The 144,179-nt window shown below is 41.8% G+C and overlaps 7 protein-coding genes and 1 long non-coding RNA gene across 14 annotated transcripts; 6 read left to right on the top strand and 2 right to left on the bottom strand.

Moving 5' to 3' along the window:
* Window positions 1-8,769: 8,769 nt before the first annotated feature.
* LOC121699021 lies at window positions 8,770-9,398 on the bottom strand. The gene is made up of 2 exons (XR_006026930.1): window positions 9,006-9,398; window positions 8,770-8,890 (listed from the first exon to the last, which is right to left on the bottom strand). It is a non-coding gene; the product is annotated as an uncharacterized LOC121699021 (long non-coding RNA).
* An 18,772-nt stretch (window positions 9,399-28,170) lies between these two features.
* spryd7a (SPRY domain containing 7a) lies at window positions 28,171-32,767 on the top strand. The gene is made up of 5 exons (XM_042081611.1): window positions 28,171-28,465; window positions 28,784-28,900; window positions 30,123-30,289; window positions 30,585-30,687; window positions 31,703-32,767. The coding sequence occupies exons 1-5, from the start codon at window positions 28,360-28,362 to the stop codon at window positions 31,798-31,800; spliced, it is 591 nt and encodes a 196-aa protein (XP_041937545.1). The 5' UTR covers window positions 28,171-28,359; the 3' UTR covers window positions 31,801-32,767.
* Window positions 32,768-35,220: 2,453 nt separating this feature from the next.
* On the top strand, window positions 35,221-55,639 carry kpna3 (karyopherin alpha 3 (importin alpha 4)). 4 transcript variants are annotated; one of them, XM_042081577.1, is made up of 18 exons: window positions 35,221-35,360; window positions 40,238-40,282; window positions 43,911-44,000; window positions 44,180-44,209; window positions 44,443-44,495; window positions 44,723-44,818; window positions 47,005-47,096; window positions 47,565-47,651; window positions 48,338-48,507; window positions 49,664-49,708; window positions 49,882-50,013; window positions 50,327-50,455; window positions 50,605-50,709; window positions 51,785-51,856; window positions 52,421-52,583; window positions 52,868-52,962; window positions 53,153-53,251; window positions 53,627-55,639. In XM_042081577.1, the coding sequence occupies exons 1-17, from the start codon at window positions 35,292-35,294 to the stop codon at window positions 53,249-53,251; spliced, it is 1,572 nt and encodes a 523-aa protein (XP_041937511.1). In that variant the 5' UTR covers window positions 35,221-35,291; the 3' UTR covers window positions 53,627-55,639. The 4 variants fall into 4 exon arrangements, with proteins under 4 accessions (XP_041937511.1, XP_041937512.1, XP_041937514.1 ...); XM_042081580.1 differs by lacking the exon at window positions 35,221-35,360 and adding exons at window positions 36,299-36,467; window positions 36,928-37,084 and having other exon boundaries at window positions 53,153-55,639; XM_042081578.1 differs by having other exon boundaries at window positions 47,005-47,090; window positions 53,153-55,639.
* A 1,725-nt stretch (window positions 55,640-57,364) lies between these two features.
* Window positions 57,365-59,592, top strand: ebpl (EBP like). Its single transcript, XM_042081609.1, has 4 exons — window positions 57,365-57,786; window positions 57,871-57,940; window positions 58,227-58,365; window positions 58,977-59,592. Exons 1-4 carry the CDS (start codon window positions 57,598-57,600, stop codon window positions 59,215-59,217), a joined length of 639 nt encoding a protein of 212 aa, XP_041937543.1. The 5' UTR covers window positions 57,365-57,597; the 3' UTR covers window positions 59,218-59,592.
* A 192-nt stretch (window positions 59,593-59,784) lies between these two features.
* arl11 (ADP-ribosylation factor-like 11) lies at window positions 59,785-60,599 on the bottom strand. Its single transcript, XM_042081612.1, has one exon. It carries the CDS (start codon window positions 60,428-60,430, stop codon window positions 59,900-59,902), a length of 531 nt encoding a protein of 176 aa, XP_041937546.1. The 5' UTR covers window positions 60,431-60,599; the 3' UTR covers window positions 59,785-59,899.
* Window positions 60,600-61,289: 690 nt separating this feature from the next.
* Window positions 61,290-85,582, top strand: rcbtb1 (regulator of chromosome condensation (RCC1) and BTB (POZ) domain containing protein 1). Of its 3 annotated transcripts, none has more exons than XM_042081568.1 (13): window positions 61,294-61,391; window positions 61,479-61,511; window positions 62,664-62,928; window positions 71,776-71,926; window positions 72,381-72,547; window positions 74,428-74,586; window positions 74,920-75,027; window positions 75,421-75,563; window positions 76,544-76,734; window positions 77,104-77,230; window positions 77,711-77,862; window positions 80,652-80,782; window positions 84,195-85,582. In XM_042081568.1, the coding sequence occupies exons 2-13, from the start codon at window positions 61,495-61,497 to the stop codon at window positions 84,333-84,335; spliced, it is 1,752 nt and encodes a 583-aa protein (XP_041937502.1). In that variant the 5' UTR covers window positions 61,294-61,391; window positions 61,479-61,494; the 3' UTR covers window positions 84,336-85,582. The 3 variants fall into 3 exon arrangements, with proteins under 3 accessions (XP_041937504.1, XP_041937502.1, XP_041937503.1); XM_042081569.1 differs by lacking the exon at window positions 84,195-85,582 and adding an exon at window positions 84,133-84,162; XM_042081570.1 differs by lacking the exon at window positions 61,479-61,511 and having other exon boundaries at window positions 61,290-61,422.
* A 6,830-nt stretch (window positions 85,583-92,412) lies between these two features.
* Window positions 92,413-107,232, top strand: si:dkey-1h24.6. The gene is made up of 4 exons (XM_042081608.1): window positions 92,413-92,777; window positions 103,143-103,433; window positions 105,024-105,172; window positions 105,801-107,232. Exons 1-4 carry the CDS (start codon window positions 92,675-92,677, stop codon window positions 105,909-105,911), a joined length of 654 nt encoding a protein of 217 aa, XP_041937542.1. The 5' UTR covers window positions 92,413-92,674; the 3' UTR covers window positions 105,912-107,232.
* Window positions 107,233-110,090: 2,858 nt separating this feature from the next.
* LOC121698999 lies at window positions 110,091-139,860 on the top strand. 2 transcript variants are annotated; one of them, XM_042081584.1, is made up of 10 exons: window positions 110,092-110,253; window positions 121,746-121,951; window positions 122,035-122,172; window positions 122,371-122,527; window positions 126,274-126,457; window positions 126,677-126,818; window positions 126,909-127,064; window positions 127,425-127,483; window positions 134,504-134,586; window positions 139,327-139,860. In XM_042081584.1, exons 1-10 carry the CDS (start codon window positions 110,131-110,133, stop codon window positions 139,399-139,401), a joined length of 1,323 nt encoding a protein of 440 aa, XP_041937518.1. In that variant the 5' UTR covers window positions 110,092-110,130; the 3' UTR covers window positions 139,402-139,860. The 2 variants fall into 2 exon arrangements, with proteins under 2 accessions (XP_041937520.1, XP_041937518.1); XM_042081586.1 differs by lacking the exons at window positions 134,504-134,586; window positions 139,327-139,860 and adding an exon at window positions 130,007-130,208 and having other exon boundaries at window positions 110,091-110,253.
* The last annotated feature ends 4,319 nt before the right edge of the window (window positions 139,861-144,179 follow it).

The following is a 144,179-nucleotide window of genomic DNA, read 5'->3' as shown; positions in this document are numbered from 1 at the left end:
CTCTGGATTCTCTGAATATTTTAATAATATTATGTACTGTAAATGGTGAACTCCCCAAATACTTTGCAATTTCATTAAGTATTAAGAAGCATTATAATTATATTGTTTCATCATTTGCCAACACATGTTTACACAGAATGATGAATACCTCTACATCTTTACTTCTAAGAGACACTGTCTTTCTGGGATACTCTTTTTCATACCTAATCATGTTGCCAGTTACCATAATTAGTTGTAAAATATTCCTCCTTTTGTTTTCTTTATCGTTACACAACTTTTCCAGCATTTTCTTGGTCCTGTCCCAACTTTTTTTTAAAATGTGTTGCTGGTATCAAAATTCAAAAATAACATCTATTTTCCATAAAATAGTCATGTATGTAATTTTCAACATTTGATGTTGTGTGCATCCTTTTTGCAGCTAAATATGAGTTTACGAGATTTGCAAATGATCACATTCTGTTTTTATTTGCATTTTACACGTCCCAACTTCTTCTGATTTGGGGTTGTACAAAATGTACACACATACGCATACACACATGCACACACACACACACACACACCCCTCCCCGGAGCCTTGGTTTGCAAGAGCCAACTGTTGCGCAATCTCAGAGAAGCTGGCTTTGCTCGACACATTCAAATCATATATGATGTAATGAGAGCCACTGCAAGCATACCAGAGAATATCAGATTGGCAGAATCGCCCTGTGAACACTTGAATAGCACCAGAATGACACGCGGCATCTCTCCATGCCAAGTTTTAAAGATGCTACTCATTGTGTGCATCTTAATTGCTAAGGGGACTGTGATGTGCTACGCAGGAAGCGTTTTGGGATGCTCCTCACTTTGTCTGAGGTTTCAGTGCTAACTTCAGTCTGATAGGGACACTGCTAGGAAGTCCACTATGTCAGTCATGGGGTAATTTAACCTAAGAGATGTGCTGGGCTTGAGCAGAGTTAAAGACTAAAAGGGCCACACGTGTTCAAGTATTACACCACAGACAGGAGTCCAGTGTGACCGCAGCGTTTCCACTTTGAGATGGAGCGTGTCGGCACAGGTGTGTGTGTGTGAGGAAGAGACTGTCTGGAACACTGTAGTGTGTTAACACACACCCTCCTGCATGCCTGCCAGTGTGTCCAATAAACAGTACTCCGTCTGTCTGCTGGAGAGAGATTTGAGGCAAAGAGAGATGCGAGAGAGCCTACTGGGCGAGATAATAATATGGAGCCTCTCAACATGTATAGGTTCATAAATCAGAAAATCTTTTAGTAGCTACACACTGCTGCCTGGTCAGCAGATAGCTTCTCTCTCTGTGTTCTTTGAGCCTCCCTCAGATCCCCCTCTCTGTCTTCCATATAACTTTTGCTACGCCGATGTCTGTCTCGCCATCTGAACTCTCACTGAGCTATTTACTGGCCGAGGAGCTGAAGCTGTTTGTCACAGCTGCCTCTGTACATGGCCCTGCGCTCTCTCTCTCTCTCTCTCTCTCTCTCTCTCTCTCTCTCTCTCTCTCTCTCTCTCTCTCTCTCTCTCTCCTAGCCAGCGCTCTCCGCTGCGCGCCACTGGCAGCCTGCTGCCACAAGTGCGCATGTTTGGGATGCCGAGCGAGCGTGCCGCACCCGTCGGCCCGCGCCCCGTGAGCCGGGTGCCTGACCCGCCACGGACCCCCAGCCAGCTCAGGCGGACAGAGAGGGGGGTGGGGGGGTGTGGGATGGCAAAGAGAGCTGGATTGGGAAGGGGGTTTTGAGGACGGGGTGTGGCACAAGTGTGTCCAAAGTCAGACTTCTGGGCATCCGCGCCACTCTCGTTGTACATGGCACCTTTGTCATGCATGCTGGGAGCAGCTGGTGGTGTTGGCGGCAGGCGAGGGGGGGGGGGGGGGGGGTGCAGACAGTGCCAATGGGCTTGGGAGAGGGGGGAGGATGGTGTCTGTCTGCAAGAGAGAGACACGCAGCTGTCCCTGCCAACACACGATGATGGCTCTCGCCTTAGCTTCTGTTCTGTGCTGACCCATGAGGACGTGTGTCTGCATGTGAGTGTGTGTCTGTGCATGCTGTGTGCGTCTGATATGCAATAGATGTTATACAGTCGGCACAGAAAGCATTACACTACACACAGTAGCTACACTATTCACGGCAGGGGAAATATCTAATGGAGTATGCAGCTGTAAGGTCATCATCAGTAATTGGAGTCCCAGGGAATAGATAGAAAGTGGGTGGGGATAGCTAAAGAGATCAGATATGTTAAGACCAATTTATAGTCCAGATAACAAGTGTCAAAAAATGAACTAGGTTAATTAAACTTTACTACGTTAAACGTTTTTTTCAGTAGCAGGAGCTACAGGATTTACAGGAAACTGGCCATTGAAGTTTCTGACGCTTAATCTGTTTAGATGAGAAGGGATTTGATGGGCATTCTGAGCTTGGTCTTCAGCCATGGACTATGGACGTCTATAGGTGCTACACCGTTGCTAGATCCCCTCTTCTGTTTTGTAAAGCAACACTTGTTGCCTGGATTATAAATTGGCTTTAGTGAATGCTGAAGTTGCTAGAAATCAAGTCCCCTTCCATACTTGGAATCAAGCAGCCTGTATTAGTCCTGTAAAATTGAAATTATTTTACGATTCCCATTTTAAACAATGTCCAATCTAAATACATTCATTACCCTATCAACAGCCCACTGAGCTCTAATGGCAACACATCCACAGCCCTGCCCGTTCACTATGTGTCTCCCTGACACTTTGTGAATAAATATCAGCTTAAACAAACACAATGGCCATCCCATTATTTGTGCCCGGCAAACAGGTTCAGTAGGTTCACCCGGCGATAAATCTCACATAAACACGCCAGCCTTGGCCACCGGCTCCTATTGATCTTCCCATCGGCTCAGCGCTCAGTCCCGCCCTGCCCGCCGCTACCAGGGGCATCACGCACAGTGCACAAAGTGGTAGGCCCACTGGTGCCCGCAGGATAGGGGACAAGGGCTGGTCATGTTCCCCAGTCACAGTTTCAGACCAGGACTGAACAGGGGCTTAATATATTACACACCAGTGCATACTGTAAAACCTTTTCCCCTATACAGTGCGGCAGACACGTGTGATCATCAAATAAATTGGCGAGAGGCCAGCTTGATGCCCCCTTTAACCCCAGTCAGTATGGTGGAGTGTTTGACATGCCAGCCGAGAGAGAGAGCGGTGGCAGAGTCCTGCAAACAGCTTAACAATTCAATAGACATAGACAGGCTGTCAATCAGGGTGCTTCCTGGGTGTCATTTACTTCAGTGGAAAACACAGAGACCATGATAAAGCAATAGTCCATGTTGCTGTGAGACCCAGCATATGTTTGTGCTGGTTATCCAACAGAAAAAGTATGATGTTTGCATTGCTCCTTTCATTTGATCACAGACAATGACTGACTTCCCCATTGACATCATATCACAACAACTGTGCAGTGTCAAATCTGGAGTTGTGGTGACTGCAAAAGTATGCTGCAAAAGTATGCCTCTTAAAACATTTGACCTGCCGCAGGGAACATTGGTTTCTCTTATATTACAGTAAATCATCAGGCCTGGTAACTAACCAGCTATGCTAACGCCACCCTGTGCTTATTTGAACTTTAATTTTCATTCAAAGGTATGGATCTCTCTGTCCATTAGTCATTGTCATTGTTTTCCTATTGATTTCAATAGTGTAAGAAACAATGGCAAATGATATTAAAAACATTTATACTTTACTGCCTATGCTGGATGTTCCAGTTTTAGATTTAGATGGCACAGGCCCAGGAACATCTGGGCACACCCATGTGACACACACACAGTGAACTGAGTGAACTACAGTCTGCTGTGTGGGTCTTTTCTAAAAGCTAAAAGTGTAACATCACTTAGATAAGGGGACATACCAGGCTCTTCCGGATGCTTTGTAGCACAATAACCTGTTTAATATCACACAATCATGTAAAATAATAGTAATTCATCATTGGAGGTGTTCTGGAAATTGTTGGTTAGTGGTTTGTTAATGTTGATGTTGCTTGATTCTTTCATGATGAAAGTCACAGAGCCAACCCACTCCTCATCTCCCATTTGTGGATTAAAGATCACTGTCTTCAGGTCTGTGAATTACACATGTCTCTCTCTGGGTTTGCGGGCAGCTCCCTGCTACATCACCGCGCTGCTGACCAGGTGGAGGGAGGGAGTGGACAGTCCACCTACGCCTGGAAGCTCATGGCTAGACTTGTGCCGTTACCTCTATTGACCCGCTGGCCAGATTTCACACTTAAATTAAGAGCAGCAAACGACTTATTACAAACGCAACCAGGTCAAAGCCAGTATCTAATTATCATTCCTGCAAGAGTCTGAGAGGGGACAGAAGGAGGGAAGGACAGAAAGAAAAGGAGAGACTGAAAGGTAGAGAGAGAGAGGAAGAGACAAATGATGGAAGAGAGAATGAAGTGCATGGGAGATGAAATGGAGGGTGAGATAGACAGAGCGGAAGAAAGAGATTAAAAAACGAAAAGGAAGAATGAAAAGAGGCACAGTGAATGAGTGAACTAGACAGAGAGAAAGAGAGAGGGTTCTGTAGTTGAACACCGTTCCAACTCACCAACCCCTGTCTACAGATGACCTACTTCTGAGTAGTCAACAGGCGGCAGCTGCCCAGTGAGGAGACGGCTTTATCATTAACTTACACAAAATACACACACACACACACACAACACCCTCATCATTTACTTATTACAGGTAAAGCATACATAAGAACTCACTGTCATCAAGTCATAAAAGCTACTGTAAAAGAGAGACACACACACACACATGCACTCATTTGTGTGTGAGCAATTTTGAATGTTTACTTATTGCTTCGGTTCTCCGCATTTTTGGTTTATTTCCTATGCATTTCAGGAAGGGTGGTTAATTTGGAGAACAAGGGTCATACTTTTTAAGTCACATTGCATGCACCATGCAACTACGCTATATACTGTCACACATTACTGACTCAGCTTTAACTTCAACACATAGTAATACACACAAATTTGATCTCTTTTTTACTTCACTACATCGACAGGATTTATTCCTTCATTGACACCTTGCTCAGATGGTATCTTTAAATACATACTCTGTAATGAACTGTAGCCTGCTGTGCTTTACAAACAAATCCTTCCCCCGATGTAACTAACTGCTCGGGCCTAGTAGTGAGTGAGCCTCTGCTCATTGCTCCTCTCCCCACAATGCTGAAGGAGGGGCCCATGGGAAACTCTCTCCTTTAATGGAGTCCACTTCCCTCCCTGGTTCCGTTTAAAATGCACTATCAATGAATCCAGACTCAGTTCCACATTTAGTTACTCCAGGAAAAGCAGGACAATCATGAAAATGAAATGAAAAACAAAACACTGGGCGGATACCATGGATGCCAGATGGATTGTAGGGGTGCATGTTAGTGTGTGTGTGTGCGTGCGTGCAAGTATGTGGAAGAGGTGGGGTGTACGCGACACAGTCAGCTACTCTGCTCTTCATGGGCCTCTGCTGTCCCTAAGGAGTTAGGAGTTGACGACAACTTGGTCTTGTTTTATTTCCGTGATAACATTTCCCCCCATATTTCTCCTGGGTGCTTGGGGCAGCTCAGTCACTCAGGGAGGTGTCAGGTGAGGTACACGGAGGCCTGGATACAGTCTGCACTGCCTAGGTCTGTAGTGGAGTGTGACCCCTGTGTAATCGTAGAGGGTAGCAACTTCTTTATAAATAGGAGGGAAGGACACACACTTGGGATGATTTCTCAGAAATGCCGGCAACCATTTAACTTGACGGGACATGAAGCGGGGATATACATAGCCCCAGGACGAGAAACGAGCGGACACAAGACACCTCGGCCCTCTGTTATCTGTAAGTGTGTCTGGTCGCTCAGGTCACCAGTTGCAGAAGTGGAGAGTTGCAGAAAAGCAGCAACATTTTCTGTCATGTTTTTTTTTTTTTAATAAGGAAAATGTCAGCTTTAAATTACTTTAATGTAACTAACTTTCTGGCTCATCCATCTATCCTATTCCTCAGTTTGTCTCCCCCTTTTGCTTTTCTTACTCTACACACCAGTCCATCTGTTTAGAATAAACCAACTTTAAACTTTACATTTATGTTTTTTTCATAGTTAGAAACTGCATGTAAAGCACAAAAGACATGCCAGACATGAATCAGCAGATTTGTATTATATGACCTTTCAGTCATCCAAGTTCAATCATTTCCTGGCATCTGAGCACATATCACAGTAAAACACACACGTAATTAATGATAAATGAAAGGCATCGTTGCACTAGCCTCATGGTGCATGGCCCTTCAACATTTTGAAACTGCATGTTTCAGATCAGACCTAATAGCCTATTTGTGCAATTTGTTCAACCTGCGCACAACCCTCTTCAGCAGAACAGGTTTTACATTTCGTCAAAAAGTAGGTCGATACACTTGTTTATGGATACCTTTGTGTAATATGGATCATTAGACATATTATTCCAGACCGTTAACAAGTTTAGTTGGGCACAATATGACTTAAATAAGTCTAGCCTGCCATCGGCTCGTTTTAAAGACGACATCAGAAAATGAGAAGATCAACTCAGTTTTTACATAGATCTACACATATATTTAGTCTTCTCTCACAATTTGTCAATTAAGATACTTTAAAATAAGCTCAAATTCAGCTCTGGGCAAAGCGTTACCAACCACTGATGAACTTAAATGGCATACATCGGAGCCACATACGGATGATGTGTCGAGAAGCAATACCTGTGTCCTCATTTTTGGCATGGGTGCCTTAGCAAGGTAATTACTGTCCGAATTGGGTTACTTATGACCCATTCAACTCGAGACTGAGAGGGTGAGTCATGCTTAGCCTATACTCAAATGGTGACGTCAGACAAGGATTTATTTTGTCTTGTCCGTTCCAAGTCGTTTTTATTTGATGAAGTTGAGCTAAATAAAAGCAGTGCTACACTATTTACAACTAAAACGGGATGTCTCCATTGTTTGAGAAAAAAACTTTTTCTCCGTATAGGCTATAGGTTGTCACTTGGGACAGTTGGGAGAGCATTCTGATATTCACATCGCAGGTAGGTTCTGTCAAATTTGCTTGTGTGATAGGGTCGTCTTTGAATATGTCTTTGGTTGTGAGCGTAAAAAACATTTATAATATTTGTTGCGTTTTATTGGACTAACATCTGTGATGTTGTGGTGTAGGCTTACAGATGTTTTCACACGCAGGTAAAATCTTATTGGAAAATACGCGGACAAATCGCTTCATTCAGATGAATATCATGCAACCTAATCAAATATAAAAAATGTTGCTTTATAAGGAAAAAAAGCTGATGTTGGATTACGTGGATTCCTTGTTTTATAGAACCATTCTGTTCGAGTGCATCCGTTTTAAATGATGGTTAAAAATAATGTTCTGTAGCCTAACCTAAATGTTTAGTAACACTGGCTGTCGGAGAACACGAATCTAAAAGCACCAGAGGTAAAATGTATTTCATGTGTAACAACGCATGAAATAAGAGCTGTTGTGGCGTATTTATGGTCTGGCAAATTGTATTGCCTTTATGTCCGTATGTGCTAATTGGTTCCGTCTCGGGTTTGGAGTTTTGTTCAGTGGTTTGGGCAGTTATTTCTGAATTCGTTTACTGAGATGATAAATAAATTTCTGGCAGGTCCACGATGTCTCTGCTCTACTGCTTTTGTTTGTGCTGCAACATGTGCATCTTCTATTGCTCTTTTGTAATGGATGTAAAGCGCTCAATTAATACCAATTTACAAGCATGCATGGGTGCCCACTAGTTTGCAAGTTTTAATTTGTTTGAAAATAAATAAAACCAAAGCTTACAGAATCCAAGTCTCTCGAAAGCTGGAGACATAAACTGAGTATTGTTTTTACAATAATCACGATGCACTGTATCCTATACGAAGTAGGGCTTGTGTGCAAACTCGGACAAGTAGCCTAATTTATGTTTTGTATGATTTCACAGACACAGGCTATTATCATTTTAATAGAAAACAAGTGCCCACACCTTCACAATAACTGATTCTGAAAAAAAACGTTTTCTTTAGAAAAACAATTATTAGACTATCATAATAAGCGTATGTAGCCTATCATATCTAAATAAGGTATGTTACAGATTTCAAAAATGGTCGCCGCAAGTTTTAAGATATCCATCCCGGACACCCTATGAAAGTTTTACTATTTTTTAATCGCTTGAAACATAACTATGCAGCAGCTGTTGAAAAGTTCACCTCTGTGATAAACTAAAATGCAATCGGCCGTCAATCAGAGTTGCCAAAATGGTCATTTGCTGTTAGATTGCACATTACCCGTTGCAACAGGCCGTAAATGCGGTACATCAATCACTCATTTTTTAATAGTATTTTAAACCAAATGTTAACAAACAAAATCTGCACAGTATCAAATGAGGCATACTTTATTTGGCTCAGCCATGCTTGGCTGTGCGCGTACAAATCTCACTGACTAGGACAGCAATTGAGATGAGCACCACTGAACGAATGACAAGTGACAGGCCCTATCGGCAAAGCCTTCCTTGTGCGCAGTTTAAGGTTAGGGTATCACAGTTAAACGTTAATTAATTTTGCGTGTTGTGTCATTTTGGAAAGGCCTAACTAAAATGTACAACCACTGAGTGACAGTAGACTTTATGGCGTAATGGTCCCATGGACACATAAAAACGGTTAGCAACAGACATAGAAGTAACTTTGGAGGTGTAAAACACAACATGTCAAACACGTAAACATATAAAAGCCTATTTCGTTTTATTATGTTAACAGAGGGCATCCAGTGATTATAAAGACGCATTCTCTCTGCATCTAGGCCTCTGCGTCAAGGTGTCCACGTTTCATCCTGAAACAAGTTCGGAACCTGTGTAATAAAAAGTAGGCTTTCACTGTTCTTCAGTCAGGGTAGACCTATACTTTGCTTAAATTGTGTTTTAAACCCTGGAGCATGGGGTGTTTGTAGAGATAATGACAATTACCTGAGGTACAGGTGGCTCCTTTTCTGGTTGAAACGGGAGAGCAAGAATGGCACACAAACAATAGCAAACTTCGTGATGCAATTCTGTGGTAAGCGGGGTAGCGGGTGCAACAGTTAAACACACAAAGCTACCTATCCGAGTCTCTAAGCTAGTCGTGAGTCTCAGCAACAAGGACATTCCCAGACTCACATATAATAACTGACAATGTATAAAGAGCGCTCACTCTCCTTCTCTTTTCTCCCATTCTCACTCTTCCGTCATGACAGTTTTCCGACTTGCAGTGTGCGCTGAGCAGACTGCAGTCTATAGGAGCTCCGCGTCGCGCCCGGGCAGCGCAGTGTGGAGCAGAGAAGACTTGGCACTTGGAACTCTCACCAATCCATATGGCCCGTCAGAACAGACCCATTCCCGTACCAGCGTGCGTGTCTCTCTCCAAGCGCCTGTGTAGCCTACATCATTCTGCTGTTGTTTGGTGGATAGGTTAGTTGTACAAGGACACGTGATCTAATCTGTTCCGTCGATTTGGTTAGGGTGGAGGGTCTAGTTTTGTGTACATAAGGTCGTGTGCTTGCTTTTTTTCGCCAAGTGCCACCGCTCCGCCTTCTCTCCTCGCAACGTTGACGCAATGTATAAATACTGGAACAAAAGGACAACTTCCTTGAAGCTTGCCGTAATTGCAATAAAAACAGACACGGTCCGGCATTGACAGACTGATGGGAGTCCCGCTACCTCACGGAATACAATTACTATAGAGCGTTTTGTTGACATGTTCGCGGGGATGAACGGCGCTTTCCAGGTTTCGGCGACTCAAGTAAGTGTCATTAACCACTCGTAGTTGGCTGTTTTGCAATCTCCATCTAGCCTACTCATCATCCATCGTCCTATATCCAGTTCTCCAATTTTTGGCGTGAACACCATTGTTTTTTTTCGAGGCCGTTTTACTGAAGATTAAAGTTGGTGTGCACTGCTTTTCGCGGCAAAAACAAACCGAGCTACGTTAGCCTACATTATTGAGCTTATCATACAGTAGCTTATTTCCTCGCACCATGGGGAAGCAAGTGATCAAACCACGGTTCACGGGCTGCTGAGTGTAAACTACAAAGAATGGCGCTATAGTCCAGGGCACTGAATGTAGCCTAATTTATGTTGAGTTGCGCATGATTAGGCTGTGTTGTTTGAATGAAATAGGCATCAATCAGTTTATTTCACTTTATCATTTGAATTTTGAAATACATATAAATGTAAATGTATTAGATTGATAACGCGCATTGCGCTTGCCTCCGAATGAGGAATATCTTGCTGATCAGTGATTCTTATTTAAAATTAGCCGTTTCTCAAGGAATGCTTTGTGAAGCCCAAACATGAAGTGCCGGTTTGATGTGATTCCTTACGGCTGCAACGAGCTGTGTGATTTGCTGTCCAGGCGCAGCTCTAAATGATACAGCCTAATTCTGTTGCGATATCATAGAATCCACGCTCACATGTTGCTCGTTTAGAACATTTACTATGATTGCGTAGACTACATTCATAATATTGAAAGGGCAAATGTTCAGTAGGCTATGTGGCTGGTGCGGTGTCGATTCCTCTACTTTGTGAACAAAGAGCCACGGAGAATTTGGTTAGGTGGAGGGCGACAGTGCAAAGCAAGCAGGCAGACTGTTTACAATAATAACAGGATAGTTATGACGTCGAGTAATAGACAGCAGTCTCAGCCAGAGGAAAAAACTTCAGAAGCATCAACAACATTCTAAATTTGGACAGGGGTTACATCATCGGAGTAAAGCTTAGGGGCGGGACTTCCGTTTATGTTGGAAACAGCGGGTCTGTGAAACCATGGAGGCAAGTGCCGCTATTCTCGTGCAGGCTACCTTTATTTCACACGGTCATGTCCTAAAGTTTAACTGAAACTGACTGTCAAACTGCTATTAAACATTAGTAGGCTATGCAATGTTTTTCTTTATGTTTCATTGCCTATTTTCTTTGAAATGGTAACGGAGATAGGCTATATTTGTCATTGTCAGCAAACAATGACATCAGTTGAACGGCCTAGGTTTGAAATACAGTAGGTTCAGGATACTGTAGCCTATCATATTACAATATCAGACCTATAAGGTCATTTCATGTATGGTGGAGGCTGACAACTTTCTCACAACCGAGGCCACACAGCTACAGTTGCACCATGAATGTAGGCCTAGCAGGTAAAGGAATGAGTCAACCAATAAGTTTAAGAGGTCAATGACGCAAGTCAAATATGTCACTGGATATGTCCTGTCCTCACCATGTTGCTTTAGCATGGATTAGACTAAATGAACCCTCTTATGCAGGTAGGCAGCCTATGTGTACAGGTTGACTATCAAAATTCAGTATGTCATGAGAGGCAAAGAGGTTATCAGGCTCCTTTAGTGGACAGAATCATATAAAAAATGACCAATTAAAGTCTGAAATGTGTCTTGTCATTTTTATTTTATGTAGGCCTGTACTTTTTTGGCAGGGGGGGTGGGTTTTTAATAGGTGAGTAAACCAGCACGAGAGGACAGGAGCATTTCAGACCAGCTCACTTAGGGGGTCGAAAGGTCACTGTTGTGTTTTCAGGGTGACCTCACGGCTACTGTTGGCTTTTTGATAGATGTTGTTGCCTAAGTGTGCAGGCTTTGGCCACCATAAAGGGAGAGGCGGCCCTACACCCCCCCTTTACTCTCCGCACCCGAGCCGAGGCGCGGGGGCCAGGGGCCGCAGCTGCTACAGATGTCTGGGGGCATGGGGGAGGAGCCCCTGCCACTCCTGAATGGGAGAACAAAACCCTCTTCGCACCCCCCTCCTGTGCCCTCCCCAGCCCGCTGCCGCTACCCCACTTTCACACCACAACAAAACAGTCTTTGACAAGTGATGGGGTGCAAGCAAGTTGCCCCGGAGAATTCTTGCTCTGCACTAAGCTGCTTTTACTGCAACTTATCCAGTGGGGCCATGTTCATGTGTGGATGTTGAGGTGTGATTTTAATGAAGTAACTGGGTAAATTATTTTTTTATTTATTTTTTTTATATGGAGATTATTCCTATGTTCATTTTTCATAGCCCAAAGGAAAATACACTTACAATTCAAAGAAGCGACAGTGTCTTGTCTTTACTGGTGACATTTGATAAGAAACTGGCTTTTATCATGTCTCCTTGAAAATGTTTTTTGTTAGGGTGCTAAAAAAAATATTGCCAATTAGTAATTAAACAAAAAAGTGTTACTGTAAAAATACAAGTGACAAAGTGTATAAAACTGTTCAGTATTATAACAGTTAAAACTGGCATGATAGTACCATGCAAATAAGCCTGACAACAAAGGTTACATTTTTGTAGTTAGGTAAAGCCACAGTTTTGTCATCTGGTCTGCACTGCTGGTGTGTTGAACAAAGTACTTGATCCCATGTTAGTGATTTCTTTCTCATTACACTTACTGTTATGGCTGTTGTCAGATTTTTTAGATAATGACACTTTATTACTACTACACGTAATTTATTGTTAATTCAGCTAAATATGTCTTACCTCAGAGAGAGCGTTTTTAATGCAAGTAACACATTAAACAAGATCATTATCATAATAATAATACATAAAGAGCGCTCAGTGAAATTATTTAAACAGACGTGCTCCTGAAACAACAAGCCGCAGTAGTGGCCTATGGCTGAATGCATGGGAAAGGAAACATTGCAGACTGAAAATGCAAAGAAAGGTATGCTTGGATAACTCATCTGATCATATGTCAGTGTACATCACACATTCTCTGTACTCACAATCTCCACCAAGTACTTGTAATTTTTTACTTAAACCTCAACCTGCTTACAAACTTTGATTAGTGGAAAGTGCGTTCTGAAGTTGCTTTCTACAATAAGAGCCATTTTCTTATCATATTTTTGTGCAGACTGAAGTTGAATTGTCTGACTCAACACTTCCTGTAGCAGCCAGCCAGTGTTCGTGAACAGAACTCAGTGTTCCCCATGTCTTCGACTCTTAAGTGTGTGTTGATACTCCCTCTCCAAGAGAATGTCTCCAGCAGTCTTTAGTTCTCTTCACTCTGCAGAAAGAGATGCATTATATTGAAAATCTGTCTAGCTTCTTTTGTGTAAGACTTTTCTAAATGTATTCAGAATATGTATGGGGAGGGTGTCAGCACCAACAACAGGCCTATCTTGTAATATTACAAGGAGGGGCCTTCTTTGAACGGCAATGTCCTCATGCTGCAAGGTTACTTTGATTTCACAGCATAATTAAGCAGACAACTTTCACAGGTCTTATTATGGCTAGTGCCACAGAGAACTTTGACAATAAACAATCCTGAATGCGCCGCTAAACTGAAGGACACTAACAGAAAGGTTTTCCTTTTGTAATATCCTTATTTTTGTTATTCATATGCTTCGTTATGTGGCTGCCTTTGTAGAGGAGGGGCAGAGGCAATGTCATCTGTGGAGAACTGGATTAGCCCACATGGGGGTAGAATGAAAATGTACCTTTTTATACAGAGGCCAGGCCTACACCTAAGAGGTGATGGTCACATGAAGCTCAAGGTTGATCTTAATCATATCGAGCTGCATGCCATGAACTGAATTGTAAAATAGAAATGTGAGTTCTGGCCCAAAGTGTGTCACACGGCACCTCTGTAAATTAAAATCAGGTCAGCTTCCTCTGAGTAGAATTTCCATTCGGTGCTGATTCTGACAGCTACTGTAGCCTACTGAAAGAATGCCTTTGCCCCAGAGTAGCCTACTAGAGATTTGCTCCTGGCTGGTGCATGGGGTGTAGTTGTATGTATTCTGTACAAAACTGAGCATAAAAATTAAGCGCAACATTTCCATTATAGGCTATAGTTGAGCTCTAACCTATCCTACTTGTTATTTTTTTAAGGACTGCAGGTATTTACAAAATGGCACGTTTAAATCGGAGGAGTAAGATGGCCTGCTCTACTCAAATGTATCCGCAAGTTTGTAGTTCACTGTTCTGTAGAGTATGTTCTCTGTTAGGAAAAAAATCCCTCCTGTTTTTCATTTGCTTTAAATCATAATAATTTTGCCACCGTTTCTTGTCCACTAGAAACGTTCGTGTATGTTGCTAGCTGTGTTCTCCAATCCCCATCGCTTTTCGTGTTCCCGGCATGCTCACGCTGGGAGGAGGCGTCTCTAACCGGTTTGAATGAGGAGAGTCACTTTCGGCGCCATTTTCGAGAGTGAACAGCGATATTATCAACAGCAGCTGCGAACCGACAAACAGAGCTCAGGAAGGTTAGATGTCATTAATTTAAAAACTAAAATATATTATATCATACGAAATAGTTACGTTTATTGCAAAGTTATCCAAATGTGTTGTCTAATGAACGATTGACGCGAACTTGGAAGTGGACGAAAAGAAGCGGAGGAGGAAGGTTCCTGTATTTCAGCCTCTGCGAATATTTTTCAAAAATATATAAAAAATCAACGTAGATCTTATATAAATTTGAAAAAATAACAAAAAAATAGTGCACATCATCGCGATTGAGAGGAATGTGCGGGTCATCTTAGATGGTCTTCGTCGGGTATCTTTATACAGCATTTTTGAGCGGGAGTAACGTTACAGCTGGAGCCCCACTCTGCTGCTTCTTGTAGTAGACTACAAGTCTGACAGCGGTGCTGCATAGACGGGTTTACAGCTGGTCTTTCTGCGTCTTTAGACTTTCTCGCCAAGTTGTCTGTTTGAAATTGTTACGTCGTTGTGGTTACATGTATATTTGCTGGGTAAGTCGAGTATTTAGCGTTCGTTCGACAATTTGGCGTGTTCTGAGATTTGCGCCATTTTAGCTCCGTTTAGTTGCGTCTTCAGGAATGGGCTAGTTGTCGTTAGCCAGCTGCTGTTAGCATTATGTAAAGTTCCCAAGCTAACCAGCTAGCCATCTGTACTCGATGTATTTAGTTTTAGAAATAACGGCCATTACTTTAGTGACAGTTAGTTTTTAAATGGGTGAAACCTCTACCTTCTGAAGAAAAGAAAACAACAAAATAAGCTGTGCGTCATTTTCGGAAAAGGTATGGGGCATTTTATTTCCTCATGTTGTTTGTCATTGTTCTTGCAAGTTATGTGAACGTTAAGTTGGCTGTGTACTGCTGAATGTGCAATATTTAATTTGTCTGACTGCTACTTCTGGTTATTTGCACAGCCCTCGCGTTTACCGTGGCGTAACGTCCGTTCCATGCACTTTTTTTGTTTCTTTAAGTGGAGCTAGTTTTTCTGTTTTCCATTAGGGTCATTTTGTTTATGAAAGTATGCAAAACGCCTGATGTGTAACCTTATGGCATTTTCTTCGAACAAAATGGCTAACAGATGGGAAACTTGGGGGCAACGTGCATTTACAGTAACTATCACTCGTACTGTTCAACCATAGCTTTTCATGAGTCATGCATATATTATCGTCTTATCAATAACAGTGCATACAGATGATAATATGAATAGTCTTGTTTTAGACCAGTGAGGATTTTTATAGCTACCCAGATATGTTAACTTAGTTGGCCTAATGTCGGGGCACACTCGTAATTTAACCTCCCTCCTCTCACACCCACGCTCATTGAGGCCTGTCTTCTGTCGAGTCATTCGCCATATCTAGATCAATAAGTATTGGTTCGAGAAGCAACCCCCCCACCCCCCAGATATGTTGCTTTTGACTTTAATAATGTTACCTCTTATTTCTTATGAACATACAAGATGGGCCCAGAAAGTTCCAGCTAGCACAACAGCACTCAAATAGGCTATTGAGTAATAGTAACTTTAGAACACTCAGCGACTCTGCCAAAATATGTGCTGAACATGGACGTTGTTAGGAATTGATGGATATGTGTGGGCTTCCAATATGCGTTTGGTCTGTGAAGATTTAGTTTAGATGTGCTCGGGTAGCCTGTGCGGTGAGGTGGGCCCCGGGTCGGATGGCCTGTGCGCGCTGGATGGTCGGAGGGCGTGCCGTACCTGGTGCTTCGCGTTGGAGAGCCGAGAGGAGTGTTGTCCGGGCAGGGCTGAACTCGTGCTTCACATTAGCAAGGCTTTCTTCCAGCTGACTGTTTCGTGAAAGGGCCTGCATAATCGTTAGCTACTGCATCGTGTGGGCTTCTGTGGCGTCTGCTTTTTTCCTCGGCTTGAGAATATTGATGTGACGTGAGTTAAGAGAAATCACTCTCGGTTCAGTTTTTGCTGGAGTGCGACAAAGGTACAAATATGAAATCTTACTGTGAATCCGTGCCAACTGTCCTATCGCAATTAGCGAGTTCTTTAACTTCAATACTGGAGTTACTAAGCAAGTCCTATTCAGTAGATGCCTTGTTTAATGTTTGTCTAGCTGTTACATTCAATAAGCAAAAAAAAAATGGCATATTCTGTGATATTCTCTATTAAATTATCTTTATGCTCAAGTCTTAGTTATCACATGAACATTGCTAGATACATTGGTGTTGTGGAGGTGGGGAAAAGCCAGTTTATCTGGAAATGGAGATTTGTGTTTTCTTATTCTCAAGATGAATAAATTGAGCCCAAAGTCTCAAAATCTTCATTGGAATCCTTAAGGAGTTGTAGTTTAAGATTACCACGTGCACTGTATGCAAGATTTGTATGTGGGATAGCTTCAGATGTGTACAATAAGAAGTTGAATAGTATAGACTGGTTGCATACATGAGAGATGATGAAAGAAGAGTGAACATTATATTCCTGATAATTCATAATTTATTCAGGAGTGTATATTAGTGCACTTTACTTTTATCAACAATAGAAGTGATGACTGATCCCCTAGAAGGATCTAGTAAAATGCAGACAGAGACGACACACACAGAGAATACATGGATATGTGTGTCCTTGGCTTTGGTTCCTCTATATCAGCTGTATGTTATGTTACGTTTTTAATAACATTTACAGTATTTTTTGGCCAGTCATGTTAATACACATACTTGAATACTATTACACTATCCATAGTCAGGACATCCTCAGGCATACATTGAAATTGTTCCAGGTGTTGGATAAGTTCTTGATAAGTGGAGAAATGTTAAAACTTGGACAAACCACACCCCACACTTTTCATCAAACCCCTGCAGAAATGTTGAAAGGAGAAAAAAAAGGGAACGGGTGTGTAGGGTCTAAAATGGCCAGGACAAAAGGGTGAAATGCATAAGTGTAAACTAGTTCCATCGTTAAAATGATAAACAAGGACAAAAAAAAAAAGGTAAATGCATAGCTCTTGTGAAAATTAGGCTTCTGTGTATAGAACTGTCACAGCAATTTATAGTTTTTTTTATATATAAATATATATAATTGTATATGTATTCTATAGACAGTATTATATACTTTTTATTTTCGTCTGTCTTAATTGATACAAATTCTCCCGCTTTTTCTATCCCACTTGTTTTCATTTTCTTGTTGTAAAGTTTCCAGTTGTTGTAATGGAAGGTGTTGTTAAGGGACATTTTGGTTGCATAAGTCTAGAAAATAGACAGGAAGCATTCAGTCTGAGTTTCTACTGTCCACAGAATTTTTGTCTTAATATACAGATAAAATGTCTTTACACAGTTATGTTGAGTAAAAAATGTTAATTACCAGAATGTTAAAGTGTAGACATCTTCATGAAAAAAGGTTGCAGGTATCATTTGTATGTGTGTGTTGCATATTTGTACAGGGTATGTTCTAGAACCCACTTTGTTTCAAGTGTAATTCTTAACGTCTAAACGTTGCCTTAAAATGCACACACTCAGACCTGTTGTCAAAATCCATTGTGGTGGCTAGACCACCGATTCACCCTTGTAGGAGTTTAGCTTATTTAAGAAATGTAAATAAATGTATACTTCCTTATGTACAGCTTAATGCAAGTTGCTGAACAAAACAAACAAAAAAGGAAGAGAATTGACCAATAGATCAGTGAACACTGCTGCTGAGGTCATGTTGTGGGGTTGTGTTGGGTCTTTGCCTCTCATTCTCTGTCTTTCCCCTTGTGCTGTAGTGCTAACACTAGAGGTGAGGGGGCTGTTCAGAAGTGGGTGGATGCTGAGGGAAATCCAGAAGTGAAAGTTTCTGTGCGATTTCCGGAGCAGAACGTCAACTTGGGATTGCCTTGTAGGTGCAAGAGTTTGACCACACACACTCACTCACTCTAGGACGTACACAAATGCACACATCAAACAAAATTGCACATGCATATTCTCATGCAGTTTAACACACACTTCACCCCAGTGTCACTGCACACTCACACAGAGTACATAAAATGTATTCCTCACAAAAATACTCTCAACACTATGCCTGATGCAGGGGAGTGAATAGCACCGCTCTTCCTGGTGACTCACGTAAGAATATTTAGAGTCATCATGACCTTTTACTATTTCTCTCTCATGCGTAATATAAAAAATAGCAATTTGCAGAATTAGACCTCGCATAGTTATTTTTAGTACTTCTGTTTCCACCTTCTAAATTGTGATTGGAAGGCTGTGCCGGTTGCTTGTTTAGTTGATGAAATTAAGTAGGTAGCTGCTTTTTTCTTTCTTCTTTTTTGGTTTTAATAGATTTTTTTTTTTTTGTCGGTGTTAATGTAAATGTGTCAAAAGTATAGCCTACTGTTTCTGTGGTATATGAAAAACTTGCACACAGTGTAGTGTTTTTTTTTGTTTTTTTGCCTAAGTGTATTAAAGTATGGGACATTTTGCAGGAATTGATAGACACAGATAGTTAAAGCACTTATATCTGTACTGTTTAATTGCCTTATTTGTCAGATTTTATTTTTGGATGTTTGCTGTCCAATGGTGCACTTCAATTTGACTTAAGACTATATTTTGAGTGTGAGTGTGTGTATGAGTGTGTGTGTGTGCTCTTCCTTTATCAGTGTCTAATGACACCCACAGGGTTGGAGGATAAGTACACATACAATCACATGCATAAACCCACACAGCATGCAGTTATTGAGTGAACAAACACGTGTTAATTCACTGCTGCCCAACGAGGTACTCACAGCCTGCTGGCTTAAGTATAGTCTGAAAAGTTGGCGTTCATGCAACATGTGTGTGTGCACATTTGTGTCTCTTAAGTATACTAGTTTTGCTGTTACGGGCATGGCACACAAGCTCCATCATGGTGTTTGAAATTATATCTCTGAATGTTTGGAGGTTTAATTTTGTTCTCGGCACCATTCTAATTGTTTGCTCTAGTCAAAACTGTGATATCTACCTATTTAAAAAATGTGCTGCTAGTAATCTTATCTATAGAATAAAGCATGATGCATGGAAAAAGCGAAATTTCATTTTATTAAAGGGTGATAAAAAAAAACAAATTCCAGCAAGTAAACATACTTAGTATATGTGCTGCCTGAGAACAACAGCAGCTCTGACTAGACTAAACTTTTGGCAGTCATGATGAAATAAATTAGTGAGTGACTATTTTCCTCAAATGTATACATTTACTTTTAGCAATGCTTGATGTACTGCATATACATAATTATATTTATAGTCCGTCCTGCCTACAACTATCAGTCCGCATCTAAGGCCTGGTTTCCTGCCATCGGGTGCTGTTTGTTGCACTCTTCTGCACTCAGGCAGAGGGTGCTGGGAGCCCCACCATCTCTGGAGGTCTAGACCCCCTCTCCCTCCTGGACTACAGGCAAATAATACTATTTTTTCCATTAAATATTAATGCTCAAAACTTGCAAGATGTCAGGGTGTGATTTATCTTTTTCTTGGTCACATGATGGTTGACCTTGGATGTAAACTGGTCAGCTGCCTTTCAAAGCTCAGGTGAGGTTTTATTTCATTAGAATACTAAAACAGGGAGAATAGAACAGAGGGAGTTTCCAAATTATTACCTCTAAAATAGTTTTAAACTTTTAGTTTCTAATAGACGGCTGTTTGTGTTTCGCTCTTTTAGACCGATATGTGAACATACACACTTATAGACGGAACCTGCATCAACAATATGTGTGTTGGGTTTCATGTACGAGGAGTGTAACTTTGACATTCTTGGGTAGGAGGTTTTGTTTACTGTCCTCTTGAGAAGCATTCAGTTTGCAGTTCCTGTTGGCAGACACAGTTTTGTGGGACAGCGATGCTAGTGCCACAGTTTTGTGAAATGTTCTGAACATTTATGTTCATAGCTGAACATTTCTGTCTGATGGCTGAGTGACTACTTCTGGCCATGAAAAAAATAAAATAATAACGAGTAAGAGTATTTTCTTTTCCACGTGGGGATTGTGCACCCATGCTCCAATTCATGAGATTCAGTGGACACTGAACTGAACTCATGAGAGCTGATAGCAGGAAACCTGACATTTGGTGGATCGAGCTGCTGTTTAAATGGCAAACAAACATCAGCATTTGGGTTTTAAGATGGTTCCCTTACAATTCCCCCTCTGCACTTTGCCACTTTGGTGTAGTTGTGAATTAGTTTGTTAAAGTTTGATTTTGAGCAAGCCATGGAATAGTTTGTACCTAATTAGTTCTGTAGTGAATTTGCTACCCTGATCGTTTGTATGCATCTTACTGATTTTGGTGATTGATAACCTAATTATTACTTTTTAATTATTTTACTTATATTATTTTTTATAGTCACTGGAGGGCAGGGCATGTCATCCCTTGTTGAAAGTTTTGTGTTCCCTCACCTCTAGTAAATTGACAACTGACCCCCTCCCTGCCACCCCCCTCAAGCAGGCCAGGGGTCATATGTTGGCTTTGTGACCTTTAACCTCTGGCTTTTTATACTGAGGTTTCCCCGCATACTGGGGTCACCTAATAGCCAGCTGCCTCCCTCCCCAAGCGGTAGACCTTTACTGCTGTCAAACAGACTCTCTCACACTCAGTCAGTCTCTCTCTCTCTCTCTCTCTCACTCACACACACTGCAGCAGCAGCAGCACACTAGAGGGAAAGAAGTGTTGTTAAAAACTGTCCTTTGAGCTTTTGTAATCTAAATGGTGCCTCAAATAAATATACATATTTTTAATTATTATTAGGAGAGTCCAGAAAATGTGTCGGCTACCTTTTGTTTCTTGAGCTATACTCCTACATATTCACGGTTATAATCCACAGCTTGTCTTTACTGACCCATCTCACTCTTCTCAATTTCCAACACCAACAGACACATTGCCATGTTAAAGCTATAGTGTAGTTTGGTGTTAAATGCTTGTGACACATTATTATCTTTACCGATTGCTGAGAAATTACAGAAATTCTACACAGACACCTTTCAACCCTCCCAGCATTTCTCTTCTAATTTAGCTTCTTTCTGTTTCTCCACCAGTCTTCCTGCCACAGAAGAGAGGGACGGAGCTGAGCTTTCAAGCAGAAAATGATCTGGGTAAGATCAGGAATTTGTGGCAGTTGTGTATCAACCTACGTATTTCACTTAGTTTCATTTCTGTATGTGTGTAATGGTGGGAATTACTCAGTATAGTTATGTTATTACTACAGTGTCACTGTAGTTCAAACAGAACAATTAAATTCATATTTCATTCTAAAGCGATGCAGTGCCATTTTGTACTGTGTACTGGTACTGATGGTTCCACAGTAATTACTACACAATGCAGTGATATTATATGATCTTCTGTCCATTACATTTCCGAGTTATTATAACTTTGAAAAACAAAACAAAAGCCTAAGATGGGTGGATACAAGTCAAATTATAAGCCCCAAATTAATTATACACAGTTTATTTTCTGTGTCTTATCACCTGAAAAAAATGTTTAGAGTAAATTAGAATTTAGGAGGATATACATTTCTCTCTTCACTACATATTACACTTCAGAATACTAAGAATGAACACACACTTGTGCACACTTGTCACATGTAAGCATATAACAAAACAGAAAATTGGTCATTGACAGACACCTCTCCCCTCTTTTGTTCACCTCACTCTACACCTTATGTGATTTAAGACATTTGGTTTTGCCTCCAGTAAATGTCTTGACAGATGAGATGACTGGAAATCCATGTTATCTCACTGCCAGCTTTTAAAAGCTGCAATGAATATTAAGCATCAATATGCATCGTCTGTAATGATAACACAACTGTAGTTGCCAGTCAGTGTCTTGTTTAGTTCTATTTTTGATATTTCTCGACATCTGCTTTTTTTGGTATATTTATTTACTACCAAGTCACTCTGCCTGCCCTCCAGCCTGAGACTCCTCTGCAGCTGTTTATACAGAGTTGTGGAACCTGTTTGTGTTTCACCTGCCTGAAGCTAATTTCAGACAGCACAGCTCTATGAAGTTTTCATTATTTGTCTTCGTGGATGTAATGCTAAAGCAAATCCCCAGTAGTTTGAGGAGGCACCGACCTCCTGCTCCTTTAATTTGTCACAGTTAGACCTCGTGCTTGAAGAAGCTGCAACGAGTGCAAGAAAATAATACCTTCTTTTTTCGCTCAACTGAACTGAACCCTTTGACACCGAGCTCTGCTAATTAATGAATTGTATGTGGAGTATACTAACTCGCAGCTTAATGCAAGATGAATTTATAGAGATCTGATGGGAGGGGCCTTCTTCTACTCCCATGTCATTTTCTGGTAGTTTATGTTGAATAATCTAATAGAAGAATGGTGAGGAGATGTGATATGCGTTATTGTTTGTTAATGCATGTACTGCAGATTTGTGCTCTTTGAATGTTGATCTTTCAAGAATAGGAACGGCTACAACTGACCATTCTGAACCTGTGTTGGCAAACCTCGCACCAAGAGTCTTTGCATGTAGCATGTGTGACTTGGACAGTCTTGTCTTTTAGTTCAGACTGGGGCGGTGCTGTTTCTCAGAAGCTTTGTAGAAGCAGAGATCCAGTGTCTAGACTTTGAACACCGAACCTGTTTGCTGGTGTGAGGGGCGCTGTTTCTGGTCATGTTAAGTCGCTGTATGTGAACAGCTAGTTCCGGGCCGGAGCCGTGTCAGACTCAGCCACACAGAGGCATGTTGCGCACGCTGTGTGGTTGGCAGACGTGTAAAAACCCACCTGTGCTCTTGACAGGTAACTAGTTGTGGGTGTGTAATCTCACCCATCTCCTCACCCAACACGCCAGCGGTTCTAGTCACACTGGACCCATGACTCAGTCATCATCAGGTTGGACAGAGAGGTGAGGGGTGGACAGGGCCAGAGTTTTGGGTCTGACTGCTTCCTTCAGTAGAACAGTCACCTTTCTCCTCTAAACTTTATATTTGTCAAACTGTCCTCTGCCTGGTGGTTTTGATTGCCCCCATCAGATCAACTGTGTCATTGTCTTCTGTCATTTTGTGTCATGCTCTCTAATATTTGCATGAATCTACTTGTGTGCGGCCTACACGGGCTGTGGCTGTCTGTGACAAAAGTGCTGGGAGGTGTATGCTAAGTGGCCTAACTGAAGTACCTATTTAAAGGATCAGGCATGCAAGCCTATATATATATATTTTATATATATATATATATATATATATATTTTTATTTTTTTATTTTTTTTCTTATTAACTTTTCTTCGATTCTTCCAGAATGTAATCTGTATTTGTGCTGATATCTGTTCTTGTTCTCCCCCCCCCAGGATAATGAAGATAGTCAGTATGCATCCGTCAGTGCTGCGATCTCAATTGTGTGTGAGTGAGTGAGGTGTGCATCCGTCAGTGCTGCGATCTCAGAATGAAGTGTGTGAGAGTGTGTGGCCTGCGGTGCTGTAGCAGCACAGAATGGTTTGTGGGTTTTACGGGGGTGCAGGCCGTACTGTGCTGCGGCAGTAACGTCTGGAATAAGGTGTGTGTGTGTGTGCTAGTGTGGATGAGTGTGTGAGCTGTGTGCTCTTGTTTGTGTGCGTGTGCATATCGACCTGGAAGATGAACTTCTCTGTTTCAAGGCGTGTTTATTTGAGGCTGACTTCAGCATGCAAAGCAGGTGAGTGTCTGACCCGGAAAGAAAGAGTGCGTGTGCGCACGTGAGCAGGTGTCGTTTCATGTTCTCTTGAAAAATGATTAAACAGACCTATGTGTGGCTATCTAGGGAATGTTGCGTGTGTGTGTGCTGATTTTGGTGGCCCTGCTTTAGCAGCACGTAAATATTGGAGTTAATCGTGTTCTGAAGCCTCCAGTATTGATCGTGCTGCTGTAGTAAGGCTGTCCTCTCTCTTCAGACTTGCACTTAACTAAAGACTTGGTGCCTGCTGCACTGTGAAAACCACCACCTACATGGCTTCTGAGGTCCCCATAGTTCACACAACAATAAACTACATTTACTACATTTTCCTTTATCCAGATAACATGACCAGTAATATTTAGTGCTGTTCAGGAAATGGCATTAATGGACTTCAGATATTTTTAATAAAATTGTTTGGATGTTAATGTAATGCAAGTTTGTTGGCAAGGTTTTGTATTGTACCAATTAAAAATAAAACTTGAACTTATTTTATGCGAGTGTTGCACATTTTTCACTGTTCTTGTTCATTGTTAATACTAAAGAGTAACATTATATTTACATATTAAATTGAAACCACGTTCTTTGAATATGTATAAAGTGGACTAGTCGTTTAGGACTTGCCCGTCTAGAGCTTGGCTCATCTTAAATTTGCACTCTCCCTAAGAACAATGCTTCAACGCCATCTTCTGGGAAGTTTCAAATCGCCTGCAGTCCAAATTGTAATTCTATCCTAGCAAGACGAGTTCGGCCAGTTTTGTATTTCACTATTCCCTACAGCAAATTGTTTAGGTGTGTCGACTAGTTTACTTGAATTAACAAAAAAATGGAGAGACTTGCTCTTGAAAGAAATTTTGGAATTGCAGATTAAAATCCACTGAGGGTAATCGAAATTTAGCCTACTATGCCGTTATTTCCTTTTTGTATAACTTGCATCTTAAAGGGCGGCAATTCGGCTAAAACATTCATCAAAATGTGTTAGTTTGATCCTTTTAAAGATATTTCAACAAATTGGAGGCCTTGCAGCGGTTCTTTAGGTCATAGGCCCTAACTGCATTTGTAAAAGGCATGGATATTTAATTCAATTAAGTGTATTTCCCCTATTTATTATTTTCTTTTTGAACTTCAAATGCAGTGGAATGAAATTGAATTTTCTGATGACTGCTTTCACTCCCAAAGGTGAGATATATCCACATCATCACTAGGCGAAGTCGCTTAAACGGTGATGTCAACATGCACATTCGAGGCTTTTTTTTTTTTTTTTTTTTTAAATTGATGGCCGTTTGAGTAGTTCAGCATTTCGTCTAGTCTTAACGGAGTTCTCTGCCTTTAAAAAAAAAAAAAAAAAAAAAAGCCTGGACCTCTACCGCCTGCCACAAACGGCCCAGTGTAAGTTTTTTGATCATTCATATAAGACTGCTGATTCATGTTTCTGCATAAATTGTAGTTTTGCCCCATACAATTAAGTAATTAGTAGAGGTAGAGAAAATGTTTTCTAGCCATGCCATCCGTATTTTGAGAATGTCGCGCGCGCGCGCGGGCACACACACTGCACCTTCACACACCCCTAGAAAATACTCCTTTAGAAATATTCAATAAAAGCAAATCTCAAATAGGTCACTGCGAGATGCAAGCACACGATAATTACCAAGTTCACATGCAGCCAATATGTGCCTCAGACACTCCTGGTGGACAAGACATTCTGTTGGATTTGCGAATACACTACTGATGTCCCCAAGCTTGTCGCTGAGTCGAGTGTTTATAAGCTATAGGATATTAACTTGACGCGCAAGAGTGCACACTCGATACAATGCTATTACACTCTTTCCTAGCAGATCAGGTTATACATTTTTGTTGTTGCAAGTATAGGCTCTGACTTTATTGGCGATAACGGTCCAAGCATCACCGAGGCGCTACAATATAACTTTGGGAGTCACAGTCAAAACTATTTTGAATACAATCAAGGCAAAACTTAAAATCGGGGTAACCAAGCTTACCAAAACCCGTCGATTTGCGCCGAAAAGCTGGAAGATAACGATGCGATGCAAAATAAATGGAGTGAAAGTGTCTCCATACAAGCACCTTGTAATTGGACCAAAAACCGCGCGCGCAAGCGACTGACGCGCACAGTTAAGTGCGGTCGTGGCTCTTGTTGCTGTGCAGATTTCACAATCATCCATTGGAGATATCATTATGAAACAACACAGTCTTATATTTGATGAAAATACGCAGTCTAATCTTCCAAGTAAGAATGGAAGGGGGCTCTTAATATACTATTTAAAACAGAAACAATGACCCTGTTCACTAACTTCACCCGCAAGATTTCGTTTTTCTCTTGGTCACAGAAGATGTAGAGGGTCCCTTAAGCGGTATGACAGGAAGCGCTGTTGCCATGTGAAAGAAGACAGTTTCCAAAATTGACCGCCACAGTCTCAACCGCCACAGCAACCAATGCGCACAGAATACCAGGCTTTAATACATAGTGTTTTTACTCTGGCTTTTCATTGAAGTTATGGTAAACTGATGCACATACGCTACATCCCACAATCCAAATCATCAATCGGCATGTTGAAAGGACTGGGGCACGGAGCTGGATGTTGAAAGTGTATGTCTTCTAGTCTTGCACAGCCCTCGTCTGCAAAAAAGATAAATAGCCAACCAGTGTAACACAGCAGTGCCTGACATCGATGCTGCATAACGGCAGATGCATCCATAAATCTAGCCTCGGTGTCCATTACTGAACTTTTGCGTAGCAGATAGGCTACCTCTGAATGTTTACTTATATTGATTAAGACTGATGGTCAACTATTAACCCGTCATAGGCTTTTGTTGTCTTCAGGCATGCTTTTGCCTAAAACAAGGGAGTAAAACCCACACTGGCCCCAAGAGGCCTAATTTTGACCATCACCCTGACCTTGACCTCTAACCTTTTGAAACTCAAAAATAAAGTGGCAAACGCAGCTACTTGTCAGCCAGCGGACGCCACCAGCATTTCTAAGTGTGTAGGCCATACATAGGCCTGTATTGATGTCTGATGTAAGCAAATTGTACAGCATTTTATGAGGTCAACACACCTTTTTAATTTAAAGTGTGCTTAGTAAACATGGGTCATTTATGGCCAGTGGCAGGACTATTGTCAATGTAGCCATGCAGGCCATCTAGTCATCCTGGATTTATAGTTTAGGGCTACTGTGAAAAAAGCTGTAGGTGATTTCTCAGGCATATTGAGAAGCCGATCCCCCGTAGGCCTACTCCAGTGGCATTAGCGGGCTAACACACATTAGTTCTTCATGGGGAAATGTGACGATTAAGTTATTTTATAGGCCTGTGTTTCGAAACTGGTACCAAAATTCGGAGGGTTATGGAGTGCTAAGAACATTAGGGAATAGAGCGAAAGGATTAAAATATTCAGGCCTCAGATATTCTGTTGTTTTGAAACAACCACAGAATCTTTTACATGGTTCAATTTAAATATTCACGTAACCTTCATTTTGGATTTATTTAGGGCCCTCTGCTACTGGGCTGCATATTATAATTTTGGAGTAGCCTAGGCCTAAAATCTGCACCACTTGACGTGGTTTTAACGCGCATTTTGACCATTCGAATTAGAAATCCTTACAAGAAACTCTTGAAATGCGTATTCAATCTTCTATTGTACATGAACATTCGATACGCTTGAAGGGTTTAACTTTCAATTCACATATAGACCTACCAAATGCATTTGGTGTATTTAAATAAGCTACGGGTTTCCGTAAATACTGGCTTGATGATCTTGCGTTTTGATCCTACAGCTGTTTTTTTTTTACCTTTCCCTTGATTTAATTAGGCGAATGTCCATTTTTAACACATTGTATGGAAACGCACGCAGGTGCGCATTTCTTGGGCCGAACTTTCATGAATGCGCATAATTAGGGCAGCCGTGGCCTACTGGTTAGCACTTCAGACTTGTAACCGGAGGGTTGCCAGTTCGAACCCCGACCAGTAGGTGCGGCTGAAGTGCCCTTGAGCAAGGCACCTAACCCCTCACTGCTCCCCGAGCGCCGCTGTTGTTGCAGGCAGCTCACTGCGCAGGGATTAGTGTGTGCTTCACCTCACTGTGTGTTCACTGTGTGCTGAGTGTGTTTCCCTAATTCACGGATTGGGATAAATGCAGAGACCAAATTTCCCTCACGGGATCAAAAGAATATATATACTTAAACTTCATTATGCGACTGAGCTGAAACCATAGACAGTAAAAGAAAGGCTGAACAAATTCCGGTAGGTGGCGCCAATGGGCGTTTTTCATATCCTTTATTTTACTGATCCCTTCCCTTCCTCCAAGCTGGAAGTCCCTTGATGATGTCATATCCTGACTGTGTTGTGGAGCTGTGTCACAGGAGAAACGCTGACAATGTAACCTTATACGAGTAACTAGAAGCTTGGTCCAGTTGATAGTCTGGTCTGGTGATATTTCTGGTATTGAGTAGGCAAGTTCTAATAAAGTTAACATGACGTCTGCGTTCTCCTGTTGTATGGGATGGTGTGGGGATTCGGGTTCTGGCCACGTAACCCTGAAGGAGATGCCAACTGTCCAGTTGGACACCCATCACATGGGTAAGACTCTTAAGCTGCCCTGATAGTTGTATGCTTCTGTTTACTGACTTGTCTGAACATGAAACGTGGCTAAGATCTGTCATTGATAGGGTAATTTTGGACTGGTCTATAGAAAGAGATAACGAGAGACATCAGTCAGTGTATTGTTGTAACCTTCAGCATTTATTTTTAATTCCTTTATTTATAACCATAAATAAAAAAAACTGTCCTTTGTTATCGATGTTAACTGCTCCGCTAGCTGTGCCGTATAGCTGCGCTATAATGAGCACAAGAATACGCTGAGAATCACTCTAAACTACACTTTGCTTGATGCTAAAGGCACAGATGTTGTCATCGTTAAAAGTGGAAGGAGGATATGTGGCACTGGTGGTTGTCTGGCCAACGCACCTCTCCATCAAAATAAGAGTTATTTCGAGTTAAAAATTCAATCCTCAGGTAAGTAAGTACTCATGACTCCCCAGTATTATGCATCTCCCTCACAAAAAATGCCTACATTTAATGGTATTACAATCCTCCTCTTTGAGGGCCCTGACCTACACATAATTGTCTACTGCTGGTCATCTGATTGAAATCAAATCAGTGTGACTAGAAATGTTCCAGATGTTGTGTTCAGTTAACCAAATGTGCCACTGACCAACGAATGTTATGTAGAGCGGCTGGAGCCACAAGAAGGGTTAAGAGCCATATGGACCTGAAGGACTGGTTGAGTGTCCGGCTAAACCTGTTTTAGGATTTTTTTTGTGTAAAAAAACAAAACAAAAATTCCTGCATATTAGGAATTGGTGACTGTGGCAGGCCTCAGCATCCATACACAGTACACTCTTACCACACAGTAGATCTAATACTGCATTCCAGAAATCTCAGAAGTTGGATATTTCCAACTCAAGAGAAACTCAAAGTCAGACTTCCTACCTGTACATTTGGGGCAAACCCATCTATCCAAACTGAAGTTGGATAGATGTCCAAGTAGTCTGAAATGCAGCACATATATATATATATATATATATATATATATATATAATATATATAATATATATAAATCAGTCCCAAAGGCAACCCTTAAAACTAAAGGTTATAGAGCTTTCTATAGATCTCCCTATAGAAATTAAGTCCTGTTCCACCATCAGTAGTTTTAAATCAAATTTAAAGACCCATCTATTTTCTTTGGCCTATAATGTCTCCTCTTGTTTGGTTGTTTATTTTTATTTTATTTTTTATTTAATCTTATTTCTATTTCTTTTCTGCATTATATTAACTGGCATCTAACTTTACTGTACATCTTTCTCTAGGCCTATAGTAGTAGTAGTTTCAGTAACCATATGTTTATTTTTTATCTACAATCATAATCTGTTTATTATTATTATTATTATTATTATTATTTTGTATTTTCATTTATTTATTTTTATTTTTTGTCATTTATGTCTTTATTTTTTGTTTTTATAACTGTTTATTTTATTTCTGAGCACCTTGGGTCAATAACATTGCGTTTAAGTGTGCTATATAAATAAATATGACTTGACTTGACTTGACAAATGACAGGGTTTACTATCTGTTTTCTGCCATCAGTTGTTGATGTATGCTGCTACTGACCTTATGTGCTGTAACTGTTTTCACATAAATGATGAGAAGAATATATAAAGGTGCTGTGTATTCATAGGGGTGTGGGGCGTTGGAGTTGCGACTCAGAAAGCAAATTTAAACCAAGTGCCCATGGGAAGGGATGCCCACAGTCTGGTCCTCCGACATGATGGCACTATATACCACAATAATGAGGAGAAAAACAGACTGCCTGCAAACAGTCTGCCACAGGAAGGAGATATAGTGGTGAGTATGTGTGTTTGAGAGGAAATATGCTATGTGTTTGAATTTGTATATTTGTGTGTGCGATGGATGGCAGCTAGCTGGATGAGACTAGTGAAAGTTTGTATATTCTGTTAACAAGCTATGAAGAGTTGAACTGTAAATGTTAAGTGACGTGGTTGACATCTTGGTTGGAAAGCATGTTAGTTTACTACATTCATGACCCATGCTGTTAATATGCCATCGCTAAATAAGAAAAGTCATTTGATAGCCCATTTGTCTTTATTGTGAGTTGCCATAACCTCTGGGTCTGTTTCAGGGCATCACATATGATCACGTGGAAATGAACATTTATCTGAATGGCAAGAATATGAACTGCCCTGCCTCTGGGATACGAGGGACCGTCTACCCTTTTGTCTTTGGTGAGCTAACTGATACAGTTTATGTTAACATAAACTACTGACTACTGACTGTTTAGTGTATATTACGGATATGTGTATATGGGAAAGGAATCATGGCTTATTTACAGGTGAGCTCTGTAGCCTAAACATGAATGTGTTTTCATTCACATCACCACTAGGAGGCAGGGTACAGTTCAACAGAGATGTTAAAGCAACACCAAAGAACTTTCCCTCTGTCGCATGCACGCTATTTGTTTATCCAGTACTGGCTTTGCAAATAACAATGTCCACAGACAAGGTAGAATATGTTGCATGATTTATGAAAGTATGATGTATTGCGACATCAAACGCAAGTCAAATTTGTAGTTTCTTATGTCTCATTCCATCGAACTACAGATCCGCTACCCGATCTGGCAAACTTGCATAGTGCGGTTATAGCCGATAGAGGGCTGCGAAGCGATTGCAGAAGTGCAGTTCACCCTGTTACAAGTTGATGAACCACTGAAACGATTTTGGAAACTAGGTACAACAAACTCTTTGGTGTTGCTTTAATAAATAGGTTATGATGAACAGGTAACTTGCATTCAAATGTCATCCAAATGCTAAATGTTGTCTACAGCACATTTAATGAAATTAAAGTCACGTCACTGCAGTTTTCTCAAATAAATGTTAATAAAAGCTTACAGGCTAAGCTTCTCATGATAAGTAAAAGGTAAAAGGATGTATATTAATGGTTACATGTTGTTACACAATTTACAATAGAGAAATCATCATGAGCATGATTTTCCACATTTAGTTAAACTTACCTTGGATTGTAATTTGACTAATATTTTATTTATACATATACAGAACTTATAATTTAGTTTATATGTTGATGTGTAGTTAGTTCAAATGGGTTTTGAAACACTTTACAAGTTTATGCTTCTAAACAGATAAGCTGTATCCTTTTTCCTCCTGAATTCCATCAGCCAATCATGACCATGTAGTCCTATATTTGCCTCTTTGAATTCCAGTCATTCTCTCCTTTTTTCCTCAGTGGATGACAGTGCAATCCTTGACTGCCAGTTCAGTGACTTCTATCACACTCCTCCAACTGGCTTCCAGAAGATTTTGTTTGAGCAGCAGATTTTCTAAGTGTTCCATGTGCATTGTGTGAGATTCCAGACCTTTAGTCAAACATTCTAGATTACTCCGCTTCAACCCTCTCTGATCAAGTGTTACGTCATTCATCTGGGAAGGTTGGGATTCCAGGATATAAAAGCCATGTGTTCCAATGTTGCTTAATCCAATCACAAATTTCCACCACAGGATCACTCTAACAGCAAATATTTTGTTCTTTCTTTCAACACTGGAGCTACTGTGATTTTAAGACAACCTTCACAGTATAAGTGTTGCAAAAGGCTGTCTGTTTCCCAAAGACACACACACACACACACAACGGTCTGTCTCTCCCCAATGAATGTGTGTGGCACAGTGTTGTTTTGTTTTGAGACAGCATGATGTGTTGCAGTTGTTATGCTCATGATGCCTCATGTGTGACGGGACTTGCAGTATTAGCTGCTGATGTCATCATCTGTGACGATGCTTACGACTGGTGTAGTCAAGCATTCTCCCTGGGTTCTGACACCTACTGTCAAGGGTGATTAGAATGGTGGAAATTGAAGAGATTATTTGGCCAACAAATGTTAACTTTAAGAGGCAATCATTGGTGAACAAAATAATTTAACTTAATTGGACCATCTTTTTGCAATGTTTGACACACTGCTTTTGAACAGACAATATATGTTGGATTTGAAGCTGTTAGTGTTAAGATGTTAATTTGTTATAACTGATGGTCGCTATTCAGCACATAAAGGAATAATCTTGGATCATGTTCATTAATCTTTTAAGGTTAATCTTTCAATACAGTATTCTATGCTTTATTGGCTCAATTGTAAGCCATGTCTGTGTGTTTAGATCATACAGAGGTGTTAAACATGTGCTTTCTGGCACAAATATTTGACTGTATTTCTTGATAATGTTTGGTATGTAATCAACACTAAATATTTATGTATTGTATTGTTACCGTATATTTTCTTGGCTTAATAAACTGTAAAGACTACATTTTGGTTGGTCTTGGATATGGAGAGATGAAAATATTGTCACTCTTTCCTCACAAAAGGACATATAGCAACACTCTTGTATCATACACGTTGCTCTAAATCAGTGTTTCTCAAAGTGTGGTCCGGGGACCACTGGTGGTCCTCAAGATATCCCAAGTGGTCCGCGAGCAGACGTGGAAAAAAATAATATAGATGAGTTGTTTGCAATATTGAACCAACTCAGTATGTAAATCTAAACAGTTCTGCAACACTGCCTATGTAAGCTATGTCCATTTAAATCATATGAATCTTCTGACACAATAAGCAATGTGCAAAGACAATAAGCAAGGTGGTTCAGTGAGTAGGCTTATTGTGTCTATTAGCTAGGTGGTCCGTGAGGTTTTTTTTACTGGTTAAGTGGTCCTTGGTCTGAGAAAGTTTGAGAAACACTGCTCTAAATTAAAGGCTTGGATTAGTCTGTCATAAACTGAATGCACCATTCTGCCTACCTGCCTAGTTTTGTAATTTTCTGTTTAAAGGGGACAGGCTACCTGAGATCAGTTATATTTTAAATACCCTGCGATCATAAGAATGTAGGTCAAGATTACATACCAAAGCTTTTATAGAACTACAGACTGCAAAAGTTTCCAAAAGGACCAAAAAGGCTATAATGAAAATGACAAAATGCTGCCGTTAAACCATTAGCCTACTCTATGGATTATATGACGAAAATATGTGGGGTTGGGGACCTTAAATTCTCTATCCCGGTTTCTGTGGCAGTAGTTTTTTTGGAGCTGTGTCCTTTGGCGCAACAACAATACGGAAACAACACGTTGAGTTTTTAAGTGTATGATGTCTCTGTATGGGTGGGTCAGTTGGTGAATCATGCGCAAGTTTACGTAGACTGACGTAAATACACTTTGGGAAAAACTCCTCCTCCCTTTGGTGCAAATTATCGTCGTGGCTAACAGGAGTTGTTCAGATCTACAGTCGTGAAACTACGAGTACGTTAGTATAGCGCGGGAATGATGCCAAAAACCTCCCTTCCTACCATCCGGTGGATCCATCAAACGTCATGTCAAACGCCTACCAGCACGTTCATTGCTTTATCATGCAACAACAAATGTGTAGCTACCTCTCCGGAGGTTTTGTTTTTGGTGCATTTTGTCTGTTTGTCTAAAATCTAAGACAGTAGAAAATTATGTTTAAAGACTTAATTAAATTAAAAACATAATTTTCTACTGTCTTAGATTTTAGTTTCACATTGCAAGTAACGCTTAACATGACCAATAGGGCTACAAATTGTGGTTAATTAGTGTCGAGTTGTCGACAGCATATTGCGAGTAGGCCTAGTTGTGAACTTTAATCGTAGCCTATAGCCAAATTGAAGTAAATGCGAATTTATGATAAGCCTGTCAGTTCGACTGGCGACCCACAGTTGGATAAGCAGGTCCCCCGAACAGTCTGCATTGCTACACTGAGGGTTTCTCTGTCTGCTGATGTTTTGCTCAAAGGTCCAGGCGGTCCACATATAGCCTTCATGCCATTTCAGCTGAAAACACTTTTCATTTGTTAGCCTATTATAAACGTATTTATTAGTGTCAACATTACAGTATTTAGGCTATGTTAATCTCAAGCCACTCTAAGAAATGGCCGTAGGTCTACTTTTAGAGTAAAGCACAGCAAAATCTATTCAAATTGCAGTCCGAGGGCTATTGTCCAAAACGTTGTTAAACTTAGCCTATAGGCTAGGATACATAATCACATATTTGGAGATTTGAAGTGGGCTCATATGCTTCCATAACGTATTGATGTAAGAAAGAGAAAATGTGGTAAGGCCAGCCTATGGCATTTCTCATATCTCGCAGATAATTGGTTGTCCTGTTTTGCCGATGGTTATAACGCATAATAGTTTGAGCAACAATAGCAATAGCTTGTCACTAATAACGACACAAATAGACGAATGAATGTTCATTTAATGAAGTTTCAACATTGTGCAGTGTTCCTACATGTATTCATGTTCCAACACAAGCCTACATGTATCCATCATGTTCCAACAGAATAAGTACATGTTGCAACAATTCTGGGCACATGTTGGATACGTGTAATTTCATGTAGGCTGCTTATAAAAAGGAAATTATTCTGATACATGTAAGTAAGGCGGGTGGTATGACGTTCGGTTGGTCGATCCGTTGGTTTATCAGATGGACGGTCGGAAGGTTTTAGGCACGATTCCCGCGCCATACGTTTGAGGGTATAATCGTTTCACAGTGAAAGGACTGGACATTGGTGTTTTCATCTGTAACTGTGTTATGGATGACGATTGTGTTACAGATGTGCCTAGAATTTAATGAGTGGTAACCACAGTTATCTTAGGTCTTGGGTCTTCCCCCAGATTGAGCTTCATCGCTTGACTCCTCCTACTGGTTGCTCCTGCCCCACCACGCTCTGTCACGGTTGGTCGTCCACCTCTCGGCTTCACAGCAGAGCTTCTCCCTTCCCTCGCCGGAGCTCTGAGCGTCGGAATAGATACAGAACACAGCCATGGCAGAAAACGCCGGCTTGGAGAACCACCGCATTAAGAGCTTTAAAAACAAGGGGCGAGATGTTGAGGTAAGTGAAGACAATTTGTGGCCGTGATGAACTGACTTGGATTGGTAGATTTATAGGAAGAGGATTTTTAACAAGTGTGTGCTCGGATGCTATCTGGCTACAATATGAGAAACCCTGATTCCGGAACACACTCCACCACCACCACCAGCAGCTGCCACCATCATGCGGAGCGGGTGCGGCCTACCTGGAGGCCTTCTTTAATCGAAGTGATCTAACGTTAGAATTAGTTAGCTGCCTTTCTTAAGTCGGTTTGCACATGTAGCTGATAACGTTAAGCCACCATCGGTCATAATCATCCCCAGGTTTACCGAAAGAGGGGTTTCGGATGTGTTCAAAATAGTCAGCTGCAGTATTTTTACGTTAACTCAAACTGCAGCCTCTCGGACAGTTAGCAATTTAGTTAGCTAGCTAACGTGAGTTAAGTGTGGTATTTGCAAGGCCACTTGTTTAGTCAGCGATATGTTCTGTGAACCTTCATAATGTTGAAGTTATCCACAGTGACCAATTTGACATTATGGTATTAAGACATCTATTTGCTGAAAGTGTAATGTACACAGCCAGCTGTAATTTGTGTGTTCACATCACGTTCCTTATTGATGGGCAGCTAATGCTGGCAAGCTAACTAGGATTACAGCAGTAACGTTATAGCCTTAGCATGTGTGTCTAGCTAAATAACCTCCTTTATCATTCGTTAACACCCTAAAGAGCCTAACGTTAGTGCTAGATGAAAAGTAAGATCATAGACACAGCCAAACATGTATACTGTGTGGAATACCTTTCGGTGTTGATGGCTGTACAAAGTGCTTTTAGAAACTACTGTCTGTCTTTCTCCATGTTTAAAAAAATCTGGGTTACTTGTGCTAACATCTAAAAATTGTAATCGCCGTGTTGCTATGGAGCGTTAGCTAATGCCACCTCGCAAACCAGTTAGCTTGGTGTCTGACCCATAACGACTTCGGTTACGTTTGCTAAAGCTATCATGTGTAGTTGTTGAGCCAGGCTCTGCCTAACAAACAATCTAATTTTGTATGTAACTTAGTGATAGACATGTCACTGTATCTAGCCAATGGCTGTGTTTCATAAATATGTTGGCTGAAGTAACATTAGGTAACGTTAACGCTATATTTCTCATCGACATCATAAACTTGTCTTTTTTCGACAGCCAACGTTAACGTAATAACTTATTAGCCTAAGCTAAGATGTGTGATGATAGTACTGTAACATATGATCATATAAGTTAGCTAACTTTAATTTATCACATGCCATAGCCACTGAGAGACATTCTCTCAACATGGATTTAGCGTTTGCGTGTTAATTCTTGACATAACGCTAGTCTAGTCATGTAATCTAACGTTAACATTAACGTTAGTTAGCACAAGCTATCTTCTTTTAGCGTTAGCTCTTATGGCTAACGCTAACGTTATAGCAGCTTGTATGATGTTCCGACCGGTCAATCTTTTGCGAATTTATCACTTGCTGAGAAGACATTTAATACGTTATTTCACACGTTAATTTAGTATATGTATCTTTGTCCCAAATATCCCAAACCATTTGCGTCTCATCAAAGAATGAGGACATGTATAAATCACCGAGGAGTGGTGTTTGATGCCTGATGGAAGGAGCCGCAGTGTCCACCATAGAGAAACAACTCGGATTCTGCCCATTTCACATTAGTAGGATGGAAATATATTTTGATGAAATACAAGCCAAGTTTCATATTCAAAGTAAGCCACATTTATGTGTAATGCGCCAGAAGTCTTAGTTTATGGCACCTCAGGGGGAAAATAACATTTTAGAAAAGTCCAGAATGTCAGTTAACGTATTCATTGGTAACTCAAAAACGTTATGTTTGGCATATTTTATATTTCTACGTTAGAATTCTAGTGGACAGTGTAACTTGAGGTGAAGCTTATGGTTGTCCTGATGCAAGTTCTCCCAGCTTTAGTAGCATGACCCAGATATGCCCTAATATTACACATCTTTGCCTGAATGTAATGGCACCTTCTTTTAGATATTTATGTTAATGGTGTGTTTTGTGTAAAACACCTGACTGACTAACCCCTGACAGTTCATCAGATTGATGGCTCAGGTATATTGGAGCAGTTGTCTTGGGTATCACATGAAAATCCCTTGAACCAGCACAAAAGCCATTCAGCAGCTAAGAGTCTTTTGATTCCTGATCATTCAGATAACTGGAATTAGGTTGAACCACAGTTGGCGACACCTCCGATAACATAAGTATGCCCACTGTGTGTGTGTGTGTGTGTGTGTGTGTGTGTGTGTGTGTAAATATGCGTGTGAGTTAGATTGGCTGACTGAAATTGAGTCAGAGCGATTACAGGTAAGTAAATAACACGTAAAAGGTCAGGGGATAACATTGCTATCAAGTTAGGTGCACAGGGTGTTATGGGAGCTTCAGCATCCATATAGATCACTAAAGGTATTGTGGCTGTACCCTTACTATTAAAACTCTCTTTGTGATATGGAGCACTCAAGCTCCATATCTCAATGTGTCCCCGTTCTTGGGAGGATGGGGGGTGGGAAAAGAGGCTGAAGTTTGTTTGGTGTGCGCTATATTGGGCAATGTTGATTGGGAGGGGTCTAGGTTTTCATGGTGGTTGTTTTGGGGCAGTGTGACTTGCACATGGCCTGGAACACACAGGGGCACCAGACGGAGCCAGCAGCTCCGCTGCAAGTTATTCCAAGAATCTTAAGGGGCCAGACTCAGGTTTCTGGCCCAGCAGCGGGCCTCTGGGCTGGGGTAGCAGTCCCGGGGGCTCAGCCGGCTTACGGAGCTCTGCCTCGAGGGTGTCTGGCCCTCTGGATGGACTTTAGTCAGTCAGGGCAGAGCTTAGCACAGTTGGCGAGAGGGCTAGCAGCACGCCTACAGAGGGATTGCGGAGTTATTTGGGATTACCGAAGCGCTCACTTGCAGTCAGATAGTAGTGCAGTATTGATGTGCAGTACTTTAATTTAGATTCAGGCTACGTTTATACGGTGACGATGAAAAGAGAAGACGCAGAAGTGGCGTCTCGTCTTCATTTTTTTATTCACGTTTAGACAAGCATTCTCAGGGGGAAATCTTTGTTTATATGAAGACGCAAGAGTATGTGATATTCGATTGGATATGCATTCCAGACCGCTGGGTGGTGGAGTGATAGAACCCCGATACGTCACTCGCAGACATTCTAATTTGACAGTTTAGAGATGGCTTAGCCGTTTAGACAGAGACGCAACCCGGGTCGTCTTCAAAACTCTACACTTTGGAAGGAGTCTTCAGATTTTTGCGTCTTCAAGCCCCGATGGCGGGGTCGCCGTGTAAACGAAAGGCCCTTATGATAAAATATTTTGTCGTCTTCCTTCGCAATCGTTCTCGTATAAACGGCCCCTAAGTATATTGTGTGTGTGTGTGTGAGAGTTGTGGAAGTGAGGCAGTCTGTCTCTGCATGGGTGTTGAATCTTTAGGCACCAGAGCCTCGCTGTGCAGGAAATGCCCCTGAAATGCTGGTTTTACAACCTGACGATGGATCTCATCCTGTGTTCAAATGCAGACACCATTTATTACACATGATTAGCACTCATTAATATGGTTACACACACACACTTGTCTTCCCAGCAGTCCCAAGCTGTTGTCCCTATGTGCTTGCTGTGATGCAATCCATCTCCTTTACTCTTCTTTATACACAGCAGTGCTGTGCACATAATCATGACTAAACACATCTGTATCCAAGATTAGCAATGCACACACACACACACACCTCTACTCTGATTAATATGTTTATAAACACTGCACATTCTCACAGAGAAGTAATCTCCGTTTATTGCTGCATGCATGATCTACACCAAGGGCAGCTGCCGTGAAACAAATGCCTTCGAGAGAATCAGTAAGCTGACACATAATGTACCACACTGATGCGTCCTTAACATCCCTTCATTCAAAAGGCTTCTCATCAGAACTTTGTTTGAACACTTTGTGTTCTCCTGCGGATGGTACAGTAAGCCCCTCGTAGTATGCCTGGTAAGTGGTGGGGTTCCTCCCTCATGGTAACCAAGTGGCTCCCTCCTTCCTCAGCCCTCCTCTAACCCCTCCACCCCCTGGCATAGGTGATATTTTTCTCCTCTATCTGGTTGCGTAAAGGCCGTTTGCAGCTCCTGCTGAAATAAGAACCCGGCCGCTCCATCACAAGGTCTAATCCGATCCAGCCACACTGGGCCCTCTACCCCGCTTCCTCCAGCTCTCGTGCAAAGCTCTGGATGCTGTGTGTGTGTGTGTGTGTGTGTGTGTCCTCGTGCACGCTCGTATGTACGTACGTGTTCTGGTTGCACATGGGCTGTGTAGTGTTCAAGGCTGGCTTAAGCCCATGATAGAATTTAGCCATTTTTGACTTGTTGCCACACACACACACACACACACACACACACACACACACAGACAGACATACAAGAGGCCATGCATATTGCACTCTTCTGTGTGTCCTGTCACTGTCCTATTATGTAACTCCATAAAACACCTCTTTTCAGTAACTAGTCACTGTGCTATGTTCTTTCGTGTGTGGATACATGATCACAACATGCACTAGTGTGCAGAATGTAACTGAGTGACAGCTGGTCTCTATGGTTGCCCTAGCGACAGCGGCTCATGTCTTTGTTCTTGGTGGTGGCCAGGCATCCCCAGTGCAGGCCATTTGTTCCTGCTGGTTCTTGGTTGCTGTGCGGCTCTAGGTTCCAGTAGGATATTTTGATGGACATGGTTGAGGGTTTTTTCCTGGGGTTATGAATATGTTTGTGTATAAAGACTGAATCTGTGTATAATTATTATAGGCTAATTATTGTATTGGATTTTGGAGGTTAACTTTTTCTGTTTTACTCTTTTTCAGACAATGCGAAGACACCGTAATGAAGTGACAGTAGAATTGAGAAAGGTAAGTGGCCCAAGTATATGTGTGTGTGTTATTGTGAAAGATGTGTGTATAAGTTTTGGTGATGCACATGATGCTGTGATTGCTGTCGACCAGCCTGTCAGATTTTGTTTAGTTTCACCTTAAAAAAACTTTTCAAAGAAAAACCCAAACCGGACTTTGCCACTCTGCTGCCAGTTTGCATATGATGCATATTTGTACAGATTTTCTGTGAGGAACAAACCAGATGTGTCATTAGTTTCCTGACTAGCCTAGAATGTGTTGCACTGGAGTCTTTTATCTGCACACAACACTAACAGAGAAAGTAGTCAAACAGGACCAGTATAGAGTAACATGTGACGAGAGGCCCCCCCCCCCCCCCCACACACACACACACACACCACACACACACACACACACACACACACACACACACCCATCACACCCTCCCCCTAGTTTCAGCTCACCCAGTTTGTGCCCTGATGACTTCCTGCTGCTTTTGTGACGGGCAGAGATGGAGATGTGACTCCAGTTCAGAGGGCCTCCTTTGTTGAGAAGGTTCTCTTGGGTCCCTCATCCTGCCACTCTCTGTGAGACTGCACTATCTGCACTGTGGTCGTGTCCTATGGCTCAGCAAGTGAGCTGCACTGGATATGGAATGTTGAAGTGAATAGATGTTGCAAGACCACTTGACCATTGAACATATAGTGACATGCTTACAGTTGCTGAGCGTTGAACTTGGTTTAACACGAGGCTCATCAATGTCAGTTTGATGTATCCTAGCAACATTTTAGGCCTTGTCACCAATCAAAGCAATACAATTCTTTATATAGGCGAGATATTTCTGTCTGTTGCATATAAATGAGGACCGATATTTCACATCACATCATTCAGCAGTGAGATAGAACTTCATTAAATAATATGGCCTGAGCGCTGCTCCCTCGTTATTTCCAGTGTGATGTGGTGCACGTGTTAGCATGTGTAAATCAGTAGCTGTGTTAGAGGGAGCGGGTGATTGATAAGGATGGAGAGATGGAGGCCAGGCTTGTTAGAGTGTTGTGTGGCTCTCTGATGGTCTGCAGGGCTGCAGTGTGTGGGCGGCTTGGTGTGCGAGCGTGGGAGGGAAGCCGAGCATTCTGCGACTGTGGAGGACCAAGCAGGGGCAGAAGCATTTTAATCTCGCCTGCTACTTTGCCTGCAGCACCGCAGGACACCGTGGTCCGACAGCAGTTAGTGTTGCTCGCTGCTCACATCAAACGCCAGTGGCGGGAATAATGGCGAAATGTTATGTTCAACACACACACACACACACCGCACACACACACAAGCAGTCATGCACACACTGGGCCGTCTGAGCATCGGAGGCTGCTCTACTTCAAATGGAGGCTGTTGCCATGCCAGTTCCTCTTTTGTGTGTGAGTAATTTCCACTGGCTTTTGCACTGGCCACGGGGCAACATTTCTGGTCTCTGTCCACTTTACTCCCTTAGACCCCTCCCATCTGAGTCACACTCACCCTTGACCCTATGTGGCAAACACTGGACACTGGTCACTTTTGAGCTTTGCACTTGATGCACTTCCCCTGCTCTCCACTGCAGACCAGTGGTGGCATAACACCATGGATTTGGTCACCAAGTGATCTATCACACAGTTCTGAGGTGTGAATGTGTAATGTGTTTATTTCAAGACAGTCATCATGATATGGTAATTGAGCTGTGAGCTCCCCACACCAGCAAGTTGACCATCTGGATGTGCTCTGCTGTGCTCTGCTGTGTTCTGCGAGTCTTTCAACTTGTTTTTCTGAAAATGCGCATGCTAACTGTAATGCTAATTTGCCACTGTGGTCAGTATCATCCAAGCTCTTAGGCGTACCCATCCACAAAACCCAGCTCACACTAGCATTATGCCTGCATCAGGTGAGGATTACAGAAAGGCCAGTTTAGGCTGGCACTGTCCCAAGACAACATCAGACTGGCAAGACTCAACAGCCAGACCAGGTAAAGTGGACAATGCCCAAATCTCATCTCAGACAGACATTCCATCAACCTAAAATCAGCCTATCTGCGCGTAGCTTTCAAAGTGGTGCTTCATTGAATCTCTGGCTCTGTGGATCTCCCAAGCAGCAGTTTTTGATTGGGCCCCAATTGGGTTGAAGACATCAGTGGCCAGATCGGGTAACCCAAATTAAACCAGACATTTCACAGATTTTTAAATCATCCTTAAATCATCTTACCTTGGCCTAGCTTTCAAACTAGCTTAAACATTCCATCTGTATCTAATGCCTCACCCTTGTGTGATTGTTTCTGCCATGATGGCTGAAGGAGAAGCAGAGTGTGTATGCTGGGCCCCCCTGTCGGCTTGAATCTCAGCTCCCACTATTGTTCCACTGGTGGGTCCGCAGCCCTGAGTGGTGTAGCTGCATGTGATGCATGGTGCCGTGTGTCCAGCGGAATGGCCTCTGACTTGGCTCAGTGAGGCTGTGCAGTGATTGCAGAGTGGGTTGGCTCCATGCACAATGGGGCTGGGGCTGACGCACACAGAGCCAGAGTGAGTTGATGAAGGGGAGGAAGTTCGGCCGGGGCTGACTGGATCTGGGTCACCCCTTCTACCCCTCACACACACACACACACACACACACACACACACACACACACACACACACTCAGTCTTAGCCCCCGTCAGAAGGGTCCTGGCTGTACCCCAGCAACTCTAGCTGAAGGGTTTCCCTCCCTCCCCTGAGCTGGCTCCCAGCCAATCAGGTCACCTCTTGCACAGGCATCACAAGCTGCCGCCAGGGACTGTACACCACCGCACAGGTACACATCTGCTCTGCCACAGCCTTCCACCTGTCACTCACAGCCCCATGACCAATCCGGAGCCCTGACTCTGGCAGGCTGATGGAGGAACTTTGGCACTTAGCTGGGTCCAGTTATGTCTCTGATTGTGGCATTGCTCCAGTTTGGCTGGTGTGGTTCAGCAAGGGGCCTGGATGGGAGGGAACTTTGTGCTGTATAGGTCCAGGGAACTTTGGGTCTTTGTCAGTGACACAGCAGTGCTGGCCTTATTTGGCTGTCAGACACACAGGCTTACATGAGCAAAGAGGTTGGGATAGGGGGCTAGAGAGAGAGAGAGCGCGAGGGAGGGGGGGAAGAAAATAGATAGAGAGAGAAGCACATTCCTCCCTGCACACATTCCTCTTGAGTCAGTCGTCCCGCATTTGTTTTCCTCTTCTTTTCTTCTTGTTTTTTTCAGTGCTCTTTCTCTCCCTGTCAGCTGACTCATGCTCTGTATGTGTGCATGTCTGAATCCACCCTTAACACTCACACACACACACACAGTGGTTTTCATTGCAGTGCTGACATTTAGCAGTTGTTAAGACTGGGCTAGTTTGGCCTGTCTGGCATCAATGTGACATCACTGCATTGGGTTGCTGGTGGGACTCTCCCTCCCCCTGTTTCTGCTGTTTGGGTGTCAGACACCGACTTCACTGCCGCTCCAACGAAAGCAGAAGTCTGGCTCTTCATCTATCTTTTCTCCTAGAGCAGTGGCAGCCTTGGGTTTCTAAGTAATGTTGTGGTGTAATGTGCGTGCGTGCGTCTGTCTGTCTGTGTCTGTGTCTGTGCGTCCTAATGTAAATTGTTTTTTTATTGCAGAACAAACGAGATGAGCACCTGCTGAAGAAGCGCAACGTTCCTCAGGAGGAGAGCCTCGAGGACTCAGACGTCGACTCAGACTTCAAAGGGGTGAGGGAACGCATACACACACACCCAACCATTCACACCCAAATTGTCACTTATGTCTGGATGGGATTTCCTGTTTTTGCCTTGTGTGTTGTGCTGCAGTCTCACTTAAAAATGTCTGACTGAGATTGGAATAGTCTGTGTGGTCTAAACGCAGTTCTTTTCTGCTTTTTCTATTTCAGCAAAATGTAACACTAGATGCCATCCTACAGGTCAGCAAAGCTCTCTCTTCACACTTTTGCATTGTGTGTTTGTGTGTTTGTGAGTGTGTCCGTGTGAAAGGAGAGTTGTGGATGACCAGTTGAGGGTGAAGGGCAATGCACAGTGACCACTGTAGGGCAGATGCTTATGTGTGTGTATATGCATGTGCGTGGGTGTTTTCTCACTTTCCATGCTGTATGCAGTTGTTCATTTTTGCTTTTCTTCTGCTCCCTGTGGTTTCTAGAACGCAACCAGTGACAATGCAGTAGTACAGCTCAGTGCAGTGCAGGCCGCCAGGTAAGATGCCCAAAGCACCCACTCTCAGAGTGCCACCGCTTTCACACTATATGTTCCCCATCACAAGGAATGACCCATATGCTTTCTCAGTTAAGATGACTTATATGTTTTTATGCATTTACTGACTGACCTCAAGTGCAGTATTGTTTACCTATGTCCAAAAGATGTTTTTTTTTGAGGCTGCCTGCTTTCAACGTGGTGCCATTCTGGCTTTCCTTCCTCTGCAGAAAATTACTCTCCAGTGATAGAAACCCGCCCATTGATGACTTGATCAAATCTGGAATCCTCCCCATTCTAGTAAAATGCCTGGAAAGGGATGACAAGTGAGTATGCAGAATGAGATCGGCCTTGCTTTGTGTGTGTGTGTGTGTGTGTGTGTGTGTGTGTGTGTAAATACGAGAGTGTGTGTGTGTGTGTCTGTCTGTCCAAATGCGAGGGTGGTTGAGTGTATTCATATGAAGGAGTGAGAAAGGAGCAACGAAGCCCCTTAAGTGGCAGCCCGTCCTCCTGCAGGCCTGATGCTCTCTGACTCTCTCTATACTCTTCTCTTAATCTCTCTTGCCCTCCTTCATTCTCTCTCTTTCTCTCTCTCTCCCCCACACTCAAACTCTGTCTTTCTTGCCCTCCTTCCTTCTCTCTTTTTCTTTGTCTCTCTCTCTCGCCCTACTTCCTTCTCTCTTTCTTTACCCCTCACTCAAACTCTTTTCTCTCCCTCCTTCTCTCTCTCATTCCTTTCCCTCCTCTCTCTCCCTCTGACCTCCTCTGCATGACTGCTTCAGTGAGAGCGCGGGAGCTGTGGTTCTGCCCTGCTGCTCTGGCAGCCCTGCAGTCGTCCCTCACACACCGACACGGAGAGCGAGAGTGTGAAGGATAGGGTGAGAGAGAGAGAGTGAAGGATAGAGAGAGAGAGCGAGAGAGAGAGTGAAGGATAGGGTGAGAGCGAGAGAGAGAGTGAAGGATACGGTGAGGGAGAGAGAGAGCGAGAGACCAACCGAGAGAGAGTGAAGGATAGGGAGAGAGAGAGATAGAGAGCGTGAGTGAGTGAAGGATAGGGTGAGAGAGAGCGTGAGTGAAGGATAGGGTGAGTGAGAGAGAGAGAGAGAGAGACAGAGAGTGAGAGAGTGAAGGATAGGCTGAGAGAGAGAGTGCGTGTGTGTATGGGGGCTGGTGGTGGGGGAGAAAGAGGAGGGACTCCTGTGGCCTGAGCTGGGCCCAGTGACGTGAGAAAAGGGAGATTTCTGTTTTGACGCAGTTGCCAAAGGCCCCTGTGACTAATCCAGCAGGCAGTGGAGGTGGGAGGAGGGAGGAGGAGGAGGCAGGACGTAGCTGAAGAAAAGGGCTCGAGTGCCAAGAACAGTGGACTTGAGCTCTCAGACATTGCTGAAATGCCTCATTCCTCAACCAAAAAAAATGGCATCAACGTTTAACAAGCCTCTGCTCATATAAAGCTGCCTCTGTTTGTTATGAGAAGGAGCTGTTGGCCACTTAAGGCAGTCTCAGCCTGGCTCTCACAAGAATCTGGATTAAAAAATGTCACCATGTTGTCTGTCCATATCGGAGTTAGAAAGATGGGAGTGGAAAGGCCTGCCCAGCACTGCTGTTATCTTTTGGCTGTTTACAGAATTTTCAAGAACTGGTCTTGCTAATGCTGGTCTTTGTTTAGCTTACGCTGGTCTTAGTTCAGATATTGCTCGCCTGGATTTGGCCCATTGTGATCTAGTTAGGTTGAATAAGTGTAGCATTCTTCTTTGAGTGTATATTTGAACAGACCTGTCCAGCCTTCACTATTGTTTGTCTGGGTGTCAGTTGTGTAAACCCCTATACTGGTTATGGTGGTTAGGGTTGGAATGGGAGAAGGTCATTATTGGGGGTAGCACAATAGCACTTTCTTGCCCCGTACCGATATAAGAACCTTGAGTATCTCCGATACCAATCTGATCTGTCTTCCCCTCTATTTAAACCACATTGCCAGGCTCCCTAATGCTAAGTAGGGGAAAGATTTCTGTTTGACTTCTGTCATTCTGTTTGTAATTGTTTGATGCTAGCTATAGTGTGAAGTTTGTGACGTTCTGCCTTCATGGCATGTTCTTCCGCGTATATTTATGAGAACTTTATCTTTGTGGATTGGATCAGATTGCTATTGTGTTATTGTCCTGTATCCAGTTGAGTAATTTTGGCAGATATCGGACTGATACTGATGCTGAATATCGGTTGGCACACCCCTAGTAATCATGAGTAATCGTGATGATTAGTCATATCGTTATGCTCTGAGCTGTTATGCTCCTTAGTGTGTGTGTGTGTGTGTGTGTGTGTGGACTTTTTGAAGTCTCTCTCTCTTTTGCGATACACACACACACACACACACTGCTTGGAAGTGGGGGGGGGGGTGTATTCTAGTTAAACCAATATTAATCCTGGATGGAGGTGTGTGTGTGTTGGTTGATTATTAGTCTTTGGTCCTTCGGGAGTCTGGTCTGAAAGCCTTTCTGACCACCTGCTCTCTCTGCAGTCCCTCGTTGCAGTTCGAGGCAGCCTGGGCCCTGACCAACATCGCATCCGGCACATCCGCACAGACCCAGGCCGTGGTCAAGTCCAGTAAGTGTATGTATGTGTGTGTGTGTCAGTCTGTGAAGGGGACGGGGGATCAGTGTTGGTAACCGTTACTCTTGTTACTGACAATGCGAATGATCGATAGAGAGATTGTCCCTCAGCTGGTTTAATAAAATGTCACTGGAGGGAAGCAAGCATTAGTCTTCTGTTGTTTTTTTTCTCTCTATTTGCTAGTGATGATTCTTTTTGAGTAGTTAGGGATGCCATGGTAGAGTGAGCCTACGCTTCAGTGGGGACATTAGAACACTGTTTTTTCCATCATGTAATTAAATTCTGAGTCTGTAACCACCAGGTGCAGCTGTGATTCTATTAGCGTTCTTACTGCTGTTATTAGCACGTACCATTTGGTTTGAGAATGTACCATGTACCTAATAGTAACTATGTTTATCATCTTACTGTCCTATCATCCTTGTGTGTGTGTGTGTGTGTGTGTGTGTCCTTGCGTGTGCACGTGTACAGATGCAGTTCCCCTGTTTCTGCGGCTGCTCCACTCTCCCCACCAGAACGTGTGTGAACAGGCCGTGTGGGCGCTCGGTAACATCATCGGTGAGTAGTGACTCCAGATGAGTCATTCAGATCTACACCATGCAGCTGTGTGTGTGCGAGTGTGTGTGTGTGGTAACAGAGATTATAGAGAGCTGGCAGATTCTAACTCCTGGTTCAACAAAAAACAGTGCAGTTTTATTTTGTGTCTCGGATGATTGCAGTCAGTCGTGATTGTGCACAGGCACCATGATCACATCTTGCACAGAGGTTGCAGGAATGCACCATCAGAACTGTGTAGATGTGAGGGCACTTGTTCTAGACCTAGTCAGACTTATACTCCTAATGAGTGTCTAGGCTCTCCGCTAACAAACTATATGGCACTGAACTGGCAGAAATCATATGGATGCAATGCTGTGTTATTAATCTGCCTTACAAGACTAGTGACCACACACACACAGGACCACAGTGGTCACAACAGCCTGTGGACATCTATCCTCTGTACTACTGAGAAATAGTTTTGGTTTGCCCAGGCAGTCAAGTGATTCAGTAGAGGTGGATGCTGTGTGAATGTCTGATTCTCTGGTCTTTTCTTGCTTTGCCTGGAGCTGCCTGGATAATAAGCAGCCTGACTGATGCAGGCTCATTTCAGAGAGGTTGTGCTCTAACAAATGAAATAACACTTCCTTTTTTTTTTTTTTTGTTCACTCTTCTTCCTTCCTTCCTTGCTTCCTCTCTCGCTCCATCAGGTGATGGCCCTCAGTGTAGAGATTACGTCATCTCTCTGGGCGTGGTCAAGCCGCTGCTGTCCTTCATCAATCCCTCGATTCCCATCACCTTCCTGCGGAATGTCACCTGGGTCATTGTCAACCTGTGCAGGAACAAGGATCCTCCGCCACCCATGGAGACCGTCCAGGAGGTGTGTGTGTGTGTGTGTGTGTGTGCGCATGGATTCTTGACTGGCTGCCCTGTGACTTTAGTTTGGCGTGTGTGTCTGTGTGCACGTGTTGTCTGGTCTAGAGAAGCAGCCCCTTGACTGTCGGCCAGAGTAATGTGGTGCCAGAGGTACCAGAGGCTAGTGGCCTGCTGGTGTTTTGTGTAATTAAAGCTCTGAGTTATGGCCATTCTCAGATGAGAAATATGCTGCAGGAGACTTTCCACCTGCCTCAGCTCTTACTGATGCTGTTGCCAGACGTGCACGCGCGCGCGCACGCACTCACGCACTCACTCACTCACTTTAGAGCTCAACCTTGGTACTTGCTCTCTACTGCTGTTACAGGATGCACAGAGATTCATGTGCACTCACACTCGTACACACCACCACTATCAGAATCTGTCCTCTCAGTCAGTTTGTTTGCAGATGCTTGACACACGCACACACACACACATGGAAGGCGTGCGCACACACACACAATCAGCACCAGCTGTTACATAGATCCCTACTGTGCACCTGCTGGGTAATTATTAATCTGTGCCTCACACAAGCGTGCATAGTCTTGCTTGTGTTATCAGAGTGACCAATGGAATTGCAGTCTTAGGCTTGGCCATACTGAGCAAGTGGTTGTGTGCTTGTGTGTGTGGTTTTCAATCAGTCAATGTATTTAAGAGGGAGATTGGAAGATTTAGTGTGTGTGTGTGTGTGAGAGAGAGAGCGAGCGAAAGGGAGAGGGAGAGGCTCCATAATTCTGCTTTGTCATACCTGCCTCTGCCTGTGGGCATGCTGTACTTCAGCAGTGCTACTTGATGGGATAGCTCTCTGAAGCATGTTAGGGTAGTTCTAGGAATGTGCCTCATTGTGTGTCCATTCATGAGGCAGGTATTCCCTATGGGTTTTCCATAAATCTGTGCAAAGACTTGTGTGAGGGAAGTAACTAAAACTTGTAGAATTAAATGATTGTGTTGACTTTTTACATTCACAGAAGATCTGCCCTTCACCTTACATACATCATTCAGATCAGTATCCTAGAACATTCCGGTTCCCTGTGGCTGTGGATTAAAGCGTCTGCTAAATTCCACTCACCTACCTGACCTGACCTGACCTTTCTCTCTGTTTGTTTTCTGACTCTGTCTTTCAGATCCTGCCAGCCCTTTGTGTCCTAATATACCACACTGATATAAATGTAAGTTTACCTTTGTTTTATGGGTTATTACTCTAATGTGTTGTGCTTATATGGCACAGTTATCCAATGTGAATAGTTAGCTGTCAATCATTTTCAGTCTCTCCACCCACCATTGCAATTGAAGAAATAAATATGCATACTTACATATGTGTGTGTGTGTGTGTGTCATGTAGATCCTGGTGGACACCGTCTGGGCGCTCTCCTACCTGACAGATGGAGGCAATGAGCAGATTCAGATGGTCATTGACTCGGGGGTCGTGCCCTTCCTGGTCCCGCTGCTCAGCCACCAGGAGGTCAAAGTTCAGGTAGGATAAATATACCCCTACACCAAAATACACTTGCAGATGCACATGCCTGCGTTTTATGCGTACCCTCGGCCTCTAGGGAATCCCAAGATCCTCATCAAGTTCTCAGAGGCAGATAGGCCAAGGCCAGTGTTGTTAAGTGTTGACACTCAAATGTAGCTTTAAATACTACATCAAGAATGCTCTATCTCTTGTGTTTGTCAACTTAAGTTTTGGTCTTATTTCTTTAATGGTACACAGTATCTCTCTGTTCCCCCTTCTTCCATTAATGCTCTTCCCACCCTCTCCTTCCTGCTTGTGTCATTTCCTGTAGACGGCTGCCCTGAGGGCGGTGGGGAACATCGTCACGGGGACAGACGAGCAGACACAGGTGGTTCTGAACTGTGACGTCCTCTCACATTTCCCCAACCTTCTCACACACCCAAAAGAGAAGATCAACAAGGTTTGTGTGTGTGTGTGTGTGTGTGTGTGTGTGTGTGTGTGTGAAGAAAGGAATTCTCCTATCAAAACCATACAGAATTCCAGTGATGCTTTTCAAATAAGAAACACTCACCCATTCACTTAATGTGTGTGTGTGGGTGTGGTCTGCAGGAGGCGGTGTGGTTCCTCTCCAACATCACCGCGGGCAACCAGCAGCAGGTCCAGGCAGTGATCGATGCCGGGCTCATCCCCATGATCATTCACCAGCTGGCCAAGGTGAGGCGCTCTCCCTCCCTCTATTCTCTTGAATTTCCCCTGGGGATCAATGAAGTATCTATCTATCTATTCCACCCACCCCACAAACACCTTCTGCCCCTAAAGCTGCAATCAAACTAAAAACAAGGCTGTAGTGTAGTGATGGGCAAATGAAGCTTTGGTGAACCACTAAACCACAGCAGTGTGAAGCTAGCAACACTAATGAAAAAATCCAATATGGCTGCCACATGTAGATTTTTCAACATAAAAGTCCTTACCCAAACCAGTATATGAAACCAAAAATATTGGTTTGCTAAGGACTTTTATGTTGAAAAATGTATGTGTGGTGGCCATCTTTTTGCTTTTCAGCTAGTGTCACAAGGTTCACACTGCTGTGGTTCAGTGGTTCACCAAAGCTTCATTTGCCCATCACTACTGTAGTGCTACACGGGGACAGTCCGGCCTCAGTGCTAAGTGATGATTTAAGTTTGCTTTGTCCTTTTGGCTGGGCTTGTAGTAGCCATTGCATTGTGTTAAGTCTTGACCTGATGTTGTACGCTATTCTGACATTCATGAGTGTTGCGTTGTGTTCTGAAAGGGAAATCTCTGGCCACCATAGCACTGGTTTGCCCCCAGAGTCGTAGCAAACGATAGCAATGTGTCTGCCATTGCTGCTACTGCTGCCCAGTGCCGTGCCACTGTCATGTCTGCTGTGCCACCTTTTCTGCCAAACACTCACACCTGTTCCTCTCACCTCTGCTCTCATTCTCTCTCTCTCTCTGCCTACCGTGCTTCTTCTTTACCCATTGTTCTCTCACCACACTCTCTCTCTATCTCACCCCCCCCCCCCCCCCTCCCTCTCTCTCTGTCGACATCCCTCTTGCCCACTCCTCATGCGATTGCATGTGGCACCGGAGCCAGGCAGCCATGCCAGTGCCTCCCCACTTTTTCACACTCTGCCAGGGGCCAGGCCCTCATGTCAGCTGCTCACACTGTTGGCCGCAGCTGCTCGTACACAAATCTTCTGTGATGGAGGGAAGGGAGATGCTGCATGTGATGTGTCTTCATTGCGTGTGTGTGTGCGTCTGTTGAACAGGGCGACTTTGGTACACAGAAAGAAGCCGCCTGGGCTATCAGCAATCTGACAATAAGTGGCAGAAAGGACCAGGTGGGTGACTTGGCTTTTTCTCACACACATCTACCTCGCACGTTCTCTCGCTGTCACATTTTTGACCATTGGCAAGTTTTTTTTTTTTTTTTTTAACTGTTAAAGAATACACAATTGATGGCAATTCTTAAATAAGTTCAAAAAGGACTTCTGCTCTCAAAGAGAATTAATCTGTTGGGTGACCGGTATTTTAAGAGCCTCAACATCTGTGGACAGACCCTTTATGAACTGACTGAATGCCATGTGCTGTTGTCACACTGAGAGCAATGCTGCCTAGTATTCAGTTTTCACACACAGCCAAGGAGTAGTGCTAACAGTGTTTTGCCACTCAAAGCACATTCTAACATTAATGACTGCTTGCAGAAGATTCACATTGTCAAACCAAAATGGGTTAGAAAATTGGCATTTGTGTCCTTGGCGGGCATAGCTATATTAAACAACAAAAACTGGGATTACTGTGTTAACACAACTGAGCAACCTTTGCAGTTGTGCTTTTATGATGTGTCCTCTGATTTTAATGGCTTGACTTGATTGTGTGTTGGTGTTGTGCACTATGATTGGCAGGTGGAGTACCTTGTCCAGCAGAATGTGATCCCGCCCTTCTGTAACCTGCTGTCGGTGAAGGACTCGCAGGTGGTGCAGGTGGTGTTGGACGGCCTCAAGAACATCCTCATCATGGCTGGAGATGAGGCCAGCACCATCACAGACATAATCGAGGAGTGTGGAGGTACCAACAGGACCACCAGCATGCCATAAAAATGGAGGGTTAATAGAACCAATGGAGAACCAATAGAGCCAATGGAGGGTTAATAGAACCACAGAACAACACAAGAGGGTCACAGAGTTCATCAGCGGAACAGAATAATATGTTTATCAGCTATTGCTGATGTTTCTGCTCTGTGTTGATTGGATTGCACAGTTTAATTTGGTCTTAGGCTACAGGCAGCTCATTTGGTTCTGGGTTGATGCTGAAACATGATTTCAAAATATGTATTGTTGTCTGTTGTTCAGGTTTGGAGAGGATTGAACATCTCCAGCAGCATGAAAATGAAGACATCTACAAACTGGCGTTTGAGATCATCGATCAGTACTTCTCAGGAGACGATGTGAGTAGCTCTATACTGCACCCCAGGAAGAGCACTACCCTGTTAAACACAATGACTCCTATCCCCACAATGCTGAAAATGTATATGGCATGTGTGTTAACTCAGTCTAATGCTGAGTAGGTAGAACAGGTAGCTCTGGGTACCAGATAGTGTCCTCGTCCTCTGACCAAATGCTCTTGTGTCTGTCCAGATCGATGAAGACCCAAGCCTCATCCCCGACGCTACTCAGGGAGGAACCTTCAACTTTGACCCCGCCCCTAACCTGCAGACTAAGGAGTTCAAGTTCTAGGTGAGCGCGTGTTTGGGTGGGTGTGGCCTGCTCCTCATTCCGGCCCCGCCCCGCCCCCAAGACATGGCGCCAACACACCAGATCTACTGGACACATACACACACATGCAGACATACACACACGCACTGAAGGATCAGCCTCTTCACCACCCATCCTCTCTGATGCTTCTGAACGAAGGAACGCAAAAAAAAAAAACGAAACAGAAACCGACCACAGACTAAAAAATGATCACCACCCGCCTCCTCTGTCACTGCAGTTGCCAAAAAGTTGCTCTTTTTCCTTTTTTTTTTCTTCACTGTTCTCTCTCTCTCACACACACACACACTCACTCACTCACTCACTCACTCTTTCTCTCTCTCTCTCTCTCTCATGTAGACTGGAGTCAGAGTCAAACAATGTGCATGAAAGTTAACACACAGACACACACACAGACACACAAAGAAGAAATGTGTGATCAAACCAGGCCTCATGTTCTTGAGGGATGGACTTGTGTGAAATCCTCACTTTGAAGAAGGCAGGGATTCCCTCCCCTCTCATCAGACGGTCACCCTCCTCCCTCACCCCCACCCCACCTCAACATATGAAACCTCTGTGCACAGTGTCCCAAGAGGCCAGACCCCCATAACCCAGCCTTGAGAGGTACAGGCCTACACTTCCCTGAATTCCTTTGGGGCTCTGCTCTCAGGCTGGGGAAGGAGGTTCCCTCCACACCCCTCTTGGACACCAGATTTTTTTTTTTTGGTCCAAATCTAATGGAGTCATCATGAAAACTACAAATGAACCATGGATGTTGCGTTCAAAAGGAAAATAATGAAAGGAAAAGACAACACACCACACTTGAACAGAGGAGATCATTTTCTTTCAAAGCGTTGTCATCTGTTCTGATTTTGAACACACAAACATGAACATAAACATAAACAGCCTGACTCATGCACACAGGATGGAAGTGAACTCTGTGAGATCGACGCCTGGTGGTAGCCCACCCCACCCCACCCCCCCGTCACCTCTCCCTCTGGGGCCAGGGAGCCCCACCCTAACCCCTCACCTGCCCAGAACCACCACACTGCTCCACACCTACCACTGCTGAGTCTGCTGGAGCACCAGGACCCCACCCACCCAGAAACCCTTGCCCCCCACCACCACCACCCTTCCTGTCTGGACCTGCACTGAAAAGAGCCCCTCAGCTGAAGACTGACCCTTCCTCTCACAGACACATACACACCATTTGTTTAGTGTCCCCCCCCCCCCCCCTTCGCTTAGAGGGAGCTCAACTCTCTGCTGTTCATTGTAAGGGCAAAAGAGAGAGAGAGTGGCTCAAACACAAGAGTTTGCTGCAGCAGTTGGATTTATCGGAAATACATTATTTTATTTTTTGTTTTAGTATAAGTTTTTTTTTTTTTAGTCTGGAGTGGCAACAGTGACTGCCCCACCACCCTTTTCTCTCTCTCTTCCAACCCCCGAATCCTCTGCACATCCCCTGCAGTTACCCCTCAACCCCCCCCCAACCACCACCACCCTTCTCTATTACCTGTGGTTAGTGGAACTGCAGTATGTGTCACTGCGCTGTGGAGGAACCCATTCCCGTCGGCAGGGTTCCGCTTTTATTTTTCTTTCGCTTTTTTTATTTTCAATTCTGACATTTTATTTGCCACAGACCTAATTGTACAAACAAACAAAAAAAAACAAAAAAATGAAACTTAAACATAACTATCCAACTTTCTGCTCACGTAAGGTCTTTTATGAAGCCGCTGCTGCACCTACTAGTCTTTTGGTTGGGACACTTGCAGGCGCTAACCTTGTTTTACTGATGTCTGCAGTCACCAGGAATGCTGGTGTAACATGCATATTTGTGATGACAGAACGCTGTTCTTTGGACATGGGCTTTCTCACTGTTTGTGACTGGACATTTTCTTTGTTTTCCCTGTGCATTCACTTTGTAAAGGGATTTGAAAAAAAAAACGATCTATATATAAATATATAAATATACATTTGGACTAATGTAGTAATGTTTTGGCTGTGAACTACTGAACGAGAGCTGGAGAAACAGCCAGAGCCTCTTGGAATAGCCATTTCTAATTGATGAACAAAAACTCCTAGCAGGTGTACCTTCCTGACAAATATCTAGACACATAGTAAAGAGCCACTTTAAAGGTAAGATTTTTTCTTTTTTGTCTTGTATCAGAAACGGATACAAGCTTATGCTTGTTGCAAGATTTTACTTGCTAAAGAGAAAAAAAAAAACATAAATATGAAAAAGCGACAGATAGCATTTTGGCCTCTGATTGTTTATATCTTTTTATAAATTTTAGAATCAATTTCTCTTTAAGGTGGCTCATTGTCTCTTTTCAACTCCTGTGCATATTAAAGAAAAGAATGAGTTGAAATTCATTGTGCCTTTTGTTTTTCATTTCTGAGCAACGATTTAACCAAGATGTCTCTTAGTTAACCACTCGAGCTTAGCAGTGCTTTGAGACCCTGCAAGGGTGTGATTGGGTGTGGCGTCTCCTTGGTGATTGAGTGTGGGGGGGCTGATCACAGCTACTCTTCCAGGCTTTACTATGTGCTATGGAGTTTTACTCTATTCTCATTCTATTGGCTGACTTGTATTTGACTCCTCCCTTCATTTCCTCCCCACTCCACCCTCTCATGCTCATTGCCATGGCCACCGTACCATAACTCAAGAACCATCTCACTCATGCTCACACATCATTAAACCCTTTCCATCCCATAACCATAACCATCACAGCCATCTTCACCACCATCATATGGTTTCCATAGTCATCAGTCAACCCCCCCTCCCCAGGACATACTCTGTATCGATGATCCTAACCAAAATAAACTTGCTGTTAGCCATCGGCTCTGGACCCTTCTCCTCTGATTGACCTCTTTCAGTCTACCCCTAAATCTCTTCATTTCTCCTACTCTGATTTGTGTTCCTCCCAATCCCCTCCCTCTTTTCTTTGCCGTCTCCCAACCCTTTTCAGATATGTATTTTGTCTTTCTCCCTTTGGATTTCTTGGCCTCTTACTCTAAATCTCTTTATCTTTTATTTCTTGTGTGTGAGTGAGTGAACGAATGTGTCGTTTCTGCATTGATTTACTTACTTGTATAAATGTAATTTAAGTTTTAAATAATTCTCAGTGACACCATTTGGTCAGACTCTTGGTACTAACACTAGTATTGTTACATAGAGAAACTCTTTAAAGCTTTATATACAAATGTACCCTGCCCTATAGGTGTGCTGTTGATGGTGAGTGTTGAGGATGGAATTCTATCTCGGTCAAAACAAGTCAACATTAACCCACCCTGTCAGACACTTTGCCCTACTAGTGGTTTCTTAGCCCAGGGGTTCCCAAACTTTTCCACAACAAGGCCCCCCAAATACCACTAGGTTCTGGCCAAGGACCCCCTTGATGTTTTATTAATAAACCCATCGACAATACTACGGCAAATGTAAAAATACGTTAAGCTAATCTAATAATTATTTTAGCCACAACCACATCGCGATGGAGCATACAGTGTGTAAAAATTTTATTTGGGGCTTTCTGCTATATGAGAGCCATCACTCTACTATTATTCCCAGTCATTATCATGGGAAATATGTTCAGATATGCGTCACATTATTATAACGGCATTGTATAACAACCCTCATAGTATATTTTAAATGTTTCAAATGTATTTATTTCTTGCTTTTATTTTTCCCTCCAACTTACTGAGGCTCCCCAGGGGGCCCCGGCCCCCACTTTGAAAACCACTGTCTTTGCCAATACAAGGCTTGACTGGTACATTCTGATGTTGAGTGGACGTTGAACATAACAGTTAGCCTAACTGATATTTTGAAGGCATTGTCCTGGCTTGAATCCAATAAAAGGTTGTAGGTAATTAGGAGCATAAGGTTTACCTGAACCTGGGGTAGGGTTATGAAATATAATTTATGGTACCCTGTTTGTAGGTGTTCAAGTATCTGCTATGCTTTAACTTTGAAGAAAAGTGTAACGTAGTCTTGTATACCCATAGAACCTCATCAGATATGTCCTGGGTTGCGACAGTTTAAATTGCGGGTAATCTATTTTGAGCAACTCTGTAGACGATCTGAAGTAGGCCATAGTAGTGTGATGAAATATCGCGAGTGTCAAAACTCTTTGGCGCCAAATGTTCAACACTGCCTCTGTTTTTTGGATTGGAGACGTCTGAGCATGGGCGGGACCAGAAGTGGAGAGATTTTGCAGGGAGCCAATCGCTGCTGGTAGGTGCGGCTGGAGGAGGTAAGGCAGCCTTTGTAAAATACAATTAGTCTATGAACAAATCTTAATGCAGCTTCCATTTGTAACGGCGTAGACTCCACAATGACTGAAGCGATACAGTCAGACTCCCCTGTGCTATTTACGCAAGTCACTGTATATTCTCTCTTGGCATGCGCTGCGCAGTTTGCTGCAGGATACCTGTTTGCACAAATATGGGGCAAAAAGTGTTCAGTCACTGACCGATGGGTTCTTGTGTGGTTGTTCTACGACGCAATTGTCCACATCACTTTGGTAAGTTCGAGGAATAAGCTACACAATGTTTTTTTAAATGACTATTTTTGTTGTCATTAAGTCTTTTGCATCGCCTTAACTCAGGAGGGACCATTTGTGTACATGTCCCTCGTTGGAACCGTGGCGACCTCAGACAACATCCTTGCTGAGTTGTGTGAGTAGGCCACATTGAAGCTGACCGACAGTGCGATTATAGGCCTATTACATAACGTGTAACAGTATTAGATGCGGCAACTGGCGTTATTGTATCTGTTCAAATAGAATGCATGAGTTTACCAATGAAGACATCTAGTGGATATAATTGGAATTGTCCAAATCTAAATGGGGACATAAATAATCTTTCCCATGGAGATAATGGTTTTCATCCCAATACAACAAACAACAGTTTGTGGTTTTGATGCAAATTCAGTGGTGTGTTTTGTATTTTTTTCTTATTTAAGGGAAGGAATATGGGAAAGCAGATTCACGCTGGCTGCATTCAGATCCCACCATTGTGTCCCTGGAGCTGCTGACGGTGGTGCTGGACGGCTTTCTAGCTCTGCTGTTGGTTTACGCTATAGTGAGGGATAAGCACTACCGGTAAACTATCCCATATTAGAGCCATTTGAATGCACAGACACACATGGTTTACCTGTGTCGCGTCAGAGGGTTATTGGTATCGGTCTTAACTGCTGCAATCATTGTGACTATTGGCAGTCAGAGCTTAAAGGTGCAGTCGGCGACCGTAAACGATTTCAAACCCATAGCATTTTTTGTCACATTCAAGGAACAGCATCTCACAATCCTCCTATAGCTGCCCATCCCTGAAAAAGTCTACTGAAAAAAAAACAAACTCTGATCTCTAGGCAGTTGGAAGTTTTTCTGGGAATAATGAAGGGAGGGGTGAGCTACCTTTGGTGTGTTTTGTTAGGTCCTTGATTAAAATATAATATAATTTACATTGTTTTGTACACAAGCATCTGATAAGAAATTGAAATATAAACATCAATAAATGCAATGCCATGCCCAATCGCTGACTGCACCTCCAGTAAGGCTCATATGACTTCCTTTGCATATCTGACCCACTGAATGTCTGTCGTTTATTACTTTAGGCTTACTAATAGGTTATGACACATACCTATTTTTTAACCTGAATGATGGAAATATTGTATGACTTCTGCAACCTGCATTTGTTTGCTTCTGGTAAACAGGCACTTCATCCAGATCACCCTGTGCGTGTGTGAACTCTATGGGGGTTGGATGACCTTTTGTCCGGACTGGTTAATGGGAAGTCCCAGCTTGAACACCAGCAACTGGCTCTACCTGTGGGTGTACCTAGTGTTCTTTAACGGGGTGTGGGTAGTGGTGCCCGGCCTCCTGCTCTGGCAGTCCTGGCACGCACTCCAGAGTGCCCACCATCTTCTGGGAGACGACTCACGGAAGAAGAAATGACCCCTTCAGTCAACTACATTTAATTTACTCCCCCAGACATCAAATTAGTTAAGCTGAAATGATTGTGGGATACATGTTTGATAAATGGGAGGACCAGTGATAAATTCACCGGGCTCATTTCACAGATACTTTTCTTATGGGTGTATTCAACAATAGACACGTACAAATATTATTGGTTGGTAATCACTTATACACCATAACACATCTGTGCGTGCAGGCACACACACACACACACACGTCTCTTACATGCAAGAAGCATCTAATTTTGTTTTACGTAGTACAAGTTAGGTTTTATTTTTTATTCCTGTCAAACATATTGTGAATTAGTAAGGATTGCCTACATACTTTCAATAAATTAATCTTCTTGTCCTGTGATGTTATTGTACTTAGTGTTACTGTTGAAGAGAGGTATTGTACATGTCTGTGTACAGCAAGGTCATGGCGTTTTGATTCACAGAAAAAAGTCACTTTGTCAGTCATCAAAGGACGTTATCTTCGTCCATTCAGCAAACTTCACAAGAGTGTAGGTATAAACTGTTATGTTTATGTTCATGATCTCTTCAATCGTATTCTCATCTTTTTTTTTTTCAGTCCGATGAGAAACAACACTCACCTTCAGATTGAGCAAGCATGGCCCTCTTTGACCAGCAGTCTGAACTGCCCCACCTAATCTGTATCCAGCTCAACTCTTCCTGATAAGTTTGGCCAACGACAGGAAAGCCTGCTGGAGCCCTAGACCCTTCACAGCACTGCAGCCCTGGATCTCCCAGGTCCGCTCTTTGTAGCTGGGAAGGTCCAGCTGATTAGACACCTCTCGGATGGTCATGGAGTTGGGCAGGTCCTTCTTATTGGCTAAAACCATAAGTGGCACGTCTTTCATATTCGCATCAGACAGAATTTTCTTGAGAGCCTTCTGGGCCTCTCCCATGCGCTTCCGGTCACTGCTGTCCACCACAAACACCAGAGCCTTACAGCCTTCCATATAGTATTTCCAGTTGGTCCGCATGGTACTCTGTCCTCCTATGTCCCACACAGTCATGGATGTCTTTTTGTCCAGATCCAGGGTCCCCACATTAAAGCCCACTGTGGGGGAGGTCTCCATAATGACTCCCTGCAGGAGATGGAATAGCAAGGTGGACTTACCCGCTGAGTCCAGGCCCATTAGCAGTACTTGGACTGGTTTCTGTTGGTTCCTGGTTAGTCCTAGGCCCATGGTGAGCTGATCTTGAATATGACCGAGAGCGGATTCCTCTGTTGACCAGAACAGCTATAACCTCAAGCACAGAGCTCGCCTTTGCTTTGCATATACAAGAGAGCTTGTGAGAGAGGTACTGATAACCTTGTGTGGCTGTTTGTTTTTCAAACACGATGCAAAGCAGAAGACAGACTGTTTCACAGAGCTACACTGTTGTCCACACATATAAGAGATACTCAGGGGCTGGTCTTCCCCTCTGAACCATCACGTGACTGACAAACTTGTCCTTTCACATTCCTTACATAGGAGTGCCAACTGTTGAGGAGGCTTGTAGGTAACCTCCCTCTTCATTTCAGATTATATAGATTCACACAGATTCACAGTACAAATAAGAATAATACAAAGTATGGTACATGGTATATTATTACATCAGGAAGTAGCCTGCGAACCTCTGGGCCTATAAATATTAACTCATGTCACCAGACTGGTGGTGAGTGAACTTGAAAATACAAACATGACCTCACCTGACAGATTGTCTAGTGGTCTCGGATCACGTGTGTAACTAAAACAGTTCTACAGTTAATTGTTCTAACAATTATGCAGCCGGGAAGCCGGGAAGAACAACATAGGTCTGCAATGGTGGTATTGCCAGTAGCCCTATTTGAATCCGATGGATGCATATGATTACAGGCCTAGTTGTGGGTTAGCTTCTACTGTGGACAGCCAATTTAAACTTCAGCTGATAAGTAATGGCATGTCATAAACATAATCGTTGTATTATTATAACTGATTATACCAACTTCTCAAATAATTGATACAGTATTTTTGGGGACGTTGCGTGTTCATGCCACAGCTTGGCAGTGACGTCAAGACGTCCGCGTTCAAGTACAGCGTGGCTGGTAAGAGCATCAACATCAGCTGTGCAGTCTGGGACGCAGCAGATAGCTGCAAATTGTCAACAAACGGGAGCTCGGCATCGGTAATACGGCTAATTGCCAACTGTGAATAGGGTAGGTTTACCTGTAGTTGACCCCTTTAAACTGCTAACTGTTTCTTTTTCTCTCAGTCTTCCCGGTGTCGCGATGGAGCGGTGCTCTAGGTTAGTAAAGTTACCATTAGCTGTAACGATAACCTGTGCTAGCTAGCTTGCTAACTTACATCGAAATGGTAAGCAGATGTATGTTAGTGACATAGCTAGCTAGCTGAGATTCTTTAGAAAGCTCAGCTAGCCAGGTAGTATTAACGTAACGTTAACTTGCCAGATAACGTTAGTGTTCCCTACCTTGTGTCACAGCTACATTGTAGATTGTAGCCTGGTTTGCAAGCTTTTGTTTCGTGTTGGTGGTGTTAGCAAACGTCTAACACGGTCACAGCTTTTTTGGTGTCTGTACACATGCATCTCAATAGCGTTAACCCAATCGTACTGTTAATATCTCTAACAAATCCTGCTAGCCAACTTGTAAGATAAAGCGTATGTCATTCGTCTTTGGCTTGGTCTCGCTGAAATGTATATAGCGACCGCCGACTAAATTAGCACAGTCAATACCCTCATTAGTTTTAGGATGGGAGGTTGACCTGGTGTAGTCTAAGCCAAAACCAGTTAACCAACCATTACATAGCATTACTGTCACAATGTAGCTAACATTATTGTCCGCTCGAGTTGGATACATCCGGCGAGCACAATAATGTTTTGAGAGCTGTCTGGAGCGACAGGTCAGCAGTGTGTGTGTCTGTCAGTGTGGTTATGAGCTATTCTAGCATTTATTTCAATCATCTGGCCACGTTTATGTTTTCTTTGTGTTTCTAAGCGTTTTAGTACATCTAATTGTGTAACTCGAAACAAGCATGAGCATTATTCGAGGTAGTGTAGGATAAAATGAAGACGCTAAGTTCTTGTTGAGACTATTCGTGATTGATTTGTACTCTTTACTTACATTTACATTAATGATTAGCCTTGTTTTCTTTGCGTCAATTATACAATTAAATTGCTCAATTTTAGTCAGACTTGGTGTTCTTGATGTATCATATGCTGTAAGTTTGTCATGATACAGCAACAATGATTTTTTAGGCAAAGTTCATTTGATACCCCTTGCTGTCACGCTGAGCTGTGTGCCTAGAGCCTCCCTCTGACAGTGCTTGACCAGTGGTTTGTGCATGTGTATGTGTATGTGTCTGTGCGCGTGTGTGTGTCTTGTTTGTGTTGTTACCGGGATTGTGTTGTGGGGGGTTGTGTATTGTTTGTCGTGTTCAGTGTCAGCAGCAGGGGCAGCAGCTGCGGAGCCACCCCCATCCTTAGCCCGACTGTGCCGCCACCTCCACCTCTGCCCGCGCCCCCTGGCTCCTCCACTCTGCCTGCCCGCTCGGCCCGGCAGTCCCTGAAGTGCCCAGTCATGGTGGACGTCAGCAAATGGCCACTCTTCACGCTGATGTCTGCCCAGGAACTTGTCTCCATCCGACAGGCCTGCGTCTTTGGCACCTCGGCCAACGAGGCCATCTACATCACCCACGACGATGAGGTAAGTCACCTACCTGTTGCTGTGAAGAGATGGTGGTTGATGCTGTTTGTTTGTGTGGCTGGCATGTTGTGTTTCTTTGGTTCAGTGTAAATTGGCCAAACAGCAAACAGTTAAAACAGTTGAACGCTTTGCTACCCTGTAATATTGCACCATTACAATGCCGATCTCTTTGCACCCTGCCGCTGAGCCAGAAAAGGCTTTTACACAGATTTAAGCTGTAACCTACTTCTTCCCATTGCTGCAACTCATGACTAGATGCTGAAGTGACCGGGTGGCCTGAGTCAGAGGCTTTGTCCGAAATAGGGAAAAATCCTGCATTCTAAGATGGCATTCAGTTGCAACAAGGCATCGATGCATGTCTGAATCATATATTTGTATAATACCCAGGGGGCAAAGGGGGTTTAGATGACATGGGCTGCTGTAAAAGGTTGTTATATAAAAATGAAATCTATGATGTCTGAGGATCACAACCTGGGTGGACAACCCGGTCAACAAGCTGCTGGAAACTTACAATTAGGGTCAAAACAATGCTACCTCAAATTCTGCTTTAACTCCCCGGAATCACCCAATCATGCTAAAAAGGTTTAATTATATCCATGAATCCTGGGCCATATCTCCCTGATACTTTATGCTAGAAACAAACTGAGCACACCTTTCAAAAGAGTGGAAGATAGGCTTTCATCTGAAGCCTTGATTGTACATGTAATTAGAATGTAAGAGTTAACAATGCCTCTTAATTCATAGGTATACAAAGATATTTATAAATATTTAAAGAACATTCCATTATATTCGGTAGCATTCTTTTCCCTTTGTTGTTAAAATAAACAAAATACCATGTGAAGTTAACTTTTACAGATGAAATAATATTTTTATCATTTTACTAACCAGACTTCAGACCCATTAACACATTTAGAGGGAATTCAATTTCAAGCCTATCAAGTCAAACAAGATCCAAGAAAGGTTTACTGTTAATCTGTTAACTGATGTGAATTGTAGTACAGCTCTGTTTCTATACAGTAGGCCTACATAGTTTGCATATTTATGCAAGATCTGTTATTTGTATTATAATGTCTAGTATTTCTAATATTCTTTCACAAGTGGGATAGCTTTATTTATTCTATCGAAATTAAAAAAAAGGATTTCAGGATTTGGGGTTAGGCGGGTTATTCTGGAGTTCAATCCAGGTGTTTGGAGTGTAAAATAGACAACTAAATGTTGAAAGACTAAAACACACAGGAGTCATGTGTGGAGTAGTTTTTTTTTTAAAAAAATACTGATTAAAACAGTTACATTAAGCAGCAATTTGTAAAACAAAACAAAAACAATTAATGAAACAGGCAAACAGATTACAATTCAGGGTGATAACTAATTTCTGTAATAATGTTTTTACAATTTGTTTAGCTGTTTTCAGAGTCACTGCTGCTGTTGCTGCTCTCTAGTGTTTCAGCAGATAGATAGATAGATAGATAGATAGATAGATAGATAGATAGATTGATTGATACTTCATTGATCCGCAGGGGAAATTCAAGGTCTCAGTAGCATACAGACATCACACACACATTCACTAACAGCAGAAAAAAAAGAAATTAATGGTATATAATATAAAAAAACAACTAAGCAATAAGGACAGTAGAAGATAAAGAATATACTAAAATACAAATTATACTTAATAACAGTTAATCTAAATCAATTCTAAAAACAGTATCCACATAGTGGGTGATTTATCAACAGGCGCTTGCAATGACTGAGGCAGGGACTGAGCCTGTGATTCTCTGTGCATAGAAAGGTAAGGTAAGGTGCTCTGTGTGAGTGAGTGTCATGGTGATGGTGCAAATGAGTAAGTCCAACAGTGCAACAGTGCAAGAATAAAGTCTAGAGACCAGCATAAAATAAGTATGGACATATCAGCGAGCATAGGCAAGGTAATATAAACACCTATAGAAAAAACTATATCTATCTATCTATCTATCTATCTATCTATATTAGGGCTGTCAATCGATTAAAAAATTAATCTAATTAATTACATACTCTGTGATTAATTAATCTAAATGAATCACATATTTTTTGCTGTGAAAGTATTTTACATTTTTAAATTTAAATAAATCATTTAATAATCAGCATTAGTGACATTAAAGTTAAAAAACTCTTGTATTATTATTTTAATAATGGCCATAATAATCTATGATATGACCTAATATGCTGAGGAAATAAATTCAAAAGTGCTTCGGGAAGAAGTTGTTTTTCACATACAAGGTATATCAGGCCACAGATAGGCCACAGAACCTAGGGGACACAATGAAAATAAATTAACACTTCCCCTAATGTCAACACTATTTCTTTGCATTGATGTGCGACTTTAAAGTTGATGAACTCCGGTGATATGCAAATTCCTTGCTGCAGACATTGCAGAGGACTTTATTTTAATCAACACTTTATTTTGTTTGTTATTTAAAAGTAAATGTTCCAATCAATGATCTAGTCAGCACATTTTCTTCTCTCTCCTTCATTTTACAGTCTAATGGTTACTGACTACAACGGCTCGGGGTCATACGGAATCGATTAATCTGCATTATTTTTTTTATCAGTTATTTTTTCTCAAATTAATTAATCGAAATTAATCAGTTATTTTGACAGCCCTAATCTATATAGATAGATAGATAGATAGATAGATAGATAGATTTAGATATTAAGATAGATTTAGATATTCTATATTAAGAAAAGGTATAAGTGTGGCCACAATTTGGCTGTGGCATGGAGGGAGGGGTTATGCATATGTGCTAATATAGCACGCAAACAGTGAGGCAGTAAGACAGTGGTAAAAAGTGGCTAGTGGACAGACAGTATCCAAACATGGAGGGGGTGGAGAGGCAGACAGACTATGCGGAGAAGTCTATCTCTCCTCTTCCCTTAGGTGAAGCATTGAACAGTTCAATGGCCCTGGGGAAAAATGACTTCCTTGTCTGTCTGTTGTGCAAGGCAGTGAGCGAAGTCTCCAGCTGATCAGGCTCTTCTGCTTTACAATAGTGCTGTGGAGTGGATGACACTCATTGTCCAAGATGTTGATCAGTGTTCAGGGTCCTTTTGTCAGATATTGAAGTGATGCACTCGTTCAGCTCCCACTACAGAGCCAGCTTTCCTTACCAGCCTGTCAAGTCGCCCCGCATCCTTCTTCTTTGTGCTTCCTTCCCAGCATACCACTGCATAGAAGAGGACGCTGGCAACAACAGACTGGTAGAACATCCTGAGGAGCTTGCTGCACACATTGAAGGACCGCAGCCTCCTCAGGAAGTACAGCCTGCTCTGCCCTTTCTTGTAGAGTGTGTCCGTGTTGGCTGACCAGTCCAGTTTATTGTCCAGGTGGAGACCCAGATACTTGTAGGCACATTGACCCCATCAATGGAGACTGGTAGCAGAGTGGGCTTAGACCTGCGTCAGAAAACTTCTGTATGTGGCATGACTCTGTGTTGTAGCAGAAGTCAGATGTGTACAGGGTGAACAGGACTGGTCAGGTAATCTGTACCAGGTTACCAGGTGAGCATCCACACCCATCTGCAATAGCTTGTCTCCTAGTCTGAGGGGTTGGATGGTGTTAAAAGCACTTGAGAAATGAAGTGATGTCTTGATGTCTTTCACAGTGTTGGAACTTGTCCGAGGCGTAGACTCAAGTTAAAGATGTGCTTCAGTGGCTTCCCCAGTTCAGCAGCACAGGCCTTGAGTAGCCTTGGACACAGTCTGTCAGGCCTTCTTGGGGTTTCTTTAGTTGAACTCTTACTTGATCTGCTGTGATGATGGGGGGTGTGGGGTGCATCTGGGATCTGTGTGTGATTGCTGTTGACTGAAGTCATTGTCACCTCATTGTTCGTGATCGCTATGTGGGGGAGGGGTGCAATATCCAGTGATGGTGGGGGTACGATAGCTTGTGATGTGGAGGTGAGTGTTGCACTGGTATTGAGGGGGTGTGGGGGTGCATGGGGGCTGGGGAATGACCACCTCCTTGATGTCCCTGTCAAGGATGCCAGAGTCGTGGACACCTCAACAGGCACAGGCAAGGAGGCGTCAGGTGGGGGCAGGGCGTGAGGTGATGGTGGCTTAGGTTGTTGGGTGTCACTGGGATGCAGAGCTGGAGAGACTGGGAGGTGGGGGTAGGGCAGGCACGCAAACAAGAGCAATGTCTGAGTCAGCAGGGGGTGGTGGACAGACCACTGCCATTGGAGCTGGAGCAGGGCAGTCAAACCTGTTGTAGAAGTGGTTCAGCTGGTTCACCCTGTCCAGGTCCCCCTCAACAGAGCTGCTGCTCTTCTTCAGGCCCCTGGCAAAGGCATCCTATGTAGCATGGAATTGCCCTCTTTGCACAGGAGCAGCTCTTCTGACAACCCTTAACACAACCACATGATATTGCCATGGCCATTGACACAGGCCAGGCAGGCTGTGTAGATGGAATTGAAAATGCTTGGCCCTCATCCAGAGACCATCCAACATTTCTGATTTTTTACTGCCCAAGCGATTCATCATTATTATAGTGTTCATATTAATAGCGACTTGAAATACAACCCCAAAACAGAAAAAGTTGGGACGTTGTGCAAAATGCAAATAAAAACTAAATGTGATAATATACAAGTCTCGTAAACCCATATTTAGCAGCAAAAAGGACACAGACAACATAATGTTGAAAATGAAAATTTGGACTATTTCATGGAAAATATATGTTCATTTTGAATTTGATGCCAGCAACATGTTTCAAAAAAAGTTGGGACGGGAGCATGTTTATCACTGTACTGCTTCACCTCTTCATCTAACAAAATTCTGTAAATATTTAGGAACTGAGGAGACTATTTGCTAGAGTTTTGAGAATGAACTCTAGCAAATAGTCATTACTACACGATTTCAGTTGCTCAACAGTATGGGGTATTCTTAGTCATGCTTTCCATTCCATTATGCACCTAATTTGACAAATCTGAACTGCAGACAGGCCATTTTGGCACCTGAACTCTTTCTCTATGGAGAAATACTATTTAAATATGTGCAGAATTCATTTGGCCATTGTTTTCCTGAAATATTCAAGGTCTTCTCTAGAATAGATATGGCAGTATATGTTGCTCAAAACCTGTATACATCTTTCAGAATTGATTGTGCTTTGCCAAATGTGCAAGATGCCCATGCTGTAGGCACTAATGCTCCTCCACACAGTCATAGATGTTGGGTTTCGAACTGAGCACTAAAACAAGTTGGATAGGTTGGATACATGGATAGGCCCTCTCCTCTTTAGCCCAGATGAGTCCATGATTTCCAAAAACAATGGCAAATGTTGATTGGTCTAACCACAGGACCTTTTTCCACGTTACCTCAGTTCATTTTAAACAAGCTCAGGCCCAGATAAGACGGTGGTATTTTCTGTATTGTGTCTCAATACAATTTTGGTTGTTAGAATTTTACAATGACGGGTGTAGAAACAGGTCTGGTGTTGATGCAGTGCCATCTGAGGTCCAGAAGACCACGACCATCCAATGTGTTTTTCAGCTCCTTCCCTTGTCCTGTAGATGATGGACTCCCCAAATACTTCACAATTTCATCTTAAGAAGCATTAAAATGGCATTGTTTTATCATTTGTGTGATGAATACCCGTACATCTTTACTTCTAAGAGACCCTGCTGGGATGCTCTTTTTCATACCCAATCATGTTGCCAGTTACCCTAATTAGTTTTGAAACATTCCTCCTTTTGTTTTCTTCATCATTACACACCTTTTCCAGCATTTTGTTATCACTGTCCCAACTTTTTTTGAAACATGTTGCTGGTATCAAATTCAAAATTAAAATATATATTTCATGAAATAGTCAAATTTGTCATTTTCAACATTTGATATGCTGTCTGTGTCCTTTTTTCAAGTAAATATGAGTTTAAGAGATTTGCAGATTATTACATTCTGTTTTTATTCACATTTTACACAACGTCCCAAGTTTTTCTGTTTTGGGTTGTAATTGTTTTATAATGAAAATTGAAAAGCACTTAGGCTACCATGGAATTTCTCAACCTTGATTTCGCCAGCTTCTCGATATTTTATCGCTGCCGATGTCTTTGCAGTCCACAGCAGCAATAAGTGGTTATTTATTGCCTTCTAGTGGTGAAATGAAAATCCAAGTAGCCTAGCCTATTTTGCATGGGATTTTCAACAATACAGGAAGTAGCGTTAACATAATCGTGCACCACTGCAGAAGAAGACGTTGTGTTTTTGATGTGTTTGTGGACTAAGTTTGTGCATAGTAAAAGTGCAAGGATACAAAGACAGAACCGACTGATATCTTATTTATGGACTGTTTTACAAGATCACCTTTTCGGTAAGTAGTATACGTAAAACTATTTGATCAATCAAAACTATTTTCTTTGCAGCAGGCTAAGCTAGAACTAGTGCTAGTGGAGAAACATGGATAATTAGCAACAGAAGTTCAAAGTCTTTCAATGTAACGTTACATAATCACAACTATATTTCATACTGCTTGTACAATCAAGATATCGTTTGAAAGCTGTATTCCCGTTGTGTTGGTAGGGCTGTAGATTTCACAACTAAAATGATATATAGCAGAGATATGAAAGCAGTTCTGGATGATGGCATTTGATCGCGGCTGCTAGCTGCAATAGGGAACTGCAAAGGGCTTCAAAAGCGTATTTTTCTGCGGGGGGACATGCGTACTTTGAACACATCCTACAAGTTCCAAGTTGTTGACCGGGTTGTCCACCCAGGTCATGATCCTCAGACATCATAGATTTCATTTTTATATGACAACCTTTTACAGCAGCCCATGTCTGATTTCGTAAAAAACGGGTGTTTTGCCCCCTGGGTATTAAGGTTTTGCAACTACGTCATAATGTCATGTGACCGTTTGTTTACAGCTAGAGTGGTAGGCAAGAATGGTAGGCAAGGCACTGCAGAGAGTGGTAAGCAAGCCTACAACAGTCGGGTTGCATAGGCTACACATAGTTACAAATAGCTTCAAAATTGAAATTTTAATATCAAATATTGACCGGGATGCCGACCACGTGTGTAGGCCCTAACAGTTGGTTTTACAATAAGAAGCAAAAAGGCGATGAACGACCGTTTAGCCTACCTATCCTCGTGGTTGTGGAGGATGATCCTTAGCAGCTGTGAAGTCTTTTATTCTCAAGATAGCCTAATGGTGTAGCCTACTGTCTACGAAGACGTAGGCTAAAATACTAGTATCTAGTCATCCAAAAATGAATTGCCAGAGATAGGCTATGAAGGGAAAAAGTGCAGCATTTCAAACATGGCAAGATTATTTTTACCGGAACAGTTTGTTCTAATTTGTCTCGTGAAATTCGTGCTTGTGGACATCAATCACCTATCTTCTGTCCTTCTATTTCAAGTTATCATGAGTGTCATTTGATTATATAATCACAACAAATGCTAATAAATGAAAACAGAATAGGCTTATGTGCTATAGGCTAACGTTACAGGTCAGGCTAACTCCCGTATGTCAAAATAAACTGATTTGATCCTAATTGTTTAGCGATCACACACAACAACTTAACACAGCAACCTCAAACACCACTGTTGAACCTAGGCTACTGCTTCAGTCATGTAAGAAATAAGCAGTTTATGAATTATCTTTACCTGTTTAATCAAGTCCACATGACCAAAATAACATATTTAAAGGCTGAGCTAGCATAACAGCCTAATATAGGCGATGCTGCAATGGATAACTAATAAAAAGTTTCATACAATTAATGAACTTTATCACTCACATTCTGAGTTTTTCTGGGTTGTTATATATCCATGCAGATCGTCTTCGAATAAGCCATCGCTGTTATATGATATAATATGTTACAGGATTCATGACTAACGCCATTAATGTTACATGATGCTGACTGACTCTGGCTATAACAGTAGGCTACCGTTTTAACGTCTGCTGAGTCTATTGCCTACCAAGACCTGTCGCTGTTCAGTTGAAGTTAAATGATCAAATATTGTTTGATTTTGTGTCAGCTTTCAGAAGGAAGTCATGTTCCTTTCTGGTCAAATTTCACAGCTTCTAAGAAAGGCTATTGTCTTTGTGTAAACCGAGTTTTGAACAGAGAAAAAAAGTTAGGCTACCATTAGGCTACATGCAGGTTCTCCCATAACGTTATCGATACAGATCAATGCACCAAATCAGGGCGATTTTAGCGAAACAACGTTCCTGTGACAAGTTATCCCACTGTTCAATATTTGATAGCCTTTCATCATCACCTTTATTGATGCCTGAAATGTTGACACTGCTGAAATACATAGATGTAGCCTACTGAGAGGCAGCTGCAGACAACGATGTTCAATGGGTTCAACTTGTCCCTTGCCTACCAGCTGGATGTAAACAAAGCTATAGAACCTAGAATACGTCACATGAAAAACGTTAATAAGATACTGCCTTCTAAGATATCTTTGTTTTGTAGAATTTTGAAGGCAGTGTATATATTCTTAATGCTGCCTTCAACCAAAGATTCTTTAGAACATTTCTGCTTCAACTCCCTCTTATTAAGTCAGCTGTCGGTATCCTGGCAACAGTGTTTTGTGTTGCAATCTTGCTAGGCTGTCCGAAACAAAGTTCATCACTTGTACCTTGATGCCTGCTATGACAAATGACTAGTTAGACAGTTGAAGGCAGCGAGGCAGCTGGCAGCTGCCTTCCATTGCGAACAGACCCACAGAGTTGTGTCCTAACTTGTGAAGTGTTCATGAGCTGACTAAGCTTGGAGAATTATGCTTTAGCAGACTTCATTAACGCCATCTCTGGTCATTTTGACTTCCAGGTGTTTGTATGCTCCATGATACATAAACATACATGGTTCTGACCCACAGGTGTTCGTGTTTGGGCTGAACTGCAGTAACTGCCTGGGCACTGGTGACAGCCAGAGCACTATCGTGCCCAAAAAGCTGGACATCCTGAGTGGGAAGAAGGTGGTCAGCCTGAGCTACGGCAGTGGACCTCATGTGTTACTGGCCACCGAAGGTAAGAGCTCCATCCACCCCCGCAGTCCCTCTCCTCTCCTCTCCTTCCTGTTCCTCTTTTCTACCCCCCCACTCCTCTCCTCTCCACCCATTTCCTTTCCTCTCCTCTCATTTCCTTTCATCCTCCCCCTCCCTCCCTCCCTCACCTGTCCCTTAGCCCAGCCTCCTGTCAGCTGTAACGCGTGCCTAAACTGCATCATCTGTTTCCTTGACCTTTTAGTAGGTGGTAGTTTCATACCCCAACATCCACGTGAACAGGAACTGGACATCATTGCTACCTCTGCAATCATTCCATGATGACGGCATTAAAACCCACTGCACACTTGCTACCCACTTTTATACCATCTCTCCCTCTCCCCTGTACACCTTCAATATGATTAGTCACACTAATGTCACCTGCTGGGCTGAAGTGCTCTGTGCGTGAGGCTTTGTCTCATAAGTGTCTCTTCTGGCAGATGGAGATATGTACGCCTGGGGCCACAATGGCTACAGCCAGCTGGGCAATGGAACAACTAATCAGGGCGTGGCACCGGTGCTGGTGACCACCAACCTGCAGAACAAGCGAATCACAGAGGTCTCCTGTGGCTCTCACCATTCCATGGCTCTTACATCTGAAGGGGAGGTAAGGGGTCTGTGTGTGTGAGAGTGTTTGTGGCTTTATCTACTAGGGGAATTTGTTTTTTTCAATATGATATTTTTCCTTTGCATACCTGTATTCAAAAAAGTGTCCACAATGCATTGTTTCCAGAAATATTCTTGTACAGATGGAAGAGAGTATATTTTGTTTGTATGCAGACTCTGCTCACTGAGGTAATTTCCTGTGTGAGTGTGCGGATGGCCTCAAATGTTTAGAGCATGTTGACATTTTTGCTCAACTATTCCTCGCTGCAGAGTGAAAATGCTCCAAAATCTGTGTTAGTAGGTGGTAGTTATCACTGAAATGGGCAGTCTAGATTATCAGATCATGGCCAACACTTGTGAGTCATGCTCTTCTCTATCAGAGTGTTTGAACTTCGTAAAGCTCCTAGAAGACTTGAGCTTGGTATGCCTGCTTGGCCTTGTCGAAGTTAAGTAGCTAACATGTACTGGGATTTGTTAGCAGGTGGCTGGTTTTGGTGTTGGTGTTGGGCTTGGTGCTCTCTGCTTGGCATTCTTAAAGTGTTATTTATATCTCACTGAAGGCTTTGAATGTGCAAGTCAGACCTGCTGGATTAGTGCAGTCTTTGCCCCAGGTGGCTCCAGGTGGCTCCAGGTGGCTCCAGGTGGCTCCAGTGTTCTAGTGTTCTGTGCTGAAGGCACACGGCATACCTCGGGGCTTTTTGGTCTTCTGCCCGAAGATTCTTGAGATCAGACATGTGATGTTATCCCTGCTGCGATATAGTGGAAGTTGCAGCTCCAGTTGTTTTGTGTGAGATAGCGTCTTTGTAGCAAGACGGAGCACTGATGCACATTTGCAGAGAAACCACGCTGCCGTTGCAAATTCTTGCTATAAATGTCAGAGGCTGTGTGTGCATTGTGTATGAAATAAGATACTAACTGAGGTTTGGGCTGTGGTTTAAAATACAAATGCAAACATAACCCTATTGCTATTAAGTCAAAGAATTGTTTTTATATGACTATATTGTAGTCATCTATCCTTTGTACTATCATATAGGGCTGTTTTAGAAAAGTAGGCCTTGTATGCATGTTGAATATGAATCTCTGAGCTTTCAGTGGGATTGAGTGATTGAATGGCTGACTTCTTGGAAGCCTTGTGAAAGCGCCCACCTGCACTCCTACTTCACTTTTGGAAGCCTTCTGAAGTGTTGTGAAACGAGGCAGAAATGTAGGTTAGCTGCATATTAAGTGGCTTGAGGTAGATTTGGACTGGTGTGGTGCTTTAGCTGCTTAGCGTGGCAGCAGTGGCAGCATGTGACCAGCTGTGCTAATCCACCACCATTGTCCCCCCCCCCGCCTGTCCAATAAAGACCCGCATTCTTCTGCCCACCGCTTACATCACGGTGGCCTCATGTCGACCAACACGGATAAGAATAAAATAATTGTGACTTATGTCATTTAAGGAGCTCTCTCAGAGGGCTGTTGATTTATGTTGGAGCATTATGAGTAGAATTTAATTGCATATGTGTGTTCATTACTTTATTTTTCTGAGAAGCACAACGTGCACATTGAGATAAAAAATCGCAATAAAAAAATGTACAATGTGATGTGGTGAATGCAAAATCTAGGAAAGAACTTAACTTAAAAGTAAAAGACATTTGAATGATGCAATTTAGTCACTGTATATGGAGGATTTCTCAAGAGTGGTTGGTCAGAAAATTGTTATTTTTATCTTTTTACCCTGCATTTGTGCATTGATAGCTTTTATGGTTGGTGCTTTTAATGTAGAAGCATGGTTACTACTGTCTGGTGGTAAAACACCATGTGTGGGTGACACTTCTAGGTGTGTGTGTGTGTGTGTGTGTGTCTGATTGTCCCCTTGGTTGACTGCTGTTGCTGTTCCAGGTGTATGCGTGGGGCTACAACAACTGCGGCCAGGTAGGCTCAGGCTCCACGGCCAATCAGCCGACGCCGCGGAAGGTGTCCAACTGCCTGCAGAACAAGCACGTGGTCAGCCTGACCTGTGGCCAGACGTCCTCCATGGCTGTGGTGGATAATGGAGAGGTGAGCAGATTGAGCCGGTGAAAAAGGATGGCTCTCCGCGGGGAACCCATAGGTCATATACCCACGCCTGGACACTGGGGTTTACCTACAGCCAAATCTGGAGGCTTGTGACACGCTCCACTGCAATTGAAACTCTGCTGTGTGTGTGTGTGTGTGTGTGAGTGAATCTACTCATGTTATAAACATTTTCTGGCCTGGATAGTGGCTGGGTGATGGACTGGGTTTAGGTTGCACTTGGCCTGTAGTCCGTGTGCATCTCCATGTCCCAGTGTACAGCTAATCACTGCACTGTAGGTTGCACTGCATTCATTTATTCATCATGTCTCATTGCAGGTGTACGGTTGGGGTTACAATGGAAATGGGCAGCTGGGTTTGGGGAACAACGGCAACCAGTTGACTCCATGTCGGCTGGCTGCTCTGCAGGGCTACTGTGTACTGCAGGTGAGAATGACCTTAGTCCACTAGCTGTCTTATTCACTCGCCCCTTTTCTTGCAGCATATTATGTCTTTAGAGGTATACTATGCAGTTTCAGGTATTTTTGGCGACTGTAGAGCTCCCCCTAGAGTCCCGATATGTTGATGTATTTATATTTTACTCTGCCGTTGTAAATAGTTTACTTCTCATGGCTTGTACTGCTGTTCACAGCACTACACTATTTACAGTTACTGACATACTCTGAGTCTCTTACAGCCAGGCATAGTGAGCTGGCCCTCTGAAGAAAAAGTTTGGTCCCCATTGCATTAGCCGCATATGCCAAGGGTTTTGATCATGTAATTAGGAACGGATGTATGTATGTATGTGTGTGTGTGTTTGTTGTCTGTGCTGTTGCCTAGATTGCCTCTGGCTACGCTCACACACTGGCCCTGACGGACGAGGGGCTGCTGTACGCCTGGGGGGCCAACACCTACGGGCAACTGGGCACTGGCAACAAGAGCAACCAGCTCAGCCCTGTGCAGATCATGACCGAGAAGGAGAGGTGAGTTATCACTGGGGACCGCCACAGGCCCCGCCAGGGTCAAAGGTCATGTGCGATGGGAGGAATGTGTGAATGCTGAGCCATAGAATATGGTACACCACTGAGTCTACCCAGTTGAAGATCTGTTATAGATGTCATTTGAAATTAGATAGATTTGTGGATTCACACTGGAATAAGCTCAGTGTCACATTTACAGTGAATTTAAGATTCAAAAGACACAAGGCAGTATGTTTGTGAGCTGTTCTAAAGGTTTCAAGGTTTGCATGCCTTTTAGGTAGTTAGTTTTATTGTCTCTGGCATAAAGACCTGACTGCTACCTTAACTTCCCAAGCATGGCCAAGGCAACAGTGGGTAGTAGAGGCCTTTGGGTGGCCCCAGCTGAGGGACGGAGAGTGAGGGGGCAGAAGAGCAGTTGGAAAATTGGATTTTGTTAGTCCCACGTAGGCCAGAATAGAGATTCAGAAAAGCGAAACTGAACTCATTGAAGCCCTCTTAAGGCACGCCAGGAACAAATCAATGTGTGTGTGTAGACAATGTTTATGTGACCTGATGAACTGCCGTAGCTCTGCATTGTTGTGTACCATCGACCACTTCCTGTTTGTAGTGAGGCGTTTCCTGTTCAGCAGTTTCCTGTTTTGGGGAAGATGGGTGTTGGAATGGCCCAGTGTGACACTGAGGTGCCGAGTCACAATTTAAACTCACTCGTGCCGTGCACTCACATTGGACTTTTACATTCAAATGTATTTACATACATTAGAACAGCTTTGTTTTTTTTAAACAAAATGCAAAAGAAGCTGTAAAGTAATGTTAATGTGTGATTTTATGAATATTGAGACCTTTCTAAATTAACTCGGTCACACACACGCACGCTCGCAGACATTATGCTATGCCACCCACCTATGACCGCATGACTGCTCTGTTTACATACTCTCGCTCACACTTGAACTTCCACTCCCTGCTGACGTCAGTGCTCTATGCAGGATCGTCGAGATTGCAGCGTGCCACTCCACACACACGTCGGCAGCAAAGACCCAGAGTGGTCAGGTGTTCATGTGGGGCCAGTGCCGGGGCCAGGCCATCGTCCTGCCCTACCTCACACACTTCTCCTGCACCGACGACGCCTTCGCATGCTTTGCCACCCCCTCAGTCATGTGGAGGCTGCTCGCCATGGGTAAAAGAGAGAGAAAGTGTGTGTGTGTGTGTATGGAGGAGGAGTACGTCCATCTTTCTGTGTGTGTATGAAGTAAAGGGGGTTTCTTTTTCCAAAGTTTATATGTGGGGTTTATGTGTGGTGCTTTTTCCCAATGTTTATGTAATCCAGGGAGCATGTCATTCAGCTTGAATGGATGGTCCTGTTGATTTCTAAAAATAGTCTTTATCGCACTTGTCACACCTCTTGTCATGTGCTATATAATGGAAAGAGAAGCCATATGGCTGGCTTAAATGAAGGACACTTCATGCCTGCATACCGACGGTCAGTGCAGTAGACTGCTCTGTCCAGATTGAGGGGTGGCATCACTTCCTGTCTGTGTGTCCGTAGAGCACGACGACTTCCTGACGGTTGCGGAGTCCCTGAAGAAGGAATTTGACAGCCCTGAAACGTCCGACCTGAAGTTTAGTGTTGATGGAAAGTACATTCATGTACACAAAGCTGTCCTAAAGATCAGGTGACTATATACACACACACACACACACACACACACACACACACACACACACACACACACACACACACACACACACACACACATTACAAAAGCAGTCTTGGAGACGGTATGCCCATCCATACAGTCACACACATAAATATATCTGCATGTGATCCCCTGACTACTAGAGCGTGTGAACACAGCAAATGCGCTCACCCACGTGCAAACTATTCAGCCAAACACAAGCAATGCAACAGCATGCAATTCAAATATTCCTGTGAGTTGTGATGTAGATAATTCATTATATATATGATGTTTTCACACATTCTAGCATCATTTAATACATTATGATGACATAGACGCTGGAATTCAGATCATCATATGTGATAAATGATAACAACAATCATCTACCATCAGTCAGTATGGTAAGATTGGTGTTTTGAAAGGTATGATGCTCTCAAGTGAAGACTGCAGCAGTGATGTCCATCGGCCTGTTTGCAGGTGTGAGCACTTCCGGTCAATGTTCCAGTCACATTGGAATGAGGACATGAAGGAGGTGATTGAGATTGACCAGTTCTCTTACCCTGTGTACCGCTCCTTCCTGGAGTTCCTCTACACAGACAACGTGGATCTGCCACCAGAGGATGCCATTGGTGAGTTCTCGTGTGTGTGTGTGTGTGTGTGTGTGTGTGTGTGTGTGGATGAAGGGGAGGAAGAGGGGGGAGATTCCCTAGCTAAACTGAATGCTTGCAGCTTGCAGGTTGTGCTGTGTGTGCACTGTGCACACACACCCGTACCTGTGTGAGTGTGAGTGTGGTAGAACATCATAGGCTCAGTTTATTACTCTCTTGGGAATCGATGAACTTCAGAAATCCATCATCTGTTTTCTCAGTACATTGAGTTATTTACGTCACACAACCTCAAACCAGTCATAAAGGCTTTTAGCAGTGGGTGGTTTGAGACACTGTACTGTGGTTGGCAGTGAAGTGTGTCCCACGCTTTGTTTTCCTAGTGATGACACTTTGTTTAGCCTTGTTCCTCAGAGCAGCTGTCTAGGTGGGGCTCCAGACTCACTTTTTGCATTGGTTGCAATGGTGCGCCAAACTTTTTTATTTATGTGCACCCAAATTTTTCATCGCGCCACCTTTAACGTCACAATTTCAAGGTCCCCTTTTTATTGCTCTCTATATACATTCCGTGTCTGAGCTGTTGTCAGAGTATTGACTAGGAATGACCGTATTGATTTGATTTGGGGCCATATTTCATATTTTGGAATTCATAAACTTTATATATTTTTAAGGTATAGTATTGTATGAATGGCATAATTACTAATAATAATATTTAGTCATTTGAATGCTTCATATTGATTTTTTTAAACTATTACAGTTTCAATATTATTACAGTGGTTGTGTGTAGGTCTAATTGAGCACTCACTCTCATCGAGCACCTTACCATGCATACAGAATTAAAGGCTCAGTCCCTGCCCTGTCACTGCAAGCGCCTCATGCTTGATCATCCTTAAGCACTCTATGTGGATATTTGATTTAGTTTATATAGTAGTATTTAGTATAGTATTGTTTTTATCATCTACTGTCTCTATTGTGCAGTGGAGTTTTTTATATTTATATACTTATATTACTTTTGTTCTGCTGTAAGTGCATGTTGTGTGTGATGTCTGTATGCTACTGAGACCTTGAATTTCCCCTTGGGGATCAATAAAGTATCTATCTATCTATCTTCTATCTCACGGTTTTAGGCTAGAGCAAAATAGTCACGCGTCGTCCAAGGATATATGGATGCAATTCATTATGTTTTCTGTCATATGATCAAATAAATGTTCAAAAAACTAACAAGTCAAAGGAAATATTTATGGGATCATAGAAGAGATAAGTGTCTTGCAATGTTAATTTCTATGATTTTGTTGGAATCATCACTAATGATAGACATAGCGTGTGAGCTAACAGAAACCTAGAAGGAACTCTCTCAAGATGTAAAAGTTTGCCAATAAATTCTGTAGCTTATTTCGGAAAATCCAACAGTAGGCCTAAATGAACTAAATTCCATAGCCTAGGTAGGTTAGCAAAACAAACTTGAGAGGTGCAAATCAACATCGCTACTCGATCGGATCACAACAGATGCAGGCGAAAAGCTGCGTGCGTGTGCGGAGAAAAGACATAAAGGCTACGGGAAGCGCACCGACTGTCATTCTTAAAAGTAGGATATATCGATACTAATAAAATTAGGTATTGTGACATTTCTAATTTTAGGGTATTGCGATGCTTTTGTAGTATTGGAGCATTGGTCCTAGCAGATGCTAGGAAAGTCTAGGCGCTCGCCCTTATGACGTTAGGTGCACCAGTGTGACCCAGGAAAAATTTTAGTCGCACCCTGGAGCCCTGCTAAGTGTCTGATGAGGAAGCTGAGATCGGTGGAGCTAGAAACTCTCATTGACCTGAGTTAACTTCCTGTGCTCAAGTGCACTGGTGCAACTGTCTTATAACCAGGGTAATCTTGGGTAATTTAAATGAGCATTTTTCCTCCAGTTTGGGAACTTGTGTTCCACTTGTTTGCAGTTTGCAGTCTGCATACACCCTCCAAAAATGTTCCGATACAAACACACATATCTTTGACACATCATATTTACACTTGCACCGTGCTTTCACAGAAAAAAACAACACCCTTGAGTGAAAAGGACTATTGCTACATTTGTCAACCATTTTCTATTATGAATAAGAAGAAAAAAAAAAAAAAAATCTATTTGGCACTAGATGACAGGGTACCAACTGCTGTTCTTTTAATAATACAGCACAGAGACCTTATTAACCTCATCATTGCAACATTATTTCATCATTTGCTGGCTTAATCTGCCTCATAATAATTTTATGTTGGAGAAATTTGGCCAAGTATTTCATCAGAAAATCACAAATTAGTGTGAAATAGACACACGGTTGTGGGTGCCGTCATAAATGAGCTCATGTGCCAACCGGTCACGCTTGCCATGAGCTTCTGACCTCTCCTGTAGGCTGTGTGAAATAAAGGAATTAATTCCTGATGGAGGTCGTAAATAATGAGAGCGTGTGCTTTGGGAATGTTAATGGCCCTGTGTGTGTGCTTTGGGAATGTTAATGGCCCTGTGTGTGTGCACATAATATTCCGTCATGGTTCTCCCTCTAAGATCGACCGGTCATCTCGAGAGGCGGAGCTGATACCTACTTATTGTGAGGGCAACCTTAAGTCAGAGTTCATCTTTTAGTACTGAGAGGGACTGGAAGAGTTTAGCGACCAAATTGAGCAGTCACCCCATCGAACCTCAAGCCCTGGTCTTTGAGGAACCTAACCTTCAGCTTGACTGCAACGCTGAAGAGTCAGGCTCGCTAGTACAGCAGTCAGAATGCGTGCATGCGTTCGTGCGTGTGTGTATAAATCCTGTCTGTGTCTGTAGGGCTTCTGGATCTGGCCACCTCCTACTGTGAGAACCGTCTGAAGCGACTGTGCCAACATATCATCAAGAGAGGCATCACCGTGGAGAACGCCTTCTCCCTGCTCTCCGCCGCCATCCGCTATGATGCAGAGGTGAGTTCACACCACGACCTGATCCAAAGCAGACTGAGAACAATTACCGGAGTAAATCCAGAGCACACTAACAACACGTATTGTACGATAATAACGCAAGAGTACGTCTCAAGGCGCTTTACAGAGCCCAGTTTAAACAGCTTGGATATTTCATCTTTTACTGCTTTTATAAATGGAATCTTGATCAATTGATCATTGATTTGGCCTTTTTTTTTTACAATAATTTACAGAAATTCCATTCTTTAATGTCAAAGGACATAAATATTCACCCCTCTTAAAGTGACTGACTTACATCAACAGCGGTTCACTCAATTAGTGCTAGTAGTCTCACAATTACGGCCTCTACACACAGCTGCGTGCATTGCAGTGCTGGAGACACATCCCATTCACTTTACATGGGCTTACGTCATCCGTTGCCGAACTGAATTGTGGGTCCGTTGCGTCGCGTTTCTCCCGTCGCTGGCGTTGAGAAGTTTAGCTGTTGCTGCACCCATAGACGGCGCCGGCCAATCAAGCCAATCGACGGACGGCACCAACCAATCAAATTACGGTTATACTTCCAGTCATTTGCATAGCTACCGTCGGGAACACCCACTGGCATGCGTTGACTGAACGCAACTGTGTGTAGAAGCCGTTAGAGAAATGATGATCGCCTGAGTGCAGTAAATATTTATAGTATGTTTATAGTAATATAAAGACACCTGTCTCTGGAAGGTCCAGTCACTGGTCAATCGGTATTCCTGGCTACAATTCCACCATGGAGAGAAAATGTTATTGAAAATGTTATTGAAAAACATCAAGCCAGCCAGCATAAATGAAAGGATGGATACAAAACATTTTCAATTCACTGAACATCCTCTGGAGTTCAGTGGAATCCATTATTAAAGGTGCTCTAAGCGATGTCATGCGTTTTTTAGGCTAAAACATTTCTTGTCACTTACAGCAAACATCACCTCACCATCCGCTAGCTGCCTGTGTCCTGAATACACAACCTAAAAAAAACATGATCTCTGTGGACAACCCAGGTTCCAAAAACAGCCACAAAACAACTTGGGCAAACTTTGACCATAAAAAAACATAAACTGTTCCAGCAAATCACCGATGAGATGCATACTACAACTTTTGCCTGAGTTCTTTGCCTGAGTTCTTCACCAGTTAAAGCTCTATGGGTGAGTGGCAAAGCTGTTATTAGACATGTGGGAGACTCCAAGGTCAAAAGGAAGAGGGTTCTTTGGTCTGATGAGACCAAAATTGAGCTTTTTGGCCATCAGACTTCATGCTATGTTTGACAGAAACCAAACACTGGACATCACCAAAAACATACCATCCCTAATTTGAAGCATGGTGGTGGAAGCATCATGCTGTGGGGATACTTCTATAGCAGGCCCTAGAATGCTTGTAGAAGTAAAATTAATTCAGCAAAATATATGGAATTTCTGGAAGACAATCTGATTTAGTCTGCAAGAGAACTATGACTTGAGAAAAGATTTACTTTCCAGTAAGACAATAAGCTGAAGCATACAGTGAAAACTGCACAGAAATGGAGTGGTAGAGTCAAAGCCCATACCTCAATCCTACAGAATATCATACAGCGGAGAAAATAAGTATTAAACACGTCAACATTTTTTTCAGTAAGTATACTTCCAGAGAGGCTATTCGCATAACATTTTCTACAGACATTAGTATTAACTTAGGTAATCCAGACATATTAAAAAATCCAAACATTAATGTCCCTAAGTAGAGTTATGAGTAAAAAAGTGGAATGGCATAGGGAAAAAGTATTGAACACACTAAGAAAAACAGTACACAAAGGCAAGGAATGGCAAGGAATGAGCTGAAATCTATACATAGTTAGAGAGTAATTATCCCTCCTATCTGTGCAAATTAATGTAAGCTGGGTTAGTACATATTGAGCTATAAAAAGGTTTTTCGTTACCAAGTCGTCACACAAGAAACATGTCATGATGGGTAAAAGCAAAGAGCTCTTCCAAGACCTTTGCAACATTATTGTTGCAAAACATATCAATGAAACTGGTTACAGATGCATTTCAAAACTTCAGAATCATCCAGTAAGCAGTATTGGAGCCATTATCTGCAAGTGGAAGGAACATCACTGCATCATCAATCGGCCATGCACAGGATCTCCTCAAGATTTCTGACCAGAAAGTCAGAAGGATAGTCAGAAGTGTAGCCTAAGAGCCAAGGACCACTCCAGAAAGACTTGGAGGCAGCAGATTCAATTGTTACAGAGAAAATCATAGGTAATGCACTCCACCGCCATGGCCTCTATGCACGCTCACCCCACATGACTCTATTACTGAAGAAAAACTCGAAGCTCATTGAATGTTTGCTACACAACATTTGGACAAGCCTATGACATACTAAGAGAATGTATTCTGGTCAGGTGAGAGCAAAATTTTACTCTTTGGATGTCCTACTACACACCATATTTGGAGGAGAAATGGCACTGTGCATCACCCTAAAAATACCATACCAACAGTGAAGTTTGGAGGTGGAGGCATCACGGTGTGGGGCTGTTTTTCATCTCATGGTACTGGCAGACTTCATACAGTTGAAGAAATGATGAATGGAGCCATTTTTTTTCTGGGAGAATCTTGCCATCCACCAGAACAATGAGGATGAGACATGGCTAGACCTTCCAGCAGGACAATGATCCAAAGCATTCAGCAAAGGAAACTCTCAATTGGTTTCAGAGAAAGGAAATTCAGGCCCTGACTTAAATCCAATTGAACAGTTTTGGAAGTTACCTAAAGATCAGGATTTACAAGAGGGACCCTTGGAATCTTCAATATTAAAAGACTATCTGTTTAAAAGAATGGGCCTCAATGGGCCTGAAAACTCTCATAACTCTACTTAAGAACATTAATGTTTGGATTTTTTTTATATGTGTGGATTACCTAAGTTAATACTAATGTCTGGTGAAAATTTCATGCAAATAGCCTCACTGGAAGTATACTTACTGAAAAAAATGTTGACGTGTTCAATATTTATTTTCCCCGCTGTATCTGTGGCTGAACTTAAATAGGGCTGTCTACTTTCACTTTGACATTAAAGAGGGTAATATTGTAAAAAAAGGCCAATTAAATTGATCAAGATTCCATTCATAAAAGCAGTAAAATATAAATATTATAATAATAATAATAATAAAATATAATAATACGGAAATATAAAAGGGGGTTGAATACTTTTATAGGCACTGTATATTATACGCCATGATTGTTAAAATCAATTCTAATTGGGAACTACTTACTCATATTGTTAAATGTGAAATTTGCAATGAAATGGCGCAATGCATCAAAGTACTTGTTGTTGATGGTTAACTGTAGCAGAATGTTTCTGTCTGATGTGTGTGTTTGTTTGTGTGCGCGTCTGTGTATGTGTCTACGTGGAGGACCTGGAAGAGTTCTGCTTCAAGTTCTGCGTGAACCACCTGACAGAGGTGACTCAGACGGCCGCCTTCTGGCAGATCGACGGCCACATGCTCAAGGAATTCATCAGCCGCGCCAGCCGCTGTGGAGCCTTCAAGAACTAGGATCCACTCGCCGTGGCAACACCACTGTGGTGCCGTGGGAACGCCAGGCCGGCACCATGCCCCTTTTGAGAACCCTGCCGTCAATAACACTTCGCCCACCATCATCAGCCAGTTACTGTCCACACACACACACACACACACACACACACACACCAACCAGAGAGCCTGGCCTGCACTTTTTGGGGGGTTTAAAGGGTGACTGCATTATTTTGTGATGACCACTATAGTGTTTATTCTCTTTTCTGATTGAGTGGTGCTCATGCGTACTGGCAGTGTGAGGGTTTAGAGAGAGAGAGAGAGAATGGCTTTTGGCTTTGCTACAGGCATTACAATGACTATGCTTTAGCTGGGAACGCTAAGAACCAGTAGTTGCTTAGTAGCTTTTCTGCTCTAATGGATTTGGGTGGAATGGTGTTTTCACAGGATTTTAAGGAGGGTGTTATGTTTCCTCTCTCATGGCCACTTTAGAGGAAGTCTCATGCCTACAGTACTGCTCTCTGAGCCTTCCATTCTGCACTTAAATGTTTTTGGTGAATGTTACACTAATCAAAGGTTCTCCTCTTTTTCTGAAATGTGAAGGAAACGTGTGGTTTACCTGCCTGCCAAGATGCAATTAGACATTCTTTTAACTTTAAAAAATTGACCAAAAAGGACTTGTAGCCATTGCTTTACAGTCTGATTGAAATGCTGAGTGCTTTGAATTGCTTGTGTTTGTATCGGAGAATACAGTTAAAGATAATGTGGACCAGCCTAGCGTTGACCATTGGAGAATTTTGAGTTCTATTAGCAGAAAACCTGGCCAGCTGGAAGTTTGTTTCAGCTAATCCAGTTTTTGAAAAACAACTCTACCCTGTCTTTTTTTTCCAGGGGAAAGGTTGCAGCACTCACGTTCACTTTGCAGCAAATGTGCAGCATTTCCTCTTGAAATGGTTGCATTATTTTCAAATTTAGTGACATGGCTTAAAAAAAAAAAAAAATCCTACTGGGACAATAAAATTACATATTTTTTGTTGCAATAAATGCCAACATTGCACCATTTTGTTACAAAGCTGTCAGCTGCATTGGAGAACAAATGAGATAATAAATATTATAGTGTATAGTTGCTTTTTGAAAAGAAGAAAAAAACATTGTATATACTGTATAGTTTTTGCATTACCTTGAAAATATAATCTATTTTATGAAGTTTTATGTTATCAAGGACCTCTTATAAAAGGAAAAAAATAAATAAAAGTTTTGTTCTTCTCATGTATAGTGTGTTTTGCTTTCCACACTGTAATGTGCACTAAAACCCTTTAGTCCAAATGGCATTTTATCATGAGGAATCCTAGGGGGCCCTGCCTTGTGCTCACGTAAGATTCCATCTTGTATTAACCCAGCCTTACTCAAACTTCTTTGACTTGAGACCCAGTCATGGCAGTCTTTTGGGGTCATAGGGCCCACCTACACATAATGTAGCCTATACTAGCTGTGCTGTTACCATTCAAAGGAGCATGAATATGGAGCCGTGATTTCTTTACTAGGTACAGTATTGTCCCTATTCCCTCCCAGCCAAGAAGGCGTATTTCTCATCTCCAGGATATAACACTGGACTATGAACCTGGGAGTAGTAGGTTAAAAACTTTATTACTGGAAGATACACTCAATGAAACACATCCGAAGTATTCTTCAATTAAGTTTCAGGTATGTTAAAAATTTTACTCCAAAAGCCTTTAAACAACACTGTCTAGTGAATAATTAAAATATTTCCCCAAGATTTCAGGAAAAATGTGAGTTCACTCACTGAACTGTTTATAACTTTATTTTTAAGTTCTGCATTGCTTGGTAAAGGCACACCGTTTTGGTAAATTATGTTAATTTGGTTCAGTTGTGCATTGTAAGATAATTCATCAGTCTGGCTGTCTTCATCTAGAATCAATGCAATTGCCTGAGAACAGTCTTACAATTAGTGCATTTTCCCTGTGTATAAGTTAAAGACTACATGCATTATTGTGTTTGACACTGAGGATGGCCTATCTGAGAGACGGTGGTCTGGTTCAAATGAGTTACGTTGTGAAATTGATAATGGCACTCCGACTAAATCATTAAGTCTATTTCTTAGTATTGTGAAATTGAAATGAAATATGGACTATTGCAATCAATAATATATTGAAATTAATTAAAAGGAATCAATTTCTATGAACAAATTGATTCCTTTTAATCTGTCAGTTGTGTGCGTGTGTCAAGTTAGCCTAGGCCTACCGTGCGCATACTGCGCAAAAGCGCCACTCGCGCCTAGGCTATTTAATTGTATCTCCTTTAGGCTATACGTGGGATGTGCCAACTTTTCATGAGCTAGAGAGACACCTTTAAAGACAAAAAGATTATTCGAGCCCTGATAGGGCCACTTTGATTTCGAACTTGAGCGCTGTGTGTGTGACAGAAGCGGGAATGGAAGAATAAGCATAACTGAAAAGTACGTAACTGAAGCGCGTAAAAAAAAAAAAGGATTTACGCGCAAATGGGAGAATTAAAGTGTGAATTAAAATGAACAAAATTATGGCAATAGGCTACTTGCTGTAAATTCATAGTAAAACAAGAAACATTGAAGTTCTTATTTGATGTTCTGAGGGAGAGGTCTGTGCCAGTCCTTGATATCAGTGAGTGTTGTAGTCAAGTCATATGCCTCGAGTCCGAGTCTAGGTTCGAATCTCCAGTATTCAAGTCCAAGTCATTAAAAAAAAATTCCAAGTGAAGTCCGAGTCTAGTCCACTACTCATCCGAGTCAAGTCCGAGTCGAGTCACTATTAAATGCAAAACTGACAACCTTCGGGGCATTCATGTCTCCAGGCATTTGGCGCCTTTAAAGTTAACGTCCGTTATTGTAGGAACATGGCGTGACGTGTGATGTACAGGCCCGTATTAAGACAATGTGGTGCCCCCCCCCCCCCCCCCCCCCACCCCTGTTTCCCGTGCTGTCCTCCGGTCAAAAACATCACACATAATCAGGGGGATTTCTCTAATGTAATCTTCTATTCACTAACTTACACAACTACAGTACATGTAGGCATATGACTAGTGAGCAATATTCAATTTATTTATTATTTATTTATATTTAATATCTCATTTCAAAATGTTGAATTCAAAAAGCACAGCAATACAAATCAATACAAAATGTCAAAATCAATAGGCCTACACATCAGTACATCAGCCCAGCAGAAAAACATGAAAAAAGAAAGAAAAAAAAGCATTTTCATTATGCAAACTTATCCAACTACATACATGTAGGCTAGGCATTGTAGTGAGCACTATATTAAAAGCACAATTTAAAATGTCTATCAATTCAAAAGGCCAAAATCAATACTCATCAGTGTAGGCCTACACATCAGGCCAGCGCCACAAAAAAAAAAAACACAAGACACTCCCATTATGCAGAACAGGGGAACTTCATCAGCACAGCTGACGCTGAACATCAAAACAGCAGCAGAGCCTTTAGCAGAACTGCTTCTTCCTTGATTTTGCGCAAGCAAAGGTGTGGACTACATCCCCAAAGTCCATTTCTTTGACCAACTCCGATTCAATGGTAAGCAGGGAAAGTGCAGGCAAACGCTTTCGTGTCATTGTCGTCCTGAGCTCATTTTTCACTTGTTTCAGTCGGGAGAACGACCTCTCACCTTCAGCATTTGTTACAGGCAGGGTTAGGAATATTCTGAGCGCAACACCCACCGCTAGAGCTCGTGGTACCATCTCCCCCGCTAGCGTTACCGTCTCCACGGTTAGCTTCAGCTTCAGCTTCATCAGCAGCGCTGCTAGTGACCGCAATTCCTTCTGATGTTCTCACAAAAAAACTTTCTATCCCTGCAACATTTTGAATCGTGGCTAAACGTCTAGAATCCTTGTTTTTCTTTAACTTTCTTTTAGCACAACCACTCAATTGATGTCGGTTCATTTTGGATGAATTTTCTGTAGCAGTTAAAAGACAATACATTTGCACATACTTGTGGACCAGCTCAACTATGACAGATTGGGGAGGGGGAGTGATAGTGATCATGTAGCCTAATCTTGATTTATTTATTATTTATTATTATTGTAACATCAGTGTTCACAAAACGAATAGGCCTAATGTAGGCTATGGTCTTTCAACAATTTCAAGTGAATAATATAACAATTTATGAAGTATGTCACGTGGTGCCCCCCATGGTTGGTGCCCCTGGGCACAGGCCCACTGGCCCTTATGGATAATCCGGCCCTGGATGTATGACATGAAGCAGTAAGATTCCATTGCACTTATATTAATACTAAAAATAATTTAGATATTAAAATCATATACCAAATAATATTCTAATGACATATTGCAATTATAGCCTAATGACATTACAAAAAAAAGTTGAGTCTTTGTCTCAATTTCCGAGTCTGAATGTATGAGTCCAAGTTCGAGTCATTTAGTGCTCAAGTCCAAGTCAAGTCACGAGTCTCTAAATTTAGCTAATGACTCGGACTCGAGTCCTACAACACTGCTTGATATCAACAAAAATTTTCAAAGAACATAATTTTTCATGCAGAGTTAATGTAGGCCTTCTACTGTAAATTATTATTTTTTTCAGGTACACTCTCAATTTGTATACATCTCTGACATTAAGAAGTCAATTTTACAAATATATAATGTGTCTGTTTTTCTGAAGTTTTTCCAAAATCTTTTAACATAAGGCGTACTCCAAACACTTCTGCAGGTTTGGCATTGGTTTCATTTTACCCGCCTATCCCATGAGAATTACTATTTCTGCAATTGGTATTATTTTTTACCCTTAGCGGTCTTAAAAAGGTCTTAAAAGTCATTAAATTTGTACTTAAAAATGTGCAGATACTTTGGTAGAAGACGTTTGTTGTAGTTCATTTTAGCACCTAGGTCTACAAGTCTATCACCACACAAATTAGGATTACTTTTGGAAGATGCAGTAGATTCATGCTTAATTTCCTAACCAAAGTATTTTCTCTGGTAGTGGGTGAAATCTGCAAGGAAAATGTCCACACCACTGGGTTAAACAGTACTGATCAGAAATTAGGACATGGGCACTCGCCTGCAAGTCATTTTGTCATCACTCATGAAAAGGAGGGGAAGGGTACTTTCTGATGGTAAATGGGCTTAGTCGTTGATAGGCAACTGTGGGAAATCACCTACCTATAACACAACGAATTTTACACCTCTCCTGTGTATACCGGAAATGGAATTTACAATTACTTGCAAGGGAGAGCTACCTGTATTGTATTGTATTGTATTGTATTGTATTGTATTGTATGTATTTATGTGAATCTAGATTGATCTATCCAAAAGCTTTCACAGATGAAAAGTTAATGGAACATTAGGCATGTGTTTTTTCGTGAGTCGTTTACTGTAACTCAAATTGCTGACTGAGGCGGGAGTAGGAAATGAATTTTCACAATTGTGGTTAAGATGTGAAATTCAATTCAGGGGGCGTGCAGGGTCCCTGACCACATCTAAATATAACCATCTGCTACTGTTCAGGCAGAATCACAGTTCTTACATAAACTAATATCTCTCAGGTAGGTAGTCAGATAATATAAAGGCCACTTCTCAGTCATTTCCATCAAAAAACGTGCCGCTTTTTACACAAATTCATGTAAATTGGGGATTTTCTGTTTTGAATAACTCTATATTTTGTTCTGCCATGTGGTTAGACAACCTTGACCTCAAAGGTCAAATGCTCCACCCGACGGCGGGCTGAATGAAAAACAGGAAATGGCAGTGGCTTACTTAGTCAGCACCCTAAATTTTATGTTTTTCTAACATATGTCATGTTACAGGAAACATCCGTTGAGAAAAGACGGCTAGTTGGTGTATGCAGGCTTTTGCTGGGCCCTTCTGGTTCTTGCATGCAGGCCAGCGACCTCTGAACAGCATGGTCCAGGTAGTTGGAAATGCCAACAGAAAAGACCTGTAACAGTCAGCCAGCAACTGTATTGTGGGGTTCATGCATGAAATGTGATTGTTCTGATCTTATTTGTGCAGAAACTGTGAAGCAAATGGGTTTTTCACCACTCAGCTGAATGTAGCCTTGTGGAGTGACGTTCAGCTCCTATAACAGCACAAACCAACATGGCCAACTCCACACCACAATTGTCTCTCAAAACAGCTCAGAGTAAACACAACATCCAACGCTTCACTCTCCCTCCCCAGTACCCTGTGTATTTTCTATGATGTCTACCTGACATCCTCCAACAATGCTACTATGCTGAAACACCGGATGCAGAACTGGCTGGAGGAGGAAGAAACCCTGTCCAGTGAATTATGTGTAGGGTGTTTCTGTATTCTTGCAGCATAGTCCATGTGGTTGCTGTAACTGTTTGATCTCAATCAACTGCTGACATCTTGATTTCTTTGAGCCTTTTGTGTTTCAGTGTTCAATTCTTAACCAGAGATGCCAAAAACGGATGTAGATATAGATGCAAAATAGTTACGCTTCCAAATTTGTGTGTGTGTGTGAGAGAGAGAGAGAGAGAGTGTGTGTTTGCACATGGACAATGCAATTTTTGTATTTTTATCTTTGACCATTGAATAGGGCATCTTACCTAATTCTATACATTAGAAGACATTAGCCAACATGGGTCGGCAACAGGCGACCTGCGGGCCAAAGCTGGCCTGCCAGCAATATTACAGTATTTGGCCCAACAGATTATTCTGGTACACTCTTAAAACAAATGTGTTGGAAACAACACAAACTGTGTTGTCCCTATCTGGACATAGAGATATGTTAAAAACAACGCAAGTTGTGCTATGTTCAACATATTCGTTTTAGGAGTTGTGAGGGGAGAATGACAAAGATGGGCCTTGTGTTGTTTTGATTTGATACTTGTGTTTCTGTAAGATCTTACACTTTTGAATGGACTTGAAGCTTAAACCTAGTTTGTAATGTTCCTTAGAATTGATACTTCTACTGCAGTGTGAATTCATTCTTCCGTTGGAAACCTAGTTCTTAAACTTCTTCTCATTTGATACTTCTGTTTCAGTAACTGATGGCAAATCATGTGTTGTATGACGATAGAAATGTTCCTAATTGACCAAGTCGTGTGTGTGTGTGTGTGTGTGTGTGCAGAGAAAGTGTAATGATACAATGAGATTATGATACCGTGCGAGGTATAAATGTGTGTGTGTGAGAAACACACAGAGATTAATAAACTACTAACGAGAAAGACTCAGTATTTATAGCTCTTTAAGCTAAATTTCTTCCACAGAGTGTAGCCTAGTCTGATTTCTTAAATAATTTTTATTTTACAATATTGATTTAAAAAATAGCCTATTCACCAATCAGACGGGCAGGTGCTTTAACAAATATGAGAAAGAACACCAGAACGCACTATCTATATTTATGTAATATAATTTACTGTATATCTACTCATTTGTAATTGTGATTCAATATCAGGTTTTGATTATTCACTGTTTGACTGTGTGCTTCTAGTCATAGGTCATTATAGTCAAACAAATATGAATAATTTAAATGCAGACATAGTGACAAATGGATTCATATAGTTATACATACTGGCTGTTGATAGAGTTCAACAATTTAAAATATTGCGCTGTACAGTATACAGCGCAATATTTTAAATTGTTGAACTCTATCAACAGTATATATGTAACACAACATATATGTAACAGTATGGCATCAAACACTTGCCACACCTGGTATGAATGTGGAAGCTGAATATAGAAGTGAGACATGGAATGTGAAATCAAAGCATCAGACAGATCCCTTTTTGCTTGATGTATTCTTGACCCCGATGTCCACAAATCAAGAAGCATATGATATTCATTTCAGAAATGGGTAAATGCATTTTCTATGAAAACCCTTCAAAGGGCCTGTTTGTTAATTGTAGTGATTGAACAGGTAAGGCTAAGGTTCAGATAAGGGTAAGGATCAGGGTTTTAATTGTAGTGTTTTGTCCAATATCTGTATTTTATGCACTGTTGTATTTGAAGGGGTTAATTGAAAGTGCCCTTCAGAAGTGCTTGCACAAGGGAAGACGTGCAAGGAAGCTTCCTGTTTGGCACCTGGAGCAGATGTCTCTTTGTCACTCTTCTGCTGCTTTGAGTAGGTGGAAGTAAGTGACAGAATCAAGCAGTCTCTGCACAATCTGCTACAGGTCGCCGCAACCAGCCTGCCATGCCCTGCTGCTCTGCTTTCGACCACACAGATCTCCGTACATGTCCGTGCTCTGTTTTGTTCTGTTTTGTGTTGTAGTTAATTGCTGATTCCGCTGGAGCTTGGTGTGTGGACTGCTGTACATTTGATCTCTTGGCGGAGTTTTTGGAGGGAGTCTGTCGGTGTCCAAGCCCGTTGCCGTGCTATATGGATAGAGGAATGGCTGCCATGATGCTCTGGGTTTTTGCTGTCCACCTTTGTCTTAATGTGATTTGCGAGGCTCAACCAGAGATGTTCAGTGGCTGTAAAGGTTAGTGCTATCTTCTGTATAATGTTGCAAAAGGTTTTTGATATAACTGGATGCATAGGTGATGAAAAAATGGTAAATATAAAATTTGAAATGTTATGTTGTTTTTTTGTTCCAAATCTGTGAGCTGGCATGTAGCCTAGTCAGTCTTTGTACTCTTTCCATTTTGGCTGTATCCGTGACATACCCAAAAACTATCCCTTAGATCTGTGCATACTTGGTTGAAGAGCCAATAGTGCTACACTACTGGGGGCATGAACATATGGCTCATGAACATGCCCCCACTGTAGCTACGTGGTAGCTTTAGCTGTTGGCTGCAACAACTCGAGCTAGGTATAACCAATTGTTTTCAGGGTTTTTTCCATACCAACCGTACGCAGTGACCTTGAGAAACAGAGATCTAGCCTATGTGAAAAACCACCGGAATTCTCCTTTAAATCACACATATAGATTGTACATAAATTTGACATCTGAACCAAATCCAGCTTTTGACTAAGACCTCAAGGCTGTATCTGCACACTTTTGTAAGGCAGGATCCAATTATGTAATTACAAACTGCAAAAGCCTTTTCTTGTATGTATTCTTGTATTATTAAGAAGCCTGGTGATTTAGGCGTTCCTCCTGTAATGATAGATAATTCAGAGAACTGGTCAAATGTGAAATACAAAGACCATGCCAGAGTTCAGAGTGTAATCAGCATATGATGCCAAAGTTGCTCCTCATTTCCGGATACTCATGTTGTGAAGAAACTTTCAACCAGTCAAAAAGTTATATCATATTTATTTTAGGAATCTGTTGGGATATCTCTCCACCTAGAAATGTTAATTGTTAATTGTACAGTTAATTGTAAATGTACATAGTTATTTTTTGAATCTATAATCTCTAATATTTGCCATTAACCAAAGTTTTATTGACACTTTTGCCAAATTGGTCTTCAATAGATGTGGATCACAGTTTGTAATTGCAATAAAAATGCAAAATTACCAATTGTGTTATTTATTTTTAAAAATCTACCATTGGTTCTATAGTTCTATAGATAAAGTATTTTCATCTTCTGTGCAACTTCAAAGGAGCTTGATGATTCAAGTATTCCTTCTGTTGTGTGAGACAGTTCAGAGAACTGAACAATGCGAGATACAGAAACCATCTGAGTGTTCTGCAGCCTTAAAGGAGGAGTGGGTTGGAGTTCAATGGAAAGCTTTTGTCGAAAGTTTCAAAGCAAAAGATAAGTGAAAGAACTTCCACACATCACGTCCTAAAAATGAACACCTTTGTGTGTGCCAAATGCCAGTGCAGAGGAAGAGTACGCAGAATCAGTGGCAGACGCCTGTCTTATAAAATTCCATTACATTACCCACAAGCATGCACTGCCTGTCTGCATGTCTGTTATATGCAGAATTGAATCCACAGATGTGAACCGATTACAGTATTCTCATAACTACACTTGGGTTTTGCATGCATTTTTTAGATGATTAAATAAGATAAGAGTCAGGAAGCTGATTTCTCTCCCTAGGCTCCTTCCTAGACAGTTTTTTGCTGTAGGAAAAGTGAAGAAATGTTCCTGCATTAGTATGGCACCATTGCCCTGCTTCCTGTTTGTCTAGGTGTGACTTCTGAACTAGGCTTTTCAGCATGTCTCTAATAGTATACTACTCTGAGCACACTAATAATACTTATTGAGTTGAAGTAAAAAATGTAATACTTCGATGCACACAAAAGTCTTACTTCCCTTTAAATTGGTAAAATTTAACATTTTTGTGTGCATCGAAGTATTAGATTTGGTACTTTGGTAAAATTTAACATTTTTGAACACTTCACTTTTGCATTCAGTTCACAGGGGACATATTCTGCCCTGGTGAACATTCCAGCAGTCAGTCAGTATGCCAATTGCAATCCAATTTGGACTCAGAAGTTGGATTTTTTTCTTCTTCTTTTAAATAGGGTCAAGGTCATTTGGAACTAGATGTACCGCATAGCGATACAAAATATGACCGCCGCTCAGTCCTGTACATCCATTCCGCGAAAATAAATCACACTTCAATTTGTCTCCATATTTTACTCCACCCCCCACTCTTGAAACTTTTGTGTATGCTTGTTTGGCATGCCTGAGTGTGTGTGTGCGGCTGCACAGAAAGTAGCCTACTGGTGCTGAAAAGGTGAATAGATTGTAGAATAGCCAAAGAAGATGTAGCATTGTTATAAAACCTTTAACATCTCTAAACAATCACAAGTAGGGCAGTTCATCACAGTTCATCCATTGCAACTGGATTGATGAAAGGTCACTTACAGTTGTGCTCAAAAAAATAGCAGTGCCAAATGTCAAAATTCTTCAAACAAATTGTACTTTCATGAACACAGATGCATTGGGGACACAGTACATTCTATTCCAAAGCAAAACAATTGGGCAAAGTCATCAAAACTTAAATAATAATAACGATATTTCATAGAAAGTCAGAAATGCCATGTTCAAAGAAATAGCAGCGTTGCCATCTTTCCTTGGAAACTCAAAAATGTACTGTACAAACTAAGAAATTCTTGATAAGTGAACTTGGCTGAGTATCCTAAACTAATATTTTGTTGCAAAACCACGGTTTCTGATAACTGCTTCACATCTGTGGTGCATGGAGTCAACCAACTTCTGGCATCGTTCAACAGGTATTGCAGCCCAGGTTAATTGTACTGTATTCCACAATTCCTCTTTGTTTCTTGGTTTTGCCTCATGCACTGCACTTTTTATGTCAGCCCACAAGTTTTCTATGGGATTAAGGTCCGGAGATTGTGCTGGCCACTCCATCAGTTGAATCCTGTTCATATGGAACCATGCTTTTGCTCGCTTGCTGGTGTGTTTCGGGTCATTATCTTGTTGAAAGGTCCACCTCAAAGGCATTTCCTCTTCAGCATGACCTCTTCCAGTATGTCAGACGCCCTGCAAACACCGAATTCAAGCCACAGTACTCAGTGAAGGCAATTAAGCATGGTGGTGCAAGCATCATGATATGGGGATGTTTCTCCTACTATGGTGTTGGTCCTATTTACCGCATACCAGGGATCATGGATCAGTTTGAGTACATCAGGATAATGGAAGAGGTCATGCTGCCATATGCTGAAGAGGAAATTTCTGATCCATGATCCCTGGTATGCTTGCACCACCATGCTTAATTGTCTTCACTGAGTACTGTGGCTTGAATTCGGTGTTTGCAGGGCGTCTGACATACTGGAAGAGGTCATGCTGAAGAGGAAATGCCTTTGATTGCGTTTGTAGAAAACTATAAATGCGGTTATACCAAGCAAATTGATAGCAGCACTGTTTGTATCTTTCGACTGTCATTTATTGCACGTGCTACAAAATCATTCTGTGCAATGGAAGATTTACCAACGTTACACCGGTCTGATACAGTTTTGCCTATACATGCGTGAGACTGAGACGCCTGTTTATTTTGTTTTAAGTGCGTGCATGGTGTGAGAGTGGAATCGATGTGCTTTGATTACAGCTTGGTAGTTGTAGTCTTGTGAAATTAAAAAGCACGTGTGTGTGAAGTATCCAAACAATGACACCTTCATTTCATTATGGCTGCTTTAGCAACACACCTTAAGCTACTGTGTAGTGGGTCCCATCTAGAAGTGGCTACTTCATTCGCGCTTTCCTTGACTCATGGAGCTGCTTGAATGTTATTACAATTTTTCGCCACGATATGGCAGTTTAAGTCCGCTTGATACTGTAAGGCGTAAGCCATTGGTTTCCAAAGGAGATTTTATTTGTGTCGCCAGCATAGCCTATTGACAATTTATGTTGTAAATAGGCCTACCTTATAATCCTACCTGTAGCTTAGGGAAGCTAACAGCTTTCTATTAGGATCTAGTTTGTTAGTTACCGTTTTGTCATAACTCCCTGTTGCATTTTTGCATTTAGAATAGCCAGAGCGTGTATATCTCAATCGGAAAATTAAACAATATCGGGTGCCTATGGACTAGGCTGGGTGAACCCAGCCTGATCTGCCCGCTATTTATTTTTTGATTTCTTAAAAGATTGAGCTTGGTCTGATGAAAGCCAGACTAGCCATGGACCTCAGTTACACAATGCAAGGGAACCTGAATCAGCCTATATTTGCACGAACAATAACGGACAAAAGCTCTTCAACTTTGGCCCGTTAAAATGTGTATGAACAGTCTAGCGACGCATTTCATCAAGGCCCATTTGGACATGTCAGTTATTTGCACCACTGGTTAGATGTAAAACAGCATTTCGTTTCAGACTAGGCTACTGTTACTTAATTTGTGCATTAACAATAACGTTTCAGACTACTGTTACTTAATTTGTGCATTGACAATAAAGTATTACATGAACTAAAGATGACTAAAATCTTATGTAGAAGAAGAAACATTCACAAAAAATCCATCCATCCAAAAATGACCTTTGTTTTTGATAGCTGTTGAAAACGGCATGGAACTGACAGAGATGTTTTTGTTTATAAATACACAAAAAATAAATAAATAAATAAATAAATAAATAACATTATGCTGATACCTTTTGCTTTTCCCAAATACAATGTAGCCTACAGGTGGAAGTGACCTTTCATCAATCCAGTTGCAATGGATGAACTGTGATTAACTGCCCTACTTGTGATTGTTTAGAGATTTTAAAGGTTTTATAACAATGCTACATCTTCTTTGGCTATTCTACAATCTATTCACCTTTTCAGCACCAGTAGGCTACTTTCTGTGCAGCCGCACACACACACTCAGGCATGCCAAACAAGCATACACAAAAGTTTCAAGAGTGGGGGATGGAGTAAAATATGGAGACAAATTGAAGTGTGATTTATTTTCGCGGAACGGATGTACAGGACTGAGCGGCGGTCATATTTTGTACCACTATGCGGTACATCTAGTTTTTTGTATGTCCGCTTATTTTAGGTGTATGTTTACATGTCTATAAATTCTTTACATCAAGACATTCACGTACAGTCATTTCTAGTAGGTAAAGCAACTTCCTGACTATAAACATGCCAAGTTTCAAAGTTCTCAGAGCTTGTGTGATTGATCTGCGCTAATTTATATGCCTTAACTCCAATATAGACAGGCTATATTTTAGTCCTTTTTTGGTTTTGGGGTGTATAACAATATCTGTTAATTTAACAATCTTAGCAGTAAAATAATTTTAGCCAAGAATCCATTTCATATATGGGAGACCTTAGAGATGAGGAAAAACATTGTTGGGTTTAGTTCTACCTCCGGTAGGGGTATCTCAAAAACTAAAGCTCTTTCTGACCATTTGTCACTAGCCTATAAGTTAGTGTCTCTTTCTAGTTATTCAAACAAAGTGTCCTTCAAGTTAGTGAGGTGCAGTGGTAGCCTGCTAGCTAGTAACATCAGCATTGATCAACGTTGTCTTTTAGGGCTGTTTCACGAACCTGAGCTGATCGAAATGTCCTCCTGGGTTGCGGGAGATGATGACACACTGAGTTTCCACTTCTTGTCCCTGCTCTGCCCTTTTTTTTCTAAAGAAACTTCTAATATCCATTTGTCCTTCTGTACACTTATTTCGCTAAGGCTAGTAGAAGCACGAAACAGCAATGCGATATAGCGTAGAGGAGAAGGTACTTGAAATTGCAACATTTTGCAACAAATGATTCTAAACCTGCCCAGATCACGTCAGATTTTCTTGCGCTGCTGTTAATGCACACAATGGACACAAAACACAAAAGTCTCTTCTATGGGGCTATTTATTTCATTCACGATTAGAGTTTCTGTTGTTGTTGTTGTTGACGGCCCATAGATCCGGGGCTATCCCCAGACAATCCTGGGCTATAGCCCTGAATGCCCAGGTCTAACGACGCGCCTGCGTCTCAGTCTCACGCATGTATAGGCAAAACTGTATCAGACCGGTGTAACGTTGGTAAATCTTCCATTGCGCAGAATGATTTTGTAGCACGTGCAATAAATGACAGTCGAAAGATACAAACAGTGCTGCTATCAATTTGCTTGGTATAACCACATTTATAGTTTTCTACAAATGCAATCAATCAAATTGGCCTCCATCACTCAACCAACGCTAACGGTAACATTACCTAGGTCCTTATTGATATTACAAGATTAACGTACCTGCAGTAAAAACCAAGCATGTCCGATAAACATCCTCAGATTTATTTCGGCTTCAAGAAGAAATGGGAATTACACTTAATGTGAACATCGTCCTATCCTTATTAGATGTTCGCTGGGGTAAATTACAGTCCTTGTAGGAAGCGTCCATTGTTTTTCCAACCCACTTTTAACTTCCACCAAAATTACGTCTCACTGCAACGATGCGCCATCTAGTGGACAAACGACTACTTATCGCCAATACTGAAAATGCAGCCATGATGATGATGAATATTTATTTTGGCTTTCTTTTAATCCTACTGAATTTGTAATTATGTTTCGGCCGTTCTAATACCGATAGTATGTGGGTGCCTGTGTGTGTGTGCATGTGTATATGTGTGCACCGCCATCTACAGGCCAATGAGTGTACAGTCACTAAATGTACACATAACCTAATTTTTTTAGACCCCCCCCCCATGGATGAAATTCTACGAAACTTGGCATACCCCCAGAGAATGCCAGGTCAATCATACACATAAAATTTGGTGCAGTTCTGAACATCTTAACTGAAGATAGGGGCGATTAAAGCAGAATAATATTGCATTTTCATTTTTAACCAGGGGGGGGGGGTGCAAATCACAAATGAGTGCTTATGGGCCAGGTTAATGTGGGCCCTTGAGACCAACATACCATAAAAGATTCTTCATCCTTAGTGCCACGGTTCAGGTAGTTATTTAGGAAAATTTTTTTTTTTTGCGGTTCGGGGGGCCCAGCACGGGGGGGGGGGGGGGGGGGGGGTGGGGTGGTGGCCCCGGGGACGAAACGAAAATTTTCCGTAAAAGTCTAGTGGGGCTACATACCCACCAAATTTCATGTACCCCGGTGGTTCGGTGTCCCGGGTATCGTTGACCAAAAATTCAGGAAGTAGATGACGGGAAAAATTCTTGAAATGTGTGCGTGTACAAGTTTATGTTTATGTGTGTGGGTGTGTGTGTGTGTATGTGCGTGCTTGTGTGTTTGCCTGTGTATGTGTGTTTGTGCATGTGCATGCATGCATACATATGTTTACTGTGTGAGTATGTGTCATACGTATGATTACTGTAAATGTATGTGTGTGCGTGTGTATCTGTTTATGCACATGTGTGCACATGGAATGTGTTAACATGACCCCTGGAGGCAAACATATGGAAAAAATTGGTCATCCTAGGCCCTACGGTTCTCAAGATATTCACAGAAAACTGTGTCTGCCCTACCCTCTTTTCGGGGGGTCCAGTACAGCGGGGGGCTACAGATCAAAACGAAAACCGATGGTTCCATGCTATCTATGTGGGGTTACATGCCCACCAAGTTTCGTGTACCCTGGTCTTTCAGTGTCCCGGGAATCCTTGTTGGTGTACGGTCACTAAATGTACACATAAATTATTTTATTGTAAGGCCCCCCATGAACGAAAGTTCACAAAACTTGGCATGCATTTGGAGGGTGTCATAATGATCCTACACTTTCAATTTCGTGCAGTTTTGACCATGTCAGCCAGAGATATTGTGGTGAAAACACCTAATTTTTTGCTTTTTAATTTTTAACTAGGTGGCGCTATACATGAAATAAGTGGTAATGGGATGGGTGGACATGCCCCCGTAAGACCAACATACAAAAAAAAGGTGGACCTCCTAGGCCCTACGGTTCTCGAGATATTCACAGAAAACTGTCTCCGGCCACCTACAGGCCAGTTGGTGTATAGTAACATAAATTAATTTATTGTGTGGCCCCCCATTAACGGAATTCGACGAAACTTGGTGTGCATTCAGAGGGTGTCATAATGATCCTACACTTCCAATTTCGTGCAGTTTTGACTATGTTAGGTCACAGATACCTGCGATTACAACACCTCATTTTTACTTTTTTGTGTTTAACTAGGTGGCGCTATACATGAAATGAGTGGTTATGGAATGGGTTGACATGGCCCCTTGACATCAACAAACAAACAAAAAATGGTCCTCCTAAACCTTACGGTTCTCAAGATATTCACAGAAAACTGTGTCTGCCCTACCCTCCTTTCGGGGGGTGCAGTCCAGCGGGGGGCCTACAGATCAAAACGAAAAACGATGGTTCCATGCTATCCATATGGGGTTACATGCCCCCCAAGTTTCGTCTACCCCGGTCTTTCAGTGTCCCGGGAATCCTTGACGGAAATTTGGACATATATAATATTTGGTCATATTTTGTACCGCTCTGCGGTACATCTAGTTGTCAATTTTACTGTATGTTCATTACACAGCTCTCATTAAAGTTTTCAATGACATACGCCTGAACACAGATTCAGGTAAAACATAAGTCCTAGTGCTACTGGACCTTAGTGCAGCATTTGACACTGTTGATATTTTACTACACGCACTTTTTCACTCATTCATGCATTTATCTCCAGCAGGGTTGATTACTGCAATGGACTGTTCACAGGCCTTCCTAAAAAGACAATCAAACAGCTTCAGGTGATACAAAATGCAGCAGCTAGGATTCTAACAAAAACTGAACTGACCACATTACTCCAATTCTTAAGTCAAGCCTGCACTGGCTTCCAGTAAGTCACAGAATTGACTTTAAAGCACTACTGCTGCTTGTTTATAAATCAGTAAATGCACTCAAACGCTCTGGTGCGCGGCTGGACTGTGTTAGCATGTTGCTATGCTAGCGGGCTTTGCCGTAACTAGCCGTAGAAGTAATCAAAAACATCCACGTTTCCCGACTTAAATACAGTTGCACGAGTAGTTGATAGAAATGTCTACGACCACACAACATGAAACGTGGCGATTTTCCAAGCGAATAAACAGGAGAACTACAATGTGTGGCGCAATAGCACTTGGGAGTACTTCGACCTAGCGTAGTAGTATTGTTAACACCTAATTGTAGATCCTATCCACCACAGAGTTTAGAATCCATGCTGGATCGACCCTCAGCCTCTCCCCTCTCTCTCCCCTCTGGGCGAGAGAGAGGCACACACACTAGAGATGCGCTGATGGGCTATTATTTCAACCATAACTGCATAGCAAAACTTATCATCCATCAGCCATCCATCAGCACCAAAGTTTTTTGACCAATTTTCAAAACCGCACCCGCCCACCATCCGCTGGTTGTTTTAATGTAGGCTATATGGGTGATGCAGCGCTGCTGATGTGAGGCTAGAAAGCCCTTGCCTGTTCTAGAAAGACTGATCCAATGCAGCAAATATATTAAAAGGCTAAAGTCGTACATTGGCTATGTTGTAGCCTATCCCCAGAATATCAGCAGCAAACTCGGTCTCTGTCTTGCAAAACAGTCTCCAAATAAAACGCACATCGGCCTGTTGTCTATTCTGCCAGCTTGTGACAATATATCGTCCAAAATGCTTGATTGCATTGCATTCTCCACATTTTTAGCTAAGTTTCATGTACCACATCAGCATTTTTGTTCAGTGAATCTTTTGTAAATTGCTTTACAATTACCGTCCAAACATGGAGGGGGTGAAGAGGCAGACAGACTATGCAGAGAAGTCTATCTCTCCTCTTCCCTTAAGTGAAGCATTGAACAGTTCAATGGCCCTAGGGACAAATTACTTCCTCAGTCTGTCTGTTGTGCAAGGCAGTGAGCGAAGTCTCCAGCTGATCAGGCTCTTCTGCTTAACAATAGTGCTGTGGAGTGGGTGACACTCATTGTCCAAGATGTTGATCAGTTTGTTCAGGGTCCTTTTGTCAGATAGTGAAGTGATGCACTCCAGTTCAGCTCCCACTACAGAGCCAGCTTTCCTTACCAGCCTGTCAATTCGCCCCGCATCCTTCTTCCTTGTGCTTCCTCCCCAACATACTACTGCATAGAAGAGGACGCAAACCATAAAAGGCCTCTAAACATACTACTGCATAGAAGAGGACCAAACCATAAAAGGCCTCTAAAATTCACACTTACTTTGATAGCAAGTTAAGGGGCTGTGGGGGGCACAATAACAGCTTGATACTGTAATTTGGACTCGGGATCAGGCATTGGGGACTCAACTCGGGCCCAGGTAATGGGGACTCGACTCGGGCTCAGATAATGGGGTCTCGACTCCGACTCAGGTAATTGTGACTTGACTTGACTCAAACACGTCTTCAGTGACTGACTTGGATCCAGACTTGAATGAGGACTTCAGTTTCGAGGTTGACTAGAACACATGAATAAGGACGTTTTCAAAATAAGCATTATAATAGTCACCATGCTATTCATTACCTTTGACCTTTTATACTTGCCTTAGCTAACCTGTACTTCCTTTTCCACGCTCTCAGTCTATGGGAACGTCTCAATGCCATGCCCTGGCGTGCCCGGTGATGAGAAGAGCCACACACTCTTCAGAAACGGACAACTTCTGCACTTTGTGAACTATGGCAGCAACCAGTCCAAGAAGGTCCTCAGCTCCAGAGAGCTCAGCCAGCTTATAAACCAATCGGTCAATAACTCCTACTTCTTGATCTCGCAACTGAACGTCAACTCTTCCGGGATCTATGGTTGTGAGGTCTGTGTCCACTACCCACCACCAATCACCTGTAAAATGAACTCAGAAGCTGTTGTGTTCATAGGTATGTACACAGATATACTCAGCGCACACACATATGTGAAAGAAAAAGAAAAATAGAAAAAAATAATCTGCATATTTGCATATCTGCGGTTTTTTGATCTGTCAGAGCGAATGATGTAAAATGTAGTGAATGCAGATAAGTGAGTCTGAGAAACTAGATGTGAAACACTGTGAATACAAAAGGGTGCTGTTTTAAAGGGATATCCTGTTGGCATACATAGCCTGGTCAGTGGCAGACTGAGCCACTTTAAAAATGTGAAAGGCTAAGAATTGTTTCTCTATGTTTGTGCTATCATTCCACATTGTACTTCTCTAGACTTATCAAAGTGGTTATGATTGTGTTTTGATCAGATTTTCATGAGGAGGGTGAGCACTGGATCTCATGCTATTAACATTCATAATATAATAATTAAGATAATGGCCCCTATTTTGCACCCTGGCGCATGGCGTAAAACTCGTTTTCCACCCGGCACAAAGTTTATTTTCTTATTTTGCATGTCTTTTTTTTAAACAATGCGCCCAGGGGTGTGGTAATTAACAACCTAGGGAGTGGCCTGGCACATTGCTATTGTACACCACCTAAAACACATTATGCCACTGACCAAGAGAAACCTGGTCAGAGGTCTATGGTGAGTTGTTTATATGTTATTTTAAGAGCGCATTGTCAACAGTCATATTGGCGAGTGCACAACGCACCATCCTTCTATCCTCCATGAACTCGCACCCGCGCATGCACATCCATGCAAAACATTAGAAATTACACGATTAAGCTACAATGGGAAACATAAATAGAATGAAGATATTATGAAATACATCTCACAATGCATTTGCAAATTGATAATAAAGGTTAAAAGTGATTAGGCGAGAGCACAGCTGAAGGTGCACTATCACGAGAAGCAACTCCTGCAGGATAAACATTGTTTTATTCAGTCATTCGAAAAATATTAGGGTAAGTGTTGCTTTTTCCAGCCTATGTTTTCGATGGTAACCCATTGTCAGTCAATAGTGAAAGTAACTTACTACGTATAACTGCCTTGTCGTTGACTGACACCATGGTGAAGTTAGTTTCACTTTGCCAATGAGTTCAAATAATAGACGAGTGCAAATGCGTAAAGGCTATGCTAGGTTTTAGTAAAGCATGGTTTAGTGGAATGACTGTTCCATACAGTCTCGCAAGCAGACTCCTTCAAATGCATCGTTGACTGTCAAAATACCGATGCATTCTTTGACGTCACGCTTTGCGCCGTTAAAAGAAATGACAGATGTTGGTTTCTGTGGATTCTCATTGGTTTAAATGATGTTACGCCCCAAACACACCCATGACTGATTAAGAAACTTAGGAACACCTTGTTGTGCGCTCAACATTTGATAACAAAAACACTCCTAATTTGGACTGGACATCTTACTAAATTTGAATAAGCTTTTGACTAGTGACGATGCGCTTTAGACTGTCATGATAGGGCCCATAGTGATAATTTACATATGTCACTCTCCCAATTCTTCACACCCCCTTGTGTATATAACACATGGTAACGTAGTCTCTATATGTTTTTTGGACTCTCTTTCACCCTGCTGTCGGACTGCTTCTCAGAGTACAACTGTCCTTCTGTGAAGCCCACTATGGGAGTGACCAGCCCCCCAAACCCTATGCCTGACCACAGACACATCCCTCTGCTGGTGGCTCTCGGCTTGGTCACCCTCTACGGTCTCCTCCTCACCCCTGTCACCTTCAAATTCTGGGTGAGTGAAGCACCAAGCAGCAAAATAATATATATTCTATTAGTATCTGGAATTAGTTTGTTATGAGAAAATTCTACTTAGCATGCCTATGTCTAATACACTACTTGTTATGTCTGAACTACCTGAACAACCATCCAGCTGTCTGCTGACACCAAACAGGCTTGCTTTTTAACTGTAGCACTGCAAAAAATCCTTAAGAAAGTTAAGAGTGATACAGATGATAGAATGATATTAGTTGGAAAGCATTTTAATACGTCTTTTCAAGGCTGACCAAGGTTTTCCAGTCTGTCTATATCCTGTGAGAATTTGTCAAATGTGTTTTTACAAATCATGATTTGTTCTACAGGAGAAAAAAAACACATCGCCAGGTCAGCTAATCATGGCAGTTTTAGAGATATAAATATTTTAGAAAGTTTAGAAATACTTACGTTTAGATGAATCCAAGAACTGATACAACGTAGGGTGGCTGTAAGAATGTTCAACTGAGGGATAATAAATTAGAGTATGTATAAAGTAGAGGATATGTATCGACACTAGAAACCAGAAAGAGTTTTTTCTTCTTCAGTGTACACAGAATAACTGCTCCTCACTCTTGTCCGTCTTTCTTTGTTTTTTCCTTTTTAAACAGAGAGCATCAAGAAAGTCACAATTTCAGGATCACGACTACATAAACATGAGACTGTTTGGCCGCGGCAAGTACAATGGAGTCCAGCACCCAGTCCACCCAGGAAAGCATTAACATGCAACATCTGCATGGAGAAGCTTGAGGAAGGCAATCAGTCGTACAGAGGCCTCAGTAACCTGTATAAGCCTTATCTAAAGGACAAACTGAAATCTAAAGGACAAAAAAGAATTTGGTGTGTTTTTGACCACTGTCTATGGTGTGTTGATGTGATTCTGTGGGTGAGTCTGCTCTGTTATTGTTTTCAAAAGTGGCCTTAACAACTAAGGTACTAAGCTAAGGTCATGCATCTGTAAATGTAATCAAAATAATGTTCCTGACTGCTCCTGAGAATGAAAGCCTAATGTGTAGGTAGGATGAGGAATTGGGCTAGTGGTCTGTCATCATGTGTGTGTCTGTATACCTGTGTTTTATTCCTGGTTTAGTGTGAAATCATTTATTTGTGTTCTAGAAATAGTTGACATACTGTAAGCTTCATGTTTTAAATGGCTATTATGCAGACTGCTATTGGCAATTGCATTTTGCTATTTTTCTGAGGGCAACTGAGCTGACTGTGTAACATGACAATCTACTGTCATAGTGTGGTTAAAACTGAAAATGCCTAGCTCACAATGTTATTGAATGATTGCACGAAAGGAAGTCTATAGGGAAGCTTTCTCCATGCAGGGTGAGTCCTCCTCCTCTTCCAACCATCACCAGGTTTTGCCCAGTTTGTTGGGGGCCAAGCAGCGTAGCTGGTTTTAGACAGTCCCATCCATGATTCCTTTCAAGGTTCATGTCTGCACCTTGAGTGCTGTAGCACCACCCACAGGTTAAAGTTGGACGTATGTTAACTTTTGATGTGTTGGGAAACTTATTAGCAGTATCTGGTAATATTGTCAGAGGTCCCAACGTTGAGGCATGCAAACTTGTGACATCGACTTATCCAATTTGGACACCATATTGAATTTTCCTGAAAACTCCACAAATTTCATCCAATTTTCAGAAAATTCACAATCAGTGAAACGCTTTCCCCTAAACTTTTTATCCATTTATTATTCAGGTGCCCTTTTATTCATTTTACCCTCTTATTGTATCTATTTTACTATTTTTGTCATTGTTTTATTATTTATTTTACTTTTCTCTTCTACCATTCTAGTATTTCATTTTATTCAGAGGGTTACTGTATTTATGATGTTTTCTCTGCTGTGCCCTACTTGTCTTTTTTATCTGCCGTATCTTTTTTATGCACATCATAATAATGGTCATAGTAATTTGATGATGTACTATAAAGCCGATGTCCCATGTCCAATTAGTAGAATCCCAGATGTTCCATTTGTAGAATCCCACATCTGTGGGGTCCAAATATCCCAAAAAATAAACATCTTTTACCATTTCAGATTTTTATGCAGCCATCTATTTCATAAAATAGACACATCAAAGATATAAAAAAACATGGTTGTGCTTGAGTGGAGGTAGAGTGGAGGCTTTATTCCCACTACTGGGAAGTAGGGTCAACACTGAAGCAGGGGTGTGGCCAAGAGGTTGAACAAATATTGCCACCTGGTAAATCAGATTACATAAGACCTGAGAGAAGAGCAGAGAGACAAAGAGGGAGAGAAATGCATGAATTCAGAAATGAAATTTATTTTGGGGAAAAAATTAGAATAAACTCCAGGAGAGTAACAGCCTTCTTCGGCCTCCAAGATGTATCTTCTACCAAAATGCATTCTCATCTGACGACCAGCCATGCGTTGTCATGCCTGCCGTGCCAGTCAACATGTGAGGCACCAAAGGGGGGCATGGAGCCTGCCATCTGTGGGTGGTGCACTGTCTGTGCCAAGCAGAAGAATGAGAATTGTGGCGGCATCGTTGGTGGAACTTGACCAAGGTTGCCAGCGCTCCAGTGCTCAGACAAGTAAACAGTACCATTTTCATCATGTTTGAAGGAGTTTGTGAAAGTCTGTATGATACGAAAGGGCCTTAAGCACATTTTGTTGAATGAATGTAGGCCTATCGGTTTATGACAAGTTATTTTAGTGCTTCCAGATGTATAGTGACCACATTTACTGTGCTTATCAGGCAATATCTGATCAGACCATTTGAATAAAAAAAATCCTGACACATATGAACAGAGGGCGTTGTGCAAGACAAAATTCTGGACGGGATTGGAGGGGTAGGGGTCTGGTGGGCGTAAATACTAATATTCACACAATTATCTTAAATTATCTACAACCTGGAAACACTACTGCTATCCAACATGTCCCGACCTGCCTCAACTATGAGCGAGTTACAGACTGCAGAAATCACCAGGCCCAGTTTCAGTGTCTGAATTTAACAAACTTTGCAGCGCAATCTCCACAACACCAAACCGTGGAGAAACAAAGCCAGCAAACTTGTTTCCCCAACAGCAACGTGAGCTGAGAACAATCAAACAACCAGCGGCACCTGTGAAGATTCCGCTGATGAATGAATCTGTGTCACGCCCCCCATTTCCACGCAATTAAGGATCATCCTACCACATATGCAAATATTACCTTATACTGATGGTGAAAAACTACATATCGTTTATGGTTTCATTTTGGGATATTTTATTGATAAAAAATATATATGTTTTTTATTTTTTGGACCCTCCCACCTGAAATATTTTTTTGTTACCAAAGGGCAACATTGTGCGACAATAGTACTGAATCACATAAATGTCTTCACATAACACAGAGTTCAAGAGTGTAATACACATTCAAAAATCCTTTAAAGCAATCAGATAAAAAGTTAAAATCACTTCAAACATTTTGATTTTTATATGTCGTATATCATGTATTGTGTCGTGTCACTTACTACATGTTCTTCACCCTGTGTGAAATTTCAAAAAGCAGTTTTCTGTTGTGAACCACTTTCTACACATCACTTTGGGTGTTGCTGTGCAACCAGGAACTCTGCACCTGCTTGTCACACATTATTGGCCAACATGAGGTATTGTCCATGCGGACATCCTGGTTAGGGATTTACCTTTACATTTAGTCATTTAGCCGACACTTTTACCTTACAACAACTTACAACAATTAAGGTACAATAAAGGTACAGTGCCACTAGGATATTGTTAGTGCAGCAATAAGTACTAGTAGTATAGAATAGAATAACAGTTCAAGCAGAGCCCAGGGAGGGAGAAGAGGGATAGTAAGGATAGGGAAGAAGGTAGTGGTAAGCATGTCTAGTGGTAAACATGTCCAGCTAAGTGTCCAGGTAAGTGGTAAGCATGTCCAGCTGTTAGTAGTGAGGTACTCTCAGAAGAGTTGGGTATTCAGGAGGTTTTTGAAGATAGAATGATATCCCTGGTCCGGGAGGAACTGGTAGCACATTCGACCAATGGGGAAAAAACAATGAGAAAAGTTTGGATTGCCATGAGCGTACGTGTGGCAGAGCCAGGTAGCATTCATTAGAGGTGTGCAGCGGTTGATAGCTTTCGACTCGCATATGCCTGAATGAGGGCATTCAAGTATGAGTGTGCGAGTCAGTGACTATTTTGTAGTCAAGCATTAGCAATTTGAAACTTAATGCCACCAAGGGGTCGTCAGGTAGGAATGACAGATAGAGCTGTGTGTCATCTATATAGTAGTGGTATGAGAAGTCGTGCGAGCGGATAATTGGACCCAGTGAGATGGTGTAAACACCAAAGAGAAGTGGTCCCAGCACTGAGCCCTGGGGCACCCCTGTGGTGATTGGACCATAAATGATTTCACCAGCTGATGGGTGACATGTTTTACACAAAAGGTTTTGGAATAACTACTGTCATCTTCAGGCAGAGTTTCACCTTCATCTTCATCCTGGAGTTAGGGTTTAAGAAAAACTTTCCGATGCCTAAGGGCAACTCTGTGCAGTGGAGGGTTAATTTTTAGACCTTGTGAAACAAAACGTTCACCCTGCTTGTGAAACTACCCCTCAGTAAAAGCCATACAAATGGTCTTGCAAGTTGAGCAACATTCCATTATTTCACTTCCTTATAAAGATACCAGAAAACTGTCAAGCAAATTTTCTCCATAATGGTTCATTATGTAAATGGTGCTGTAAATGGTAGAAAAGTATAGGCCTAATAAATAGGTCCACTCCTCTTGTGTATAACTTTATAAATAAATAATTTTAGGAAACTGGATAAATACAAATGTATTATGAGTATAAGCAATACTCATCTAACTTGATCTTCATCTGGGCGTATCTGTCAGACCAGGAAGTAAAACAAGTGTTTAAAAAGAGAATGTGTGCGATCCATTTCCACTGAACAGAAAATAAGTCAGACACCATGTCTTTTTTTACCATTGTTCTGCCTTTGCAAATGCTGTTTTCTGCCACTATTGGAAGTCACTTCTGGGGTGGATCAATGACTTTTTCTCCTAAAGGAGTGTACCAAAATGGTTCTTACAAGGTAAAGTACCTTTTATTCTAATTTCCTTTTAAAGGAGAATTCCGGTGTGATATTGACCTAAAGTGTGTTGAAACATGATACCGAGTGTGAACGTATGTCTCATAGCCCATCTCGGCTTGTACCCTGCACTCCAAAATCTGGCGCTAGTTAGCCGATGCTACCAACAGCTTTTTCAATGATGGTGCTTCGGCATCGGGCTAGCCATGCAAATAAATCACTGTTTTACACCATTTACGAGGCTCAATGTATCTCCACACTTCATTGGTAGACTTTCGAGGGCCCTGACATTTAAAACGAGACATTGAGAACTTTGAAAAAGCACTGGTAGTTCACTCACAAGACGATTTATACAGACAGTATCTTCACAAAGTTTAGCGTTTGCAGCCATCTTGAAGTTAGTCACGATAAGTCTAGCGACGAGTAAGAATGAACAGGTATGATAAGGGATCAGATTCCAAAAATAATTCCGTGGAAATGCATGGATTCCAGTTGCTGCTACTGGAAGAAACTGGAATCCATGCATTTCCACTGAATTATTTTTGCACAGCATGGGGTCAGAAAAATGACACAGCTAATAGACTGGTGTTACAGATCTTAATGGGATGCATGTTAACTGGGGATAAACAATTAGCACGTCATCACAAGCAGGTGTTTTTTTTTTTTTTTACTTCAGATCAGGGCTGGACTGGGACAAAAAATCAGCCCGGGCATTTTTAGCCCGAACGGCCCACTACAATCATACTCACTAATATGCAATCCTGGCAGTACCCTTGAATATGTGTATTGAACTAAGTGCCGTGGAGCACTGCAAGTGAATAAGGCTGTACTAACTCGCTCTCTCTAACTCATTAGTAGTCCGAGGTGGCTGGAGCAGGCCTAGGCTACACAACCTCTACTGCATATTCAAGTATAGGCCTAAATACAAGCACTTGTGAAAGAGAAGGCTCTGCTAGAAGGACTTAAAGTGGCCTACACTGTGGCACAGCAGAGCTCCATGAGCTCATTTCACATTCATGTCTCTCAGTGCTTTATATTATGTAAATCTTTCAGTTGCCTTTTGCATGAAGATGACTTGAAATATTGTATTTTTCACCCATCTTTACCAGGGGAACCCTTGGTCAAATCATTTCAATATTATGTTATATGATAGCCAATGATGGTGGTCCTAGTCAAAAGCTATGTATTTAAAAAAAAAAACAACGTCATGTTAATGTGTTGGGTTCAGCTGGAAATTTGACCATATTAAGGAGCAATGTTAGCAATAAAAACATTAATGGCTGCTTTTTAGAGTATGTTGTTTAGGAAGGGTTTAAATTACAATAAATTACAATAAACAGATGACAAAACATGAACAATGTCAACCGGGTTTAAACCCATGGCACACAGCACATACATGGTCGGTGGATGCACTATCAGGAGCGCCATCTCATTAGCCTGACGAGCCAGACCCACATCAAGATGTAGGGTCTGGGAATTTACCATTGGCACTGCTCAATCCGAGGGGTGGGATAAACGGTTGTCTTTCAAATTTCATCTGCATGCAATAGGATAGCGCTACAACTCATAGTCCCACGCATTTTCCCACCAGAGCTAGTTGGCTAGTTGATCAAACGGCAAATGTTTGCCATCAGGTTAATGCATCAAGATAATGCAATGTTGCGTTTGTGGAAAATGTTATTTATCTCTGTGAATAGGCTTCTATCCCAAGTTAATATGAAGGTAGCCTATGCAGGTGTAAGTCATTTTGTTGTGTCAAGGCAAGCCATGGTAAGTGTTTGGTATCGTGTTTGTCAGCACGTCACTCTCTAAATTCCTCATGTCACTGGTGTGCAGGTTCGAATTGGGGTATTTTTTGCAAAGGCTCATGTTGTTTGTTGTTTTTTTGACAGTCAAAAAAAGGTTTAGTTAGGCCTATGTCGTTTTGTTTGTCATGGATACGAATAAAGGGAAAATTTTCTTACTATCCCACTTCTGTTGACATTTAAACAAAACAGAGAGCTAGCTCGCCACTCCCTCCCCCTCCATCCCATGCAATTGAAACTCGCATCTCGTCGTTGATCGGCTGGAACAGTTTGTTATGTTTTTATGGTCCAGGTTAGACCTGAGGGGTATTTCACAAAACCTAGATAAGGGATTAAGTTGGGATTTTTAGGTTATCCTGGATGAATTTAGCCTTGACTTGGTTTCACAAAAGAGATGGGACATAAGTTACCATGGGGATTTATTCTCTGCACCTAGCCTGGTCCCGACCAGGCTAACGACCAAGCTAAGTTAATTCTAATGGTAATTATGACCGCCGCGCAGCGAAGCGGCGGTCATATAGGTTTAGTCAGATTTTTTTTCTTTTTTTTATTTATTTTTTTTTTTTTTTCTTTTTCGCATGCCCAAATTTCCGTCAATGATTCCCGGGACACTGAAAGACCGGGGTACACGAAACTTGGTGGGCATGTAACCCCACATGGATAGCATGGAACCATCGTTTTTCGTTTTGATCTGTAGCCCCCCCGCTGGACTGGACCCCCCGAAAGGAGGGTAGGGCAGACACAGTTTTCTGTGAATATCTCAAAAACCGTAGGGTTTAGGAGGACCATTTTTTTGTTTGTATGTTGATCTCAAGGGGCCATGTCAACCCATTCCATAACCACTCATTTCATGTATAGCGCCACCTAGTTAAACACAAAAAAGTAAAAATGAGGTGTTGTAATTGAAGGTATCTGTGACCTAACATAGTCAAAACTGCATGAAATTGGAATTGTAGGATCATTATGACACCCTCTGTATGCACGCCAAGTTTTGTGGAATTCCATTCATGGGGGGCCACACAATAAATTAATTTATGTTACTATACACCAACTGGCCTGTAGGTGGCCGGAGACAGTTTTCTGTCAATATCTCGATAACCGTAGGGCCTAGGAGGTCCACCTTTTTTATGTATGTTGGTCTTAAGGGGGCATGTCAACCCATCCCATTACCACTTATTTCATGTATAGCGCCACCTAGTTAAAAATTAAAAAGCAAAAAATTAGGTGTTTTCATCACAATATCTCTGGCTGACAAGGTCAAAACTGCACGAAATTAAAAGTGTAGGATCATTATGACACCCTCCGAATGCATGCCAAGTTTTGTGTACTTTCGTTCATGGGGGGCCTTACAATAAAATAATTTATGTGTACATTTAGTGACGTACACCAACAAGGATTCCCGGGACACTGAAAGACCGGGGTACACAAAACTTGGTGGGCATGTACCCCCACATGGATAGCATGGAACCGTCATTCTTCGTTTTGATCTGTAGCCCCCCCGCTGGACTGGACCCCCCGAAAGGAGGGTAGGGCAGACACAGTTCTCTGTGAATATCTTGAGAACTGTAGGGCCTAGGATGACCAATTTTTTCCGTATGTTTGCCTCCAGGGGTCATGTTAACCCATTCCATGTGCACACATGTGCATAAACAGATACACACGCACACACATACATTTACAGTAATCATACGTATGACACATACTCACACAGTAGACATATGTACGCATGCATGCACATGCACAAACACACATACGCAGGCAAACACACACACACACACACACATAAACATAAATTTGTACACTCACACATGCACATAATTCAAGAATTTTTCCCGTCATCTACTCCCTGAATTTTTGGTCATTGATACCCGGGACACCGAACCACCGGGGTACATGAAATTTGGTGGGTATGTAGCCCCACTAGACTTTTACGGAAAAATTTAATTTCGTCCCCGGGGACCACCACCAGCCCCACAACCCCCCCCCCCGGGCCGCCCGAACCGCAAAAAAAACAAACAGTTTTTCCTAAATAACTACCTGAACCGTGGCACTGAGGATGAAGAATCTTTTATGGTATGTTGGTCTCAAGGGCCCACATCAACCTGGCTCATAATCACTCATTTGTGATTTGCACCCCCACCCCCCGGTAAAAAATGAAAATGCAATATTATTCTGCTTTAATTGCCCCTATCTTCAGTTAAGATGTTCAAAACTGCACCAAATTGTATGTGTATGATTGACCTGGCATTCTCTGGGGGTATGCCAAGTTTCGTAGAATTTCATCCATGGGGGGGTCTAAAAAAATTAGGTTATGTGTACATTTAGTGACTGTACACTCATTGGCCTGTAAATGGCGGTGCACACATATACACATGCACACACACAGGCACCCACATACTATCGGTATTAGAACGGCCTATACATAATTACAAATTCAGTAGGATAAATATTCATCATCATCATCATGGCTGCATTTTCAGTATTGGCGATAAGTAGTCGTTTGTCCACTAGATGGCGCATCGTTGCAGTGAGACGTAATTTTGTTGGAAGTTAAAAGTGGGTTGGAAAAAACAATGGACGCTTCCTACAAGGACTGTAATTTACCTCAGCGGACATCTCATAAGGATAGGACGATGTTCACATGAAGTGTAATTCCCATTTCTTCTTGAAGCCGAAATAAATCTGAGGATGTTTATCGGACATGCTTGGTTTTTACTGCAGGTACGTTAATCTTGTAATATCAATAAGGACCTAGGTAATGTTACCGTTAGCGTTAGTTGAGTGATGGAGGCATTTGATTGATTGCGTTTGTAGAAAACTATAAATGCGGTTATACCAAGCAAATTGATAGCAGCACTGTTTGTATCTTTCGACTGTCATTTATTGCACGTGCTACAAAATCATTCTGTGCAATGGAAGATCTACCAACGTTACACCGGTCTGATACAGTTTTGCCTATACATGCGTGAGACTGAGACGCCTGTTTATTTTGTTTTAAGTGCGTGCATGGTGTGAGAGTGGAATCGATGTGCTTTGATTACAGCTTGGTAGTTGTAGTCTTGTGAAATTAAAAAGCACGTGTGTGTGAAGTATCCAAACAATGACACCTTCATTTCATTATGGCTGCTTTAGCAACACACCTTAAGCTACTGTGTAGTGGGTCCCATCTAGAAGTGGCTACTTCATTCGCGCTTTCCTTGACTCATGGAGCTGCTTGAATGTTATTACAATTTTTCGCCACGATATGGCAGTTTAAGTCCGCTTGATACTGTAAGGCGTAAGCCATTGGTTTCCAAAGGAGATTTTATTTGTGTCGCCAGCATAGCCTATTGACAATTTATGTTGTAAATAGGCCTACCTTATAATCCTACCTGTAGCTTAGGGAAGCTAACAGCTTTCTATTAGGATCTAGTTTGTTAGTTACCGTTTTGTCATAACTCCCTGTTGCATTTTTGCATTTAGAATAGCCAGAGCGTGTATATCTCAATCGGAAAATTAAACAATATCGGGTGCCTATGGACTAGGCTGGGTGAACCCAGCCTGATCTGCCCGCTATTTATTTTTTGATTTCTTAAAAGATTGAGCTTGGTCTGATGAAAGCCAGACTAGCCATGGACCTCAGTTACACAATGCAAGGGAACATGAATCAGCCTATATTTGCACGAACAATAACGGACAAAAGCTCTTCAACTTTGGCCCGTTAAAATGTGTATGAACAGTCTAGCGACGCATTTCATCAAGGCCCATTTGGACATGTCAGTTATTTGCACCACTGGTTAGATGTAAAACAGCATTTCGTTTCAGACTAGGCTACTGTTACTTAATTTGTGCATTAACAATAACGTTTCAGACTACTGTTACTTAATTTGTGCATTGACAATAAAGTATTACATGAACTAAAGATGACTAAAATCTTATGTAGAAGAAGAAACATTCACAAAAAATCCATCCATCCAAAAATGACCTTTGTTTTTGATAGCTGTTGAAAACGGCATGGAACTGACAGAGATGTTTTTGTTTATAAATACACAAAAAATAAATAAATAAATAAATAACATTATGCTGATACCTTTTGCTTTTCCCAAATACAATGTAGCCTACAGGTGGAAGTGACCTTTCATCAATCCAGTTGCAATGGATGAACTGTGATTAACTGCCCTACTTGTGATTGTTTAGAGATTTTAAAGGTTTTATAACAATGCTACATCTTCTTTGGCTATTCTACAATCTATTCACCTTTTCAGCACCAGTAGGCTACTTTCTGTGCAGCCGCACACACACACTCAGGCATGCCAAACAAGCATACACAAAAGTTTCAAGAGTGGGGGATGGAGTAAAATATGGAGACAAATTGAAGTGTGATTTATTTTCGCGGAACGGATGTACAGGACTGAGCGGCGGTCATATTTTGTACCGCTATGCGGTACATCTAGTTATGTTGTCTTATTGGTTCAGCTAGCTGTCATTCACATCAGACCTCCGTGCTCCATTTATAAACTATTTGCTAAATGTATTTGCTCGCAAAACAAAACAGATTGTCTGCCTACTACCATAGTTATTATTTTAATTGTGATAACCTTATAATTATTAACATAGGCCTAGGTACTTATTGTTTGCTTATTTTGATAGACGTTTGATGAATAGCCTACTGTAGTTGATTGGAAGTGGAGGGGCAAGTTCTCGAAGGTATTTTCAACTATAATATTAGGTAGCCTATATCATACTATGTGCACCTTTGCAGTGGCAAGCGCTTTCTTAATGACGTTACGTGCCGAGACAAGGAAGCACTCGTGGGTGTATACGTACATTTTCATTCAGTTGGTCTACCACGCCTACTCTTGCTGTTTTACAGAAGTAGCCATGATTCCCCATTCCAAAAAGGACAACTTTACTTCATTGTTAGTCTATATCAAAAGCGACCCAAGAAAACAAGAACATTTTTCATTTGTTTGATGTGATTTCCTGTATTCTGGTGCATTTTGGGGATGGCCAATACTAAATTCAATCACATTCATAGCCTACATCCTGATTTGTTGATATTGAGGCAATGATTCCATGCAAAGGCTTGGGCTTCAGGGCCCCCTGACCCCTTGGACCCCTGGGCCTGGGCCCGTGCAGCAATCCATCCCTGTCTGGGGGTCAGGATTTGAAGGGTTAGCTTCAGCCAGTTAGCATGTCATTTGGCCGCCGACATTTTTGAAAACATTGCGTTACATGGTTGCAACTTCCGGCACCAGTTTGCACATGCTGATTGGTAGATGACCGCTCATGCACGAGTTGGTTTGGATTTCTGGACGACGACAAATAAAACAACTAACTACTTAGATTAAGCTACTGATATTTGACTTAATGCCTACATGGTTTAGTCTGTATTATACCGGACTTTGTCTTTAATAAAAGAAAAATGTAAATGTTGTCATATTAGGCTATTATTTGCTGTATGTGTGGGTTGACAAGGTAACTGACTATGACCATACATTTTAGCAGATGCAATGACCTATATCCAATTATTAGCCTACTCATTGCGTTGTGCATGAAAACTATTTTAAAACGCACAGGCTGTAGTTCCTACCTGTAGTCCATGACAACACAACATCTGGATGTAACCTATGTCTCCCCAAGTGATTTAAAACAAAACAAATGTCAATGACTTATTTAGTTTGCTTTCTTGCAACATTGACATGATTAGGCTATGCATTTGATTTAAATGACCAGGCTGCCAGTCGAGGCAAAAGCCAAATATCCAACAACAGTTGCAGACTCTTTGCCTGCTCGAACCACAATACCCGAGGGATGTGCGCTTATCGTTGGCTTCATTTTGGCTGCCTGCAAATGTAGCCTAGGTTTAACCGGGTTTAACAAGCTGCAAATGCACACTGGGTGCAGCAAATATTTCAGCTATCCACAAGTTTTTTACATCCCATATGTCTACTTAATTTTAGTAATTTTCGTTATTGCGTAATACAACCTGTCCAAATATAGCATTTAGGGTTCATTATTTGTGTAGCCTAAAGTGACTCAATATTGATTCGCATTGTTTATTATCACATTTGAACATCACATTAAATAACCTAGGACGTCAGCGACAGGGCAAACTTCTACCACCATTCCCAATATGTTATCCCAACCAATTTAATAAATTTGCGCTTATATCGAGGAGAAGCGCGTTCCCGAACAACTTCTTTTCCTCTGAGGGAATGTCCAATCTTCATCAACGACATACCGTTGTGCCTTACGTTGTCTCCGTCTGTAACGTGAAATCTAATAGGCTAATTCTAGCTGGTGCCGGAAACGAACAGCCATGAAACGCCATTTTTGTAAAGATGGCTGCGGTCAATTTCAAACTTTTTTGGTAGCTAGCCTAGAATGGTCCATTGAAATGAATGGGGGCGGGACTTAGTCACTCTCTCCAGTTATATATAATACCTCCATGGGTTAGACCAAGTTGTTTTTGTTTCCATTTTTGGAGCCTGGGCTGTCCATAGAGACAGCATTTTTTTACAGTATATTCAGGGCACAGGCAGCTAGTGGATGGTGATGTTTGCTGTATGTAAAAAATGTTTTAGCTTAGAAACCGCGTAACATCGCTTAGCGCACCTTTAAGATTCGAAACACCGGCATGTTGAGCTGTGAAGATATGCACTATAGTGTCACCCCAGGATCGCAGACCATACCTTAATAAATTAGTTTTAGCTAATGGCGACTGTCTGCCTGATCCTGAGCTGATAACAGAATGGGTAGACAAGACAAGACGTTAGCAAGTGGCCAGAGTTTCATTGGTCTGCCATATACGCTATCTAGTTGACAAGCCCATACAGGCGAAAAAGTAGTAAAAGTAGGCATTTTTCTTGACGTTTCCTTGACATTCAGTCAATTCACACACACAATTCAATGGAATGGAAAGGAAAGCTTTCTGACCCTGATATTGTGACGTGAACCCAGAAGGGGTATATGCAGTAGGCCTACTTCTTCAGGAGTACTCTCTGGTTTATGCAGTTGGTGTTTTACTGGCGAGAAAATGTCGTGGAAAATTAACCACTTTCTCAAACCTCCAATCTCAATAAGCACTCTGATGTCAAAGGACCCGAAGGAGAACACCAAGACGAGAGATGCTGAAGACTGTTGATTCTTTATTTGCCGTCTTGCAGTGAAGATACAATTCTAACAGCGTCAGGACTGGACCGTCAGGCAAGACGGCTGTGTGCCTGCGTTCTACCTTTTATGCTTCTAGGGGCCTGGGAGATGTCTCTTTCTCCTAAGAACCCAGGCCCCTTTTTAGCCAATCAGAACGTTTCTCGAACTTGGGATATTGGTGGAAACTCCTCCTCATTTAGACATTAAAAATATGTATTGGCCAGGTTCTATGTGTAATTACTTGTTGGTAGGTAGGGCCTGTATTCATTTTGGCTCTGTGAAGCACTGTGACCTAATTTTACTTCCTCTTTTTACCTGCCTTGACATTTCAATCTTATGACTTAGTCTCATAATTTTTCCAGCAAATGTTGCATGACATTGTACAAACAGTATTAAATCAATTTTCTGGTAAATCAAATCAGCATACACACACACAAGTATATGATCAAATAAAATCACCACACATTGCACAGACAGTATTACATCACTTTTCTGGTAAATCAAATCAGCATATGTAACAGGAAGCAGGTTATAACTGTTGACCCTTGAGGCACACACACACACACAACGTTGAAGGATTTTTTATAAAAACAGTTTTATTAAATTCTTAAAAATGGAGCGGTTCAGATACGACACAAACAGTTCGACACAAAAATACATTACCAGTTGTAAGCAATTAAAAGTATAGGACCAGTGTGAAAGAGCTGGAGGGCCACAGATTAAATCAATAGCCTATGTGAAGTTCACAACCCAATTGTAGTATAAGACCAGTATGAAAGAACTGAAGGGCCACAGAACAAATCAATAGCCCATGTAAGTTTACAGCCTGTTTACAGTATAGGACCAGTATGGAAGCACTGAAACTACAAAACAAATCAATAGCCTAGTATATGTAAATACCATATTCTGGCGCCCTCTAGAGGAGGGAGATCTCAGGCTATAATGCTCTACACAATGTGGGTATGCCTGACGGTGTGACGGCATATAACACAGCACACAATTATCATGTAACACAACACACAATTATCAATCCTCACGGCAAACGTAAAGGGCCATACAAGCCAACAGTATCACGGTGAATCATAAGAGCACTGAACACCACGGCAACACCCCAAATTTAAGCTACAGTGACACTCAGACAAAACGGGCAATAGGCCCACAGAGACATAGAGCACTTAACAGCAATAAGACAATCACCAGATTCAGGATCACATAGCAGGCCTATCTAGCACCATGGGCAGCCGGACATAATAATAAGGCTAGACAACTGGTAATATTAGCTCGTACAAGGAAAAGGCTAATAAGGGCTATAGAGGAACAGTCCATGCACCACTCACGACCCAGCCATTTACTCCTCCACGTAGTAGCTGCTAGCGCTCGAAGCTAGCTAGCCTACTCAATGGTCGCCGCGGTGAACAGTCCAGACCCGACACTCCCAGTAGTCCTCTCCTTATGGCACGCACTCGCTTTCACGACCCACACGCCTCTTCGTAGACACGAGCAGAGCTGTGGAAGGGGGGGGGAACAGTGATCAGCAATCACACTGACACGAAGTTTAGGCCACTCGCACAAATAGTGGTAGGCTACGATATGAGTACTTCCCTTTAGTGCAATACATAGAGAACGATATATAGCCTCTCCCCAGGTGCGCTGTGCGTTGTGTCTTCCGAGCCCCCTTTACTTCTCCGGGCTTCGGTGGTAGTCCTTGCGGGTGCCTACTGCCACCAAGAATCTCCCAGTCAAAGGCCGCCATTGGCATTTTAAATCTCTCAACCACCAACTGCGCAGGTCTGCCATTGAGGGGCGATTGAATGCACCTGTAGAAGAGCATACAAACCACATACACACCACAACGTAATCATACACTATTAACCAGCCCCACCCCCTACCATCAGTCAATGTTCCTGATAACACATTCAGCCCTGTTACACATACACACACAAGTATATGATCAAATAAAATCACCACACATTGCACAAACAGTTTACATCAATTTTCTGGTAAATCAATCAGTATACACACACATGTATTTATGATCAAATAAAATCAGCAGAATGCACTTAGCCAGGTTCTATGTGTAATTACTTGTTGCTAGGTAGGGCCTGTATTTGTTTTGGCTCTGTGAAGCACTGTCACCTAATTTTACTTCCTCTTTTTACCTGCCTTGACATTTCAATCTTACGACTTCCAGACAGTCTAGTCTCACAATTTTTCAGCAAATGTTGCATGACATTGTACAAACAGTATTACATCAATTTTCTGGTAAATCAAATCAGCATACATACACATGTATATGATCAAATAAAATCACAACAAAAACTCTGCCTGTTACAGTAGAAGTAAAACTCTACCTGTAGAAGACTCGTCTTTGTTTTCAGCACATTTTAACAGTGAATTTTGTTCTGAACAAAATATTTTACTTATCAACTGGCCTAATTGATGAATTTCTACCACAATACCCATGCATGAAGTATAAAGTTTCTTTTACATTTTTTGTTTGATCTTCAGTCTCTCTTTCTCTAACCAGAATCATTTTGGTGTGATTCTTCTTTTCAGGTGGAGTTTCGCTTCAAACAAACTTTTGATAGATGTAGTTATTTTACCTGGAATAACTGCATCAGTGGAAACTGTGGAATTGAAGGCAGCCTCAAAAGTGGTGAGATATACAACACAGCAGGGAGGCATGCAGGCAATTTCAACTGGTGCCAGACAGAAGGGATTAGGACAAGATTGATACCCACAGATAACCCATTCAGTTTGAGGTAACTTGGTGTCAGATCATTCTGTTCCCATCAATTTGGGAGGAGATTTTTTGTAGCATTTACTATTTTGCTTTTGGCTACAGTGAAAGGAGCGGCAATTGGGTGAGTCTACAAAATGGTGTTGTAAGTTGGAGGCTACTCACAGTTGTTGATCTTGGAAAGCGATCCGACACAAATAAAGCAAACAGATCCCCAGTCACTACCAGCATATCATTTGTCAGGTATTTATTAACTATTATTACCATAATTATCAGATTCTTTTTTTTGGAAATACTGATTGTATGCATGTGTATATACTAAATATATATGTAGATTAAGATAAATGGAGTAAGTGGAGTTATTGTGTTTAAATATAAAATACAATATTACATGATGAATGGTATGATATACAATCTTAATGGCACTGATTCACCCACTAGTGTCCCTCAGAACTGCCCACGGATGTATACGCTGGTAACGTTTGATCCAGACAATGACCAAGGCAGATGCAGATATGGCACTCTCCTGGATCAAGAATGCTCTGTCTGCCAGCTTCCTCTTGGGTTTACCCTGACGCAAAACAGAATCAAAGAGAAAGTACATAAGTCTCCTTCTTACCTATATTCTTTTCCTGCTTTGGTTCTTTGGAAACACAACTTTCTCAAAGGGAATCAAGACATTCTCCACTCTACATTATCTGAGCTAGGCATTTCTGAGAAAGCTCTAAATTGCACTTATCAACCGACTAAACATGCAGCCATGTGGTTTCAAGATATTTCTGCCAAAACTCCTCTTAACTTGTTCTTATAAAAAAAAAAAAAAAGTATCCATACAAACTGATTACCGAAAGCAGCTAAAATTTTTAAATTCAACAAATAATGTAATGGCCCACCTGAAGGGCGGCACTAAGCATGCATTTGAAAATCTCACTGCACGCAATTGGATAACACTATACGACCAATGTTAACTGACTGATTCCGGACTTTGACGCAATTGGATAACACTACGACTGTCACCTGTTTAGCTTGCCTCTGGCCCGCCTATATCAGATACACAGATATGATTGGTTCCCCGTGATGCAAGGGGCAAAAGTTCCATGCATCATTACTCGTTGCCAGAGCAAATGCTTCCGCGAGAACTCTGGATTCCCAGAGTAGCACAAGCTGTCAAAGGATGCAAAAGGAGGAGTTATTGACTTGTACAGACCTTCTCCTAATAACATGGTCCCCTGTCAGTATATCTAAAGTATGTCTGAAAAGGTCACTAAAATCTGTGCTTACAAACAGTTTTGATTCTATGTTCACAGGCAGAAAAATGGCCATTAAATTGAATGACCGTCAGACGTCATGTCAGGGCCCGTCACAACCCTATGTAACTGCCATAGTTGGGATAGTTCCAATTAGTTATTTTAAAAAATGCATTTGATCATGAGTTGGCACAATATGTGTTCCTAAGTGGAAATTTACATTTCTGGTAGAATGTCCTACAAATATGATCATAAATCAATTAATCAAATTACATTTTTTAAAGTCAAAAGAAACAGGTTATCTTGAAATTGCAATAGTAGATACTACACACAAATGTAGTATAATTAATAATAGGTAATTAGCCAATAATGATCTGCGCTGATCACAATTAGCTAACATGAGAACAACGTGTTCAGTGAAGCTCACATATTTCATTGATGGTTATTGCTAACGTGTCAGCCCTCGTGTGAAGATGAGCAAGTTTACCTGTGCAATTTCACTGAGCAAAGGGCACAGACTAAGACAGCCAGTCTTACTGTTTCTATGTCAATCCTTAATGGAAATAAGTTCCAGATATCTCAATGAACCAAAATGACATCAATAGGTGGTAGGTTTGTTTGAGTTCCTTTCCTTGTAGCATCCCTTTCTAAATTCCACAGTGGGGAAAAGTTAACCTTATCTAAATAACAATTCTAATTCCTCATTCCTCATGAGGTTGAAGATATTTAGCATATATCAAGTTTGTCACTTCAACTTCAAGATACAGTACATAGCCTTATGATTCTATTGTTCAGTTCTGCACTCGACTTAAGTTAGGAACCTCATGCCCCCAGACCCCCCTAGCGTTAGGGAGCTCACAATTATTTTCTTTCATAGGGCCATTTCTAGCCGTGTCCCTGGTAGGCCCAACAGCTGATTTGGGTTGAGGCTATATTTAGCCTAATTGAATTACTTGATGATAGAGAAGACAAACGTCATTTTGTGGTTTGATGCATGGTCATATGAAATTTGCACTGGTGTGACAACAAAAAAGTCTAGGTGTAAGTGACATCACGCTCAGCACAGCAATCTCTGCCAGTCTGTGTCTGCCCCTGGTAATGCTTTTCATATGTGGCATTCGATTCGATTGTGGCAGTCTGAATTGTTATTTGTTTATTCAAAGTCCAAAGACACTCCAAAGTAGGGTATTCGAGGTGTCAGATTATTAACACATCATTTTTATGTCGTTTTGAATAGGCATTGGCTGCAAGTGTTGGATGCCATGTTTTTGCAAAAGCATAAGCCTCCAGACAGACAGACATCATCCAAACATAAGCCTGCTGTAACCTACACAGCACCTGCTTGACTGCTGTGTGAGAGAGGGAGTGGCTAGCCTACAGTGGCTAGAGCGGTAAAAGCCAATGTGTGCTTCATTTATCGATCTTTAATTATATTTTGCATTTCTTACAACTTCAAACTTGGCACTGCACTCACTCATGCCTGTAGCAAGACACCTGCCAAGTTTGGCGAACGGTACAAGAGATATATACATACAGACAGACGTTCCTGTCATCAATAGATACATTTGATAGGATTATTTTGCCTTTATAAAAATACATTTTGGAGACTCCCACTTAGCCTACCACTAGAGAGAGTCTGGGTAACACTGGTGGCTACCACAGTTTGACAACCACTGTCCTATGTTGTTGAAGTTAAAGTTGAAAAAGCCTACATTAAGCATAATAGTAATAATAACAATAATATCAACTAGAAGGGCAATTCCAAGAAATTACCAGTGTATTAAAAATGCAAAAATGATTATGCAGATAATGCAAGCACAGAAATAGTTGATATGGTGTTGCTAGGGTACATATAGTGATTGCTATACTAAACAAAGCAGGGTAATCATGTTGGTTGCTATGGCGGTTGCTAGATGGGCATCATGTTAGTGATTTTAAGTTGTTGCTAGGGTAATTTAAAAGGTTGCTAGGGTGTTGTTAGGGTAGATATAGTGGTTGCTATGCTGGTTACTAGGATAATCATGTTGGTTGCTATGCCAGTTGCTAGGTTCACATTATGGTAGTGGTTGTAGGTTGTTGCTAGGGTAATTGAGATGGTTGCTAGGGTGTTGCCAGGGTAGATATGGTGGTTGCTAAGCTAAATAAAGCAGTTGCTTTGCTGCTTGCTAGAGTAATAATGTTGGTCACTATGGCAGTTGCTTGGTTGACATTATGGTAGTGGTTGCTAGGGTAATTGAGATGGTTGCTAGGGTGTTGCTATACCTTTCATGCCTCCTTGAGAACCCCCCCAAAACAATCGGTTTTCACCTAGCTTGAGATGCTGCAGCCAACAGCTAAATCAGCCGGGCAGCTACAGCGCTACACTGGGGGCATATGCATGTTCACGAGCCCCCATGTTAATGCCCCCAGAGTGTAGCGCTTTAGAAGCACAGAACAGTCTAAAGTCATGGGCGATCCTGCAGATCACCAGCTCGGTGGACTTTGACAGTGAACGTTTGTTGTTTCGTGAGATCACTGTCATCAGAGTTCTTCAATGTTTGCTTCTACTCAATCCAGACTCCAGGCAGCTAATGTTAGCATGGCAGCTCGCAGGTCAGCAGCAGTTCGGTGGTCGCGGCAGCGGCAGCTCTCTCGCAGAGTAGGTCCACAGCCCTGAGCAATCTTTCCGATCAGACAATGAAGTGCAGTGCAGTGCAGGATGATGGAAGGATGTCAGAGGCCCAAGGCAGAAACTAGCCAGCATGGCCATGGCAAGCTCTTTAGTCCAATGGAATAAGGTTACCGTCAGAACTTGACTTTAACGTCATGGCATCAGCCAACTTGTAAGCAGAAGGACTAATATTGTATTCTACCTTTAAATTGTGAATATCAATCTTACAGAGCCACTGCACATGAGCATAGGCTGTAATAAGAAAATATTGGGACACAACATTTTCTTACGCTTAATTTTTCATTAACAATGATGACTAATGTATTATGTAGCTCTAGAATAAATGTGTAGGACTAATGGTAGCCTAGTTTTATGTGGTCCGGGAATAGTGGGAACTGTGATTTGTTTAACTATGTTTCAACACATTTATAAACATTCCCTTCTCAGGATTTCTGCTCACTACATTATAACAAGGCCACAACTGGTGTCTATGGGTTAGAGCTGGTTGTGGAGGATTTCCCCCAGCAAAACATCATTCTCTCCTACAACAATGGCTCCCGCGCTTTCAGGGGTCCATTTAATCAAGCTGCCAGTCCTCTTAGCAAGCTTCCTCTGCACTTTGCTGTCAAAGGTGAGATTTATTGACACATCACATCGTAGCGCAGTCCTCTGATGGTCATATTTGGGAGTATTCTGGTTCCTCTTTGAAGAACACAGTTCAATTCATATATCTACTACTGACATCAGATCTCAATTTTACATTTTTTTGCCATCTTGCTAGATTTTTAAAATCTTTCTGACATTTACGGCATTAGGTAATAATAGTGCGATTTATGATTACTTTGGCCAGTCGATCCTCCTATTGCTTCTTGTGATGAGGGAGTGTTCTTGCCAAAGTTTGTTCCACCTACCCCTGAGAATGGAGACACAATTCAAGCTGTGATCAACCAGGAGCTTAAAATCATAATAAATGCAACAGCCTCTGAAGCAGGGTAAGACACTGTTGTTAAAATGACATTGAAAATACGTTTTATTTTTTGTATTTAGTGTCTGACTGTGCTGTAATGTCTCTTATTTCGAAGAATTCGTGGTCTTGTGATCAGTGGACCCTTGAATATCACAAGTAGTTCTGAAAGATCTGATGGCCTTGAACAACTGGTCCTGAAATGGACTCCAAGGAGTGATGATCTTGGGGAATATTTCCCCATCTGTTTTATTGCTGAAACTAATCCAATAAAGTAAGGATATAAAGGAGTATATGTTTTAAAAATCATCAGGTTACATTACACTGTATACATTAAAAATGTAATCACATTAGAAACATTCTAATTAGGAACATTCAGAAATAAACACAGCAGTTTCAGTGTTATTCTACATTTAAAACTGGCAGAGCATTGGAACATGAATAAAATAATATTGTTAAATGATGTGCATTAGTTTTCCATTAGGCTATTACAACAATACACTGAGTAACAATACACCTACAATAACAAGCACCGATTTACACGTAAGGGCAAAATGAATACTCACAAAATGAGTAGGCCTACTTGTATAATAGCTGTGAAAGCATTTTAACTCTGTGGTGTAAATGTTTTCAGCTCCACCTATTATCAATCTGACATGAGATGCATCATTGTTGAAGTTGGAAATCCTCCCGGTTGGTATTACATTAAATTTGATTTTACTCTCTGACAATATTCATGTGCTGTTATATTTATGATGAACTTATGATGAACTTTTAAATAATTTAACAAGGATCCCTGTGCTATTTTTTAAAGCAGAAAATGTTTATTGTATATGAGTCTTTCCTTGTTCAGAGTGCACACAAAATTGATAGTGAACCTGTTAACCTCCAGAGGTACTCCAGAACAGCCTTGATGTAATCAGTACATCAGTGATTCGGTTAAAGGGAAACTCCCGTCTAACAACAACCAAGGGTCTATTTTTCCAATGATAACGATTTTTTTTTGTTTTTTGGACCAAAACAACGTCAATTGGTGCAATTTTGTAGCCTGGAGATTCCAGACCCAAAGATGAAAGGTCTGGCCACGAATAATGTAATGGGCCAACTCGAGGGGCGGCACCAAGCATGATTTGACAATGACAAATTTGACTATATTTAAACAGTATTTCTCCATAGAGGAAGAGTCCAGGTGCTAAAATGGCCTGTCTGCAGTCCAGACCTGTCAAATTAGGTGCATCATGGAATGACAAACATGACCCATGTTGAGCAACTGAAATCCTATATCGGGCAGGAATGGGACAACATTTCATTCTCAAAACTCTAGCAGCTGGTCTCCTCAGTTTCTAAAAATTTACAGAATTTCATGCCTGCAGGTAGGCCTGCTTTAAAAATAGGATAGGGAAAAACATAATTCCAGGTAAGCATTCAATAATGAATAGGCCTATAGATAATATGATAATATAATAAATGTGAAGTGAGCAGAATAATATATATATATATATATATATATATATGCTTAGCCTATTGAATAAGTTGATGATAGAGAAAACAAACCATTTTGTGGAATGATGCATCATATGAAATTTGCAACGGTCTCTGGTGGCCTTTAAGTGACATCACACTCTGTCTGCCACTCGTTGCTTGTCGCTGGTTATGCTTTGCATGTGTGGCATTCTGAGACGTTCTTTAATTCGGGACCATTATCGCTCGTTTCAATTTAGGACCTTGCAGTTGGAATTGTCGTTTGCTTATTCAAAGTCTAAAGACAGTCCAAAGTAGCCTGGGCTATTCGAAGTGTCTTATTGCACGTCATTTTTTACGTCATTTTGAAGAGACACTGCATAGGCCTACCTGTGTGTGTTGGTGTGTTGTTGCAAAATCCGCGGAGTTCACTTTATTGTTGAGGTCAGACATGTTGAGTTTTTACCCGTGTAACCTACACTGATCCAGTTCTGCAAAAGCTCTGCTTTTATCCTCACTGGTAGCTTACAGCAGTGGTTGTCCTGGGGGGCCGCGAGGGGGTGCCACGGGGGCCTCAGCAAGTTGGAAGGAAAAATAGAAGAAACAAATAAATACATTTGAAAAATATAAAATATACCTATTACTATGAGGGTTGTTATACAATGCCATGATAATAATGTTAGGCATATCTTAACATTATATTTCCCATGATAATGACTGGGAATAATAGTAGCGTGATAGCTTTCATATAGCAGAAAGCCCCAAATACAATTTTTACACACTGTATGCTCCATCGCGAAGTGCTTGTTGCTAAAATAATTATTAGGATTAGCTTAATGTATTTTTACATTTGCCGTAGTATTGTCGATGGGTTTAATAACACATCAAGGGGGTCCTTGGCCAGAACCTAATGGTATTTGGGGGGCCTTGTCATGGAAAAGTTTGGGAACCCCTGGCTTACAGTACAGTGGTGTGTGGGAGGGGGAGTGGCTAGCGGCGAAAGCCAATGTGCTTCTTTTACCGATATATTTAACGATATCTTTTGCATTTCTTATTCAAACAACGTCATTGTTTTGTTTGCAATTTGGCACTGCACTTACTCATGCCCATAGCAAGACACCTGAGTTTGAAATCAGTCTGACAAACGGTCAGCGAGATATGCGTGCCACAGACACACAGACGCTTCTTGCTTTATAGCCTAGATAGATTTTCCATGAAATATCCAAATTTGTAATTTTCAACATTTTATATGTTGTCTACGTGCTTTTTGCAGCTAAATATGGGTTTTCGAGATTTGTAGACTTTCACATTCTGTTTTTATTTGCATTCTACACAACGTTCCAACTTTTTCTGATTTGAGGTTGTAGGCTACAACTCAATAGCTACAGTACGCTATGAATATGCTATTCAGTCGTAAATCCATTTTCTGGTCTTACTCAAACGTCACCAAAGCTGTTTTGATCCCAAAAAAATGAACATTCATTATTATCCACAAACAGACCCTAGATTGTTTTAACCTTTAATTTATTGACGACTGCACCCTAGATTGTTGTTAGACCAGAGTTTCCCTGTAAGACCATTAAGAAAATCGGAGGAACTATACACAATATCAACACATTCAAATTAAATATTGCATAGACTACATTAATTACCCATGAAATTGCAAGACCTCATGTTGGGGGGCATAATATATTTGCAGTAGGCTTATTGCAGTTTCCTTTCTTCATATTCAGTAACACTCTCCTTCACCCACAGGTCCTGGTCCAACTGGAGAGAATATGTTTGTGTTCTAGTAGTAGTAGTAACTAAGGAGTGGAGTTTCTTTAAGGAAAAGCTATAGGTTATGTTTGTCATACCTATATATAGTGGAAATAACTTCAGTTATTTCATGGCAAACTAGATGTACCGCATAGTGGTACAAAATATGACCGCCGCTCAGTCCTGTACATCTGTTCCGCGAAAATAAATCACACTTCAATTTGTCTCCATATTTTACTCCATCCCCCACTCTTGAAACTTTTGTGTATGCTTGTTTGGCATGCCTGAGTGTGTGTGTGCGGCTGCACAGAAAGTAGCCTACTGGTGCTGAAAAGGTGAATAGATTGTAGAATAGCCAAAGAAGATGTAGCATTGTTATAAAACCTTTAAAATCTCTAAACAATCACAAGTAGGGCAGTTCATCACAGTTCATCCATTGCAACTGGATTGATGAAAGGTCACTTACACCTGTAGGCTACATTGTATTTGGGAAAAGCAAAAGGTATCAGCATAATGTTATTTATTTATTTATAAACAAAAACATCTCTGTCAGTTCCATGCCGTTTTCAACAGCTATCAAAAACAAAGGTCATTTTTGAATGCAGTGTTTCCCCTAGAAATTTTTCCAGCAGCGGTGCTATTACTTGGGAGGGGGGGGGGTTGTTGCGCATTTTTTTTAATTAATTTTTTTATATCATACCTTCGTGTTTCTTTTGTGGACATTTTCAGCTTTCTTTTACATTATTGGTTAAAAATGATAGAAGAAAAATGAAATGGCACAACCCAGAAAAAGATTATTTACAATTTATTTACATTTGTCTTAATGGCAAAGGCCACACCCAATCTGCGAGCACTTAATTTTTCTGGGCTTTTCAAAGAACATCTCTAAGGCTCTTTGGTAATTGAATTGAATTGTTGGGGGGGCATTAATGCTGACACGCATGCACGTAGCCAGATGCTCTCCTTGTAGTCTATTTCTCAGTCCCAAAACAACAAACCCACGTATAAAAAAAGTAAATACTCACTTTTCTTCTACATCACTCCCACAGTTACCATACAACTCACTCACAATTAACTCGAAAAGGACCTAGGCTACTTGATTGAAGTGCGACCGTTCGTCTCACCATCAAGAGAACGCTGAAGTTATGAGAACACGTCTTTCTGATAAGAGAATGTAGGCTCCTATGTCTAATGCCGCAAACGTAGAAAAGGTCTGTTTGTGATAGCCTATTATAGCTAAGTGGACAGAATTTAGGCTATACGTATATGCCAACATATGCTCATATTTCCTTTAACTATCAGAAAGTTTAAACAGGCCTAGACTGTGTTCGCCTAGCTTTCCCATGCAAACATTACATGTAGCCCTACGCTAACGTTACAAGTCTAGGCTACAATTAACGTTAAGACCATACACCTTGTAGCACATTGGTTTACTCTATTGCATTACTTACGTTTTAATAATTTGTCGTTGAATGTTGATGGAGGCTCATCTTTGGGAAATCAGCTCTCTGGATAAAATTGTCAGCCGGAGCAAGAGTTCTCAGAGTTGACGACACCGGACGTAAATCCAATCAGCAGAAAGAACCGCATCACAACAGTAGGCTAAATCGCAACAAACTTTTTCCCCCCATGTTAAATTCATTTCGGTAATCATGAATTGGTTTCTTTTATTTGATGTAGGCTAGGAGAGGAGGATGCATGTTTCACATTAGTGTCAATGTGTCAAAGCAGGCTTTGGATCAGAGGAATTGCTCAAGCTTAACATATGGCATAGGCTACAAGCGAATTCACGGCATACAAACAGCTTCGTGATGAAATATAACTAATATCATTTTTTATTGTCACCAGGCCTATAAGTAGGCTATTTATTGTGTAACCTACAAGTGAACGATGACACCATAGGCTACACTGTGGCGGAGCAAGACCCCATCAGTCGGATAGCTAAACAATGTAACCGTGTTCAGAACGTAGGCTAGCCATATGGGCTGCAGACTTGTCTTTGGGCTTGTAATCACCTGACACATCATGCCGCATATATGTCCTGAATAATGAGAGGCTAAGTGCGGATTTGATGCACTTAACTTACTCAAGACTTTCAGAAAACAATTTCGAGATGACGTTGGCCGTTGTGCTTTTACAGTGTGTTAAGTGAATCTCGTGATATTATGTTGCAGCGGCGCTGAAAATCCAGCGGCGGCGCTGCGCCGCTGTTAAATACACTGTAGGGGAAACACTGGAATGGATGGATTTTTTGTGAATGTTTCTTCTTCTACATAAGATTTTAGTCATCTTTAGTTCATGTAATACTTTATTGTCAATGCACAAATTAAGTAACAGTAGTCTGAAACGTTATTGTTAATGCACAAATTAAGTAACAGTAGCCTGAAACGAAATGCTGTTTTACATCTAACCAGTGGTGCAAATAACTGACATGTCCAAATGGGCCTTGATGAAATGCGTCGCTAGACTGTTCATACAAATTTTAACGGGCCAAAGTTGAAGAGCTGTTGTCCGTTATTGTTCGTGCAAATATAGGCTGATTCATGTTCCCTTGCATTGTGTACCTGAGGTCCATGGCTACTCTGGCTATTCTAAATGCAAAAATGCATCAGGGAGTTATGACAAAACTGTAACTAACAAACTAGATCCTAATAGAAAGCTGTTAGCTTCCCTAAGCTACAGGTAGGCTTATAAGGTAGGCCTATTTACAACATAAATTGTCAATAGGCTATGCTGGCGACACAAATAAAATCTCCTTTGGAAACCAATGGCTTACGCCTTACAGTATCAAGCGGACATAAACTGCCATATCGTGGCGAAAAGTTGTAATAAAATTCACGCAGCTCCATGAGTCAAGGAAAGCGCGAATGAAGTAGCCACTTCTAAATGGGACCCACTACACAGTAGCTTAAGGTGTGTTGCTAAAGCAGCCATAATGAAATAAAGGTGTCATTGTTTGGATACTTCGCACACACGTGCTTTTTAATTTCACAGACTACAACTACCAAGCTGGAATCAAAGCACATCGATTCCCCTCTCACACCCTGCACGCACTTAAAACAAAATAAACAGGCGTCTCAGTCTCATGTATAGGCAAAACTGTATCAGACCGGTGTAACGTTGGTAAATCTTCCATTGCACAGAATGATTTTTGTACCACGTGCAACAAATGACAGTCGAAAGATACAATTACAGTGCTGCTATCAATTTGCTTGGTATAACCGCATTTATAGTTTTCTACAAATGCAATCAATCAAATTGGCCTCCATCACTCAACCAACGCTAACGGTAACATTACCTAGGTCCTTATTGATATTATAAGATTAACATACCTGCAGTAAAAACCAAGCATGTCCGATAAACATCCTCAGATTTATTTCGGCTTCAAGAAGAAATGGGAATTACATTTCATGTGAACATCTCTGCTGTAAACTACAGTCCTTGTAGGAAGCGTCCTTTGTTTTTCCAACCCACTTTTAACTTCCAACAAAATTACGTCTCACTGCAACGATGCGCCATCTAGTGGACAAACGACTACTTATCGCCAATACTGGAAATGCAGCCATGATGATGAATATTTATTTTGGCTTTCTTTTAATCCTACTGAATTTGTAATTATGTATCGGCCATTCTAATACCGATAGTATGTGGGTGCCTGTGTGTGTGTGTGCATGTGTGTGTGTGTGCATGTGTATATGTGTGCACCGCCATCTACAGGCCAATGAGTGTACAGTCACTAAATGTACACATAACCTAATTTTTTTTAGACCCCCCATGGATGAAATTCTACGAAACTTGGCATACCCCCAGAGAATGCCAGGTCAATCATACACATAAAATTTGGTGCAGTTCTGAACATCTTAACTGAAGATAGGGGCGATTAAAGCAGAATAATATTGCATTTTCATTTTTTACCGGGGGGGTGCAAATCACAAATGAGTGATTATGGGCCAGGTTGATGTGGGCCCTTGAGACCAACATACCATAAAAGATTCTTCATCCTCAGTGCCACACGTAGTTATTTAGGAAAAACTGCTTTTTTTGCGGTTCGGGAGGCCCAGCACGGGAGGGGAGTGGCCCCCGGGGACGAAACGAAATTTTTCCGTAAAAGTCTAGTGGGGCTACATACCCACCAAATTTCATGTACACCAGTGTTTCGGTGTCCCGGGTATCATTGACCAAAAATTCAGGAAGTAGATGACGGGGGGGGAAAAAAAAAAAAAAAAAAAACTTTGACAATCATTATATGACCGCTTCGCTAGCGGCGGTCATAAAAAAAACTTTGACAATCATTATATGACCACTTCGCTAGCTTCGCTAGCGGCGGTCATAATGACCGCTTCGCTAGCGGCGGTCATAATAATGATTCCTTTTCTGAAAACTGACTGCGGTACATACTGTAACTTTAATAACTTTAATAGCTTAAAAAAATCGATGTGTTTTTATAGCTCATTCATCTTCGTAACAGTTAAGAGTGTGTTTTTCTATTGACAGAGACTGTGGTAGGCCTGAGGATGATGGTTGAGTCTACAGATGCACTAACTGAGGCAGAAATTGAAGAAAAAGTGATTAAGCCAGTGAGTTTTTCTTCTTGTCTGAACACAACCCCCCCCCCCCCCCCCCCCCACACACACACACACACACATACAGACTTTTTTGACAAGAAAATTTGATTTGAAAAAATGCTGGCAGCAAAAAGCAGTTTAGGGAGTCTGTTGCTGCCATAACAATGTGTGCTAATCAAGAGTTAATGATAGCTAAGTGACTGCAATAAAGTTTTCCAGTAGCCTATCGTATAGGTTATATATAGCTTAGTTGGCTTGTGCATGAATATGATTTGACATTTTGTAGCCTACATTTCCATCTACAGTCTTTTAGTCCATCTTTACCAAGAGAACCCTTCCAAGATAGACCCTTTTCGACACTCTAGGCCTACTTTGAGAGACCAACTACCACTCATGCCATCAGTGTTGAATTTTGGACCACTGCCATATCATTACATCATCACAATTAATAAGTTATCATAATCGTCATCGTTAGCATGGCAAGTCACACAAAGCCTACCTGCTCCATCACTGAGTTCTTGTTATCATGTAGCCTCAATAGGCTACACTCTCCACCACCTGCTCACTGTCCCTCTGTTCTGTATGCTTGCTTTCATCCCCTTGTTCAAATTCAACAAACTTTAACATGTTGCTGACATAGGCTAGCGTACGCGCAATATTGTATTGTATGCCAGATGGCCAGTCTGCCCCTGTTCATGGACGTCACCTTCGGCTGAACCTCCCAAAGACCAAACTGCTTGTCCCCCCAAAGTAACTATACATGACATTAAGATCAAAACTGACTCCCTATCTCTTGCCCCTGCCAGAGTGATTGATGACCAAATAACCTTTATTCACATTGCCTCAGTTACTTGGTCATGCTGCTTCGCTCTCTACAACATAAGAAAAATCAGGTTGTACCTGACTCAATACGCTACCATAGTGCCATATGGTCATCTCGCGACTCGAATACTGTAACGCCCTTCTGATGGGCCTCCCAGCATGCACTGTGAAACCCTTTCAGATGATCTAGAACATGGCTGCATGGCACCCCACACACATACAAGACACATATGATTTCATACATAAAATCCAGCCCATGGCAGTTCCCAACCATACTTACCTGTTCACCATCAATGTTGACAGTCTTTATACAAACATAGACACCATCTCAGGCCTTCAAGCAGTACAGCACAAGTTTAATCAATTTCCAGATCCCACACGCCCAGACAATAAATGACTTTGAATTTGACGACAAACTGTTTTTACAAATCCATGGAACTGCCATGGGCCAGAGATTCGCCCCCGCATATGCCAACATCTTTATGAGCGAGTGGGAGCAAGAAGCCTTAGCCAAATGTCCCCTGAAACCCCTCTTTTTTTTATCGCTTCCTGGATGATATCATCGGCGCCTGGACTCACACACTAGACCAATTCACTGACTTTATGAACATACTCAACACACACCACACTACAATTAAACTGAAATCCACAATTGACCCTCACTCTGTCAATTTCCTGGACACCACACTTTTTCTTACACCATCCACTCCAACACATAGTTCCCTCAGTACTAAAATTTTCTTCAAACCCACTGATACGCACGCACTTTTGCATAAATCCAGTTACCACCCCAAACACACTTTCCGAGGCATCATTGAATCACAAATCATTCGTTTCCACCGTATCTGCACTTTTCCCACAGACCTCCAGGAAGCGATAGAAATTCTCTTTAGAGCCCTCCGCCCCCGTGGTTACCCTTCTTGCTCCCACTCGCTCTGACACTAATTCTCCTCCCACCATAATGCCCCCCCCCAACCCCACTCCTGACCCCAACCCCACTGCCACACCTTTCATTCCACTAGTCACTACCTTTTCACAACCCACCACACATTTGCACCACATTCTCAAACAACACTTCACCCACTTTCAGTCCTCCCACACTCACTTCCAACATCACAGACTCATCTCAGCCTTCCGTAAAAACAAAAACCTTCAAGACCTCCTCATTAGATCACGTTTCTCCAGGAAGCCCCCACTCAAGCCATCACCAGGAGCCTGACGAGCTCACCAGGACTCCTTCTTCAAACCACAACACTTCATCACTAACCTTCACTCACACCTTTCTGCCCCTAACACACCCCTCTCACTAGACACCACAAATGCTGTCTACATCATCACATGCAATAAATGTCACTTACAGTACATAGGAGAAACAGGTCACTCAATCAAAACCAGACTCAAACAGCATCTATACACCATTTCTAGGAACTCACGCACCACCCACATAGTCACACATTTCCAGCAACACAGCACTTGCACACCTTGGCATTTGTGGTCTCGAGAGCAACCCCGGCTGGACCCGAGCACAGAGGCAACGAGCAAAACGGAGCTGGATCAATAAACTTCACACTTTCTTCCCCCTTGGTCTCAATTAATCCACTCCTCTGTTTCTTCTGGTTCTCAATAAAGCTACATTTTTTTCTTCCCCCTCTTTTCCCAGGTCCTGTCTTATTTATTTATATAAAAAAACTGTTATTACTATGTTATTAATCCTTTATTACTTTGTTATTACCTCTTCCCCCCCCCTTTTTTTAGTCTCTTAAGTTCTCCACCCCAGTTTTCCACTCCCCCTAGACTAAACCAGGACTTTTACTTTTATTTTACTATTTTTTATTTTCACCCTACACAATTTAGATGTGTTTACCTTTTATTTTTGCAGTGTCGTGGTTATTTTCAAAGGTTGTTTTTCATGAATTTTACACTTTTGATTTTCAGCACTTATAGCACTTTTGATTTCTAGCACTTATAGCACTTTTCCTGGTTTTAGTCCAGTCCCTAGTTTTTCCTGGTTTTAGCCCCAGTCCCTAGTTTTAACCCCACCCAGCTGCTTGGCCCAACCCCAACCTCTATCCCTAAACCTAACCTCCAGCCACTTGGCTAAACTCCAAACCCCACCCCTTAGCCTAACCCCAACCCAAACCCCTACCCCTTAGCCTAACCCCAACCCCCATCCCTTAACCTAACCCCAACCCCCATCCCTTAACCTAACCTCCAGCCACTTGGCTAAATTCCAACCCCCACCCCTTAGCCTAACCCCAACCCCCACCCCCACCCCTTAGCCTAACCCCTTAGCCCAACCCCAGCCCCTATCCTAAGGCTAACCCTTATCCCCACCCTCAGGCTAACTTCAACCCCCAAGGCCGACTCCAGCCCCCCACCCCTTATCCAAATCAGCCCCTTGGCCTAAACCCAACCCCTCATCTTAACCCTTTATTTATTTATTTATTATTTATTTATTTAAATTTTCTTTTTCCTTCTTTCTCCCCCTCTTCTAATATACATAATTTATTCATTAAATATTTCTTTATATATATATATATATTATTTTATTTCAAGACATTTGCCTTCTTCCTACCCTTATTCCCCTTCTTGTTGGTGTGGTTGGATCCAATCGGCCAGTGCACTCACAGTCACCCACTCCACCAAAGATCATGTTCCCCTATCCTACCAGAGCAGGGGCATCCCTCTCTATCTTCAAAAACCTCTGAAGACCCAACTCTTCTGAGAGTACTTCCTCTCTTAGCACTACTTAGCCTACAGCTGCTGAACATGCTTAATCTAGCACTTACCACTACGTACCTTCCTCCATTCTGACTATCCCTCTTCTCCCTCCCTTGACTTAGCTTGAGCTGTTCTATTCTATGTGAATAGTACTTATTGCTAGCCTAGAAATCTAGACGCACCCTAGCTGCAGCAAATGTGGGTCTGGCTCGTCAGGCTAACTTATTGCCGCACTAACTTATTGTACCTTGATTGTTGCTTTGGATAAAAGTGTGAGATAAATGACAAAATGTAAATGTGTGACAGATGTCAAGTGTCAGACACATGAGTAACACTGTGAGGAATGTGGACTGTTTGCATACCAGACATCCTGCATGAGTTAATTACTGAGAGAAGCTAGTCTGATGTTGCCAAAATGGCTTAAGGACACTTTTCTGAAAGTAGGTATACTCTGTAGTTCAATTCTTATACTCAAAATAAGGGTTAGGTGTCAGTGGTGACCTACCAAGAGCTTCCATTTAGTGTACCATACCACTATGGTATGTCTGTCAACCAGGGATGGATTACTGCACGGGCCTACTGGGCCCAGGCCCAAGGGGTCAGGGGGCCCTGAAGCCCAAGCCATTGAATGGAATCATTGGCTCAATATCAACACATCAGGATGTAGGCTATGAATCTGATTGAATTAAAGTATTGGCCATCCCCAAAATGCACCAGAATACAGGAAATCACATCAAACAAATTAAAAACACACATATGCGACAATTAGTGGGGGGCCCTTAATACATCTGGGCCCAGGGGCCCGAAAGTTCATAATCCATCCATGCTGTCAACAACATTGCGAAAAATACCAGCACAATTTTCACAAAAGTTGGTGGAAAAGGGCAGCATAGGCCAAGGAAAATCCATTCATTTTTGGAGCAGATCTGACTCCCCTGACAACTCAAAGTATTTTTCATTGAGTAGATTTTCAATAAACAAAACAATAACCAAAGTGAAATTTTGACAAGACAAAACATTTAGTTTAATGAAGAATTTGTACATAAGGCTGTCTATCATTCATTTCTTTCACATTTCTTACAACATAAATTATACATTCATTGCATAGTGATATCAGAAATGAGCCATAGCATATTAAGCATCGTGATGTCAGAAATCATAGTCTGTTGCATGTTACATTTGATAATTCCATATTGCTTCTTTAAAAAGCTTCAAGAGGAGCTTATCCGAAATGGTCTACCCAACACCACCACTCTGAGTCTGAGACGAGTGTACAGCCCGTGAAGAAGTGCTATGGAAGCATTTAAATAAACAGGTGCACTCCTTTGGGTTTTATAACTTTATAAGCACTGTTTCATTTTAGGAATTTATGTAGCCAGCAATCAGGAGCTGGTGCCCAGCTACTGAAAACTATCTGCTGATTTCTTCTGTTGTACAAAATGAATCAAGTGTGAGCCCGTATAGAAGAGAAATGCGGTTTGTATACAGCGATCCTATGTCTTTTTTGTTTAAATCGGGCAAAATGACATTATATGTTTCATATAAGACCAATACATATCTGTTAAACAATAAAAAGGCAGCCTATGGCCACTTTCATACTAAAAGGCACACAACATCTTATAGTGGATTTGTGGGTCATATAAGGATAATATAAACATTCTTTCTTGTAAAAGGTATGTGGTAATTTAAGATATTAATGAGATAATGTAGAAAATTAATATGAAATGTACCAGTTTGGGGTAAATCCATGAATTATTCATATTAAAGTCATATATGATTATTCCCATTAAAGTCATATGATTTCTTCACAAAACATGCTAATGATGTGATGAAACCGAAACACGTTTTTTCAGAGTGCACTGGTGTTTTGAGTGAGTTTTGAGTGAAAGGTTTTAACAATGGATGGAAACTAGAGGCAGAGGAGGAAAAACATATTCAAGAAGCACTGTGTGCTTACTCGCGTATTGTGTACATTTCATCAGAATAGTGTTGCCTCAAATCGAACACCAACTCTGTGCACTTAATGGAAATGACGCTCGCAACATTAAAAAATAATTGGTGTCCTCTATTAGGCAGTGACATGGTAGTAGGGGAGAACAGGGGTAAGGTGAGCCATTTTTTTACATTCTTCGTCATTCTCTTGTCAAAGAGGCTTTGTTTTGTAATCTTCACACCAAACAAATATAGTGTTCTTCTACTTCTGTAACCAACAACTCTTTAATAACTTATAAGGGTAAATATTTGTTGTAAATATTTGGTGGCACATCTTACCCCATAACCACCATCACCACCGCTTCTCAGAACAAGCTAGGGTAACACTCATTATTTCGTTTAGCCCTCAATTGAGGTTTAATGCATCTGAATGTTGTTCTATTCTCGTTTTCTCTGAATCACTCTAACTCTGGACATAAATGGAATCCACTTAGAGAGCAAAAAATCATATTTTTACACATATATTCTTACCACATTTGCCATGTGCGGTACCATTCCACAGATTGTAAGGAATGATTCCCTCTTCCTTAAAATGCTGTCACATGATAAAATTTGTTTACGGTTTCTTAGAAAAAAAGGGTGGCTCATCTTACACTTATGCTTACCCCATTTTCCACTACTGTGTCAAAACATGAACAGTTTTTGTTCTAACTTGCTTGTACATCTGTAGAGTATGTTTTCCACTACTACTGCTCCAGCTTCCTCGTGATTATCACAAGTTTGAAAAAGGCTCCATCCCCTTCCGCTATGTAGCTAAGATGGCGTCCTTTGAGGGGGTGTCCACCGTTCTACAATCAGGCTGTTTCTCGAAGTCAGGGATCCTTTAAGGCTGCTATTTGAAGGATGTTATGTTATCGAGTCCCGCCAAAGTACTGTTCCAATATTCAAGTCAAGTCAAGTCACGTTTATTTATAAAGCACTTTAAAAACAACAGCAACAGCTGACCAAACTGCTGGACAGGCAAGTTAATACGACCTGACAACAAAAAAGACAACAAAAAGTGAGGATAACAGTATTTACAAGCAAACAAACAAATAAATAAATAAGACAATCAGGCTGTGTTAAACGCCAGGGCATAAAAATGGGTTTTTAGGTGAGATTTAAAAACACTCACAGAGGGAGCCAGGCGTATATGTAGGGGCAGCTCCAGAGCTTCGGTGCAATCACCGCAAAAGCCCAGTCCCATATGCTCTTTAACCTAGAACGAGGCACAACCAGCCAGAGTTGTCAAGCTTCCATCAAAGTCTATCATATTCTAGCAAGGACAAAGTCCTTCGTTTTGTAGAATTTTCGAGGATGCATGACTATCCTCAGTGTGCCCAACAACAGCTGACCAAAGTGCTGGACAGCAGATTCTCTGTGGCCACCATAGTCGATTGATTGAGGAGAACAGGTAATTGGTTGTTTTTGGTCATTAAAGGTTACTGTAAATGTCCATATATCAAGGCCAGGGGGGTCCGCATTCTCCCCCGGAATGACCCTTTTTATGAAAAGAGAAGGATGGAGAAGAAGCAACTTCACACAGGGGCTTGGGCTTCAGGGCCCTCTGAGCTCTTGGGCCCTTTACGCCCATTCAGTACCTGGACCTGTGGTATGACTCTATTTGTCTCCAAAACGTATATTTATTAGGGGTCCGAGCAGCGTAGCTGCAGGACCCCTATTGTTTCTGTACCGTTCATTTTTGGCCAAAATTCTGTAAAAGTCATACTGCAGCCTAAACCGTAACTCCAAAACTCTTAAAACGTTCAGGTATGGTTACCAGTACCCCCCTCTACCCATAACCCAAAATTTGGGGTACTGCACCCAAAGGAGAAAAAAAAACTCCGGGTACCTACAATTTTCGCACAACTTGGTGGAAAAGTGTAGCACAGGTTAAAGAAAACCTATTCATGTTTGGACTCAAAAGGAACTTCAAAGTATTTCCCATATAGTAGCCTTTTAGCTCACAACGACAGTGAAAGTGGAACTTGGAGAGTGGAAGTCTCTCCACCGAGTGTTACATTAGATGCACAATCAATCGCGAGTCGATGCACGTAAAAAGTATCAACTGGTAGGTTAGTAACGAAGGTAGCCTAATTTTGCAAAACGTGCACACAAACTTGGGCAAAAACGTTTAGTATACACTTGTGGTGATAGCCTACAGTTAATGTGAATCGCTGACTATAACCAATAAGATTTGCACCAAATAGGCCTAAAAGGCTGTGGTTGTGTTTCTACAACATGTTGGCACAAATCGTAATTTCTGTCAACCAGTGCCGGCGCTCCGCACACGCACATCACGCACTGCGCGTAGGGCACCAAGTGCCTGGGGGGGCACCAAAAAAGCTGGGTCGTGAAAAATCACCACAATAGGCTACTAGTATTAATAACAAATAAAATATGTCTAAAGCATGTTAATATGCAAAAGCAATACAAAAGTAATATAGGCCTAGACCAAATTAGTCTAGAAAAAGGTGGTCTGTCCTGTTATGTATGTAGCTAAATGTTGTGCTATATAAATAGTGACCACTAGGGCGCATCAGTGTTCTGTAATTGGTTGAGTTCTCGTATATAATAAACCAGTCTAGAAGAAGTGAGTGAACCAGCAAAAGCGTGTGAGTGTTGCTCTGGTGCGAATATAGAATTGTCTATATAAAGACATTAGGAAGCAACATAACATAAATTGGCGACGAGTTGTGTAGTCCTGAAGACTTTTCACTGCATCGGCGAGTGAACTGCCGATGTTGGTCACGTTTGGACAAAGAAAAGAACAACCACGCTGGAAGCACCTAGCTAGTGAGCTTAGTGTTAGCTGTTAGGAGGTGATGAGTCGGTCTTCTTCCGAAGAGTCTAACGTTACAGTGCAAGCCACCAGAAGCAGACACATCATGGCGGGAATAATTGGACATATGGATCCCTTTGATGAGACCGGTGAGCAGTGGGCAACGTATATTGAACGTTTTGAACATTACATCCTGGCAAATGAGATTAGGGATGCAAAGAAAGTGCCTGTGCTGTTTAGTGTGCTGGGACCGAAAACGTATGGACTACTTCGAAGTTTGGTTGCTCCTAACAAGCCTGGGGAGATGGACTATGACCGTATTGTGAGGGTGTTGCAGGCCCATTTCGCTCCAAAGCCGCTCGTGATTGCGGAGAGATTCCGGTTTCACAAGCGAAATCAGGGGGAAGGGGAAACAGTTGCACAATATGTCGCGGTATTGAAAAGACTTTCGGAACATTGTGAGTTCGGTGCTTACTTGGAAGACGCACTAAGGGACAGATTTGTCTGTGGACTTAAGAGTGAAACTGTACAGAAGCGCCTTTTGACTGAGAAAGATCTCACGTTTCAGAAAGCAGTCGATTATGCTGTATCTGCAGAGACAGCGGCGCGCGACGTGCAGCAGTTAAGTGGCTCGCTCAAAGTGAACGCGGTGTTTTCCCCAAAATGCCGCCGTTGCGGGAAAACTAACCATACTGATGAGGACTGCTGGTACAAAGATCGTGACTGCCACCAGTGTGGGAGGAAAGGCCACACTAAGCTCATGTGTAAGAGCAAAGCCAAAAGCAACCGAGACAGAGAATGGAAACAGAAAGTGGAAAAACCTGAACATAAAGGTAATGCAATTAAGCGCAGTTTAAAAGATAGAAAGAAGAAAATTTATCACGTTGAGGCAAGAGAAGATCAAAGCGAAAGTGAGGAAAATAAATCTGACACTGACTGTGAGTTGGGACTGTATTCCATGTCACAAAAAGGGAAATATTCACGAATATCAGTGCTGCCTGTAGTAAATGGAAAGAAAATGGAGATGGAACTGGATACAGGGGCTGCTGTGTCTCTGATTCCATGGGAACAGTACAGAAGCATGCTCGGCCAACTGCCACTGCAGCCCACTGATATCATGCTCAAGACATACACTGGAGAGCCTTTGGCACCAGAAGGGGTCATCAAGGTGCAAGTAAAGTTAAACAAGCAATGTGCTGATTTGCCCTTGTATGTAATTAAAGTTGATGCACCCGCACTGTTTGGTAGAGAGTGGCTGAGAGTTATTAAACTGAACTGGAAAGACTTAAAGACTGTGCATGCAATTGAG

This window comes from Alosa sapidissima, chromosome 23 (genome assembly GCF_018492685.1).
Source record: "Alosa sapidissima isolate fAloSap1 chromosome 23, fAloSap1.pri, whole genome shotgun sequence".
Lineage (NCBI taxonomy): Eukaryota > Metazoa > Chordata > Actinopteri > Clupeiformes > Clupeidae > Alosa > Alosa sapidissima.
Note: the sequence above shows the minus strand (reverse complement) of the source record. Positions and strands in the feature narration are given on the sequence as shown.

Excerpts from the sequence above, each read along its gene's own strand:
- spryd7a (XM_042081611.1), top strand. The coding sequence starts at position 28,360 with ATGACGTCTGCGTTCTCCTGTTGTATGGGATGGTGTGGGGATTCGGGT. Across the intron at positions 28,466-28,783 it reads GTTGGACACCCATCACATGG|GCACAGATGTTGTCATCGTT; the intron begins GTAAGACTCTTA and ends TTGATGCTAAAG. Across the intron at positions 30,290-30,584 it reads CACAGGAAGGAGATATAGTG|GGCATCACATATGATCACGT; the intron begins GTGAGTATGTGT and ends GGTCTGTTTCAG.
- kpna3 (XM_042081577.1), top strand. The coding sequence starts at position 35,292 with ATGGCAGAAAACGCCGGCTTGGAGAACCACCGCATTAAGAGCTTTAAA. Across the intron at positions 49,709-49,881 it reads TATACCACACTGATATAAAT|ATCCTGGTGGACACCGTCTG; the intron begins GTAAGTTTACCT and ends TGTGTCATGTAG. Across the intron at positions 51,857-52,420 it reads TAAGTGGCAGAAAGGACCAG|GTGGAGTACCTTGTCCAGCA; the intron begins GTGGGTGACTTG and ends TATGATTGGCAG.
- ebpl (XM_042081609.1), top strand. The coding sequence starts at position 57,598 with ATGACTGAAGCGATACAGTCAGACTCCCCTGTGCTATTTACGCAAGTC. Across the intron at positions 57,787-57,870 it reads CAATTGTCCACATCACTTTG|GAGGGACCATTTGTGTACAT; the intron begins GTAAGTTCGAGG and ends GCCTTAACTCAG. Across the intron at positions 57,941-58,226 it reads CAACATCCTTGCTGAGTTGT|GGAAGGAATATGGGAAAGCA; the intron begins GTGAGTAGGCCA and ends TTCTTATTTAAG.
- arl11 (XM_042081612.1), bottom strand. The coding sequence starts at position 60,430 with ATGGGCCTAGGACTAACCAGGAACCAACAGAAACCAGTCCAAGTACTG.
- rcbtb1 (XM_042081568.1), top strand. Across the intron at positions 72,548-74,427 it reads CTCTTACATCTGAAGGGGAG|GTGTATGCGTGGGGCTACAA; the intron begins GTAAGGGGTCTG and ends TTGCTGTTCCAG. Across the intron at positions 75,564-76,543 it reads ATCATGACCGAGAAGGAGAG|GATCGTCGAGATTGCAGCGT; the intron begins GTGAGTTATCAC and ends TGCTCTATGCAG.
- si:dkey-1h24.6 (XM_042081608.1), top strand. The coding sequence starts at position 92,675 with ATGGATAGAGGAATGGCTGCCATGATGCTCTGGGTTTTTGCTGTCCAC. Across the intron at positions 92,778-103,142 it reads GATGTTCAGTGGCTGTAAAG|TCTATGGGAACGTCTCAATG; the intron begins GTTAGTGCTATC and ends CCACGCTCTCAG. Across the intron at positions 105,173-105,800 it reads CTGTCACCTTCAAATTCTGG|AGAGCATCAAGAAAGTCACA; the intron begins GTGAGTGAAGCA and ends CTTTTTAAACAG.
- LOC121698999 (XM_042081584.1), top strand. The coding sequence starts at position 110,131 with ATGTCTTTTTTTACCATTGTTCTGCCTTTGCAAATGCTGTTTTCTGCC. Across the intron at positions 126,819-126,908 it reads GCAACAGCCTCTGAAGCAGG|AATTCGTGGTCTTGTGATCA; the intron begins GTAAGACACTGT and ends CTTATTTCGAAG. Across the intron at positions 134,587-139,326 it reads AAGAAAAAGTGATTAAGCCA|CTTCAAGAGGAGCTTATCCG; the intron begins GTGAGTTTTTCT and ends TTCTTTAAAAAG.